Raw genomic sequence first — 144,179 nt, 5'->3', positions numbered from 1 at the left:
CAATATAAACTTTTTTTTGAAGTCTAAGCTACTAGTATTTCGTTAGAGGATTTGCTGCCGAGAAAGATCCTTCCATAGTGAGCGCCACACATCCCACTGATGGTTGTGGATGCCAATGCTTAGATGGAGCAGGGTTGGTGTCGGTAATTTTTACTTGGCACCTCGCACTCTGCATATATCCCGGTTCCATCCGTACATTTGTGCAGTTCCACCAAAATGCAACTGAATAACCCTGTTTTGCACAGATAATGAAAAGGTGTGATTACATTATAGTGGAACTAGTTGATGAAACATACACTAATAAATAGAAGAAAATATTACGATAGTATCATAGTATGCCATGCTGCGAGGGCGAGATGGGCCCTGCGACGCCTCATACTGGAAATCGACCCAAGTCTCCCCGATACACCTTCTGCCAGTGATGAACATCAGTGTATAGTGGTGGTACAAGGAGGGGCCTTGAGACATTCCAATCTCTATTTTTGTGCAGATCAACTAAAATTAAGCACCCCAGTTTGCAAAAACGCTTAAACATTAACAATGGGACTAGTTGGTGAAACATATACTAACAAAGAGAAGCACTTTCTTTATCTACATTGGAAATGAAATGATAGAGAGGACACTCGCTCTAATTTAACTGTATTATTACTTCATTTTATCAGTGGCACTAGGGTCGAGCAGGTGGCAAACGATGTGTACCGTCCGTCGCAAGGATGGAGGCGGGGGGTTCTTAGACTGGGATGCTGAAGCTGGCTCTTTCAGTCCCTATCTTCCCCTCTGATGTTTCTGTGGTAGCATTTGGGTTGTAATCCAAACTTGGTCAAGCTGGTGCTGCGTCGCCCTACCTGCCTAGATTATGTGGCAAACTTGTCTCCTGCTAGTACTGAGTCCATTCTAGTTGTAGTTGCATAACTGCCCGTTTACACTGAGATGTTGTCAAATAATGGTTCTATTTTTTTATGGAGGAAACCCCCACTTTTGATATATAAAAAAATTCAGTGCCACTAGCGGTGCCAAAACATTGCCTCAAATTAATAGTGCCACTAGATTAAGGTGCAAAATAATAACATTACTGCTTTATCATGGTAGTGCCAAAACAGTAGCACAAGAGCAGACACAACATGCAGGATCTTTGGCAAATGGTCAGACCAAAAAGGAACATACCTTGTGATGGGAACCATGTCTGCAGTCGACGTCATCGTAGAAGGGATCACACCAGTCACCAACATGGATGATTCAATTATTGGGACCTTTTGGTGCAGTTCACCTAAAATGAAGCAATGTCCCATGAGCTAGCCGCTTCTTCTTCATTTTTTTAAGAAAAGGGCTCCAGCCCCGGTTCCATTTCCATCAGAAAACGAAACCCACAGAGCTTCTTCTTCATTAGTTGCAATAAAATTGAGCAACATCAAGGTTGGTTGTGAAGCTCCTGGAATGTTCAACTATAATTTGGATATCATTTGTCCAGTTCAACTAAGATCAAGCGTTAAATGTATGTCTCTGTTTGCACAAAAAAGGTGAAAAGGAGGGTGACAAACAAGTGATGAAACATACATCAAATGAAAAGAAGCATGTTCCTGATCTGAATGGCAATCCTACAAGCAGTAGAAATTTCTAAAGCAGCAGCATTGCTAGATATTAGTGTGAGCATTAGGATTAACTATGACAATCGTTAAATACGACATTACTTTAATGGTGCCATTGCTTCATTTTACCAGCAACATTGGTTTACGTGTCCTTACTTTTAGCAGTGCGACTGCTACATTTTACCAGTGGCATTACATAAGAGTGGCTCAGGGCAACAAACATCAGAACATGATATCTGGGTTGGTCCCATTTTTGTTTGGTATAGCCACATTATACTGTGTGAGGCTAGCAAATCTAGTGCTGGACTTACTCTGTTGACCTGTCCCCCAGTCCCCACTTTCTTTCTTTTTTCAACCAATAGATCGGGTTTATATTGAGTTCGTACTGCGTTTCCCTTTATTTCCCTATTAGACCTAGAGACTAGTTGGATAGCTAGTCTCTGCTACTTTTTGCCCCCATTATTTCCTCTTTCGACCAAGTCCTAGATTCAGGTAACAAATCTTCCCCCACCTCCACCCCCACCCCATTTCTTCCTTCTTTGAACCAAGTAGTACTAGATTCGAGTGCATGAACTAGTTTTACCTCTTAACAGTAAAAATTTAGGTGGCTTTCGAACAGCCGATCGATCCTATCTACGAGGGGGCTTGGGAAATAGTAAGAGATACAAATGCAGCGACGTCAGCAGCTCGGGAAGTAGAGCAAGGCCGGTTTCAAAGGAAGTTATACCTGAGGGTCGCTGGGATGTCGCTAGGTGGGCGGCGGGAGGCCGGACCTGCCCACACTACGGCAGCGAGGAAGAAGGGGACGGAGGCCCTCCCTAGCCAGCGGTGCTTGGTAGAGAACGGCAAGGCACGCCGATCGGGACGCGCCGGCAGTGGGTAAGAGCCATCGCCGAGGACGACCGTGTGAACATTGCACCTTCTCACCTTCCCCGGCGGAGAGGATACGACTGGATCTGTGACCAGCGGTGAGCAGAGAGAGAGAGAGTGTGTGGCCACCGCTGTCGTGTTTAGATCTGGAGAGGACGAGACAGTGTGAAGAGAGCAACACTAGCAAGCAAGCGCGGAGGCTCCTGCCTATATAGTGGAGTACTACTAGTTTTCTCTCTTCTATTAACTCACCTGACTTGCGGGGTCGGGGAGTGTGCCTATGGTCGGTTCTCAATTGCGGTCTCACATGTGTGTGCAAACGCAATATGACGCGCGTTCCATTCGGAGAGCGGCGTGCCAGACCGACCGACCGTCTGGGGTGCGACGCGAACGCGACGGACGTGTCGTATACTGTACTCTGTAAATGTGTACCGCCATTTTCTTGAGGCTTTGCTCCATGGCGCAATCCATGGATACAAAATTAGTATACTATACTATTTAAAAGTCAAGGGCGGGGCTTTTCCCGCGTAGTAGGCGGGGCAGTTCCGCCTAGTCGGTCCGACAGAGACGTGCGAAGATGAGGGAGTAGGCTGCTGCAAATGTAGGGCTATGTGATTTGACAGCGAGTTACTGCTGAACAGGTGGGGCCCGGTGATTTGACTTGCCATTATCATTCTAACTGCGGCGCTACGACCAGCGTGAGTCTCCTGAGTCCTGACCACCTCCATACAGATGCCTCTCCCGATGCTCCACCATGTAGAGGCTGGCTATTGCTTGAGAGCCCAGTCCTCCACTTTTTCCTTGCCTCTTTCCCCCACATATGCAAAAATTCCATGTAAAATGGGCTTATAGCCCACTATTGTACTTGATCCTACAGGTGCTAAGCCTGCCACATAGGCATAAAGTCTGATGTGGCAAGTTAATTAAGAAGAGAGATACTAGTTTGGTGACCCCAGGAAGAAACGGTGCTAAGCGCGTGTACCTAGATGAAGCAAACTTAGCAACAAAAAACTAAGCACCTATGCATTGGGGACTTGAGTTGCTAAGCCATTTAATGCCCATAGCACCTCATCTAAGCACCATTTCATTGGAAGAGGTCACTCCTTGGCAAATGCAATAAATACTACGAAGAAAGAGATAGAGAGAAGTAAACAAAAAATACTCTATATAGCCAACCTTATAGCATGATGACTATGTATGACATGCCAACATCAGATAGCCTAACGCACCGTGTTAAATCTCCAAGGGCGCGACCGCGCGAGTGAGGCGACGGTCGTGGTAGGCGCAACCATGATACGGGCTGCTGGCAGCCCTTGGATCTGAGATCGAACGGTCGCATGCTAAGTTGCTAAAAATTTGCAGAATAACCCTCTAGGATAGGATATTCACCCATAGGTCTAGAATCACGTCATGCAACCGTTTGATCTCAGATCCAAGGGCTCTCGGAAGCCCGTATCATGGGAGAATAGAAAGCTTCGTATCACCTGTAATTTTCCCAATGCTTGACATGACATCGAAAGCCATTTAATTGGGCGTCAAGTAGACATGACATCTAATTGGGCCCCCATAGCACTGTGCATGAATCCATTTATCCACCAGGCAAGCCACTACCCTGCCGTTCGCATGCCCCACTCAACATTTTTACAAAAACCGCTGGCAGTTCTCGCTCGTACTCGTCCCCGGACGTCCTTTAACATTACGGCAGTTCGCTCCTAGTCGTCCCGTCCTTTCACATTACGGCAGTTCCACTAATCCTAACCCTCCTCCCAAATCCATGGCGTCCCAAATCTCCATGATCGGTGGTGAGTACAAGGTTAGAATCATCACCGGCGATGAGTTCGACGTCATCTACACCCGTTCTTCTGCAACGGTGAAAGGATGCCTTGATCGCTTCAGACGCATGTTCGAAAACTCAAATGATGAGTGGGTCGCTGGGCTAGATGTTGAGTACACCACAGTCCTGGGAAGCGAGAAGAATCTAAAGGAGGCAGAGAAGAAGAAGCCTGCCGTGATCCAGGTTTGCGTGCATGACTTATGCTTAGTCTACCACATATGACATGCCGACGTTGAGTGCGAGGAATTTAAGAAGTTCCTCACGAGCGGCCTAGTCAAATTCGTTACTGTAGACTTTAGGAACGACAAGGAAATCCTGGGTCGGATAGGCCTCGTTGTAGGCAACCCCATTGACTTCCAGAAGAAATAGCTGGTGCCCTCCCATGATCAGCCTTGAATGCTGACCCTGGCAGGAGCCATGGTTCATCCTTCGTACGGTACACTAAAGAAACCTCCATTCAACTTTCATCATGCATGGGAGTGGAATGTACTAGATATAGACCACATCCACTACGCTGCAATGCATGGGAGTGGAATGTACTAGATATAATTTAGCACCCCATTTAAGCACGTACTAGCTTTTTCAATAGTACTATATGCATAATTTGGCGACGAGCGCTCTCTATATGTACCACATTTTTTCTTTAATTTCATCTTGTTAGTTTTGCTCCATGGCGCAATCCATCGATACTACTGTACAAAAGTATACCTTTTTTAAAAGGCTAGAGGGCGGGGCAGTCTAGCTTGGTCGGTTTGAAGAGAGGCGAGGGCCTTTGTGATTTGACGGCTCATTACCGCTGGAAGGCGGGGCCTTGTGATTTGACTGCTTATATAATTGTGCCGACGACCTGAGGAGGAGCAAAGAACCGTGCGGTATACCCAAGTTTTCCACTGGAGTACGACGGAGGAGCACGAAACACGGCAGACCAGAGCCATATCCTCCACCCTCTACTCTTATTATATATTACTAGCAAGAGGCATTGTTCTATTGGCGATAAAGAATGATCTAATTTGCTAGTCATCTCATTTTTAGCATTGTTCTATTCATGCCTCGCAGAGAAGGTGACACGTGCGGCGAAACACCTGAAGCAAAATAAGAAACACATGAGCAAAAGAAGAAGGAAGATTATCACCCCCAAAAAAGAAGGAAGACGCACACACAAGTCTGGGGCGCTGCTCTCACTACATGAAGGGTTGCTGGCTGCGGAGTCATAACTGCTTCTTCATCGCCTCCACGACCTCCATCTCCTTGCGCGTCTCCTCCGCCATCTTCTTCATTGTGTCCATGACGCGGGATTTCTCGACGCGAGCCTTCATCATCTGTTCCACGGCCGCATTACGTACCTTGACAGCAGCCGGGTGCTTGATGCGGAGCTTCGCCAACTCCTCCTTCTGTTCCATGATGAGGGCCTGCAGCATCTTAATCGAGGAACTACTATTCTCATGCAGCTTCTTCTAGCCGGCATTCTCCTCCTTCAGCAGGTCGAGCTCGTGGCAGAGCTTCGCCTTGTCCTCCTGAAGTTGCATGATTTCGCCGGTCGCCTTCTTCTCCGAGGCAATGCTCTTCTTCAGCAGCATCACCAAGCCAGCGGTCAAATCCCCCTGCTCATTGAGGTCAGTGGGGATGTCGTCGAGGCTCTCCTTCAGCAGCTCCACCAAACCGTGGATGAACTCCTTCTGCTTATTGAGGTGCTTATTGAGCTGATCGGGCATGCCATCGAGGGATAACGACTCCAGCGCCGCCAGGTCGGCATGTTCGCCTCCGCGGCTAGGGCACTCCTGGGAGCCATCGCCTACCCGTGAGAGATCTTTCGAGGTCTCTGCGTGGCGGCGAGCCCTCTCTTTTTTTCCGCAGCCTTGGTTGTCGCTCCCTTATTACGAGTAGTTGGATAGTTCTCGACCTAGAGCTCTGCACACCGGCCATGGCAAGGACGGATGAAGAAGGGGGACTTATGAGGAGGAAGGTAGAGTAATTTTCGGTTAGGTAGTTCTCCTTTTTTACCTAAGTACTATCACTAGTACTAAAACCTGCAAAGTGGGAACACGTTCAGGTTTGGTACGTACAGGTAGGTGTGAGCAGGATTGCACTTAATTGTAGCACTAGTTCTTTGGAATGTGATGGGAACAAGGTAAAGATTAATTGATGGTTTTGGTTTCGAGGCCCGAACCGGCTCCCGATGAGTTTAGTCGAACATAAATTTCAAGTACTCCCGATGAGTTTAGTAGAACATAAATTGTTTAACATAAAAAATATTTCATTAAAAAATAGAATATTTGAAGTTTGTAAAGATATATTTTTCGTAATGTATGCCTCTTATTAAGCTGGTGAAATTAACGACCTAGGTACACGTGCAAGACTTGTAAACTGAGATAGAGGGAGTACTACACTGCTTAAATGCGGTCGCAGAAGTCAGTGATGTAACTAGTCGTACATGTCAGACCAAGCCGATGCGTGTCCCTTTGGTGAGACGCGGGTGCGACCGACCTTCTGTTGGTGCGACCGACCGTAAAGTACTTACGCAATGGATGTCGGATTTCGGGTTCCGGCAAAACCCTTGAGGTTCGAACACTGGGGTGCGCACGAAGATCTCCCCCTACTTAATCACGCCCTCAGCCTCACCGCGATCTCAAGGCCTAGCTCAACGAACCCGCAACACAAGAGACATGAGATTTATACTGGTTCGGGCCACCATTGTGGTGTAATACCCTACTCCAGTGTGGTGTGGTGGATTGCCTCTCGGGCTGATGATGAACAGTACAAGGGAAGAACAGCCTCTTGAGGAGAGGTGTTCTTGTGCTTGGTGGGCTTGTGTGGGTGAGGATGATCTGAATCCCCTTCCTTCCTACTGTGGTGGCTAGCCCTATTTATAGAGGCCCTGGTCCTCTCCCCAAATATTGAGCGGGAAGGGAGCCAACAACAGCCAAATTAGAAGGGAGACAACTAGTACAAGTTATCCTGACTAAAGGTGGTCTTCGCCTGCCAAAGGCTCTGGTGGTGACGCCGTATTGGGCTCCACGGTGACCTCCGTCCTGCCGTCCTGCTAGTCTTGGCCTCGTTGCACCGATACGGAAACCTTTGCCTAATGCCTCGGGACTCCTTGCCTGCGCTTGCCCCTTTAACACCAAAGAGGAAACAAGGACACTACGTGCACTGGCGCCCGCTTGGCTCCAGTCGTCATGGCTTGCGTCACAGGAACCTCGCGAGGTGTCCCTTGCCTTGATCTCTCTGCCCCTCGCGAGCCAGCGTGGTGAGGCCGCTCCCAAGGAGGTCTTGTGTCGTTCGCCTCGCGAGGCATGGCCCCTCGCGAGGGTCTTGAGTGTTTCCTGGTGAAGATGGGCCGTACAGGGCCGCTAGCGGAGCCACGCCATGGGCCACAGGCAGGCAAGTCTGGGGACCCCCGTTCCCAAGACGCCGACAGTAGCCACCGGGCCCAAGGCGCGCTCGGACTTGGCTTCGAGGCGAAGCCAAAGGGCAAGTGCGGAACGCCGCGGGCCCCAATAGCCTGCGGCCTTGGTCGACGCGTGGCGATTGATTGGACGTGGGCGGCCCCGCTTCCCCACGCAGCCTTGATATCCGCCTGGCTAGGTGGCCACGGTGTTCTACACAGTTATTTCCCCTTTGTTGGCAACGCACTCCCCAACTTCTCTGCTTCTTCGAACCTCAGCTTCTTCTTCCAGTCCGACCCGAGCTCAGTCTTCTCCAACGTCATGGCGCCGAACCGAATCGAGAAAGGGAAGAAGCCCCTATCCTCAGCCAGCCCGCCTCCGGCCATCGAACACGTCGTCGGCCGATCGCGGGTGCTCAATCAGGAGGCCATGGACAAGGTCCGCCCTGCGCTTGCTACCAGCTTCAACAAATGGGGAGGGACGGTGGCCTGGCCTGCGTCCCGAGCCACTATCAACAGGACAGCTACTGAGGTCCAGTTCTTCATCGAGGCCCTGTGGGCTGGCCTGGTTCCTCCTTTATCCGCCTTCTTCAACGCAGTGCTTTCCCACTATCAGATCCATATGCTGCACCTTGATCCCCAATCTGTCGCCCTTCTCGCCGTCTTCGCCTTCGTCTGCGAGGCCATGGTGGGCATTGCCCCTTCCGTGGCCCTCCTGCGCCATTTCTTCTCGCTGCATTTGACCGACCCCCGGCAGTGCGCAGGGTGCCTGAGCTTCCAGGCCGTGGCGGCGACTACCGGCTCGGGGGTTGACTTTGATCTCCCGCTGTCTACGAGCGAGTTCCGGATGCGGTGGGTGTATGTTGATGTCGGAGTGCTCAGCCCCATGCTCTCGCCTCCATCGTCACCCGCCGTCCCTAGCTCCGGCTGGGGTCACGAGGAGCTTGTGAGCTCCTGTGTTGCCTTCGCGTGGCTCTGGTTGAGGAGGCTGAAGGACCTTGGTGTGACCGCGCCCAAGGTGATGAAGGAGTTCCTCCGACGCCGCATCACCCCACTCCAGCGCCATTCCCAACCAATGTGGGCCCTGACCGGCGACCAGGATCACATGAGGCTTCAGGAGTCGGGGCTCTCGGCCGAGGCACGAAGAATGGTGCTTGAAGTCTTGGCTGGTGACCCCTCGCCAGGCGATTTGCCGCAGGAGGGTTGCCTCTTATACAGCTGCTCGAACAGGGTGGAGTTCGCTGGGCAGATGCCCCCTTCGATAAATGGGGGCTGCGTCCAGTCGGCCTTGTGGGGCCTCGTGAGAACCCCGTCACCGTGGTTCCTCTCCTTGTCGCCGGCGCCGAACTTGCCCCAAGAGTGGACGCAGGGGGGCAAGTGCCGCTGGAGGTCAGGTGCACGGGTGTCGAGGCGCCGATGCTGCCTGAGGCTCCCGAGGCGCCATCCTCGGGAACCCGTGACCCTTGCCCTGGGGTGGCAGTTGAAGGGGCAACGCAACCCGCTGCTCCTGAGGCTGAAGTTCCTGAGGCCTCCGCGAGCCGTCACGAGGCGGAGCCCGACAGCTCTTCCCAGCTCGGTGCCCCTGAGGCCGTCTCCTTGGGCGCTTCTCCAGTCGCGCCCTGTGCTGGCCGCCACGTCCAGCGCTATGGCAGGTTTCGTGTGGACTTCGAAGCGCTTCGAAAGAGGAAGGGGTCCCCAAGCTGTAGCAGTGGTGCCCTCCGGCCATTGAAACACAGGAAGTACATCGCCATAGATGAGTAAGTACCTTATCTTTGTGATCCCTTGAGTGCCGCTTCCCTTCCTGATGATGGCTTTTCAGGATCCCTTCCACTAAAGTCGTGAAGCCTCTTAGGAAGCAGCCTCCTCCTGCCTCGAGTCTCCCACTGGCCTTGAGCGTCCCGAGCCAGCATGCCGCCCCTGGCGCGAGGTCAGCTGGAGAGACAGACACGCCAGCTTGGCGTCTCAAACCCTCGCTCCTGCCATCTCTTCTTCGTGGCCTCGCCAGAGGTGCGGCGAGCATGCCAAGGGCTCCTCCTCTAGTTGTGGACGATGGCTGGATGGCTTCAGTCTTGGCTTCCTCTTCGAGTAGCAAGCCTCGACTCAATCGGGCTCCCGGTGAAGCCCAGTCGGCGATCGGGGGGGCGCCAGCCCCCAGCCCCCTGCTGAAAGGGGGCGAGCCACTTCAGGTCCTCTCTGCGATCCCCGCCACGGAGGACGGGATCGGTCGCGCGCTTGAGCTTGCGCACCAACGGAGTTTTGTCTGCCACGAGCTTTTTCAGGAGACAATGGGCGCGATGAGCCGGCTCGGCGGAGAACTCGTGGATGTAGATGCGCGCCTCAAGGCCGAGGGTCTTCGGCTGATGGAGGAGTGGCATAAGCTAAAGGTGGCCATCAACCTCGGGCGCCACCAGCACGAGCTTGATAATGCGAAGGCTGAGGTGTCTCTTGCGGCCTTGCGTGAGGCCTGCACTCGGGCCCTAGAAGAGGCCCGGGAAGCTGACCGTCGTCGTGAGGTCGCAGAGAAAAGCGCATGGGAGCTCCAAGCCTGGAGCGCCTCCTTGGAGCAGCAAGTGGAAGCGCGCAAGGCCGCCCTTGCGTCGATGAGGGGGACGCCTGCCGAGGAGGAAGATATCCTGAAGCGCGAGGAAGCGCTGGCGCTGGAAGCCGTGGAGCACAGCCCTGAGCTTGAGAGGCTGGAGACGAGGGAGCGCCAGGTTGCCCAAGCGGAGGATGCCGCTAACGCGCGCGAGGCGAGGATCGAGAAGGAGGTCGACAGGAGGGTGGCCGAGGCGCGCGCGGATCTTGTCGGCAGGTACGACCTGAAGCTGGAGCTTGTGGAAGCCGAAGCCGTGGGCCGGACTACTACCCTCAGGACAGAGTTGGTTGAGGTGGAGCAACGCGAGAAGGCCACCGCGGCTGCCCTGGTCTCGGCGCAGGCTGAGCTGGCCTCCACCCGCGCCGAGCTGCTTTCTCTTCAGCAGCGAGTCACCAACACCGGGTCCTTCGCGCAGCAGAGCAGGGAGGAAGTGCTTCAGCGGCGGATGCTAGAGCGCGTGCACTCCCCTATGCTCCAAGGCCTTAGGAACAGGGCCAACACGGCGCTGGGCAACATCTGCGACGAAAATGCCCCTCATCCCCATGCGAACGATTATGCTAGTCACCTCCGCTTCTTCACTGACGTGGTGACGTGTCTGGAGAACCGATCTGAGAGGGCTCGCCATCTTGTTGAAGAGAGGAGTCGTGGCCTGCTCGGGCGTGCGTTCTCCCGTGTCTTCAGCCACCTCCAGAACACCTACCCCAACTTCGATTTTGACGCCGCCATTGCCCCCATGCCTAAGGTCATCCGGGGCGATCTGGCGCGATAGGTGGAAGACAATGTGGATGCGCTGGTCAGGCCTTCGCTTTTGATGATGACGCGGTGGTGGTTGCGGCGGATGAAGGCGACGTGGTTGACGATGGCGCCGGCGATGGTGATGGTGATGCCAGCGATGGCGACAGCGACGCTAGCGACGCGTCTGAAGACGACCCGGGGGACGCAGTGAGCGACATGTCCGATTGAACCCGTGCTTCCCTGCTCTTTATCCTGCATACAAAAACTCGGGCGCGGCCCTGGAAGTTGTTAGAGCATTTTGGGAGGGGAAGCCCCTCATGTAAACAGATTACTGCCTCTATTCTTTAGGCCAAGCTGGGTATGTGTCTTCATGAGCCCGTGAGCCTTGCCACGAGTTTGCTGCTGTGGTTTACCTTAGACATGATAGGTCCCCAACTGGCTCGTGAGGTTGGGAGTTTCATAGGAGCCTGCCGATCCGTCCGAGAGGGCCTCGCGAGAAGCAAGCGCCGGCGATGGCAGGGCATGTGTGCAGCGCGTGCGCTATACCCAGCCCCCGCTCGCGAGGGGCTCGCGAGGGGGAGGCAGCGGGCGCGAACTGCAAATCAAGGTAAGGACCCAGATTGCAAGAAATTGCACGAACGAGAAAAGGCACCCCCGCGCACACCAATGAAAATTCAACTCCAAACTTAAATCCAAAGCCAGAAGGCAGGGCTACAAAAAAATAGGTTAAAAGCAAATGGCCGTATCCGGCACTACTCTAGTCTTCTTGTCTTCTCACCAGCGCGGAGCTAAGTGCTGCCACTAGGACGTGGGAGGGAGCCCCCGAGGCCCGAGGGCGGCACTCCTGAGACTCCGGGGCGTGTACAGCCACACTCATTATTACGCGAGAGTGTCATGAGCGGAGACCTTCACAGGCGCGAGCCTTACTTCATATCGCCAGACAAGGGCCCCGCCTTGCGCCACCCTCGACCACCATTGGGGGCGTCCGGAAACCAGGACGATGCCAAGGGGCAAAGGGGACGCCAGCGGCGCCCTCGGCGACCACGGGTCCTCTGCCGGGGGAAGGCTCACCATCGCCTCCCCGACAGAGGGCCTACCTCCATGGGGCGCCTTGCTCCGTGCGGCGCGGGGAGGGGCCTTGCTCCCGGCCCCTCCCCTGTAGCCCCCAGTGCGCTCCTCCTGGCGGAAGGGAGGCCGTCGAGCTGGGGCCGCCATCCGCCGCTGTGACCTGATCCTCCTGCGACCCATGGTTAGCGTAAGCTTGCTCCCGAGAGATTAGTGGTACCCTGTAGCTGTTGTCGCCGGCACGGTCGGTGAGGCTCCCGGGAGGCTCCTGGAAGGCCTCAGCTTCTAGCGCTTCCTCCTCCCAGCCTAGCTCGAGGAATGATCCAGGGTCGTCTTCCATCGTGTACTCCTAGCCCACCATGCGTGACACGTAGGCCTCCGAGGCCGTCGCCTCGAGGACCTCGCCGAAGTGCTCCCCGCTCCACGTTGCCCGGCCCAGCGCACCGCCTTGAGGATGGTAGGGCGGCATCCCGCCAGGGCCGTAGGTGGCAACGCTCGTGCCCGCGCCCATCAGAGGTGGCGCGGGTGCGATTGGGTGCCTAGTGCTGCAGGGAGAAGAATGGCGGTGCTCCCGAGGCCGCGGCGTCCAGGAGCTCGGCGACGCGCTCCAGCAACGCATCCCGGCCGCTCTCCATTAACCGGCAACGCAGTAGCTCCCGAGCTACCATGATCGCGGCCCTCAGGTTTGCTTGTTCCCATCAGGTGTGCGGCGCCGTGGCCGCAGCGTGGCTTGAGGCCCTTGCGGCTGCCCATGCTTGGCATGGAGTAAGGGCGGACGGTGTGTGACCGCGCCGCCCGCGCCCCGCAGCGTTTGGCGGTGCACATGCTGGTTGGGGCACAGGGTCGAGGTCTTCTTGGGCAGACGGCGCCGCCTGGGCTGGCCAAGTAGGCCCTCGGGTCGCCTGACATCGTAACCGCGGAGTGTCGGCGGATCAACTGGTGGGAGGAGAGCTCCAGCGCACCCCTACCTGGCGCGCCAAATGTTGGATTTCGGGTTCCGGCAAAACCCTTGAGGTTCGAACACTGGGGTGCGCACGAAGACCTCCCCCTACTTAATCACGCCCTCATCCTCATCACGGTCTCAAGGCCTAGCTCAACGAACCCGCAACACAAAAGACACGAGATTTATACTGGTTCGGGCCACCGTTGTGGTGTAATACCCTACTCCAGTGTGGTGTGGTAGATTGCCTCTCGGGCTGATAATGAATAGTACAAGGGAAGAACAGCCTCCTGAGGAGAGGTGTTCTTGTGCTTGGTGGGCTTGTGTGGGTGAGGATGATCTGAATCCCCTTCCTTCCTACTGTGGTGGCTAGCCCTATTTATAGAGGCCCTGGTCCTCTCCCCAAATATTGAGCGGGAAGGGAGCCAACAACGGCCAAATTCGAAGGAAGACAACTAGTACAAGTTATCCTGACTAAAGGTGGTCTTCGCGTGCCAAAGGCTCTGGTGGTGACGTCGTCTTGGGCTCCACGGTGACCTCCATCCTGCTGTCCTGCTGGTCTTGGTCTCGTTGCACCGATATGGAAACCTTTGCCTGATGCCTCGGGACTCCTCACCTGCGCTTTCCCCTTTAGCACCAAAGAGGAAACGAGGACACTGTACGCGCTGGCGCCCGCCTGGCTCTAGTCGTCATGGCTTGTGTCACAGGAACCTCGCGAGGTGTCACTTGCCTTGATCTCTTCGCCCCTCCCGCGCCAGCCTGGTGCGGCCGCTCCCGAGGAGGTCTTGTGTCGTCCGCCTCGCGAGGCTTGGCCACGCGCGAGGGTCTTGAGTGTTCGCTGCTGAAGATGGGCCTTACAGGGCCGCTCGCGGAGCCACGCCGTGGGCCGTAGGCAGGCAAGTCTGGGGACCCCCATTCCCAGGACGCCGACAATGGAGACTACTGGTTGTGGCTTCGGTTGATTGTCACGACCAAGCATTCAAAAACTAGTGATGAATCAATTACCATCTTTTTGCAAACGACCAAGTATTTTTTACAGGAAAACAATACATATAGATGGAGTGATTGTCAAGGTTGCAAACAGACATAGCCTTGCAAGTTCACTGTAGCAGCAACCGACTAGGTCACTGCATTGCTGGCGTGGAAGGAGGGCAGCTCACCTCGCCTACGATGCATGCCCAGCGGCGCCGCCACAACTGGTCCCGGGATTTGGCTTCTCCTACCGCCCATTTGAACAGTTGCACCGGCTGCTGATGCCATTGCGCAGGCATGCGCGTTCTTTCCTCCGTAGTCGACTCCGTGAATATGATCTCTGCCATTAGCCCTAGCTCAAAATCAATGCGATGCTGCCAGATACTGACATCCCTCAGCATCTCTCCCCTGATATTGAGTTGTGCCTCCGCCTTGTGCTACGCCAGGCGCAGCTCCTTGGAACTTCTCTCCAATCGATGCGACGCTTCCTCGATCCGATTTTCCCTTGATGCCCACCACCTGAAACGCAGCCCTGGCATGTCCTCCGGCGCCACCAGTCTATGATTCTAGAGCAATGGATCCCCTCTAAAACATATGTGGGTTTCGCTCAAAGGCGGCAGTGCTGCGGGCCGCAGCGAGAGGGTACCCCGCGGGATCCTGGGATCTAAGGGATTATCATGGCGGGATCCGGTGGGCGAGGCGGGGAGGCGAGCCTAGGCGCTGGGAGAGCCCTACAAGGCTAAGATAAAGATAGTACTACTCCACTCCGTCCATATTTAAATACAAAGGCCACCAACAGTAGCCCTGGCAAAAATTGATCATGCTGCCTGCGTCCTGGTTTATTGGCCCCCTTTTTTGTGCCACTTTTTATGACATGCATAAATATTATGTTACTTACAAATATGGTCAAAAATTGGCACAAAATACGAAGGAGACCAATGGAAGTACTGGCGCCCCATGATTTAACTACCCGCATGCGCGCAGTGGAGTAGTAATGTCTTTCTTCCGCCCTCACGTCCACTCAATTTACATGTGTTGTATTAATTGACCATCAATGAAATGAAGGACTTTACACGCGTCAAATTATCACATGGGGTGGATCTTCGTACAAAAATGCGTCGCCCCGTGTACCCACATGTGCGTGCGAGGGAATGAGTGCGTGCGTGGCGTGCGTGCACATCTTCGCTTCGTGCATGTACCGCCAGTGTGGCTCAGAGAGGATGAGTACATTCTTCTGGAAGCAGCAGCACGTCACTGTGATCAATCCACACAAGGATGTCGCGACAACACCTCCACATGTGCCACGTAGCTTCATGAACTGTAAGAGAGACACTGTGTAGCGTTCCATTGGAATTCTAATTTACGTGTTTGCACATACTCGAAGTACTAGTAAGGTACACGTGCATTGCACGCATCAGATTTGACAACCAAAATATGAATAAATACCACACTATAACATGTAAGCTCTGAGTCATATATGCCTGATGTAGACCTTCGTTTAATTTTTATAGTTCATCTCATTCCAAATAAATTAGTTTTTATAAAAAAAGATAGGGCCTCTTTGATTCGTAGGATTTCCAAAACGCGGGAATAGGAAAACATGGGATTAGAGTGGAATGTCATCTTGAATCCTACAGGATTGTACGAGTGTTTGATTGTGCATAGAAAAAACGCATGATTCTTTCAAAGTGATTTGATTGGATGGGATGTTTCCTATGGAATCTAGTGCAAATGAATCCTATGGAAAAATCTCTATGGTTTACAAACCTACGAATCAAACAACCAAGATAGGAAAAATTCATAAGGATTAGAATCCTCCAAAATTCCTTTGAGAATCCTTTGAATCAAAGAAGCCCTTAATCTATTTTATGATTCATGGAATTGTGCATTGTAAAGCATAAATTAGAAACAAATAATGGCAATTCAACTAGAAAAAAGTTTGGGCAGTTATGATACGGAAGATTCTAGAACAAAGGAGAAGCACTTGTGTTTTGAGGTTTATGCATTATGCTTAAGTTCAACCATGGAGTATACAAGATTGTACATGTGGCAAAATCCGGTGGGGGCTAGAAGACGGTGCGAGGGGCCAAGTGGAGGGAGACTATGAAGGAGTGCACAAGTGCGAGATCGATATTTGAAGAGAGGGGGCGAGAACGTGCGTTGTTGCGCGCATGGCGGAGCCATGAAAAATAAATGAGCTAGGGGGCCAAGCATTGCTAATCCTTTACGAGGAGGGCCAATTCATCAACTTAAACCATTTTACCAGCAATTGTCTAATGATCACATTCATATTAGCCTCGATATATAGGGATGTTAGGGGGCAGGGCCCTTGCTGCCCCTGTCTTCGCCACTATGCGCGCGTGTGAGAGATGAAGCGGAAGCATGGATGATGAGAGGGGGACGTTGGATATATAATAAATGTGGGTGTGTTAGCTATGTAATCCTATATAGAGAGGTATAGATTGATCGATGTGGACGTGGGAAAGAGGGTGAGACCTCACTAGATATATAGATTGATCAGTTTGTGTGCAAAACTGTGAAAGACCTAGCTATATATACACACACATAGAGGAACATCGATCGTTGTGCATGCAAGAAAGAGATAAAGAATGCCCAATATGATGGGGAGGGGGAGGCGTGTGTGTGTGTGCATGCATGGGAGACCGACTTGAAGAAAAAGATTGCATGTGTGCGATGGATAATGCCAACTGGTACTGTGTGTGCATGCATGCACGAGAGAAAGTTAATGGTACAATTTTAAAGAGAAGATGACTGTGTGGGTGTAAAAAACTAGGTGACATCATAATCAATGTAAAGTAGAATTCAAATATTTGAATAAGAGATCATGATGTTTGAAACCCATGCATGCATGAATATAACTGAGATATGCGTGGTGTGGTTTGGAAACGAGCATGTTGTACTGTATACACATTGAACAAGGTCAGACTGATTTGTATTTGAGATATCGATGGCAGACATCGTTTGGCCACATTGCATCCGTGCATGGACACACTATTCTAATCGGAGATGATGGGGGGCTTTCGCATCACATATCTATATCTATACCCCTATATATATTATATTTTATATTTTTTATATAGTGTGCGGATAACTTTAACTTTGAAAGATGGTCGTTGGATGAGGCCAATCCGATGGTGCAGAGATGGCAAATTTGAGCACAACTGGCCGTTGGATATCATCTAGATTCCACCAGATTTTGCCACATGTACAATCTAGAAGACTCCATGGTTGAACTTAAGCATAATGCACAAACCTCAAAACACAAGCACTTCTTCTTTGTTCTAGAATCTTCCGTATCAGAATTGCCCAAATGTTTTTCTACATGATTTGCCATTATTTGTTTTTACTTTATGCCTTACAACGCACAATTCCATGAATCTTAAAATAGATTAGCTTTCTTATAAAAACTAGATGATTTTGAATGAAATGAACTATAAGAATTAAACGAACATCTACATCATGCATATATGACTCAAAGCTTACATGCTATCATGTGGTATTTATTCATAATTTGGTTGCCAAATCTCATGCGTGCAATGCACGTGTACCTTACTAGTCTAAAATGGTGTTTGTGTGTGTGTTGTGCTTGTTAAACACATTGTACGTAGTATATCATACATGGTTTAGATTCCGAACATCTAGCTAGAGCATACATGTACTATGATTTGAATTCAACATAAAATCTATACATATATTTGAATTTGAGATCGTATGTACATGTAGTTCGTATTTATATAGGAATTTACTTCTCCTATATTCATGTCATGAGTTGTGAAGATAATATTTAGATGGTTGTATAACTAACCCGAGTACAATCCCATTCAAACAGGGAAAATGTACTCAAATTTAGTCCATATGCTAGACAACACACATTCTTTTTTTATTGTTGAGGGAAGTGCAAATTGTTTTGGTACTGTACACGTTATGTTTGTTGTCCTGATTTTTTTGTTGTATTTGAATGCATTTCTAGTAATATAGTAAAACAGGACATAGCTCTCTCTAGTGATGAGGTGCGAATTGTCTTTTTTTGTACACGTTAAGCTTGTTCTCCCGAAAATTTCAAGTCGCGCCTTGTTATGCCGAAATTTCAAGCTAGCGTCTCTGTCTATCGTGCTGCGAAACTCTCGCCTCTTCAACCCGCGCCTTGTTACCCCGAAATATTTAAGATATATTTTGTCTCGTTGTGCTCTGACAACTCCCTCCATCTCAACCCGCGCCTTCCTATTCCAAAATTACAACGCGCGCGAAAACTCCCACCTCCTGTGAAATCCCGACACGCGAAATGCCCGTGATACCCCTGAACCAAAAGAACCGCCTAGCTCAAATTGGTGGGGGTAATTTTGTAACTTACCCCACATTTCGGACAAGCGCGTCCCTAAGCCATGGTTCCCCACTCCCATCCCATCTGCCCACCAATTCGTACACCGAGGCCACGAAAACCCACGAAGCCCCACACCCTCCTCCGTCCGCCACCCAGCCGGAGCCTCTTCCCCGACGATGTCGTCCACAGCAACACCTCGACGTCCCTCATCCACCGTACCGGATGAGAATCCATCGTTGATCTCTTCGTCTCGCCGGTTCAGCCACCCCGTCCTCCACCTCCAAGGAGCTGCCCCGACGTTCCCCTCGTCTTTCGCGCCACCTCCATTCCCACACCACCGTCTTCACCTGCACCACCGGAAGAGCATCATCATCACCGTTTCCTCGGATGAAGCTGAGGCCTAATCGGCGCCACCAAAGAGGTTGTACACTAATCGCCGCATTTTCTTCTTGATTCGATCTCACGGTGCTGCCGGCGCTCGGTCCCGAGCGGACACGGCGCGGCTCCATCCACGGCGGCGTCGCCGGCCACTTCCTCCACGGCGTCACTCCCTCAGCGGCGGCGTCCACATCAGTAGGACTGCTGCTGCTTTAGCTCTCGCTTGCGCTGCTGCTCTGCTCTTGCTCTCGGTCCCCTGCTTGGTCTGCTCTTGCTATTACTCTTGCTCTTGCTCGCGTTGCTGCTCTCGCTCTTGCTCTTGCTTGAGATGCTGCTCCGATTTAGCTACACTTCAGTCGACTGAATCGACTTTCGGGTCAGTCGATTTTCCGGCGGCGGGGGGGGGGGGGGGGGCTCGCCGGAGTTAAGGAAGAACCAGCCGCAACAGGGAGGGGGGCTCGCCCGAGAGGTACCCCAGTATCTATCTTAGGGTTCTGGGTGGGGGCGGTGGTGTGGGGACCGCCGGAGAAAAAGCTAGGCACGGGGGGGGGGGGTAGAGGGATGGTCGGGGCGGCACCGGACCGGCGGTGGGGAGTGGTTTCGGGGCGGGCGGGCCGGCGCACCGCTGGCGGGGGGCGGCGGGGGGCGGCTGTTCGGCCGGTGGTGGCTGGCGGCTCCGGGTAGCCACACCTGATGCTGCTACACCACCAGCTGCCCCGGCTCTCGCACGCGTTGCTGCTGCTGCTACTGCTTTTCTGCTACTAGCTAGTGCATTCAGTTTCAACAGTAAAATTCAGTTTCGACTGTAAAATTCAGTTTCGACAGCAAAATTCAGTTTCGACTGTTAAGTTCAGAGATGAGCGTCTGATGTATTTTACATCTAGCACTTTGTGGTTATGTATTTTACGTCATCTATTGGAGATGCTATTAGAATTCCACTCAGGTTAACGTTGTCTCTCCTGTCCTGCTTCAGCCTCGGCGTCGTACAACTCACCGGAGCTGCTCCAACAACGAAACCCTCCATCACAGCGGAGCAGTACTTTGGGCACCATCTCAAGATGCCTAAGATCTTCTTCCCCTCCTCCGACAGCCAAGTCAGCCGGATCATCCTCACCGACCAACCCAATCACGCTGAGATCGACATGGCTTCACCAAAGAGGATGTACACTTGTTGCATCTCTTTTTTACTCTACATGTTATATATATTGTCCTCTGAGCACCCGCAGTAACGTGAATACGATTAGTTTCTCCTACTATATGATAAGTAGTGAGGTAGCAGGCAACTTAGCTATCCGTGATGAACTCTCTTGAACGCCATCATTATTAATCTCTGTGCATTTGAGCTGTGCATTTATCGATGGGCCTGGGAGTTGAGCTAGTAGGGCAGTGGCCTGGGTCCAAAGTAATAGAAGTAGCACAAAAACATTTTTTGAGTGTAGGCTTTTCCTTGCTCAAGCCTGCCTACTAGAATCGCCAGTGCTTGTAAGGAAAAGTGAAGGAAAAACATAGGAATTGGAAAGTTTCCTATGGTACTACTATTCATGAATTTGTTTCAAAGGAATGGAGCAAAGAAAAACTATAGGATTTGTTCCTTTAGTGTCTCCTTGAAAAAAAAAACCGTAGGAATTTTAATTTCCACTTGTCCTCCTTTTCAAATTCCTATTCATGAAGCACAAGACTAAGAGATAGTAGCATAATAGCATTATAACCGTACATTTTCTTGTGGTTTGACTTAATCTCACCTTGCTTCTTTGCATCCTGTGGTCTTCCAATTCTTGTGAATCAAACACCCAGATTGGCATAAATCCTGTGTTTTTAAATTCTGTGTTTTGCACGTGCATTCCTATCCTATTCCTGTCTATTTCCTATCCCTGGATTGTTAGAATCCTCAAATTCAAACAAGCCCTTACACAATTACTTCTGTTACAGATATGTGTCAAAGAAAACCTTGTGTGGTTTGTCCTGCTCCTGCTGCACTGTGTTCCACCCCAGCTCAGCTGCTCCAACAACGGAAGGGTTCACCACAGCAGGGATCTGCTCTCCAGACTGTCTTTCGCCGCCTCAGATCTTCTTCCCCGCCGCCGGCAGCCACGACAACTGCATTACCATCATCAAGTGAGCAGATGACCTTGAGGACTACACGGGTCCGCAAGAGAGGTCGCACTCTTCCGTGTCTGCTTACGTTATGCATCGCTTAATATGATGACATGCTACTTTATCGTCGTGTTCACCTATTAGACTCCGAGTTAGGTCCAAACTAATGCTGAAACTTGAGTTTTTAAATGGTTGTGGGGTATATATTGGGGCAGCAGTCAATACTATCTGGTTAATCTCGGGTGTCTACTATGAGTTTCATGTTGCGTGCAAACAAACATTAAAGGAGCCATTATCTGTATTTTTTACTAAAGCTATTATCTGCCTGCTATCATTGGTTTTGGGTCTATCCACAGTTTGCTACCATCACTCTGGATTTGTGCATGCACTCCTTACATAATTTCACTATGTTTTATTCCTATGCATGTCAGTTATTTTACACAATGGAACTGAACATGTAGAGCAAAAGAGACGAGCCTTGCGTGGCAATAAAATTTCATGCAGACGTCGCTCCATGGTGGGAGCGAAGGCAACCCCCCTCCACCGATTTCGGATCGTAATCAAGAGGAAGATAACTGTTCTAAGGGGGATTCAGAAGGATAAGACCACTCCTATTTACCCCCTGAGGTCTCCGCTCTAACTTGGCATGCTAATGTTGGTAATATCATGCATATGGTGCCTTGCATTGCTTACTGGATACATCAAATATGTCATCTGCTTAGTTTAGACATGCTTTGTGTCAATGCCATCTGTTTAGTTTCTTTATCGTATATGTGAATCTTGCAATGCCATCTTGTTTAGCCAGGCATCATATATGTGAATTTTGCAATACCACCCTGGTTAGCCCGTCATCTTATATGTGAATTATATCATGCCATCATTTTTTTATTACGTGTTAAATTTGTCGACAATTTTAGTACATTCAATTACTCTTCCTGTGCATCAGCCATTCGGCAAGGTCATGGAAAAAAATCTGAAGTGGAAACAAGGTCTTCAGAGCAGACAATGCTATCTGACAAAGCGCATGTCTTGCTGGTTACGGATAGCTCCTCAGAGGAGGATTCAGAGACAGATGACCAGTCCTATCCCCCCCCCCGAGGTGCATGCTCTAAGTTTGCAGGGTTATGTTGCTCATATCGTGCGTATGGTATCTTGCATTGCTATGTCATTTGCTTAGTTTAGACATGCTTTGTGTGAATGCCACCTCTTTAGTGTCTAATTACCATATATGTGAATTATGCGATGCCATCTTGTTGCAAGACATTATATATGTGAATTATGCAATGCTATCTTGTTGCAAGGCATTATATATGTGAATTATGCAATGCCATGATGTTTAAACAAGCGTCATATATGTGAATTATATCATGACGTCCTTTTTTTGTATTTCTCGTTGCATTTGTCGACAATGTTTGTATATTCAACTACTCTTCCTGTGCATCAGCCATTTGAATTGGTGATGGAGAAATCTGGAGTGAAAACAAGGTCTTCAGAGTAGACAATGCTACCTGTTGAAGCAGATATCTTGCTGGTTACAGATAGCTCTACAGAGGAGGATTCAGAGGCAGATGACCAGTCCTATTATCCCCCTGAGGTGTGTGCTCAAACTTGGCAGGGTTATATTACTCATATCATGCATACGTTGTATTGCAATGCTTAGTTTTTACATCATATGCACAATATTGAATGCCATCTCCTTAGTTCACACATCATATGCGATTGCCCTCTGCTCACCTGCTTAGTATATAAATCATATATTTGAATTATATCATGCCAAGATGTTTACATAGACAACATGTATCTGAATTATGGCATGCCAAACCATTTTCTAAAGACATAATATAGTTATATCATCTCGTCCTGTCTACATAATCATCATATTTTGAATTATGTCATTCTATCCTATTTAGTTAGCCATCATACATTTGAAATTGTGTCATGCTATCCTGTTTAATTAGCCGTCATATATGTGAAATTACGTCCTGCTATTCTGTTTAGTTAGACAACATAAATGTGAATTATTTCATGCCCTATTTTCTTCCCTACTATCCATTGTACATTTCTATCTTACAATGTCTGTACATTCAATTACTTTTCTAGTTTATCAGCCATTTCAATTGGAGGGGGTGATGGCAGTATCTGTGGGAGTAAAAACACGATCTTCAGAAAAGATTGTGCTACCTGTCGATGCAGATAGAACCATGGTTGTACTTGCCCAAGAACCAGCCCCACCACACATAACTCAGACTCACGCAGATTGTACCCCTACCTAGTTGGACAGAGAACCAGCTACACCCCTTCTAACCCCAACCCCAGCAGATAGTAACCCAGTTCCAGTTGACACATCACCGTCTCCACCACAGAGCACCCAAACACGAGCAGTTAGTAAGGCAACTGTAGTGCCCAAAGCACTAGGACCACCACTCCGAACCCCAAGTCAACGCTTAAAGAAGAAGAAGAATTGTTCTCAGGTCAAGTTCCGTAGCTATGGTTCATACTACTGCGCTCTTGCATTACTGTATTTACTCATACCAACTAATTTCAAATTGAAGGATGCAATTGAAACTCCAATGGCGCAACAGGTATTCCCTATATTTGCACTGGTGGCGAACTTTGATGCCCAGTGGATGAAATATGTGTAATAGCCATGATAGCCTAGCGTAAGTTTCTTGCTTATTTATTTCCTTGTTGTCTTGTTTATTTGTTTGCTTGTAGTCAGTACAGCTCTTTTTCGCAGTTTGCTAGTGGCCGCAATAACATATTTTTTAAAACTAGGCCACAATAACCATGGGCTGCCTATTTACTATAGTTACCATGGGCCTCCTAAGGGCCGTAGAAACAATGGGCCTTCCTAGGGCCATGGAAAGAATGGGCCTTCTACGGGCCGTAGCATCAATGGGCCTTCTACGTGTCGTATGATCGATAGGCCAAACATGGGCCAATAACAGACCGCATTATGGGCCGTAAACGGGCTAGATTTGGAATCGTCCATTCATGGGCCGACAATAACATGCCATTGTTAATCTGCTGTATTTGATGACGTTACGAAAATGGCCCAATGGAGTAATGGGCCGCAAACGGGCCGATTGTAACCGCGGGCTGAATTTGGCCCACAGGCAGAAAAGGCCAATGACGGGCCGTAAGTAACCGAATGCTGGAAATGAGCCCAAGAATAAATGGGCCCTGAGAAGGCTGAAAGATAACACGGGTTGGAAACGGCCCAATGGAATAATGTGCCGTTAATGGGTATAAAGGGGTACACTGTTCATTGCGGGCCAGATTCACCACGGGCCGTTAATGGGCCAAGTTACAAATGGTCTCATATGGTCCGAAAGACATCATGGGCCATACATGGGTCGGAAGTTACAACGGGCTGGAATCATATTGGAAGGCCCAGATGAAGCTACTGGGCTTAATTCGGATAGGCCGTAACGGGCCATGAGTTAGCGGGCTGTAAATGGGCTATATATGAACATGTCGTTAACAGGCTTTCCGTGGGCCGACCCGTTACCTTTTGACCAAGTCAAACGGGCCGGCCTTTTCACCGGAATGGGCCTCTGTTGGGCCGTGCCATCTGTCAACGTATCATGGGCGCCTCATGTCCAATGAATGGATGACATCTGTCCCAACGGTGAGCCAACACGTGTTTCCTCCGGCCAATGAGAATTTTACATGTGGAAAATACTCATTGGTCCGGGCTGTTAGCGGGTTATCGGATCCAAAACCGGACCCGATGGCTTAACGGCGTTCCGTTACGGTGGATGCCACGCGTCCGTCACCCTTAACGAAAGCACTACCATGACGCGCGATTTATCGTCATGGAACTGGACACTTCCGTGATGATAATTTTGGTAATGTCATGGAACACTTCTATGACAGCATAGGTATGACTATCTTGATTCTGTCATAAATTTGTCATGGATGTACATGCATGACAGAAAACGTGACCTACTGTGACAAACACGTATCATCACGGAAGGGTATTTTTTTTGTAGTGGTCGGTGCCGATCCTGTGCTACTTCATCATAGGAAAGCACTCGAGGTGAACCATAAATGAGTTCCATGGGGATAACTACTACTACCGCGTAGACTAGGAAGAAGGGAGTTTGCCCTGTAGCCCGATTTGGTGTCGTTCTGAGGGACTAGAGGACTACCAACAACTCATCGATCCATCGCCCGCCGCACTTCTGTAGCGTATCAAATGTTCTTGTCTTGAGTCCTCGCAACACTTTAGCGTTCGCCCTTTCAGCTTGTCCATTGCTTCTGGGATGAGCAGCAGGGGCAAATGAGATCTTGCTTTTGAGGCGCGACTCGTGAACTGGGTGCCGTTGTCGGTGATGATCCAGGCAGGGACCCCGAAGTGGAACACCAATCCTTTCAAGAACTTGATAGCTGACTAAGCAGTCACCTTTCTCACGGTATCTACTTCCGGCCACTTTGTAAACTTTTCGATGGCAATGAACAAGAATTCAAAGCCCCGGGCAGCTCAGGGGAAAGGGCCGAGGATATCGAGCCCCCAGACCGAAAACGGCCATGACAAAGGGATTGTTTGAAGAGCTTGTGCAGGCAGATGGATGTTCTTGGAATGGAACTGGCATGCTTCATACTTGGTGACTAGCTCAACCGCATCTTGGAGGGCTGTGGGCCAATAGAATCCTTGCCGGAATGCTTTCGCAACTAATGCCCTGATCCAATGTGGGAGCCGCACATGCCTTTGTGTATTTTCGCCAGCAGTTCGTTTCCTTCTTCCCGGCAGATGCACTTCAATTTCACACCATTGGGCCTTCTTCTGTACAGAGTGTCATCGACAAACTAATACATACTGGCCCTCCGGGCTACTCTTTCAGCTTCCTCTTGCTCACCAGGAAGTTCTCCGGTTTGGAGGAAATGGACTATGTGCCTTACCCAAGTTGGAGCCAGGGGCTCGGCAACAAGGACTAGCGGCACCTCCTCATCTGCAGGAGCGCGTTCCTCAACAGCGGGAACCAGTGGCCCAGGAGGAGAGTGCAGCCCGGCAATCGATGGGGAGTTTTCCCGGCAGGGTCCCTACCAGGAGCCCCGGGAGGCTCTACCGGGAGAGGCTTACCGGAGTACAACTTCCTCCTCTTCTGGGCCATTGTTGCCGGGGATACGAAGGGCTGAGTAAGATGGAGAACAAAAGTTCCTGGTTCCATAGGAAGTTTTTTCGTAGCACACTTTGACAGATGATCAGCTAGGCTGTTTTCCGCACGGGGTATGTGCTCTGTTTACAATCTGTTAAAGCGCTACTCCAATCTTCTCACTTCTTCAACGTATGCCTCCATCAATGGACTTTGGTAATCCTTGTTGACTTTTCTCACCACGAGTTGTGAATCTCCTCGAATGATCAGCTTCTTGATTCCCAATCCTGTTGCAATTCTGAGCCCGGCAAGGAGCACTTCGTACTCTGACGTATTGTTGGTTGCCTCCTCCCGAGGAAACTGCATCTGGACAACATACTTCAAGTGCACCCCGGTGTGAGCAACGGGAAGCACGCTAGCCCCCGCACCTTGTAGGGAGAATGCACCATTGAAATACATAATCCATTCTTGGGGCGCTTCCTTGCCCGGGGTAACTGTTTCTAGCACTTCTTCATCAGGGGTTGGTGTCCATTCTGCAATAAACTCTGCCAATGCCCTACTTTGAATTGTTGATGTGCTTTCAAATTTTAGGCCAAAGCTAGATAACTCCAAAGCCCACTGCACTATTCTGCCGGTAGCCTCAGGGTTTTGGAGTATCCTTTGCAATGGAAAGCGGGTGATAACCGTGATCTCATGGGCTTGGAAGTAGTGGCGCAGTTTCCTTGAGGCCATGATGAGGCTAAAAATCAACTTTTGCACACCAGAGTACCTCAATCTAGCCCCCTGTAACACGGAACTAACGAAGTACACTGGGCGCCACTTTCTTCCTTGTCGCGTCCTTGGGGTTGCCCCTGCTGCCGTGCTCTTCTTTGTACTGATCCTCATCCAGTCCTGTCGGGCTTTGCTCACTCTCTATTTCCTCTACTTCCCGTTGGGCCGCACTAACCACTTGATTAGTTCCCGCTAAGTACAGCAACAACGGCTCTTGTGGTTTAGGGGCAACCAAAGTGGGCACAGAGGACAAGTAGGCCTCCAAATCTTGTAAAGCCCCGTCTGCTTCTGGGGTACACTTCATGGGCCCTGCTTTCTTCAAAATTTTGAAGAACAACAGGGCCCGCTCAGCAGACTTTGAGATGAATCTGCTAAGAGCGGCAACGCACCATATCAAACGCCTCACATCCTTGATTGTCCTTGGTGCCTGTATCTGCTCGATAGCATTGATCTTGTCGGGGTTGGCTTTGATCCCACGATGGGATACAAAGAACCCATGTAGCTTGCTGGAGGGAACACCAAACACACACTTCTTCGGATTTAGCTTCAAGTTGATCTTGTGCAAATTAGCAAATGTCTCCTCCAAATCCTGGATGAGGATTGATCTGTCCTTGGTCTTGACCACAATATCATCCATATAAGTCTCAATGTTTCTGTGCAGCTGTGGTTCAAAACCAATCTGGACTGCTCTTGCAAAAGTGGACCCGACACTCTTTAACCCGAAAGGCATGCGCACAAACCAGTACATACCACATGGGGTGATGAACGAGGTCTTCTCTTCATCTTACTTGGACATGAAGATCTGATGATACCTAGAGTATGCATCCAGAAAGGAGAGCAAATCATAACCTAAAGTGGAGTCCACAATCTGGTGGATGCGCGACAAGGGAAATGGGTCCTTCGGGCAAGCCTTGTTGAGATCTGTGAAATCTATGCAAAGTCTCCATTTTCCGTTAGCCTTACATACGACCACTGGGTTTGCTAACCACGTCGGATGCAATACTCCTATGACCAGACCAACCGCCTCAAGATTCTTAATCTCTTAGGCAATGAATTGCTGCCTCTCCAAGTCCTGCTTTCGAACCTTTTGCTTGACAGTTTGGGCATGTGGGCAGACAGCAAGGTGGTGCTCGATTACCTCCCTAGGAACACCGGGGATATCAGATTGTTTCCAGGCAAACACATCGATATTCGCCCGCAGGAAGGCAATGAGCGCGCTTTCCTATTTGTCATGGAGGGTGGCACTAACAGTGAAGGTACTATCAATGCCAGCCAGCCCTGCCGGGACCTTCTTCACATGTGGTGCAGCGACCTTGGATCTCTTGCTGTTGGAACTCTCCGGCAAGTCATCAACAGGTGCAGCACACTCCGAAGAGGTGCGCTTCCCGAATTCCTTGCTAGTGTCCCTGATATCCTTCTTCTTTGCTCTATTTTCTTTGGCGGGAACTGCCGCTGCCGTGGCTTCTGCCGCGACTGCATCTCGGTACATCTTATCCACGCAAATGATTGCGTCTTTCTCATCTGACGGAATGGAAATGACTCCTACCGGCCCTGGCATCTTCAAGGTGTTGTAGGCATAGTAGGATGCCGTCATGAATTTTGCCAGGGCTGGGCGTCCAAGGATCCCATTGTACGTCAGGGGGAGGTCGACCACATCAAATACAACCTTCTCAGTCCGATAGTTCAATTCTCCCCCAAATGTCACTGACAACATGATCTTTCCCTTAGGATGACTCCTGCCGGGATTAACTCCTTGAAATGTGCCCGTGACCTTTTGTTCTTCCTCTGCTATCTGAAGCTTGCTGATAACCTTTGGGGAAATCAGATTCAACCCGGCCCCACCGTCAACCAACATCTTTGTGACTTTGAGGTTGCGAATCGTTGGAGGGACCAACAATGGAAAACACCCTACCGCGATGGTGCGGTCAGGATGGTCCTCTTCGTCAAAGATGATGGGCGTGCATCACCATTTGAGCGGCTTCCGATACTCTGTCGCTGGCTCCACGTCATTGACCTCACGCGCCCACCGTTTAAGTTGGCAGCGAGAGGAGTGCAAAGATGCATCCCCGTCAATGCACAGGGCATCAGTGGCTTTCTAGAACTCCTGCTCGCTGGTTTCCTCTTCATCCCCTCCATCACTCTCATCATTGCAAACTTCCTTCTCTCAGCCCTTGGCGGGTTTTCCTTGGTTCCGAAAATCCTTGCTGGGCCGATTTGCTTCACCGCCTCGGCCCTTCCCGCCAGTACCATTCTGACCTTTTTCCTTGTGACGCTTCTCATATTCAGCCCTTTGCCTCCAACGTATCTATATTTTTTGATTGTTCCATGTTGTTATATTATCATTCTTGGATGTTTTATAATAATTTTATATCATTTTTTGGTAGTAACCTATTGACATAGTGCCAAGTGCCAGTTGTTGTTTTTTGCATGTTTTTTACATCACAGGAAATCAATACCAAACGGAGTCCAAACGCAGCAAAACTTTTTGTGGATTTTTTGGGACCAAAAGACATCCAGTGGGCCGGAGAAGCACCTGGGGGTGCTACGAGGGGAGCACAACCCACCAGGGCGCGCCTGGAGGCCCAGGCACGCCCAGGTGGGTTGTGCCCACCTCGGGTGCCCCCTGAACCGCCTCTTTGCTCTATAAATACTTTAATATTCCAGAAACCCTAGGGGAGTCGACGAAAATCAATTCCAGCCGCCACAAGTTCCAGAACCACCAGATCCAATCTAGACACCATCACAGAGGGGTTCATCATGTCTATTGGTGCCTCTCCGATGATGCATGAGTAGTTCTTTTTAGACCTACAGGTCCGTACTTAGTAGCTAGATGGCTTGCTCTCTCTCTTTTGGTTCTCAATACAATGGTCTCTTGCAGATCCATATGATGTAACTCTTTTGTGGTGTGTTTGTTCGGATCCGATGAACTTTGAGTTTATGATCAGATCTATCTTTTTATCCATGAAATTTATTTGCGTCTTCTTTGATCTCATATATGCATGATTGTTTATAGCCTCGTATTTCTTCTCAGATATTTGGGTTTTGTTTGGCCAACTTGATTTATTTATCTTGCAATTGAAGAGGTGCTTTGTGATGGGTTTGATCTTACGGTGCTTGATCCCAGTGACAGAAGGGGAACCGCCAGGGTGCTTGATCTTATTTGGGTTTTAAAGATAAAGGGGTCACCACAGTGGCAAATCAGTCATTATGCACTGATTAGATAGCAAACAGTGCTATCATATCTAACTCTGCAGGCTGACATAGCGCATTAAATGAGCCGCTCAACGTCACATCTCAGCTCGCCCGACAGCCCCGCCGGGCTGTTTTGCCAGCTTCGCGCCTGCTTGTTCGACACGTCGCAGGATGGGTGTCGCTTGGAGGTATTTCCTGTAGGAAGTGGCTGCCATGTGGTGAATAGCAGCCAATTAGTCACTTTGGAGCTTGACACCGCACTGATTGACGACGTGTGTCATGATGAGGTGGTTCGGTGGGGTGGTTCTTCCTTTGCCAGTCCCGGTAGGCCCGTCGGGATGATCCAAAGGCTTGCTTCTGATGGTGACCCCATCCTTGCCAGGCTCGCCTGCCCGGCAAGGGAGGTTTTTCCCTTAGCAGTATCCTGCTCTTCTGGCTAGTCTTGGTCTTCTTGCTTTGCACGTTGGTCCTTTGGAGAACTGATCCCTTGTGTTCCACTCTAACCTTGGTGCTGTAATCTTGTTCTCGTGCCTGTGCACAGTCTGGGCAACGGACCCAGGGTGTGTTGCATCGACAGGTGGGTTTGGAAATATGCAAGTGATATGGTGACACAAAAGATTTGGACCCGTGGTTCCGATAGGTGGTGCCATTGTACATGCACCTTGATGGAAACTTCAATCTCAAGGATAACAGTTGAGGTATTTCAAAGAGGGCTCCACCCACAAAGGGTCCACAAACAAGTAACCTTTCCTATCCCACCATGACTTACGCCAATGAAGGACTAGCCTCACCCGGGGTAGATCTTCATGAAGTAGGTGATGTCTTTGCCCTTAGAAATTTCTTGGATCCTCCACACGACTTAGAGACTCCCAAGCACACCTAGCCAATCTAGGAGGCACCACCCTCCAAAAGGTAATAGGTGGAATTGTTGATGATGAACTCCTCCCTCTTGTGCTTCAAAAGATAATTGATACGTCTCCGTCATATTTACTTTTCCTAACGCTTTTGCTCTAGTTTTGGACTCTAATTTGCACGATTTGAATGAAACTAACCCGGACTAACGATGTTTTCAGCAGAACTATCATGGTGTTTTTTTGTGCAGAAATAAAAGTTCCTAAATTTGGACGATTTTTTTTGGAGAATTATATCAGAATAAATAAATAAATACTGGAAGCAAAAACCACCGGAGGGGGCCCCCTGGCTGACCACAAGACACCAGGGTGCGCCACCCCCTCCAGGCGCGCCCTGGTAGGTTGTGGGGCCCTCGAGGCCCCTCTGACCCTAATTCCAACACTATAAAATCCTATTTTTGGAGAAAAATAGGAGAGGAAGTTTCATCGTGTTTCACGATACGGAGCCGCCGCCACTTCCGATTCTTCATCGAGAGGCTAGATCTGGAACCCGTTCGGGGCTTTGGAGAGGGGAATCTTCGGTCTTCGTCATCACCAACCATCCTTCATCACCGATTCCATGATGCTCCCCACCGGGAGTGACTAATTTCTTCGTAGGCTCACTGGTCGGTGAGGAGTTGGATGAGATTCATCATGTAATCGAGTTAGTTTTGTTAGGGCTTGATCCCTAGTGTCCACTATGTTCTGAGATTGATGTTGCTATGACCTTGCTATGCTTAATATTTGTCACTAGGGCCCGAGTGCCATGATTTCAGATCTGAACCATTTATATTTTCACCACTATATCGATGTTCTAGATCTGATCTTGCAAGTCATATGCACCTATTAAATGTTATGATCCGTAAACCCCAGTGTGAAAGTAATTCGGATACTTTCCGGTGATGACCGTAGTTTGAGGAGTCCATGTATTCACTATGTGTTAATGCTTTGTTCCGGTTCTATATTAAAAGGAGGCCTTAATATCCCTTAGTTTCCTTATGGACCCCACTGCCACAGGAGGGTAGGACAAAAGATGTCATGCAAGTTCTTTTCCATAAGCACGTATGACTATTTACGGAATACATGCCTACATTATATTTATGAACTGGAGCTAGTTCTGTGTCGCCCTAGGTTATTACTATTATATGATGAATATCATCCAACGTATTCACCGATCCAATGCCTACTAGTTTTCCACATATTGTTCTTGCTAAGTTACTATTGCTATTGCTACTGTTACAACTGCTACAACACTGTTATTGCCATTACCGTTACCACTGCTATCAAACTATCATATTACTGTGCTACTGATCACCTTGCTGCAGATATTTAATCTCCAGGTGTGGTTGAATTGACAACTCAACTGGTAATACTTGCAAATATTCTTTGGCTCCCCTTGTGTTGAATCTATAAATTTGGGTTTAATACTCTACCCTCAAAAATTGTTGTGATCCCCTATACTTGTGGGTTATCAATAATCTCCTCAACAATCAAACACTCTCACAAAAATTCTGGCTTTGGGGTAGGAGAGGATTTGGGTGGAAAGTAGTGAGGTGACTAGAAATCAAAGGTTCTGTGGTTGGAGTAGAATCCCTTTGATCTCAACACAAGGATGGGGAGCAGAAAAATGGATAACGGAAGTGTTTTCTTTTCTCTCGTTGCCCTCTGAGAGTTTGCTGGAGTGGGTGGGGTTTATATAGGCAGCACCAAAAATCCAACTGCTACACACCTTTATGCACTATTTGTTGGGACAGGGTGAGACCACTCGTGAGACCGATCAGTACAAAAGGTTTGAACTTTAGGCATTTCGTCAGATCGGGTGAAAACATTCAGTGGCTCCAAGAAGTGACTACCAAAGCACTTCCACACTTCCGTGTCACTGAATGAAAACGATCGGATATTCCGATTGATTTCAGTTGGCATCTGAAGGTTGGCAAGTGGTCCTTAGTGGGATCGAAGGGCCAATTCGATGAGACCGGAAGTATAGGGTTTAGGTAACGAATATGTCATAAATATAACTCGGTGAGACCGGATGAGAATTGTTTGGTGAGTACAAGTTTCACTTAGGGTTTGCAGCATAGTGGAATGTGGGAATTAGTCTGAGGCTTTTGGAGCTTGATCTCTAAGCACTTGAGCAATGAGTCCATCCACTACAAAAAAAAAGACACATCCGTGACATTTTGGGCCGAACGAATTTTTTTCTGTCATGCTTATGACACTTTTATGACGATAATTGTGACAAAACCCGGTATCATCATAGATGTGGTGGGCTCCTTCTTCTATGATAAAAAATCATGACAAAAAATGGGATTTTCATCCTGGGCGGGCCGGAGACGTAGCTTCATGACATTCTTTGGGCCGTCCATGACGGAAAAAACCATGGTAGAAGCAAGGGCGTGGAAAATATCGGGGAGTTCCCGGTTACGGTGGGTGGTCGGGGCCAAGCGATGCACGGAGGTTTGCGCGTTTCTCTCATACACGCACGCGTGTGTGTGCTAGGCGTTGCGCTCTAACTAAACCCGAGCGGGGCGCTGGGATCTAACTGAACCCGAGCGATTGCACTAGCTACGTTACTAAACCCCGATCGATCCCTTGTTGTTAACTGAACCCGAGTGATTCCTTCGCTACTGCTGCTAACTGAAGCCGATCAATGCTGCCTCTTGATGAATAGTGAGCATTGTTGGGGGGGGTTGGATGAACAGTTCCCGGTGGGGGTGGATGAACAGGACCCCATGGTAGTAGAGGCCGTTACCGCTGGATGAACAGGACCCCGATCGATCGAGTCGGTTGGGGTGGATGAACAGGACCCCATGGAAGGTTGGATGAACAGGAGGACCCCGTGGAGGGCTGGTGAACGGTAGCCAGTGGAGGGGTGGTTGAACAGGAGAGGGCTGGTTGAACAGTAGCTGGTGGAGGAGCGGTGGAGGCTGGATGAACGGTGGCTGGTGGAGGCAGGAGGGGAGATGTCGTGGATGAACAGTCGCAGGTGGAGGCTGGAGGAGGTCGACGGTGGATGAAAAGTAGCCCATGGAGGCTGGAGGAGGTCGATGGTGGAGATGAACAGTATCCCGTGGAATCCCGTTTTGTGGTACGCCACACCCCGCCCGATGAACAGGACCCCCATTTCGACTGTAGCTCTCCAACACAAGTCTGTTTCCTCCATTTTGCGGCACGGCACACCCCTCCCGATCAACAGGACCCCGTTTCGACCGTAGGAGGTCCAAGAGAAGTCCGTTTCCTCCATTTTGCGGTACGCCAGACCCCTCCCGATGAACAGGAACCCATTTCGACCGTGGCCGGTCGAACACAAGGTCATTTCCTCCGTTTTGCGGTACGCCAGGCCTCATTTTGATCAGCTGTTCCGTCCAAGCCGGTTGGCTCCCGATGAACACGATGTATTCTGTTGCCCCCCGATGAACACGATGCATTCCGTTGCCTCTCCATGAACACAACGACGACGCAGTTTCTCCGTTCTGACCCAGCCATGTACATGAGCCCTGGCCGTATGTATGCGCGAGTAGGCATTCGAGACCCCGCCCGAATGTATGTACGTGGCCGTATTTACTTTCTTGCACCCTGGCTGTACGTACGTGTACATGCTACGTGCGCGCCTCTACTATGACATGTGCGCACCTCTACTACGACACGTGCCCTTCCGTACGTGGCCATGGTTCATCGCTGCAGCCTGGAGACAGACCGATCGACCAGTATGTACATACACGTTCGTGACCAGAATGACAACGCTACATATGCTTCGACCAGGTGGGTCCCGACTGTCAGGCGCTTCCTTGCGTACGAAGATGTAGCTGGTGGGTCCCAGCAGTCAGGGGGAAACTTTTTGTTTTCATGAAATACGGTGGCCCGTCCGGTGGGTCCCTCCTGTCAGGTGGAGGAATCATTATTTTCCGCGTAATAAGGAGGCATTTCCTTGATGCGGCCGTGGACCCAGCTGTCAGCCTCTCCATGTACAGTACTCTTCCGATGGAAGTCGTTCCTTGACCACGTTGACCACACCGCGCCGAGAGCACCAGGGCGGTGGATGACGGCGAGGCCTAGGAAGGAGACGACGCAGAGCCAGGGAAGACGTGGCAGTGGATGCCCACGCGGAGAGGTGTATGAGGGTTCACTGGTTCGGCTGCCGTGTGAGGCTGCCGTCGCCATAGAATAACAGGAGGTGTGGGTGAGTAGAGGGATGGCCTGTCCAGCGGTGGGAGTAGTAGGGGGCGGTGAGGCCTCCGTGGCATCACAGCCGGCCACGGGAGGCAGGAGTGCGCGGCACGACCGGCGCTGGTTTGGGCGGCTGGAGCAAGAAGACCAGAGGTTGAAGAAGCACTACGGCCGTTGGATGGACATCGTACGGTCACTGGAGCTAGAATCGTTCATATTGACTAAGTTGACAAAGCCCTCCGTCCCCATCAACTTAGTAGGCCCACAAGTCAATCTCCCACTATGGTGGGTCCCAGCTAGCAGGGGATTTTTTTTGTGCGTAATAAGGAGGCACTTCCTTGCGTGCAAAGATATAGCTTGTGGGTCCAACCTGTCAGTGGGGGGAACGTTATTTTCACGAAATACAGAGGCCCTTCCGGTGGATCCCAGCTGTCAGGTGGAGGGATCATTATTTTGCGCGTAATGAGGAGGCATTTCCTTGCGTGCGTTCGTGGACCCAGCTGTCAGCCTCTCCATGCATAGTCTGCTTCTGATGGATGTCATTCGTTGACCACGTTGACTACTCCATGCCGAGCGCATCCAAGGTGGTGGACGACGGCGAGGCCCCGGACAGCAACGAGTCGGAGATGGGAAGATGCGGGAGTGGAGTCACAGACGGAGAGGTGTACGAGGGTTAACTAGTTCTGGTGCGGTGTGGTTCGGCGGTCGGTGGAGAAGAATATGAGGTGTGGAGGGGTGGAGGGATGGCCTGGCCAACGGTGGGGTAGCGCTTCACAGTGAAGCGTGCTAAGCAGAGCTGCTAGCAGCAGGAGGCGGGAGCAGGTGGTCCTGGCGACGCTAGAGGAAGAAGACGAGAGATTGAAGATGGATGCCAGTCGTTGGCTGTAAATCCAATGGCTAACGATGTCAGAATTGCGGTCCATTTTCTAGGCTGGATGAACAAATAATGTAGCATCCATGCGGACCATTTATTTTTTTCCTAAAAAATTACAGGCCATTTGCACTTTATCGAAATACACGATTTTGCTGCGCTGATTCTAATTATAATGTTGGGTTGGGCGCAACAATGTTATCAAAAAATAAACAGGGGCTAAGCATTTTGTTATAAATATACTTAAATAAGAAGTAATTTATTATTACATTGGTCCTTAAATCTTACCAAGCTTTTGTACGCAATCACCAGGATTTTCGTTGCGAAAAAAATCAAGGATTTTATTCTTAAGAAATTATTTTTATAAGTTAATAAGATGCGGGATATTGTTTTCTTACATATGTAAGCATCGGTTAAATATATGATGACAATAACAATAATATATAATAACATATAAAATAATTTAAATATATATAATATAGTTAGAAGGGAAACATAAGTTGGACCAAGCGTTCCTATTCTTATATAGAAAAATAGAACAGACCTCTGCGTTTTCTTCAAAAAAAATCATAAATTGGGCTGCTGATGTTTCAAGAAAAATAAAACCTCGGATGGGAGATCCATAGGCCGGTCGATACATAACGGCCCTCAAGAAAATACAAACCAGCATGTTGTGGGCTGCACATGTTAAAAAAGAAAGCCTAGACGGGGCAGCCCAAAACCCAGCTGATACTTGCTGCCCAGTGATAATAAATGATACCTGCCAGCTTGCCGGCTTCGTTGTCAATTTATCTCCTTTAGTAACTACGTTGAAGCACCTAAAAATATGTAACTATGTTGACAAACCCATGGGCCCCAGCGTTAGTATAGCATTAGGAGGAAGTATTTTTTCAATGAGGCACTTGCTTGCGTACGGCCATAGACCTGGTGGGTCCCGACTATCCGCCTCTCCACGTACAGTCCTCTCCAGATTCCTCTCGTTTGTTCAGCATGTTCGCAATGGCAGACAGTGGCGCCGTGGCGAGCGCACAAAGGTGTAGGAGGAGATCGGACCACCTGAGGCATTGCCTTATTTGTAACGGAACTACTGAACTAGCCTGGTGGCCAAGTGACACTACCCGACAGCTGTTCCGCCCAGGTTCGATTCCACCTGATGCAGGGAAAATATCTCCAAATTTTTTGCTTCTGCCATTATTGACATGTGGGTCCCCATTGTCATCTACGCACACCACGTCCAACACTTGCCAAAACTTCATCCCTCATTTTATCTGTTTTTCGCACACTCGACATTGTGTGGGCATTTTGAAAATAGCATATCTTTTTGACTGTGCATCATATGAAGATGTGCTATGCATGAATGTTGATCAGCATGATGTTAACTGGCTGGTAGTTCCCTTTTCGACCATGAATAAAACTTCCAACATGATGTTATCCTTGTTTGAAAATGCCGTGTTGATATAAATGCTATGCCTCTGAAAGTTGCAGTTTCTTATCTGAAGCTGAACTTGCAGTTTCTTATCTGATACTGAAACTTGCAGTTTCTTCCCTGAGAATCACATTGTCTGCACTTTTATACTCCTATGAAACTACATTTTTTAAGTGCTAAAAATAGATCTCTAGAATTCATAAAATACTTCATATGCTCAATACTGCAAATATGAAATTCAAAAGACATTCATATAAGAAAGTACTCTCAAAATACACAACACAAACACAATTGACAACCTGCAAATACTGACAACCCTAAGCTCCTCCTGACAATTCACAACCTGCCCGACTATTGGGCTAGGGGGAAGTCCCCTCCTATTCCTCGGCGGCAGACAGTCGCCCCGTCAGATGATGTGAACAGCGAGGGAGAGGATGGAGGGGAAGCGTCATCGGGCCAACTGCTTTTCTCCTCTTACAGTTGGGTTCGGTCGACGAAGACTCCACCGGCTCGCTCTGGCACTACACCCTCACAAACGGCACCCTGTAGATGGTCGATCCTTCAATCTCTGGTGGATGCTCCATCTAGGATCGATACTCCCACCATCGATCCCTCACGATCGGATTCGGTGAATCTGTTTGCTCCATGGCCCAGAGGAGCAGCTCTATGTACTCACGCGCGACTCCCTTCGGGAGTATCGACGCCTTTTCGCTCTGTTGCAGATATTTTGCCATGGATGTCGCTGTCGCCGCTAGTTGGTCCTTGTTGTCAAACCAAGACTGTATCTCCAACATCCTAGCTAGCTTCACAGGGTCGCCATCTGCGATCCTCACGTATCGGTTGTACTCCTCCATCGATCTACTTCTCCACGACAGCTTCACTCGCCGATGGTTTTTTAATGGAAGAGGAGAGGAGCAGCGCTGGTTTTGGATTAGAACGGGAAAGGAGCGACGCTAGTTTTGGATTGGAATAGGAGAGGAGGGGCGGTGGTTTTGAAATGGAAGAGGAGAGGAGCGGCGCTGGATTTAGATTGGAACAGGAGAGGAATGGCAGTGGTTTAAGAGGAGAGGAGCGGCGCTGGTCTTGGAAGTGTTTTTTTGTTTTGCGTATTTTGGGTCAAAGTTTGACCACGTACTATATTTGACAGTGGTTTGTGAATGCATGTCACCAAAAATTGTATCGTTTGGTTCGTATCTGAATGTACTTTCAAATTATATTATTTTTGCAACATATAACATATATTTTATTTGTGAAAACCATGGTCAATTATGACCCAGAATAAAAGGGAGACTAGTTAATGTGGGGTCGCTTTCTTAATTGAAGGGTAAATTGATTTCGATTTTGATCCAATCACAGCGCGCTGGCCCTCTCGTCCAATCCTAAATCGCTGCCGCACGGTTCTCTCCCTCTTCTCCATTGCAAAACCACCTCTCCTCTCCATCATCTCCATTCCGAAAACCCAAAACCACCATCTCGCCTCTCCCTCTTCTCCATTACAAAACCACCCCTCTCCTCTCCATCATCTCCATTCCAAAACCACCGTCTCGCCTCTCCCTCTTATCTATTGCAAGACTACCGTCTCTCCTCCTATCTTCCAAAGCTAGCACTGGACCACTCAGAAGGACATCTATGGAGAGAGGATGCCGCAGCGAATCAGGAAGATCGCCAGCGGCGACCAGGCAAAGTTAGCCAGGTTGTAGGAGATCCTTACTTGGTTTGACAATGAGTGGGAGATTTCAAGGACGGCGAGGGCCATGTGGCAATGTATGCGAAAGAGCGAGACGACGGTGATGAGGGCGGCGATGTACTCCTCGGCGGCAGTCACGCCACAGTCCTTCGAGTTCATCGAGTATCTCCTCTGGGCGATGGAGTAGACAGATTCGCCCGAGGCGAAAATCAGGCGGAGGTGGTGGGCGTACAGGTCGAAGGTCGAGCACCCGAAGGATAACGAATTGATCGAGTACGGTGTGCCGTTCATGAGGGTGCAGAGCCAGCCGGAGCCACAGGAGTATTCATTCTCCCACCACAAGAGGAGGCCGGATGGCGCGACGTCTCTTCCCCATCGTTCTCCACGGTTCCCTCGACGCTCGCCTCGTTTCAAAGGCGGCGGTAGGGTTTAAGGTAAGCTTCGCACTAACCTAATCTTCCATCTGCTCATGCTTACAATCAGTGTGACAGCTAATGAAAATCATGCTTACAATCAGTCTCCAAGTACTACACCAATCACCCTAAAATAGCTCTGGACCTTTGGGTCAAAGTTGTGACACTGTGTACTAATACGTCTCCAACGTATCTATAATTTTTGATTGTTCCATGCTATTATATTATCTGTTTTGGATGTTTAGTGGGCTTTATTATACACTTTTATATTATTTTTGGGACTAACCTACTAACCGAAGGCCCAGTGCAAATTGTTGTTTTTTTGCCTATTTTAGTGTTTCGCAGAAAAGGAATATCAAACGGAATCCAAACGGAATGAAACCTTCGGGAGAGTGACTTTTGGAACAAACGCAATCCAAGAGACTTGGAGTGGACGTCAAGAAAGAACCAAGGAGGCCACGAGGCAGGAGGGCGCGCCCTGGGGGATAGGCGTGCCCCCACCCTCGTGGGCCCCTCGTGGCTCCCCTGACCGACTTCTTTCGCCTATATATACTCATATACCCCGAAAACATCCAAGAGCACCACGAAACCCTATTTCCACCGCCGCAACCTTCTGTACCCGTGAGATCCCATCTTGGGGCCTTTTCCGGCGCTCTGCCGGAGAGGGAATCGATCATGGAGGGCTTCTACATCAACACCATAGCCTCTCCGATGATGTGTGAGTAGTTTACCACAAACCTTCGGGTCCATAGTTATTAGCTAGATGGCTTCTTCTCTCTCTCTTTGGATCTCAATACAAAGTTCTCCTCGATCTTCTTGGAGATCTATTCGATGTAATTCTTTTTGCGGTGAGTTTGTCGAGATCCGATGAATTGTGGGTTTATGATCAAGATTATCTATGAACAATATTTGAATCTCCTCTGAATTCTTGTATGTATGAGTTGTTATCTTTGCAAGTCTCTTCGAATTATCAGTTTGGTTTGGCCTACTAGATTGACCTTTCTTGCAATGGGAGAAGTGCTTAGCTTTGGGTTCAATCTTGCAGTGTCCTTTCCCAGTGATAGCAGGGGCAGCAAGGCACGCATTGTATTGTTGCCATCGAGGATAAAAAGATGGGGTTTATATCATATTGCTTGAGTTTATCCCTCTATATCATGTCATCTTGCCTAATACGTTACTCTGTTCTTATGAACTTAATACTCTAGATGCATGCTGGATAGCGGTCGATGTGTGGAGTAATAGTAGTAGGTGCAGAATCGGTTCCGTCTACTTGTCACAGACGTGATGCCTATATACATGATCATGCCTAGATATTCTCCTGCGATCCTGACAAAAGTGGTCTTCGCCTGCGAAAAGCTCTGGTGGTGATGCTGTCTTGGGCCCCACGATGACCTCCGTCTTGCCGTCCTCCTGGTCTTGGTCTCGTTGCACCAATATAGAAACCTTTGCCTGATGCCTCGGTACTCCTCGCCTGCGCTGGCTTCCTTAGCACCAAAGAGGAAACAAGGACGCTGGGCGCGCTGGCGCCCGCCTAGTGTCGACCGTCATGGCTCACGTCACGAGAGCCTCATGAGGTTTGCCCCGCCTTGATATCTCTCCTCCTCGTGAGCCTGCCCGGCTTGGCCGCTCCTGAGGAGGTCTTGCATCATCCGCCTCGCGAGGCTTGGCCCCTCGCCAGGGTCTTGAATGCCTTGTCGATGAAGATGGGCCGTACGGCCTGCTAGCTCAGCCACGCCGTGGGCCGCAGGCAGGCAAGTCTGGGGACCCCCGTTCCCAGAACGTCGACAGTAGCCCCCGGGCCCAAGGTGCGCTCGGGCTTGGCTTCGCGGCGAAGCCAAAGGTCAAGTTCGGAGCACCGCGGGCCTCAAAAGCATGCGGCCTCGGTTGACGCGTGGCGGTTGATTGGACGTGGGCGTCTCCTCTTCCCCACGCTGCCTCGGCAACTGCACGACTTGACAAGTCCCTGCGACATGCAAGGAAAACCATCATTACCTGCGATCGTGGGAGGCGCCGGTTGGCCTTCTCTTGCTATAAATGGGGAGGGGGCGGAGCCCCCGTCGCCCATTTCTTCCTCGCTTGCTTGCTTTTTATTCCTTGCTCCGTTGCTTGCAGTGCCACCAATGGCGCCACGAAAGAAGTTCTCCGCCACCGAGAAAGGAAAGGCTCCTCGCGAGGGGCCCGGCTCCCCAGCGCCCAAGCATGGGCGCGGCCGTCCGCGCAAGCACGCCGCGTCCCCCGCCGTGGCCCACTGTCGAGGCGGCACCGCGGCATGCGAAGGGGGTCGTCCTAGCCATGGCGATCCAGTTGATGAGGGGAGGCGTGCTATGGCAGCGCGGCCTCCCCGTCCACGCTTCCATTCAGCGGAGGTGTCGCCGGAGTTCGTCGTCTGGTCGGAGAAATTGGCCGGCAACTAGCTCCAGCTTCCACGCTTCTTCGTCGATGAACTACCGGCCCCTGGTCCAGGCGGACTCTGGCTGCAAGTGGATGGCTACTGCAGCAAGGCCTCTTGGGTCGCGGTCGAGACTTCCGCTGCGGGCAACATAGCCCTGGCCCGCGGCTGGCAGACGTTCACCCGCGCGCACGGCCTGGGTAGGCGGTGCAACCTCCACTTCAAGTATGATGGTGGATCGACCCTCTACGTGATGGTGTTTGGGGAAGATGGTCACCGCGCCGGGTGCTGCCCCGAGACGAACGACGGTGAGGAGGTGCTCGGCCTTGGTGACGGTTGCGGCGAGGACAAGGGTGAGCCTGCCCTCGGCGGCGACCGTGTCTCCTCCAGCTACGGCGGCTCTTCCTCCGGCGACAGCTCCAGCAGTGGTGGCTACGACCAGCCGCCTCACCCGCTTCGAAGGCGGCAGCGGGTCATCTCTCCGCCGCTCCTCCGTGAAGCGCGAGGAAGGATCTGGCTAGGCTCAGGGCGTTGCTAAGGGCCTGCCTCCGCGGATCGCTGCAACGCCGCTTTGTTTTGCTCTTTTTCCTGCATCAAAAAGTAAAACCAGTATGGGCCCAGAGGGACGTGTATCGAACTGTGGTTCCTTGGTTATTGTACTATCGTGTTATTCCCATGCCGTGGTGTTATTTCGCGCAAAGATAACTTAACCTGGTGCGTTCAGGACGCCCTCTTCCTTATGAAGCGCTTATTTCCTCGTGAACATCTTGCCTTGGTGGCCTGCATTCGCTCAGGAACTGCACAAACTCGTTAGGGAGTGCATTAAAAAGGACTTTCCGTCCACCCTGGCCCTGATCTGGCGCTTTGTATCGCGGTACCCGTGGGGCACGGACTAGGAGAGGTGCGCCAGTTTTTGGGCTCGAACGAGGGTGGCTCGCGAGAAGGCAGAGAGGAGAAAAATGCTCGCAAGGGCACCTGCCCAGCCCCCTCGCGAGGTATGCAAGAGAGAGAACACGAGCAAACCAGAGCCGGAAAATGCAGTAAGAGGCGACATAATCAAATCAGCAGGGAACACTAAAAACAAACTTCGATTAAGAAAAAGCGAGCCAACTACGGAAAGCAAACGAAAAGCCGCGTCCGGCACCTAATCTAGTCTTCAAGTCTTCTCACCAGCGCGGAGCTAAGTGCTGCCACTAGGGGTGGGCGGGAGCCCCAGGGCCTGAGGCCGGCGCTCCTGAGACTCCGGGGCATGTACAGCCCCAACTCATTATTACGTGAGAGTGTTACGGGCGGCGATTCTTCACAGGCACCGGGCCTTCTTCACAGGCTCTGGGCCTCTCTTCACAGGCTCTGGGCCTTGCTTCATGGGTAGAACTTTCGGAGGTGCTGGATGTTCCAGGCGTTTTGGATAGGTACCCCGTCTTGTGTCTCCAGGCGCACGGCGCTAGGCCTGGAGATGTGGACGACCTTGAACGGGCCCTCCCACATTGGTGAAAGCTTATGCAGCCCTTCCCTGGAGAGGACCCGCCTCAGGATGAGGTCGCCTACCTCGAGCGTCCTGGAGCGGATGTTGCGGCAGTGGTATCGCCGCAGCGCTTGTTGGTACCTTGCCGCCCTTAACGCAGCTTCGCGACGGCGTTCCTCCCCCTGCACGCGGTCCATCCCCCGCGTGGCGTCCTACTGCGTTTCGTCAAACGCCAGGACCCGTGCGGAGCGATGCTTGACCTCGTGAGGGAGGACTGCTTCAGCTCCATAGACGAGGAAGAATGGAGTCTCGCCCGTTGGCTTGGTGGCGGTGGTGCGGATGGACCACATCACGGACTGGAGCTCATCGTGCCAGCCCCTGCCACAGGCCTCCAGCTTCTTCTTGAAGGTCCTGGTCTTGAGGCCCCTCAGGACCTCCGCGTTGGCGTGTTCGGCCTGGCCATTGCTCCTGGGGTGCGCTACCGAAGCATAGCAGATCTGCGTTCCAAGGTTAGAACAGTAGGTTTTGAAAAGGTTACTAGTAAACTGCGAGCCGTTATCTATGATGATGCTGTTGGGGACCCCGAAGCGGCTCACAAGGCCCTTGATGAACTTGACAGCAGAGCCGGCTGGGATGGTACGGACGGCTTCCACTTCCGCCCACTTGGTGAACATGTCGATGGTGACGTAGAGATAGCGGTAGCCCCCTGGCGCCCGAGGGAACGGGCCTAGGATGTCCAACCCCCAGACCACGAATGGCCATGTGAGTGGGATGGTTTGGAGGCCCTGAGCAGGCTGATGGATTTGCTTGGCGTGGAATTGGCAAGCTTCACAGGACTTCACCAGCTCGGCTGCGTCGTTGAGTGCTCTAGGCCAGTAGAATCCACTGCGGAACACCTTGCCGACGAGGGTTCGTGACGACGAATGGTGTCCGCAGTCCCCGCCATGTATGTCAGTCAGCAACTCCCTTCCTTGATCGCTGGAGATGCAGCGCAGCGTGACGTCGTTCGGTCGTTTCCTGTATAACTCGCCGTCTTGGATACAATATGGCTTGGCTTGCCGGGCCACGCGCTCCGCGTCCTCTTCCTCTTCCTTCTCCGGCAGCGCCCTGTGCGTCAGGTACTCCTTGAATTCCTTGGTCCAGCATTCCTCCTGGGGCTCGAGCGCCAAGAGCAGCCGAGCTCCTGAAGTCGGGCCACAGGCTGGGGCTCCAGTGGCCGGAGGCTGTGGGAGCTCCTTTCGAGGCTGAGTCATGCTTGAAAGAGGTGGCGTAGCTGATGGCTTGAAGAGCCGCTCTTCAAAGACACCGGGATCCTGCGGCTGCCGCTTGGATGCTCTCCTGGCGATGTCGTCGGCTTCCTTGTTGGTGCCTTGGAGCACGTGCTGCAGCTCCAGGCCCGAGAATTGCTTCTCCATCTTGCGCACCTCCGTGAGGTAGGCCTCCATATGCTCGTCCTTTGGCTCGCACACCTTGTTGGAGAAGTTGACGAGGAGTTGCGAGTCGCCTCTGACGGTAAGGCGCTTCACCCCTAGAGCTGCCGCAGCCTTCAGTCCAGCTATGAGGCCTTCGTATTCTGCGATGTTGTTGGAGACCTTCTCGCCGTGCTGAAAACAGAGCTGCACGGTGTAATAGAGCTTGTCCTGAGTGGGCGAGATGAGCACTGCTCCAACCCCCGCACCCTGGTGTGCGAAGGCGCCATCGAAATACATGACCCAGCCGTCTGGAGCCTCGCTTCCTTGGGAGGTGGACCGGTCTTCTCCTTCCTCAAGTGTCGGGGCATCCGTCCATTCTGCCACAAAGTCGGGGAGTGCAGCCCCCTTGATGACCCTGGTGGTGCTGAACTCCAACAGGAATGCTTGCAACTCGATGTTCCACTCGGCGACCCTTCCGGCTGAGTTAGGGCTCCTGAGCACCCTTTCCAATGGGTAGGCTGACACGACCTTGATGGGGTGGCCCTGGAAGTAGTGTCGCAGCTTGCGTGAGGCCACCAGGAGCGCCAGCAGGAGTTTCTGGGGCATGGGGTAGCGTGCCCTCGCATCCCGCAGTACGGTGCTAACAAAGTACAGCGGGTGCTCGACGAGGGCTGGCACACTGTCGAGGCTCGGGTCCTGCGGAGATCGGGGCATATCCTGAGGTGGAGGGGTTCCTGAGACCTGACTATCCTCCGGAGCTTTTGCGATGTTGCCCTGCTAAGTTTGGTCTTCCCCCGCTGACGCCCTTGCTACGCCTCCCTGACCCTGCGTCACTTCAGCTCCGGCTTGGTGCGGCGCGCCCTTGGCTTGGCGCTCCTCCCGAACCGCCACCAGCACCGCGCTGGCGGAGTACGGGGTGGCGGCAAGGTAGAGTACCAGAGGCTCGAGAGGCCGTGGTGCCACCATCACTTGGGGGACTGGTGAGGTACTTCTTGAGGTCTTGGAAGGCCTGGTCAGCCTCCAGGGTCCACTCGAACGGGCCCTTCTTCTTCATGAGCTTGAAGAAGGGCAAGGCGCGCTCTCCAAGTTTGGAGATGAAATGCCCCAACGCGGTCACCCGCCCCGCTAGCTTCTGCATCTCTTTGAGGGTCTGTGGTGGGCTCATGTCCTCGATGGCCTTGATCTTCTCTGGGTTCGCCTCGATCCCTCTGTGGGATACGAGGAAACCAAGTAGCTTGCCGGAGGGGATGCCGAACATGCACTTCTCCGGGTTAAGCCTCAAGTTCAATTGGCGCAGGCTCTCGAAGGTCTCCTCCAAGTCTTGAATCAATGTCCCCGCCTCGCGAGATTTTACCACTATGTCATCGACGTAGGCCTCTGTGTTTCTCCCGAGCTGCCACCCCAGGGCGATGTGCATCAACCGATGAAAGGTCCCGCCCGCATTGCGCAGCCCGAAGGGCATGCAGGTGTAGAAGTACACCCCACATGGTTTCAGGAAGGCTGTCTTCTCCACATCTTCCACCGCCATGTTGATCTGATGATACCCTGAGAACGCGTCCAGGAACCACAACAGGTCACAGTCGGCGGTGAAGTCGACAATCTGGTCGATGCGCGGGAGTGGGAATGGATCTTGGGGGCAGGCTTTGTTGAGGTTGGTGAAGTTGACGCACATCCGTTCCTTTCCGCCTTTCTTCGGCAGTACGACGGGGTTCGCCAGCCATTCGGAATATCGAACTTCTCGGATGGACCCGCCGCCTCCAGCTTGCGAGTCTCTTGGACGATGAAGGCTTGCTTTTCAGTGGACTGCCATCTTGCTCGCTGCTTCACAGGGCGTATATTGGGGCACACCCTTAGATGATGCTAGATCACCTCCCTCGGGACCCCTACCAGCTGGTTAGGCTCCCACGCGAAGATCTCCTTGTTCGCGCGCAAGAACCTCACCAAGGCTTCTTCTTGTTCCCGGTCGAGGCCGGCTCCTATGGTAAAGGTGGCTCCTGAAGACCCTTCCTCGTTGACCGGCACCTGCTTGGTTTCCGCCTTGTCTTGGGTGAATAGCTGCTTCTTCTTGGTAGGCGCGACCTCCTTGGCCTCGGGGGTACCGGCACCGGCGGGCTGTGCTGCCGCCGCGGTCTTGAAGGCGAGCCTGAGCGCCGTCACGGCCTCCTTAGTGTCCCCCTTGATGGTGAGGACGCCCTTGCTTCCTGGAATCTTCATGCGGTTGTAGGCGGCTGAGTCGCCGCCATGAACTGAGCGAGAGCCGGATACCCGAGGATGGCGTTGTACAGGAGACCGATGCGGGCGATGTCGAAGTCCACCAGCTCGGTGCGGTAGTTGTCGCGTGCGCCGGAGATGATAGGGAGGCAGATCTGCCCCAGAGAGTCAGCGGCTCCACCACCCACTCCCGAGAAGGACTTGCTGAGGCCGAGCCGCTCAGGCGGCACGTGAAGAAGGCTGAAGGCTTCTACGGAGAGCAAGTTAAGGCCAGCGCCGCCGTCGATGAGGGTCTTGGTAATGGCCACGTTGCAGATGGTGGGCATACAGAGCATCGGGAGCATTTCGGAGCCAGCGGTGGAGTCAGGGTGGTCTTCTGACCCGAAGGTGAGGTCGGCCTCTGGCGCGGCCCAACCCGGCGGAGCCCCCGGGCGCCTGGATGTGGCTCCTATCTGACGGAGGAATGGCTTGACGTGGCGGTCTCAAGGTGGTGCTTGAGAGCCACCCAGCAGGGCCGTGACTGCGTGATGTGCCGGCACCGCGTAGCGCGCATTGAAGAGGTCGCGGAGTTCCCCCCAGCAGGCCACTGTGGATCCCGGGAGGTTGAGCAGCCAGGCGCGCGCTCGCCGGCGAGGGCCATGGGGAACCAGTTAGCCATGATCTTGTCATCACCTCCGGCCTCGAGGACAGCCTTCTCGTACGCCAGCAAGAACGGCATCGGGTCTGCCACGTCGTCATAACGCGGCGGCATCTCTGGCTTGAACTTGGTCGGCCACCGCACTCGTCGTAGGACGGGGGCCAGGGCTCGGTACCCAGACGCCCCGCTGTTGGCGTCGGCTGCAGAGGCGGATGGCGGGGCACCTGCCATGGGGGCGAAGTGCGGCGGTGCGAGGCGCAGGTTGGTGGAGAGGAGCTCCGGCGCACCCCTACCTGGCGCGCCAAATGTCGGATGTGGGGTTCCGGCAAAGCCTTAAGGTTCGAACACTGGGGTGCGCGCGAAGTCTTTCCCTCCTACCGATCTACGCCCTAGCTCGCTAAGATCTCGCGGACGAACTCGACGAACTCGCAACATAGAAAGACACGGGGTTTATACTGGTTCGGGCCACCGTTGTGGTGCAATACCCTACTCCAGTGTGGTGGTGGTGGATTGCCTCTTGGGCTGATGATGAACAGTACAAGGGGAAGAATAGCCTCCTGAGGTTGAGGTGTTCTTGTGCTAGTGTTGGCTTTCGATCTGTTCCCGTCCTCTCTACTACTGTGGTGGATAGACCTATTTATAGAGGCCCTGGTCCTCTTCCCAAATAATGAGCGGGAAGGGATCCAACAACGGCGGGCAAGTTTGAAGGGGGATAGCTAGTACAAGCTATCCTGACAAAACTGGTCTTCGCCTGCAAAAAGCTCTGGTGGTGACGCCGTCTTGGGCTCCACAATGACCTCCGTCTTGCCGTCTTCCTGGTCTTGGTCTCGTTGCACCAATATAGCAACCTTTGCCTGATGCCTCGGTACTCCTCGCCCGCGCTGGCTTCCTTAGCACCAAAGAGGAAACAAGGACGCTGCGTGCGCTGGCACCCGCCTGGTGTCGATCGTCATGGCTCACGTCACGAGAGCCTCGTGAGGTTTTCCCCGCCTTGATATCTCCACTCCTCGTGAGCCTGCCCAGCTTGGCCGCTCCTGAGGAGGTCTTGCATCGTCCGCCTCGCGAGGCTTGGCCCCTTGCGAGGGTCTTGAATGCCTTGTCAATGAAGATGGGCAGTACGGCCTGCTAGCTTAGCCACGCCGTGGGCCGCAGGCAGGCAAGTCTGGGGACCCCTGTTCCCAGAACACCGACATAATGGTTCTCTATGGTTGGGTTTCTTTAATGAAATCGGAGGAAACCCCCTCTTTCGATATATAAAAAAATTAGTGGCACTAGCGGTGCCAAAACATTGCCTCAAATCAATAGTGGCACCAGATTAAGGTGCAAAATAATAACATTACTGCCTTATCATGGCAGTGCCAAAACAATAGCAAAAGAGCAGAGTCAAGATGTAGGATCTTTGGCAAACGGTCAGACCAAAAAGGAACATACCTCATGATGGGAACCATATCTGCAGTCAACGCTATCGTAGAAGGGATGACACCAGTCACCAACATAAATGATTCAATTCATGGGACCTTTTGGTGCAGATCACCTAAAATGAAGCAATGTCCCATGAGCTAGCAGCTTCTTCTTCATTTTTTTTAAGAAAAGGGATCCAGCCCCGGTTCCATCTCCATCAGAAAACAAAACCCACAGAGCTTCTTCTTCATTAGTTGCAATAAAATTGAGCAACATCAAGGTTGGTTGTGAAGCTCCTGGAATGTTCAACTATAATTTGGATATCGTTTGTGCAGTTCAACTAAGATCAAGCGTGAAATGTATATCTCTGTTTGCACAAAAAAAAGGTGGAAAGGAGGGTTACTAACAAGTGATGAAACATACATCAAATGAAAAGAAGCATGTTCCTTATCTGAATGGCAATCCTACAAGGACAGAAGCAATTTCTAAAGCAGCAGCATTGCTAGATATTAGTGTGGGCATTAGGATTAATTATGACAACCTTTAAATACGACATTACATTAATGGTGCCAATGCTTCATTTTACCAGCAACATTACATTAACAACTGCTACAGAGTTGGTATTTGGGCACGGGAGAGTAGGCGGACCATGAAAGTTGCATTTCTAACGAAAAGAAGCAACTTATATTAATGGGAAATTTAGCAGGACATGAAAAAAAGTGCCATTGATTCATATTACTGGAGGCATTATATTGAAAACAACATTGGTTTAACGTGTCCTTACTTTTAACAGTGCGACTGCTACATTTTACCAGTGGCATTACATAAGAGTGGCTCGGGGCAACAAACATCAGAACAGGATATCTGGGTTGCTCCCATTTTTGTTCGGTATAGCCACCTTATACTATGTGAGGCTAGCAAATCTAGTGATGGACTTACTCTATTGACTTGTCCCCCAACCCCCACTTTCTTTCCTTTTTCAACCAATAGATCGGGTTTATATTGAGTTTGTACTGTGTTTCCATTTATTTCCCTATTAGACCAAGAGACCAGTTGGATAGTTAGTCTCTGCTACTTTTTGCCCCCATTATTTCCTCTTTCGACCAAGTCCTAGATTCAGGTAACAAATCTTCCCCCACCCCACCCCCTTTCTTCCTTGTTTCAACCAAGTAGTACTAGATTCGAGTGCATGAACTAGTTTTACCTCTTAACAGTAAAAATTTAGGTGACTTTCGAACAGCCGATCGATCCTATATATGAGGGGGCCTGAGAAATAGTAAAAGATACAAATGCAGCGACGTCAGGAGCTCGGGAAGTAGAGCAAGGCCGATATTGAAGGAAGTTATATATGATGGTCGCCGGGATGTCGCTAGGTGGGTGGCGGGAGGCCGGATATGCCCACACTACGGCAGCGAGGAAGAAGGGGTCGGGGGCCCTCCCTAGCCAGCGGTGCTTGGGAGAGAACGGCAAGGCACACTGATCGGGATGCACCGACAGTGGGTAAGAGCCGTCGCCGAGGACAACCGCATGAATGTTGCACCTTCTCACCTTCCCCAGAAGAGAGGATTCGGCTGGATCTGTGACCAGCGGTGAGCAGAGAGAGAGTGTGTGGCCACCGCTGTCGTGTTTAGATCTGGAGAGGACAAGACAGTGTGAAGAGAGCAACACTAGCAAGCAAGCGTGGAGGCTCCTGCCTATATAGTGGAGTACTAGTTTTCTTTTGTCTACCGGAGCCAGCTTGACCTCATCAATGACTGTTGAGAAGTCTTCATGCACGTGCCCCGGAGGCACAATTGTCGTCATTTTGATCTGAAGCACTGAATTATAACATATAACACGAAAAAATGCCACATGACGAGAAACCATAACCTCACTGCCCAAAGGAGACAACATGAATCCCGACGGACAAACTAGACGAGGATCAAAGCTCAAATTAAAGATAAACTCGCAGAAAAGGGGACCATCGATAGATGTCCTAATTAACATAGCCGGCTTGACCTAGATGGCAGCCGAGTAGTCTTCGTGCATGTGCCCCCAATGACCAGTGCCTTGGTGGAACTCAGTTGTCGTTGTTTAACCCTCTTAGTGATCTGAAGCACATGACACCTAATATTGCGAGATGACAAGAAACCTTTTTTTAGATTTCTCATCAGAAATATAGCCCTGTACAACACAGCCTGCACGATATGTAGATGATAGCCAATCCAGGCGTGTCTGCTGGAGTATGGTCACATGCATGGATGAACTGATCTTCCGTGTCATGCAGGGATCGTCCAGGCACCAACGTCTATACAACACTTCTCTAGTACTATCGCTCGTCTCTCTCTTCTATTAACTCGCCCGACTTGCAGGGCCGGGGAGTGTGCCTATGGTCGATCTCAATTGCATTCCCACATGTGTGTGCAAACGCAATATGACGCGCGTTCCATTCGGAGAGCGGCGTGCCAGACCGACCGACCGTCTGGGATGCGACGCGAACGCGACGGGCGTGCTGTATACTCCGTACATGTGTACCGCCATTTTCTTGAGGCTTTGCTCCATGGCGCAATCCATGGATACAAAAATAGTATATTGTACTATTTAAAAGTCGAGGGCGGGGCTTTTCCTGCGTGGTAGGCGGGGCAATTCCGCCTAGTCGGTTCGACAGAGACGCGAGAAGACGAGGGAGTAGGCTGCTACAAACGTAGGGTTGTGTGATTTCACAGCGAGTTACTACTGGACAGGTGGGGCCCCGTGGTTTGACTTGCCATTATCATTTTAACTACGGCGCTACGACCGGCGTGAGTCTCTCGATTCCTGACCACCTCCATGGTATACAGGTGTGTCGCGAGATATCCGCGGCCACCTATGGGACCGGGTGGCCCCTTGCTGGTTCGGCGGGGGGACGTCGCGTTGCACAAAGAGCAGATCAGCGCACAGTACCACGGCAGAGAGCACACAAGCAATTTACCCAGGTTCGGGCCACCGCGAGGCGTAAGACCCTACTCCTGTTTTGGTGGATTGATGATGGAATGAGTGTCGTGATGCGTAGTACACTTGCCCGGCAAGGTTTGCCTCGGGGCCGCAGCAACTACGCGCGTATGGTGGCTTGGGTTTGTCAACTTTCCAACCCTCTAACCCCTCCTATGAGTGCCATGGGCCTCCTTTTATAGATTAAGGGGTCACCAAAATGGCAAAGTGGTCATTATCCACTGATATGATAGCAAACAGTATCATACCTAACTCTGCAGGCTGACAGGGTGCATTAAATGCACCACTTAGTGTCACATCACTGGTTGCCTGGCAAGGCATGTCGGGCTATCTTGCCAGCTCCGTACTTGTTCTCTTGACACGTTGCAGGACGGGTGTCACCTGTAGGTTTCTTCTGTAGGAAATGGCTGCCATGTGGCGAATGGCTGCTACTTAGTCATCTTGCGGCTTGACGCCGCACTGATTGACGACGTGAGTCGTGGTTGAGTGGTTCGTGGGGTGGTTCTGCCCCCGCGAGCCCCGGCAGGCTCTGCCGGGGAGTCTTGGTTGCTTGCTTCTGATGGTGGCCTCGCCCCTTGCCGGGCTCGCCTGCCCGGAAAAGGAGGCCCTTCTCTTGCCGATGCCTTGCTTCTCTGGCTCGGTCTTGGTCTCTCTGAGCTGCATGTTGGTTCTTCAAATCTCTTGGTCTTCTAGCACTTTGGCTCGAGCTGGTCCTTCAATCTTGATCTCGAGTCTGTGCACAGTTGGGCAACAGACCCAGGGTTTCTTGCACCAACAGAAGGCCGCGGGCCTGCCCCGAATGCACTGCTGAGCGTCGTCAGGGTAGGGCCTAATAAGTGCACAGGCGGAATCGCTGAAGGGGTTGGCCCCTTGAGGTTTCCATTGCTGCTTCATCAGTTTTGATTTCGGGGCGGTTTCTGATTTCCCCGCGCGTGGTGTAAAGCCAATAGTGGTGGGGTCGTGGCAGTGATGGCCCGTGAATGACTTTAACGCACGGGGTAGAGACCGCAAAATTATTCTTCCCGCAGTGCGCCCTTATCCTTACCCACATATGCTGCATGCATCGTGCGGGGTAGGTAACGAAGGCGCATGGCACGGGAGAGCAACTTGAGGTGGGTCCGCCCATCTTGAATTGGCGGAGGAAGGCGTTGATCACCCGTTGATGGAGCAGCTGCCCTTCCCCACCCGGCCTATAAAAGGAGGGGCGGAGGAGGGCGAAGTCATTCATCCTTGTATTCTTCCTCCTCTTGTCTGGTTTTCTGCTTCTGCTGGTGATGTTGAAGAGGAGAGCCTGGGGCTCGCCCCCGGGCTCCCGCTTGGGGCAATCGTTGCCCCATGCCGGTGCTGACACTCGGGGAGTGAGCCTGGTCCTTGGCGTGGTGAATCTCTTGGTCTCTTCGAGGCTCGTCCAGGAGGCGGTGCTGGAGATCATTGGTAATCCCAGCATCACCCCTCCTGGAGGCCTTGGAGCCATTGTCAATGAGAAGCACGCCTTCCTACCTGCCAAGGTGGGATGGGGCACGCTTCTAGCCCCCTGGTCGTCTTGGCCGTTCGCCGTCTCCCCGAGGGGAGTGCCGGACTGGGGTCTTTGCCTTCCTCCGGGACGGTGTTGATGAAGACGAAGCCATGGGAGAAGGAGAAGACGGGAGGCATGCCGTCCAGTAGGAGTACGACTGCATCGACGGGTTCGTCTCGTACTGGCGACCTGTTACCCGTCCGCCTGGCTATCCTCCTCTTTCCCCGGCACAGTCATCACTGTTTTCTCGATTGCCGGGGAAAGGCTCGTTCCCCTGGTGCTTCCGCCTCCCCGGAGGGGTCTTCTGGCCGGGTGCCAGCGTCTTCTCTTGCCGGTGCCTGTGCTGGAGCCTCCCTTCCGGTTCTGGAGGTGGTGACCAGGGGGCCGTCGAGGTGCTCCGCGCGTCTTCCTCCTCCGCAGCCTCGCCACTCCCGACCTTGTCAGGCTGGGGTTTCCGGTTCCTGACAAGGATCGGGGTGGCGTTGTGCCGGCGCGACGCCCGTCCCCCTCTCTTCCCACCACAATACCTAGGACAAGAGGGACAGGGAGAGGAGTTTACGGAGCACTTATCTTTTTTCAATCTTAAATCTATAGGCAATCGCCAAATTTTAATTCAAATAATGTAATCTCCCGAGTCCATTTTTGCATTCTGTAATGCTTGTACTTGTATTAGCATATGAATGAAAAAGATGAACCTTGTCGGGAACCCATGCATGTATATGTCCATGCAGAGGTGGAGTGCCTCTTTACTGTAAATAAACGAGTTTCCCCGGCAGGATATCCTGCCGGCACCCTCTTTTGTCTGCCTGAGAGCTCCATCTGCTGGGGAACAGACAGAGGGGCCAGCCCCCCGCCAACTCCTTTTTACCAAAGGCTACTGCGACCATCCTAACTGAAGCAATGTTCAAGTCATGGATGGGAGCACCTAAGTTTCAAAAAGAGAGGTGAGGTTTCCTCATGCAAAGTTATAGCTTTACAGAACACTAATGGACAGGAGGTAAACTTATCTGTTTGGCTCTGCAGGGGATCGCAGTGTCGTGCAATCTTCTCGTCCTTCGTTGAGGTTAAGTTCACAACAGGAACCTGCAACTCCATGTAGATGAGAATGAATGCAGGATGCAATCCTATCTATATGCATATGCGAATCCTATGTCTTGCACGGGGTCATCACCCCGGCTTTGTACAAGGGGTTACATGCAGCTGAGGCAATGCATGTACAAAAGGTGCACTGCCCGGCAGCCTCGTGCCTTACGGGTAGTACTTACGGAGATGCTCAATGTTCCTTGAGTTTTGCAACGGTGTGCCATCTCCGGTCTCCAGACGGACTGCGCCAGGTCTGGTCACTCGTACCACCCGGTAAAGGCCTTCCAACTTCGGTGATAGCTTTTTTGTACCCTTGGCGGACTGAACGCGCCTAAGGACAAGGTCACCTTCCTCAAAACACCGGGCATGAACCCTGCGGCTGTGATAGCAACGCAAGGCTTGCTGGTAGCACGCAGCACGCGTAGCAGCCCAAAGACGGTTTTCCTCAAGTAGCACGGCGTCGTCACACCGGTGCTGATCTTGCTCTACTTCAACGTAGGCAAGCACTCGAGGAGACCCATAAATGAATTCCGTGGGGATAACTGCTTCTTCTCCGTAGACCAGGGAGAAGGGAGTCTGCCTGGTAGCTCGGTTAGGTGTCGTTCTGTGGGACCAGAGAACTATCGGCAGCTCCTCGATCCACCGCCTGCCGTGCTTCTGTAGCGTATCGAAAGTCCTTGTCTTGAGTCCACGAAGCACTTCAGCGTTCACCCTCTCAGCTTGTCTTTGCTCCGGGGGTGTGCCATAGAAGCAAATGAGATCTTGCATCCGAGGGCACGAACATATTGCACGAAGGCGTGGCTCGTGAACTCGGTGGCGTTGTGAGTGATGATCCTTGCCGGAACTCCGAAACTACACACCAATTCTTTCAAGAACTTGATAGCTGACTGAGAAGTCACCTTTCTCACGGCAGTCACTTCCAGCCATTTTGTAAACTTGTCGATGGCAACGAACAAGAATTCAATGCCCCCGATTGCTCGGTGGAAGGGGCCGAGGATGTCGAGCCCCCAGACTGAAAATGGCCATGATAGAAGGATTGTCTAAAGGGCTTGGGTAGGCAGGTGTGTTATCTTGGAATGGAACTGGCAGGCTTCACATGTCGTGATGAGCTCAACTGCATCTTGGAGGGCTGTGGACCAATAGAATCCTTGACGGAAAGCTTTCCAAACTAATGCCCTTGATCCAATGTGTGAGCCGCACATTCCTCTGTGAATCTCAGCCAGCAGTTCCTTTCCATCCTCCCGGCAGACACACTTTAATTTCACACCGTTGGGCCTTCTTCTGTATAGAGTGTCATCGACAAACTGATACATACTGGCTCTCGGGCTACTTTCTCAACTTCATCTTGATCGTCGAGAAGTTCTCCGGTTTGGAAGAAGCGGATGATGTGCCTTTCCCAAGTTGGAGCATGGGGCTCGGCAACGAGGACTAGCGGCACCTCCTCGGCTGCGGGAGCACTAGCCTCGTTCACGGGGTCCATAGGCCCGGCTGGAGGGGGTGGTCCGGCAGGATGTGAGGAGTTGTTTCCGGCAGGGTCTCTGCCGGGAGATGGTGGCTCTGCCGGGAGAGGCTTACCGTAGTCCAACTTTCTCCTTTTCCGGGCCATTGTGGCTGATGATACGGAGGGCACTGAGAGATGGAGAACAAAAGTTCCTGGTTCCATAGGAAGCTTCTGCGCAGCACACTTTGACGGGTGATCAGCTATGCTGTTTTCCGCATGGGGTACGTGCTCTGTTTGCAACCCATCAAAGTGCTCCTCCAATCTTCTCACTTCCTTGATGTATGCTTCTATCAATGGACTTTGATAATCCTTGATGACTTGTCTCACCACAAGCTGTGAATCTCCTGGAATGATCAACTTCTTAATGCCCAATTCTGCTGCAATCCCGAGCCCCGCAAGGAGTCCTTCATACTCAGCTGTATTCTTGGTGGCTTCTTCCCAGGCAAAGTGCATTTGGACGACGTACTTTAAGTGCTCCCTGGAGGGGGCAACAAGAAGCACGCCAGCCCCTGCACCTTGTAGGGAAAAAGCACCATCAAAATACGTGATCCATTCTTGGGGGGATTCCTTGCCGGGGAGAGCTGTTTCAGTCACTTCCTCATCAGGGGTTGGCGTCCATTCTGCAATAAACTCTGCCAGTGCCCTACTCTGAATGGTTGATGTGCTCTCAAACTTCAAACCAAAGCTGGATAACTCCAAAGCCCACTCCACTATTCTGCCAGTAGCCTCAGGGTTTCGGAGTATCCTTTGCAACGGAAAACGAGTGACAACCGTAATCTCACGGGCTTGGAAGTAGTGGCGCAGTTTCCTTGAGGCCACGATGAGGCCAAAGATAAACTTTTGCATGCCAGAATACCTCGATCTAGCCCCTTGCAACAAGGAGCTGACGAAGTATACTGGGGGCTGCACCACTTTCTTCCTTGTCGTGTCCTTGGGGTCGCTCTCGTTGTCGTGCTCACTGCTGTCCGGATCCTTTTCTCACTCTACTGTGACTTGGCCACTTTCTGCCTCATCCACCTCTCGTTGTGCTACCAAGGCCGCACTGACCACTTGGTTGGTTGCCGCCAAGTAAAGCAATAACGGCTCCTGGGGTTTGGGGGTAACCAAGGTAGGCACAGACGATAGGTAAGCCTTCAATTCTTGCAGAGTTGTATCTGCTTCTGGGGTCCACTGAGTAGGCCATGCTTTCTTCAAAATTTTGAAGAACGTCAGGGCACGCTCGACAAACATGGAAATGAATCTGCTTAGCGCAGCAACGCATCCCGTCAAGCGCCTTACATCCTTAACTGTCCTTGGTGCTTGGATCTTCTCAATGGCCTTGATCTTGTCGAGGTTGGATTCAATCCCCCGATGGGACACGAAGAATCCAAGTAGCTTGCCGGAGGGGACACCGAATACACACTTCTCCGGATTGAGCTTCAAGTTGATCTTGCGTAGATTAGCAAATGTCTCTTCCAAATCCTGGATAAGGGTGGCCTTATCCTTGGTTTTGACCACGATATCATCCATATAGGCTTCTATATTTCTATGCAGTTGTGGCTCAAAACCAATCTGGACTGCTCTTGCAAAAGTGGACCCGACACTCTTTAATCCGAAAGGCATGCGGACAAAGCAGTACGTACCACAGGGAGTGATGAATGATGTCTTCTCCTCATCCTCTTTGGACATGAAGATCTGGTAATATCCGGAGTATGCATCCAAAAAGGAGAGCAAATCGCAACTTGAAGTGGAATCCACGATCTGGTCGATGCGCGGCAAGGGGAATGGGTCCTTCGGGCAAGCCTTGTTGAGATCTGTGAAATCAATGCATAGCCTCCATTTCCCATTTGCCTTTCGGACCACCACTGGATTTGCCAACAATGTAGGGTGTAGTACTCCTTTGACCAAACCAGCTGCCTCTAATTTCTTGATCTCTTCGGCAATGAACTGCTGCCGCTCCAAGGCCTGCTTTCGGACTTCCTGTTTGACAAGTCGGGCGTGTGGGCAGACAGCAAGGTGGTACTTGATTACCTCCCTGGGAACACTGGGGATATCAGAAGGTTGCCAGGCAAACACATCGATATTCGCCCGCAGGAAGGCAGCGCACTTTCCTATTTGTCATCAAGGGTGGCGCTGATAGTGAAAGTACCATCAACGCCAGCCAACCCTACCGGGACCCTCTTCACTTGGGGTGCAGCAACCTTGGATTTCTTGTCGTTGGAACACTCCGGCACATCGTCAACGGGTGTCGTGCACTCGGAGGGGGCACATTTCCCGGACTCCTTGCCGGAGGCCCTACAATCCCTCTTCTTTCCTTTGGTTTCCTTGGCGGGAGCCGATCCTGCCGCAGCCTCTGCTGCGACTGCTTCCTGGTACATCTTGTCTACGCAGATAATTGCATCGTTCTCATCTGATGGGATAGTGATGGCTCCCAGTGGCCCAGGTGAGGGAGTCCTGGACTAAGGGGTCCTCGGGCGTCCGTCCTGTCAGACATGGGCCGGACTGATGGGCTGTGAAGATATAAGACCGAAGACTCTCACCTGTGTCCGGATGGGACTCTCCTTGGCGTGGAAGGCAAGCTTGGCGTCCGAATATGAAGATTCCTTTCTCTGTAACCGACTTTGTATAACCCTGGTCCCCTCCGGTGTCTATATAAACCGGAGGGCTTAGTCCGTAGAGGCAAGAATCATAATCATAGTCATACAGGCTAGACTTTTAGGGTTTTAGCCATTAGGATCTCGAGGTAGATCAACTCTTGTAATAGTCATATTCATCAAGATCAATCAAGCAGGAAGTAGGGTATTACCTCCATAGAGAGGGCCCGAACCTGGGTAAACATTGTGTCCCCCGTCTCCTGTTACCATCAACCTTAGACGCACAGTTCTGGACCCCCTACCGGAGATCCGCCGCTTTTGACACCGACATTGGTGCTTTCAATGAGAGTTCCGCTGTGACGTCGAAGACAGGATTGATGGCTCGCCTTGTTATCAAGGACAGTATCACCTCCGGAGGTGCCCTGGCCTCATGCCAAACCCTCCGGCTGAGCGGCTTTACCATGACCGCCCCTACGGCCGTTAAGCCAATGATGACTTCTAGGGTCATCGAAAACCACCTCCGTGTTAGCTCCGAATACTCCAAGCAGATGGATTCGGCTGAGTTGTCATCTTTGAACGAGCTCCTAGATCGCATCGCCTCCTTGGGGGTCGATATAGACTATGATCGGATTGGGCTTAAACCCGACCAGACAGAAATTAAATCTCCACCGATCACCCACCAGATAGCGGTAGTAGAGGAGCAAGACGACAAATCTTCCTCTATATTGAGGACGAACTATGTTCGGATTTCCGAGCTCAAAGAGGCGGATACCTGCCTTCGGAAAGACACAGCCTGCCCTCCGAACCTAGAATCGGACGACGGGCCTGAAAAATCAGTTGATATCCCGGGGCCCGAGCTATTAAGTTCGGAAGTTCTTCAAACTCCGGATCCCAAATTGGGTCGGGATCCAGATTTAAAGCCACCCACCCACCCATATAGACGCGATCTCATGTACATACGGCAGCAGTATCAGGAAACAATCCATCACTTTTGGGCCAGATTCCTCCTTGTCAAAGACAAGATTAAAGATTATAGAATGCATTTACACACTTCCAAGCTATACCGCATTACGGGTACATGCAGCTCAAGATGCTTGGGCCCAACGGTATCATCACTCTTGCCAGTGATCCGGACATAGCACTCTGCGCCGAAAATAAAACCGCAACCCTGGCCCTCGAGGCATTGTCTGAATTCCTCGCGGCCGCAGAGCTAACCACGCTGCGCTCCACTGTGGATAGGGATGATGTAATCTTGGACAAGCGACCCAAATCCAGCTCCTTTAGACCAGCGGATGAAATAGTCAAATTTCAAGTCCACCCGACGGACCCCAAGAACACAGCATCCATCGGGGCACAACTCGACCCAATGGTCGACGCCGCGCTACGAGAGTTCCTGCGTTAGAACTAGGACATATTCGCCTGGCACCCTTCTGATATGCCAGGAAACCCACGTAGGTTGGCCGAACACAGCCCCAATATATTGAAGGGATATAAACCGGTCAAGCAAACACTGCGGCATTTTTCCGAACCCAAACGACAAGCTATGGGAGAGGAGCTAGCCAAGTTACTTGAGGCCGGATTCATCAGAGAAATAAAACACCCGGACTGGCTAGCAAACCTAGTGATGGTACCAAAGAAGGATAAATCCTGGCGCCTATGCGTCGATTTCAAAGACCTCAACAAGGCCTGCCCTAAGGATCCCTTCCCCCTACCTCGCATCGATCAGATTATAGATGCAACTGCAGGACACGACTCACTGTGTTTCCTCGACGCATACTCCGGATACCATTAAATCAAAATGAAGGAGTCTGATCAAGCTGCAACAGCATTCGTTACCCCATATGGGCCTTTCTGCTTCAACACTATGCCTTCCGGGCTCAAAAACGCTGGCGCCACCTACCAACGCATGATTCAAACATGCCTGGAGAAATAGATCAGCAAGACAGTTGAAGCGTATGTGGATGACGTCGTCATCAAAACTAGGCACGTCGAGTCATTGATAAACGATCTACGTCTCACATTCGACAACCTCCGTACAAATGACATCAAGCTCAATCCGGAAAAGTGTGTTTTCGGCGTTCCCGTTGGAAAACTGCTGGGCTTCATCGTCTCCAATAGAGGAATTGAGGCAAATCCAGCCAAAATCCGAGCTTTGTCACAACTGGCTACACCAACAGACCTCAAACAGGTCCAAAAACTAGCAGGATGTGTGGCAGCTTTAAGCCGCTTTCAAATTAGGAGAAAAAGCATTGCCACTTTATCGACTTCTCCGACGCACCGACCACTTTGAGTGGACGGATGCGGCAATGGCCGGACTGGAAGAAATAAAGGCCCTTTTAGCGAGCAACCCAATCCTGGCGCGCCGAACGACGGTGAACCCAAGTTATTATACATATCGGCAACACACCAGGTGGTGACTGCCGTGCTCGTCGTCGAGCGAGAGCAGGACGGACTCAAGTTCCCGCTCCAGAAACCGGTATACTACGTATCCACTGTCCTCACACCATGCAAATCCCGGTACCCTCATTACCAAAAAAATAGCATACGCGGTCTTCATGGCATCCTGGAAGCTACGACACTACTTTCAAGAGTGCTCAATCACGGTGGCCTCCGAAGTACCACTCAATGACATAATAAACAACCGCGATGCCACGGGCCGGATTGCCAAGTGGGCCATTGAGCTCCTTCCATTCGACATAACATACAAACCACGCCGAGCCATTAAATCCCAAGTACTGGCTGACTTCGTCGCCGAATGGACAGAGGCCGAACTCCCTAAAGAGTATGGCACATATTCCAACTGGGTTATGCACTTCGATGGTTCCAAAATGCTGGCGGGATTAGGGGTAGGCGTTGTCTTAACGTCCCCCACTGGAGATGCAGTTCAATACGTACTCCAAATACTATACACAGACTCCAACAATGCAGCCGAATACGAGGCCTTATTGCATGGCCTTCGAATGGATGTCTCCATGGGCATACAACCCCTGGAAGTGCCCGGGGATTCAAACCTCGCAATATCTCAAATAAATGGAGACTTCGATGCGAAAGATCCGAAGATGGCGGCTTATCGTAACGCCGTTCTCAAAATGTCGGCTCGGTTCAAGGGGCTCGGGTTTCATCATGTGGCTCGAGAAAGTAATCAAGCGGCGGATGTCCTTGCTCGCATCCGTGCCAAGCGCGACCCCGTCCCACCTATCATCTTTCTGTAAAGGCTTTTCAAGCCATCCGTGGTGTGTCAAGGGGAGAGCGGCAACACCAGTCCGGATCCTATCATAACCCCAGATTCCGAACACACCGATATCATCGGGGGCTCAGCCACCGAAATAACACCGTCGGCCCATCTTATCATGGCAGTCATTGCCCCATGGACCGAACCCTTCCTGGCCTACCTTAATAGGCGAGAACTCCCTGAGGATCAGAATGAGGCTCGCCGCATTGTCCGACGCTCGAAAGCCTATAAAGTTCACGACGGAGAACTCTACAAGAAAAGCGCTACCGGAGTACTCCAAAGATGTATCTCCGAGGAAGAGGGTGGCAGCTATTGGCTGAAATTCATTCTGGTCTCGGTGGTCACCACGCCGCGGCTTGGGCCCTTGTAAGCAAGGCCTTTCGTACAGGTTTCTATTGGCCGACGGCCTGAGCAGATGCACAGGACCTTGTCCCAGGCTGTGTTGGATGCCAGCTTTTCGCCAACCAAAGCTATATGCCACCTACCGCTCTACAAACAATCCCCATCACTTGGCCTTTCACGGTCTGGGAGCTTGATATGGTCGGACCCCTCAAAGGAGGAACCCATAAGAAAAAATATCTGCTGGTCATGGTGGATAAATTCACTAAGTGGATAGAGGCCAAACCAGTTAAAACGGCCGAAGCTGGACCAGTGATAGACTTCACATCCGGTGTTGTGCACCGTTATGGTGTTCCACACAGCGTCATCACCGATAACGGCTCCAATTTCACAGCCTATGAGGTGAAAACCCAGTGTGCTAATTTGGGTATTAAGCTCGATTATGCCTCTATCTATCACCTACAAACAAACGGTCAAGTCGAACGAGCCAATGGTCTTATTATGAGCGGCATTAAGCCCAGACTAGTGCGGTCTTTGAAAGAATCAGACAAACACTGGGTGGAGGAGCTCGACTCCGTACTCTGGGGGCTGCGGACCACGCCCAATCGCACTACCGGATATACACCTTTCTTCATGGTGTACGGCGCAGAGGCTGTGTTACCCGGCGACATTATTCATGACTCACCTCGAGTGCGCATGTACGAAGAGGGAAAGGCCGAGCTTGATCAGCAGGATAGCTTCGATGCCCTGAGGAGGAGCGCGACATTGCAAAGGCCCGTTCCGCATTTTATCAACAGCAGGCCCGCAGATATCAAAGCAGAGAAGTACAAGCCAAGACTTATAATGTTGGCGAACTGGTTCTATGCCTGCCAGAGAAGAAAAAGGACAAACTCAAGCCCAAGTGGGAGGGTCCCTTCATCATTGACGAAGTTCTCACTGGAGGAGCGTACCGCATGTGTGATGCATCAGACAATCGCCTAGAGCCGAACCCCTGGAACGCGGCTAGACTCCAAAGATTCTATGCCTAGCGCCGAACTCTTTGTTTGTCTCCTTCTCCCTATTGTTTCATTATTTTTCCTCTCTTTTCGCTTTTTCTTTTTTAGCCTTAAAGCTTTCGTGCGGCTAAAACCGTGCACCCATGACGTCCACATCCTCAAATATGTACGTCCATTATAGCTGGGGGCTTCTGGCACAAAAGCTTATTATTGTTATTTTCCGAGCATCAAGCTCATCACATATGCATTTTTTCCTCATATATACCTTTTCTTCGCCATTATATGCATCGAGATGACTTAAGTTTTGGCCAAGCTGGGTTACCTGGCTCCTGTGCTTATCCCCTACGTTCCTGTTAGTTCGGCTAGGGCATAAAGGGAGCACCTCTGCGATTATTACTGCCGGGTCATCCGGATGTGTACCTCAGACTAGGTGAAGCCGAAAGCTAGCATTCTTAAGGGAATATTCGGTCGGCGGACTAAAGGTGTTTTTACATTCATTCCACTATGAACCCCCAAATGTTACGTATACTGCGATTTTTTCAATCACAGTTCGGACATGCACATTAACGCATGTACACCCAGGGAAAGGAACCCTTAACGGAACTATTCTCTTTGGAAGATGTTTCTTACAATCACAATGTAATATAACATAGCTAGCCGGATACAACTTGTCTGTTCAAGCAACTATGACCCCTACGCTTGGTTTCCACGCATACCCCGGTCTATTTTGCAGCTCAGGTATTCGAAAACACTCTGCACCTTTGGGTCCAGAGGTCGAAGCGAAAAGGTCTGCCATGACAATCGTTTTACAATCCGGCTAGGGACAAATATGTCAAGGAAAGTACATAGTCAATTGGACTAAAAAATTTCCTCCTCTACACCGTCTAACAGGCTGTCTAACTTACAATCCTATTGGGAATATTTTGCGGCTACTTCTACTTGGTCATATACCAAAATAACGAGAATTTCTTTCCCACCTGACCCTAGAGGTCCGACCCGGGCCATATGATTTGAATCAAGCTTGGTATACCATGTTTTCACCATGGCCCATGCCTCTCGCGCACCTTCCCGGCAGGCCGATATCTTCCATAACCGGAAACGCCGCCGCGCTCCCTTGAATAGTTGTACAAGCTCCTCCATACTTCCTGGGGGAGGCGGATGACCATAAGGCCTTGGCAACACTTCGCATCGCCTGCCGAGCTCGCTCGTGCATTTGCGACAGCTCTTGTAGCAGATCACTCGAAGATCCGGACATCTCCTCCTCGGGACGGCCAGTCAGCATACCTACAGACATAACTCTATCAGTTCCTTTCCTCGCTGAATTACACGAAGGAAAGTTTGAACACTTACTAAATATGCCACCTCGCAGCCTCTTATTTTCCTTCACGGAGTCAGCCAGCTAGGCCCGCACATCTTTTAGCTCTTTGCCCATATGGGTATTGGTATCCTGGAGTTTGTTTTTCTCCTCCCTGGCCCGTGTCAGTACACGTTCGCCCGCGGCCCGTTGCCTTTTGTCTTCTTGTTCACCCACTTGCACGACTTCCAGTGCCTCCTTCAGTTTATCTGACACTCATGAGATATGAAACAATATTAGCATTACTGGTATAAAATTATATTCTCTCGATGGAGGGGAATATTACCAGGCGATGCCTTCTTGGATTTTTCCAGTTCACCGGCAGCGGCATTTAGCTCGGTCCGACACTTTTCCAGTTCTTGAGACAACAGGTTGTTCCTCTCCGTAAGCACCTAGTTATACAATGATACTTAAATCAGTTGTATCAACTGTTTCAAGTCTCGGGGGCTACTGGTATATAATTATCATATTCGGACAATGTAAACTCACCCGTATATCTTTCAAATACTAGTCTGTGGCTCTGGAAAGCCTGTCTCGAGCAGCCCGAATGTATGCATCAGTCGAGCTGAAGGCATTGAATGCCTCTTTTGTAAAGCCAGTGTTGCGTAGAACGGCGCTCCGGCGCCGATGATTCATGGCGCTCTCCACTTCCGAGTTTGTGACGGATACATCATCCGAGTCCTCTGCTAAAAGACAATCCAGCGTCACTCCCGTATCAGCCCCTATCTTTACGGCAGGGTCTGGACCCTGGCTGTTGGGAGTGTGATCGGCAAGACCCCCGGACATAGTCCGGCGAACGCTTTTCCTGATAACGCACATGCGGATAATGTCATTGTTGGATGTGACTGCCAAAGAGCATATTTTCAAAGCCATACCTGTTTGATGAAGGCTTGGTCGTGTCTTCGTTTGCCTTCCTCTTCGAAAGCTTGCCCGGCGTGGGCGCCGCTCTCTTTGGAGTTGGCTCTGATGTAGCATGGCGTGCCGGACGCCTCCCCTTTGGAGCACGAGACAGTGCGGTGGGTGAGGCAGAATGAGGAAGCTCTTTCGGAGGAGAAGTCTCCTGATTACTTACGTGTGAGGCAGGGAGAAGACCGGGGTAGTCGGCGGTGATAGAAAGTTCCGTGCCGTCATAGCTCGCCTGGTAGAACACCCCATTCTCGAGCTCCACGAATATGTTCGGATCCTCTTCGAATCCGGGGCCAAGGTCCCGATTGTGGTCCTCTGGCTGTGGGGTGGGGCTGTGGAGCCCCTTGGTGATCTTTCGCCATTCCTGTTACAAATGGAGGGGGTATTGTTCATTAAAATTGACTCAGGGAGTAGATTGAGTAGAGTAGTAGGATTAGAACTCACCCAGCTAGGAGGACTGTACATGGAAAATCCATCTCGGCGCTTGATACAGGTGCATTCCTCTTTCTCCCCTTTGAATAGTTCGGCCAATATTTTGGCCAAAGCGGTGGGGGTGTTCGGACCCTTCCCACCGCAGCGGGAGCCGTCATCTTCCCCATTATAGTGCCACATGGGAAGCCCCCTGTATTGGAGGGGCTGAACCCCTCGTACTATGGAAGTCGCCATTACCTCGACTATTGATAATCCGGACTGGGCAAGCACCTTTATCTTGCTCAGCAATTGACGGACTTCCGCGCTGTCTTCCTCCTCGAGGCTTCGAGGGCACCAGCTGTGGCGTTTCTTCAATGGAGCGCTCGAAAATTTGGGCAGACCCATTGGGAATGGGTCAGGAAGGGCGATGTCCTCAATATAGAACCACTCGGAAGGCCACTCTTCAGACGCCTTTTTCGGCGTGCCGGACAAGTATCCGGTCCCGGCGATGCGCCATACCTCTGCTCTGCCCACTTCGAATATTGATCCCTCTTGGTTATGAGGGATGAGGCAAAATAGTTTCCTCCATAATTCAAAATGGGCCTCACAGCCCAGGAATAGCTCACAAAGAGCGACGTAACCCGCGATGTGCAAGATGGAGGCAGGAGTGAAATTGTGAAGTTGGAGGCCATAATACTCCAGAAGTCCTCGGAGAAACGGATGGATTGGAAATCCGACGCCTCTTAGCAGGTAGGGAACGAAGCACACTCGTTCCCCCCTGGATGGATTGGGGAAATTCTCAGCCTGAGCCCCGCCGTTGAAGGAAGTCAATCCTGCTCGAACGGGGACTAGATCCATGGGGGGGGGAATCCCTGTGTTTGCAGCTTCACTAGCTGACCGTCGGACATGGAACATCTCTCCCAATCACCTTTTTCAGGGCCGTGGGGACGGGAGAAAGAATTGGGAGTGCTAGCCATGTTGGAGTGGTCTCTCCTAGCAAGCTCTAAGGATTTTCCACGTGATGTGGAATGGATCTGAGATCCAATCCCTTTAAATAGACGCTTCTCTTACATGGCCGGGGTGTTACCTGCAAAAAATACCCTAACCTCTCGTATTCGCTCGACACATGGAAGCTGAAGCTATGGACGCATAGAAGCCGATGGGAATGACATTAACTGGAAGGCCGAATGCAGCTCTTTGACGTCATCGGAGGAGGAACCCGCCTTGCAATGCCGAAGACAATCTGCGCGCCGGCCGCATCGTCATTGAAAGCCTGGTTCGGGGGCTACTAAGGGAGTCCTGGACTAAGGGGTCCTCGGGCGTCCGGCCTGTTGGACATGGGCCGGACTGATGGGCTGTGAAGATACAAGACCGAAGACTCTCACCTGTGTCCGGATGGGACTCTCCTTAGCGTGGAAGGCAAGCTTGGCCTCCAGATATGAAGATTCCTTTCTCTGTAACCGACTTTGTATAACCCTGGTCCCCTCCGGTGTCTATATAAACCGGAGGGCTTAGTCCGTAGAGGAAAGAATCATAATCATAGTCATACAGGCTAGACTTTTAGGGTTTTAGCCATTACGATCTCGGGGTAGATCAACTCTTGTAATACTCATATTCATCAAGATCAATCAAGCAGGAAGTAGGGTATTACCTCCATAGAGAGGGCCCGAACCTGGGTAAACATTGTGTCCCCCGTCTCCTGTTACCATCAACCTTAGACGCACAATTCGGGACCCCCTACCCGAGATCCGCCGGTTTTGACACCGACAGCAGGCATCTTCAAAGTGTTATAAGCATAGTGAGATGCTGCCATGAACTTAGCCAGGGTCGGGCGTCACAGAATCCCATTGTACGGTAGGGGGAGATCAACCACATCGAACACAATCTTCTCAGTCTGATAGTTCAGTTCTCCCCCAAACGTCATCGGCAACGTAATCTTCCACTTAGGATGGCTCCTGCCGAGATTGACTCCTTGAAACGTGCTGGTAACCTCTAGCTCTTCTTCTCCTATATGAAGCTTATTGATGACGGCCAGGGTGGTCTTCCTCATCAAAGATGATGGGCATGCGGGACCACTTGAGCGGCTTTCGGGCCTCCGACGCTGGTTCCACAGCATTGACTTCTCGTGCCCATCGCTTGATTTGGCGATGAGAGGTGTGCAAAGATGCACCTCCATCAATGCATAGGGCGTCAGTGGCCTTATGAAATTCCTGCACACTGGTTTCCTCTTCATTCCCTCCATCACTCACATCATCACAGATTTCCTTCTTTTGGCCCCTGGCGGGTTTTCCTTGGTTCCGAAAGGGCTTGCCGGGGCGATTTGCTTCACCGCCTCGGCCCTTACCGCCAGCAGCGTTCTGACCTCTCTCCTTATCACGCTTATCATACACTACTCTCTGTTTCTTGACGAGCTGCTCAACCTGATAGCACTCCTGAAGGTCGTGGCCTTTAGTCCAATGGATTTGGCAGTACGGCCCATCACCTTTCCTGACTTTTTCCGCGGCAGTGGCCTCCCGGCAGGCAGCGCACGTGGCAATCTCCTTGCCGGGGGCCTCAGCCTTGGCCTTCTTACCGGTACTAGGTGTGCCCGAACCTTCTACAGTCATCACTGCCTTATCTCTTGGCTTCTTGCTGCACTTCTTGCCCTTTCTATGACTGGTTGATTCATCCTCATCATCTGAATCAACATTGATGCAGTCCTCCTCTCCGGGCAACTTCCTTCCTTCTTCCACCTGGGCACACTTATCCACCAGTGTGTATAGCTCCTTCACAGTCTTGGGCAACAGCACATTCATCTTAGAACGAATGCAACGGTTGTGCACATTGGACTGGAAGGCTGCTATAACGGCTGCTGGATGGATATTTGGAATATTTCTATGAACTTTACTGAATCTTTGTAAATACTTACAGAGGGTTTCTCCTTCCTTCTGCTGGAGAAGCTGCAGGCCGCTGGGCCTGCCGGGTTCTTGATGGTCGCCGGTGAAGGCACCGATGAACTCATGGCACAGATCTGCCCATGACGAAATGGAGTTCTCCGGCAGGTGCATCAGCCAAGACCTCACATTGGACTTGAGGGCCAAAGGGAAGTAGTTGGCGAACACCTTCTCGTCTCTTCCCCGGAAGCCTGAACAATGATGGTGTAGATGCTCAGGAACTCTGCCAGGTTCAGCCTCCCGTCATACTTCTCAGGTATCTCTGGCTTGAACGTGCGAACAGACGGCCAACGGACTTGCCACAACTCTCGTGTAAAGGCAGGGCAGCCGACCTTGAAAGGTAGGCACCCGCCAACACCGAGCGCAGGCTCATCGACGTTGAGGCCGCCGCACCCGTCGGTCTGGCGGAGGTCGTCGTGGTGCCGATCTGAGGTGACGTGCGCGTCTCCCCGCTGAATACCCTCCAGGGCTCGACGTTGGCCTGGACGTGCTCGAGGGTCAGAATGAGGCCATCGAGACGTCGTCGGGGTCTTGATTCTGCTGCACCAGCGTCGGCTGCCGTGGTGGGGACTGCACCATGGGGACAACCCCCTCTGTTCGGCCAGCAGTGCAGACGGTTTTTGTCGCTTGGGGAGGTCGTGGCGGGCCAGCTCGTCGCGAGCCCCCAGCCTCAGCGAAGCCGAGCAGGCTCTAGATGGTGGCACGCCATTCGTCCATCTGCTCGGCCGCCGGTGGAAACCTTAGTAGGAGCTGAGCTCACACCATAGCCTCCGTGGCTGTGCTTGGCATAGCGGTTGATGATGTCGACCGCACCGTCGCCTGGCTCCTAACGGCGCGAGGGGCGGCTTCGGCGGTAGTGTCGTGTCCACGTAGTTGTGGAACGACCACATAGGCTACGGGGTCGCGCGGTGGTGGTACTCGGGGGTTAGTGGCTCCGTCGAGCGCAGCAGTCTGGTCGGCTCGTCCACGAGGAGACACACGGGCCGTGGTGGGGCAGCCGGAAGGCGGTGGTTCACCCCGGACCGAGCGTCGTTGCTGCGGCTGTGCCCGTCAGTGGGAGGAGAGGGTGCAGAAGGAGTGACCCCCTCGCCCGCACCTTGTGGAGCGTGACCACCAGGGCGTTGCTGATGCCTTTCTGTTCTGACATCTCCAGCCCCCGTGTTGGCCGCGGGGGGAGCGATGACGGCGCCACCTGCCCCAATCACGCCCCCAGCAGCGTCCACGTCCTCGCTCTCCTCCGCATCCTTCGAGGCACTTGAGGCCGCGGGCGCCGGAGCCTTCGAGGTGGACGGATGGGCTGAAGGGCCGGACTTCTTCTTCTTAGGCGCCATGGTCGATGGCATCGTCGAAGATGAGGATGGCGATGAAGATGAGGCGCTGCGCACGCTTTCAGGTTCGCGCAAGCGAGCCCCCCTACCTGGCGCACCAAAGATGTGGCGGGATATCCGGGGCCACCTATGGGACCGGGTGGCCCCTTGCTGGTTCGGCGGGGGGACGTCCGTTGCACAAAGAGCAGATCAGCGCACGGTAGCACGGCACAGTGCAAGCAAGCAATTTACCCAGGTTCGGGCCGCCGTGAGGCGTAAGACCCTACTGTCGGCGTTCTGGGAACGGGGGTCCCCAGACTTGCCTGCCTGCGGCCCACAGCGTGGCTAAGCAGTAGGCCGTATGGCCCATCTTCGTCAACAAGACACCCAAGACCCTCGCGAGGGTCCAAGCCTCGCAAGGCGGATGATGCGAGACCTCTGGAGTGGCCTAGCCGAGCAGGCTCACGAGGAGCGGAGATATCAAGGCGAGGCAAACCTCACGAGGCTCTCGTGACGTGAGCCATGACGAACGGTGCCAGGCGGGTGCCTGGCGGGCGCCGGTGCGTGCAGCGTCCTTATTTCCTCTTTGGTGCTAAGGAGGCCCGCGCAGGCGAAGAGTACCGAGGCATCAGGCAAAGGTAGCCATATTGCTGCAACGAGACCAAGACCAGGAGGACGGCAAGGCGGAGGTCATCGTGGAGCCCAAGACGGCGTCACCCCAGAGCTTTTCGCAGGCGAAGACCGCTTTAGTCAGGATAGCTTGTACTAGCTGTCCCCCTTCAAATTTGCCCGTCGTTGTTGGCTCCCTTCCCGCTCGATATTTGGGAAGAGGACCAGGGCCTATATAAGTAGAGCTAGCCACCACAGTAGGGCATCGAATCCTCACGTCACAAGTTCATACGCACAAGCACACCTCAACCTCAGGAGGCTGTTCTACCCTTGTACTGTTCATCATCAGCCCAAGAGGCAATCCACCACCACCACACTGGAGTAGGATATTACACCACAACGGTGGCCTGAACAAGTATAAACCTCATGTCTTGCTATGTCGCGAGTTCGTCGAGTTTGTCCGCGAGATCTTAGTGAGCTAGAGAGTAGATCGGTAGGAGGGAAAGACTTCGCGCGCACCCCAGTGTTTGAACCTTAAGGGTTTGCCGGAACTCCACATCCGACATTTGGCGCGCCAGGTAGGGATGCGCCGTAGTTTCCCCTCCATCAGTTCGTTGCTCCATCGCTCCGTCGTTTCCATGGCGGACGCTCGCCGTGCTCGAGCTGAGCGTCGGGCTGCCCTCTCCACCTGCGTCGCTCAGACGGCTCCCGTAGGCGGGCCACCTCGTCGTTCTCCATCTCCCATCACCAACGCTGCCACTGGCCCGGTGGGGAACGAGCAACAGGCGTCCTCGCTCCATCCTTCGGTGTGGTAGGACGGCCGCACCGCTACTCCATCGCTGACCCCTGCTGGTTCTTTGTCTCACACGCACCGCGCTCCCATGGAGGCACGGGCCGCGCTCATCGCGGCGAACGAGCTCCTGCGTTACCACCCCGTCGACGACCTCTACGAGGAGTGGCTCGACCGCGTCACCGAGCTCGTCCGTGCCGCAGGGGGCTCTCCGGCGCCGTCCCACTCTCTGCCTCCCCCTCAACCAGCCGCGGGCGACGGGGCTCATGGCATGTGTAACGCCCACGATGCGGCTATATCTCCCACGTGTCGAGGCACGACTTAGAGGCATAACCGCATAGTGGTTTTGTCGCAAGAAGGGTCATCTTCACACAATCCCATGTAATGAACAAGAATGGGATAAAGAGTTGGCTTACAATCGCCACTTCACACAATACATAAATATAATTCATACATCATCCAACATACAAACATAGACCGACTACGGTCAAGATCCAGATGAAAATAAGACAACCCCAAATGCTAGATCCCCGATCGTCCCAACTGGGCTCCACTACTGATCATCAGGAAAAGACACATAGTAACGACCACGTTCCTCGTCGAACTCCCACTTGAGATCGACCCCATCATCTGCACTAGCATCGTCGGCACCTGCAACTGTTTTGGTAGAATCTGTGAGTCACGGGGACTCAGCAATCTCACACCCGCGAGATCAAGACTATTTGAGCTTGTAGGAAAGGAAGGTGTAATGAGGTGGAGCTGCAGCGGCAATAAGCATATATGGTGGCTAACAAACGCAAGAGAGAGCGAGAAGAGAAGCAACGGACCGGTCGTCATCTAGCAATGACCAAGAAGTGATCCTGAACTCCTACTTACGTCATACATAACTCAGACCATGTTCACTTCCCGGGCTCCGCCGAGAAGAGACCATCACGGCTACACACGCAGTTGATGTATTTTAATTGGGTCAAGTGACAAGTTCTCTACAACCGGACATTAACAAATTCCCATCTGCCTCATAACCGCGGGCACGGCTTTCGAAAGATAATACCCTGCAGGGGTGTCCCAACTTAGCCCATCATAAGCTCTCACGGTCAACGAAGGATAAACCTTCTCCCGGAAAGACCCGATCAGTCTCGGAATCCCGGTTTACAAGACACACTACTAGAAAAAGGCCTACTAGTGGCGCACCAGTTTTGCCTACTAATGGCGCACTACTGGTGCGCCACTAGCATCACGCCACTAGTAATTTTTACTAATGGCGCACCAGTGGTGCGCCATTACTATCTGACTTAGTAATGGCGCACCACATAGAAGTGCGCCATTAGTAACAATTTTTTTCAAATATTTTTTCAGAAATATTTTTTCAAAAAAAAAGTTTTCCAAATTTTTTTTTTAATTTTTTTTCAAAAAAAATTTCCAATTTTTTCTTAATCTCGGGTCACTATGGCTTAATCTCAGGTCAATATGCTTAATTTCAAGTCAAATTGCACTAAGTGGTCAAACTTCCCGGAAGGTCACCCATCCTCACACTACTCCAGCCCGAGCACGCTTAACTTCGCGATTCTATCCAACCCCAGCACCACCTCACTTAACAGCCACTTGTTCGTATATCTATCATATCAATCCTATTAAACCTTGTTGATGTCTAGGACTTTGTTCATATTCATGAGTATGATGAAATTTTGAAAAATATTTCAAACTTCCCTGTCATATTATGAATCATTTTTTGAAAAAAAAATCCAAAAAAATTTCAAAACCAATATTTTTTTCTGTTACTAGTGGCGCACCTAGCAACCGGTGCGCCACTAGTAAGTTTGAAATTTTTTGAATTTTTTTGCCTCCAGATCTTGAAAGCCCCGTATCTTTTTTTTCTGTTAGGTGTTTGAGGATTTTGAAAATGTTTAACGGGGTTCCATATAAAAAACTTTTCGAGTAACTTTTCGAGTAGATGATTTTTCATATAAAAAACTTTTTCATCCGAGTTCGTATGCAAAAGTTATGCCCATTTTAAGAAATTCCAGAGAGATTTTGCAAATAAAGTCGAAATTCATATTTGTTAATTTTCCCAACAACTAGACCACATATCACATGGGAAACTTATTTTATTTTATTTTTTTGACATTTCCATCATTTTCTTTTTTTTTTGAAAACTGAAAAGGCGGTCCACGGGGGGGGGGGGGTGCATTCGGTGGAATGGGCCAAGTTACTAATGGCGCACCGTGGGGGTGGTGCGCCATTAGTAGTTCAACTAGTAATGGCGCACCACCCCAACCGTGCGCCATTAGTAGTTTTTCAAAAACAAAATTGAAACAAAATTTGTAACAAAATTACTAATGGCGCACCTGTGAGTGGTGCGCCATTAGTAGTTCAACTAGTAATGGCGCACCGTGGGAGTGGTGCGCCATTAGTAGTTGAACTAGTAATGGCGCACCGGCCCACGGTGCGCCATTAGTAGTTTAAAAAATAAAAATAAAAAAAATTTGAATTTTTTTTGAAACATAATTACTAATGGCGCACCGTGGGATGGTGCGCCATTACTAGTTGAACTACTAATGGCGCACCATCCCACGGTGCGCCATTAGTAGTTTTGAAAAAATTAAAAAAAAATTTACTAATGGCGCACCGTGGATGTGGTGCGCCATTAGTATTTTCACACTAATGGCGCACCAACACATGGTGCGCCATTAGTATTTAGTAATGGCGCACCACATGTACAGTGCGCCATTAGTGTCCATATTGGCTATAGCTGTTTTTGTAGTAGTGACATCTCGACAATGGTAAAACAAGACCAGCAAAGGCACTCGAATGTGCCGACAAATCCCGATAGGAGCTGCACATATCTCGTTCTCAGGGCACACCGGATAAGCGAAGCGTACAGGTACCAACATAACCCAAGTTGCCAAGGGACGGTCCCGCACGGTGCTCTAGTTTGGACCAGCACTCGGAGGAACACTGGCCCGGGGGTTAAAATAAGATGACCCTCGGGCTCGCGAAAACCCGGGGGGAAAGGCTTAGGCGGCAAATGGTAAAACCAAAGTTGGGCCTTGCTGGAGGAGTTTTATTCAAGGCGAACTGTCAAGGGGGTCCCATAAATCACCGGACCGTGTAAGGAACGCAAACTCAAGGAACATAATCCCGGTATATCAGTAACTAGGGCGGCAAGAGTGGAACAAAACACCAGGCATAAGGCCGAGCCTTCCACCCTTTACCAAAATATATAGATGCATTAATTAAATAAGAGATATTGTGCTATCCCAACATGTCCATGTTCCGACATGGAACAAACTTCAACTTCACCTGCAACTAGCAACGCTATAAGAAGGGCTGAGCAAAAGCGGTAACTTAGCCAAACAACGGTTTGCTAGGAAAGGATGGTTAGGGGCTGACATGGCAATATGGGAGGCATGATATAGCAAGTGATAGGTAGCGCAGCATGGCAATAGAGCCAACAACTAGCAAAGCAAAGATAGAAGTGATTTCGAGGGGTGGTCATCTTGCCTGCAAGATTCTCAGAGTTGTCGAAAGCTTGATCCTCGTAAGCGTACTCAACAGGTTCCTCGTTCACGAACTCGTCTCCCGGCTCTACCCAAGACAGGAACACAAACAAACAGAACCACAATCAATCACGAGGAATGCACAAGCAACATGATGCAACACATGTATGATATGCAAGATATGGTATGCGATGCATATGCGTGCTCCGGAAGGAAAATGATGAATAAGGCAGTAACTTGGCAACCCAAGCATGCCACTGGAAAGATGAGATGATTTCGGTCGAAACCGATATAAAGATCACCGGAAACGGATGCACGGTTTGCAAATGGCAAGCAAAACAAGAATGACACGAATCTGCGATTAACAGCATGATAGCACTTAAAATGCAGCAAGTAACAATGCTACAGCACTCCAACATAGCAACAAAACACATGGCAGTGATCTAAAGGAGATGCTTGACAAAAGATGAACACTGAGCTACGGCTAGATCATATCAAGCTCAAACAAGCATGGCAAAAGTGCAAAAGATAACAGGATCACAGACTTGGTGAAAAACTGGACATGGCAGATAACAGCATCAGGTAGCAATGTTCAGAGCACGAAATCAACATGCTACAGGAACTTAACATAGCAAAACAAGGCATGGCAGTATTCTACTAAATGCATATGACAAAAGCCCCTTACTGACCATAGGCCAAAAAGGATCAGAAGATATGATGGCAAGCATGTAAACATAGCAAGTTTCGTCATCAGGTTTCAGACTTGGCAGAAAACAGAGCATGGCAGAAACAATAATATGAGGGCATGTTAGTGAGCTTGATGCACTCACTACAGAGCAATGCATGACAAAACAAGCATACCTACAGCAATATGGCATGTTTATGAAGCTAACCATGGCAAGAGAAAGTACATAGCATGTATGGATCAACTACAACAAGCTTGGCAAAATTGCATATCATGTTAAGAATCTGCCAGAAATATTTTATAGCAAAAGTAGAGCAAGATTGAGCCATGCTATGGCACTCCATAATTGCAAACAAGGGTAGAAATTGATCAATTACTACAATAGATACAAAACATCCTTACTGAACATCTCTAAAATATGCATGGATCTCTCTGTAGCATCAAGTTTACATGGCAACAAAATAACAGCAGACAAAGACTTGGAGAAATCACTAAGTCCCTGAAATCAGAAACATTACGGAGCCTACTTTGCATGCTTGTGCTAGTCACCACAGAGATCACAAAAATACATGGCATACACCCTTGGAAAGATGGCATGGCATAAAACAAAATACATGTAGAGCTCATGCCCATAAGATGCACAGATAAAATGATACAAAAATGACAAATCTCCAAGTTCTGATAAGAACCAGCAGATAACAACAACTAGCCCTCTTCCAATAGAGATTTGGGCATCAAGATCACCTCTAATGAACATGGTGCAATTGAACGAAATGAAGAGCATTACGAGACGAACAATTTGACATATTACACGCGCGAATCGGAGCTACATGCAAGAAGTCAACCTAGGGTTTCGGGCGATCCAGATCTGGCGACGGGCTCGAGCGGGGCTTCGGCTCCGGTGGCGCTGTTCGCCGGCGACGGGAGGGACGGAGGAGGCGACGGCGAGGTAGACCGGAGGGAGGAGGACGAGGTGGCGCCGGCGGCGGAGGGGGCCGGAGGAGGCGCGGTGGCGCGGCGGTGTGGCGCCGGCGCCGGCGGCCGTCGGCGGCGCGGCGGTGGGCGCGGGACCGGCCGGCAGGGAGCCGCGGCGAGGAGGAGGAGAACGGCGGCTCGGGGCCCGTGCGGGGGCGCGGCGACGGCGCGGGCCGGGAGGGCCGCGGGCGGGCCGGCGGGCCTCGGGGGCGGCGACGTACGGAGACTTGACACGTGGCGGCGGCGCGGAGGTGGACGCGTCCGGCTCCGCCCGGAGTTGTCCGGCGGCGGAGAGGGACGAGGGTTAGGGTTTGGACTGCGTTCGTATTTCGGGGGAGATGCTCTTTTATAGGTAGAGGGAGCTAGGAGAGTCCAAATGAGGTGCGGTTTTCGCCCACACGATCGTGATCGAACGACCTAGAGCATGGAAGAGAGTTTGGTGGATTTTGGGCTGGTTTTTAGGGGGGTTTTGCTGGACACTCAAATGGACTTTGCGGATGCCCGGTTAACCGTTGGAGTACCAAACGATCTCCAAATGGAACGAAACTTGACCGGTGGTCTCCGGGTGGTATATTAAGGCCACTTGACAAGCCTCGGTCCATTCCGAGAAAGTTTGACACCCGCACACGAAAGAAAACAATAGGGGTGCACCGGAGGAGATAGGAGCGCCGGATTGCAAAACGGACAACGGGGAAAATGCTCGGATGCATGAGACGAACACGTATGCAAATGCAATGCACATGATGACATGATATGAAAATGCATGACATGAACAAAATGAAAAACAAAAGACAAAACCCGACCACGGAGGGAATATCATAGCACATAGCCGAAAATGGCAAGAGTCGGAGTTACAAATATGGCAAGTTACATGCGGGGTGTTACAACACTCCACCACTACGAGAGGATCTCGTCCCGAGATCTAAGACTGAAAGAACTCCAGATATTCAGAACGGAGATGGTCCTCGCGTTCCCAGGTGGCTTCCCGGTCGGAATGGTGCGACCACTTCACTTTCAGGAATTTGATTGACTTGTTGCGAGTCTTGCGCTCAGTTTCTTCAAGAATAGCAACGGGGTGCTCATGATAAGTCAAATCTTCTTGGAGGTCAATCTCTTCGAAGTTGATAGTGCGCTCAGGCGCCTTGAAGCACTTGCGGAGCTGTGACACGTGGAACACATCGTGCACGTTCGCGAAGTTGGAAGGAAGCTCAAGTTGATAGGCGAGGTCGCCTCTTTTGCCAATGATCTTGAAAGGACCCACGTATCTAGGGGCAAGCTTCCCTTTGATACCGAAGCGACGAGTGCCTTTCATTGGAGAGACGCGGAGGTAGACATGGTCTCCGATCTCGAAAGCCAAATCACGATGCTTACTATCATAGTAACTCTTCTGGCGCGATTGCGCGGCTTTGAGATTATCACGGATGACTTTACACATTTCTTCAGCTTCAGTGATTAAGTCATTGCCAAGAAGTTGGCGTTCACCAGTCTCTGACCAATTGAGAGGAGTACGGCACTTTCTGCCATAGAGAATCTCGAATGGGGCCTTGCCCGAACTCGCTTGGAAGCTGTTGTTGTAGGAGAATTCAGCATATGGAAGACAATCTTCCCATTTCATGCCAAAGGAAATGACACAAGCCCTGAGCATATCTTCAAGAATTTGATTGACTCGCTCGACTTGGCCACTAGTTTGAGGATGGAAAGCTGTGCTGAAGCGAATGTTTGTGCCCATGGCCTTCTGGAAGGAGTCCCAGAACTTAGAGGTGAAGATGCTTCCATGATCTGAAGAAATCAATTGTGGAATGCCGTGCAAGGAGACAATTTTGGAGGTGTAAAGCTCTGCCAGCTGAGCTGCTGTGATGGATTCTTTGATTGGAAGGAAATGAGCCACTTTAGAAAGCTTGTCGATGACAACGAAGATAGCATCATTTCCGCGCTTGGACTTTGGAAATCCAGTCACGAAGTCCATTTCGATATGATCAAACTTCCATTCTGGGATAGCAAGAGGTTGGAGGAGACCAGCTGGTCGTTGGTGTTCTGCTTTCACTCTTTGACAGACATCACATTCATTCACGAATTGAACAATTTCTCGCTTCATTCGAGTCCACCAATACGACTGCTTGAGGTCATGATACATCTTCGTACTTCCAGGATGAATGGACAGGAGAGAATTGTGCGCCTCGTTCATAATGACTTTCCTTAGATCACCTTTAGGAACCACAATCCGGTCCTCGAAGAATAAAGTGTCTCTGTCATCAATGCGATAGCACTTGTATTTGGAAAGACCCTTGTCGATACCACGTTTCACCTTCTTCACCATGGCATCAAGGAGTTGTGCCTCACGAATTTGATCTTCCAAAGTAGGAGAGACTATGAGGTTGGCAAGAAAGCCTTGAGGAACAACTTGGAGATTCAGCTTGCGGAAAGCTTCACAAAGATCCGGTTGGAAAGGCTTGAGAATTAAGCTGTTGCAATAAGCCTTCCTGCTTAAAGCATCTGCAATGACATTTGCTTTGCCTGGAGTATATTCAATACTCGGATTGTACTCTTGAATCATTTCGACCCATCGAGTCTGCCTGAGGTTGAGGTTGGGCTGAGTGAAGATATACTTGAGACTCTTGTGATCGGTGAAAATGTCCACTTGTCTTCCCAACAAGAGATGTCTCCACGTTATTAATGCATGGACAACTGCCGCCAACTCAAGATCGTGAGTGGGGTAGTTCTTCTCGTTGGGCTTCAACTGACGAGAGGTATAGGCCACAACTTTCTTCTCTTGCATTAACACAGCACCGAGACCTTGGAGAGAAGCATCACAGAAAACTTCAAACGGCTTGGATTCATCAGGAGGAGTCAAGACAGGAGCTGTGACTAGTTTCTCTTTGAGAGTGTTGAAAGCAACGTCACACTCAGGAGACCAGACATACTTCACATGCTTCTGGAGGAGGTTGGAAAGAGGCTTTGCAATCTTGGAGAAATTCTCAACGAATCTTCGGCAATAGCTTGCAAGACCAAGAAAACTGCGGAGCTGCTTGACATTCTGAGGAGGTTCCCAATTCACAATTGCGGACACCTTCTCGGGATTAACAGCGATGCCCTTGGCAGAGATGATGTGACCAAGGAAAAGAACTTCATCGAGCCAAAACTCACATTTGGAGAACTTCGCATAGAATTGATACTCTCTGAGCTTGTCGAGCACCAATCGCAAATGTTTGGCATGATCCTTCTTATTCTTGGAGAAGACCAAGATATCATCGAGATACACCAGGACGAATTCATTGGTATAGGGGTTGAAGATGAAATTCATCATCCGAGAGAAAACTGGAGGAGCATTGACAAGGCCGAAAGACACGACAGTATATTCATAAGAACCAAAGCTTGTTCTGAATGCTGTCTTGGGAATATCTTCTTCACGAATGCGAATCTGATGATAACCCATACGAAGGTCAAGCTTCGAGAATACTTTAGCACCTTTGAGTTGCTCAAATAGCTCATTGATGTTGGGAAGTGGATACTTGTTCTTGATTGTCTTCTTGTTCAATGGACGGTAGTCGACACAAAGTCGGTCCGTGCCATCCTTCTTCTTGACAAAAAGAACACCACAACCCCATGGAGAAGAACTCGGTCTGATCAAACCCAGACGCTCTTGTTCATCGAGCTGTTTCTTCAATTCCTTCAGCTCGTTGGGTCCAAGCTTGTATGGACGCTTGCAAACGGGTTCAGTGCCAGGCTCTAGTTCGATAACGAACTCAACTGGCCGATGAGGAGGCATACCCGGAAGCTCTTCTGGAAAGACATCTTGATATCACAAACGACTGGAATTTGAGAGATGGCATTCAATTCGCCCTTCTCATTGAGAGAGAAAAACCGAATGGTTTCATCACGAGCGGCATAAATAATCACATCCTCAGAAGAGTGTGTCAATTGAATTTCCCTGGCAGCACAATCAAGTTGAGCTTTGTGCTTAGAAAGCCAGTCCATCCCGAGAATTAGATCAATATCCGAGTCACCAAGAACAACTGGAGAAGACAGAAATTTATAGTCTCCCATCTTGATGGAAACATCCGGAACTATCGAGTTGGCTCTCATTGACTTCCCCAGAGAAATAACACCCAATGGTTTATCCAGATAAGACGAGGAAAACTCATGCTTGGCAAAAACGGTCTTGACATGAAACAAAGCGATGCACCAGTATCAAAAAGAACTTTTGCAGGAATATCGTTAACAGGAAGATTACCCATTATCACATCAGTAGATTCCTCCGCTTGAGCTGCATTCATCATGTTCACCTTTGCAGACTTTGGATTATGCTTGACCACTGCATTGCTGGAAGATCTGACAGGAGGAGGAGGAGGCAGACGCCTTTGGTTGAAGCACTTTGTTAGCATAGTGACCTTTCTGCTGACACTTGTTGCAAGTCACCTCTGAGAGTGGACGGTGATAAGGAGCATTGGACTTTGGAGCTTGATTCTGAGACTTGTTCTGATAGCCAGAGTTGGAAGAGTTGGAAGAACTATGGCCACCTTTGTTCTTCTGCTGGTAAGGCTGACGAAACGGAGGAGGAGGAGGCAACCAGAACTTCTGTTGCTTAGCTGTCACAAGTGAGGAAGAAGAAGACTGAACTGCGTCTCTGACTCTCTTCTTAGAAGCCTCACACTTGAGCTGAGCAGCCTCTTGCTTCAGTGCCATATTATAGAATTGATCAAACTGAGTAGGCTCAACAAGAACGAGAGCTAACTGCAGATCCTCTTTAAGGCCACCTCTGAAGTGATAGATCATGCTCTTTTCATCAGGAACGTCTTGTTTAGCGAAGCGAGCAAGTTTCTGAAACTGGATGTTGTATTGATACACAGACATGTTGCCTTGCTTGAGATTGCGGAACTCCTCACGCTTGCTCTCAACAACACTTTGTGGAATGTGGTGCGCTTTGAAGTCCCGACAGAAGTCAGTCCAAGTGATCACACGACCTCCTCTGGAATCTTTGTATTGCTGAAACCAATCAGCAGCTTGGTCCTTGAGCTGGAAAGAAGCGAACTTGACATAGTCCTCAGGCCTGACATTGCTACATTCAAAATGCTTGTTGATGTCCACGAGCCAATCATCGGCATCCGTGGCCTCGGCACAGTAGCTGAAAGACTTGGGCTGATTTGCGAGAAACTGGTTGAGTGTAGCAAAGTGAAGCTGATTGTTGCCTTGACCTTGATTGCCTTGATTGCCTTGCCCTTGAGTACGTTCTTGCAAGAGTTGCAGAATCATCTGAGCATTGGCGTTGGTGGCTGCCATGATAGCTTGCCATGCCTCCGGAGGTGGAGGTGGTGGCGGAGGGTTCGCTTGACTCCCTTCATTGCGATCCGGATTCTGACGCGTTGGCGGAGCCATCCTGAAGAGGGTGACATCCGTTAGCATCTTGATAGACAAATAGATAAGTAGAATCAACGGATAGAAATTGCAACATATAGTCTTCACAATAAACATTCGAACGAAGATGAACGAATGAATTCCGTAGTAAATCATCACACTTCCATAAGTTGAGAAGCCACTTGAAAAAGATATGGAATCAACATATGACTTCGAAGCAACTCGAATACCACAATACAAAACAAAACAAAGTATTGGCTTGCAGAATAAGCCGGAACAAACATATGATAGAGATTTCGTCCGAAGTTTTCGTGGTGGGGCCCACACGGGCTCAATCGTACAGCACCATCATGTACAAGGCTGTGCACATGACATACGAAGCGTCCCCGAGTCGGCATAGCCATGGACTCTTTAAGACACTACGAGACCACTGTAAAACCAACCGTGTACAGGCGGACCACTAGACGTCGAACCCCAATCTCATATCATGCGTCTGTCGGAAAGATATCCTAAGGCTACTTGAATTCCCACTTATAAACTCCCGAAACTTTCTGGTTATGCAATCTGGTGTTGGGGATACAGGGGACACAAAATATATCACCCAAACTAGCAATCCCTAGATCCAGCTGTATCCATCCGTCAACACATAACCAAGAAACCTTCGGAAATCGTTTACCTCAACCTTCGAAAAACATCCGTTATACAAGTTATGGCAATACTCCCGAACTCCCGCCCCAGTACTGGGTGGCGTCGAGGTGATCTCACCAACAACTGCATAAAAGAGATTTCGATGTCGGCGAAACTCAGGTATTCCAGAACTGCAACGATAAAATTGTGACGACAACACCTCGGAGCTCAACTCCCCGGGACACTGCCACAACCCCTAAATGTCAGGAGGCACCAAGAACAATGTTCTCGTCACAAAACCATCGGAACGATTCCAAGATACCCGCGTGATCCTAAAATTTTTTTAGTGAAATTTGAGGAGAGAATAGTCAAAACTTCTACGTCAGGAGACCTCACCAGAGCGACGAAGGGACTGAGGAGTAAAAAGAATCCTACTCTCCGATATATATAATCCTAAGACTCAAAACATTTTTGTTCTAGACTCAACAACGCCAGCGATTCGATCAAGCAGGGGGCTCCTAAGTCGGGGATGGCTCTGATTACCAACTTGTAACGCCCACGATGCGGCTATATCTCCCACGTGTCGAGGCACGACTTAGAGGCATAACCGCATAGTGGTTTTGTCGCAAGAAGGGTCATCTTCACACAATCCCATGTAATGAACAAGAATGGGATAAAGAGTTGGCTTACAATCGCCACTTCACACAATACATAAATATAATTCATACATCATCCAAAATACAAACATATAGACCGACTACGGTCAAGATCCAGATGAAAATAAGACAACCCCAAATGCTAGATCCCCGATCGTCCCAACTGGGCTCCACTACTGATCATCAGGAAAAGACACATAGTAACGACCACGTTCCTCGTCGAACTCCCACTTGAGATCGACCCCATCATCTGCACTGGCATCGTCGGCACCTGCAACTGTTTTGGTAGAATCTGTGAGTCACGGGACTCAGCAATCTCACACCCGCGAGATCAAGACTATTTAAGCTTATAGGAAAGGATGGTGTAATGAGGTGGAGCTGCAGCGGCAATAAGCATATATGGTGGCTAACATACGCAAGAGAGAGCGAGAAGAGAAGCAACGGAACGGTCGTCATCTAGCAATGACCAAGAAGTGATCCTGAACTCCTACTTACGTCATACATAACTCAGACCGTGTTCACTTCCCGGACTCCGCCGAGAAGAGACCATCACGGCTACACACGCAGTTGATGTATTTTAATTGGGTCAAGTGACAAGTTCTCTACAACCGGACATTAACAAATTCCCATCTGCCTCATAACCGCGGGCACGGCTTTCGAAAGATAATACCCTGCAGGGGTGTCCCAACTTAGCCCATCATAAGCTCTCACGGTCAACGAAGGATAAACCTTCTCCCGGAAAGACCCGATCAGTCTCGGAATCCCGGTTTACAAGACATTTCGACAATGGTAAAACAAGACCAGCAAAGCCACCCGAATGTGCCGACAAATCCCGATAGGAGCTGCACATATCTCGTTCTCAGGGCACACCGGATAAGCAAGCGTACAGGTACAACAGACCCGAGTTGCCCAAGGGCGGCCCGCACGATGCTCTAGTTTGGACCAGCACTCGAGGAACACTGGCCCGGGGGTTAAAATAAGATGACCCTCGGGCTCGCGAAAACCCGGGGGAAAAGGCTTAGGCGGCAAATGGTAAAACCAAAGTTGGGCCTTGCTGGAGGAGTTTTATTCAAGGCGAACTGTCAAGGGGGTCCCATAAATCACCCGACCGCGTAAGGAACGCAAACTCAAGGAACATAATCCCGGTATATCAGTAACTAGGGCGGCAAGAGTGGAACAAAACACCAGGCATAAGGCCGAGCCTTCCACCCTTTACCAAAATATATAGATGCATTAATTAAATAAGAGATATTGTGATATCCCAACATATCCATGTTCCGACATGGAACAAACTTCAACTTCACCTGCAACTAGCAACGCTATAAGAAGGGCTGAGCAAAAGCGGTAACTTAGCCAAACAACGGTTTGCTAGGAAAGGATGGTTAGAGGCTGACATGGCAAAATGGGAGACATGATATAGCAAGTGATAGGTAGCGCAGCATGGCAATAGAGCGAACAACTAGCAAAGCAAAGATAGAAGTGATTTCGAGGGGTGGTCATCTTGCCTGCAAGGTTCTCAGAGTTGTCGAAAGCTTGATCCTCGTAAGCGTACTCAACAGGTTCCTCGTTCACGAACTCGTCTCCCGGCTCTACCCAAGACAAGAACACAAACAAACGGAACCACAATCAACCACGAGAAATGCACAAGCAACATGATGCAAAACATGTATGATATGCAAGATATGATATGCGATGCATATGCGTGCTCCGGAAGGAAAATGATGAACAAGGCAGTAACTTGGCAAACCAAGCATGCCACTGGAAAGATGAGATGATTTCGGTCGAAATCGATATAAAGATCACCGGAAACGGATGCACGGTTTGCAAATGGCAAGCAAAACAAGAATGACACGAATCTGCGATTAACAGCATGATAGCACTTAAAATGCAACAAGTAACAATGCTACAGCACTCCAACATAGCAACAAAGCATATGGCAGTAATCTACAGGAGATGCTTGACAAAAGATGAACACTGAGCTACGGCTAGATCACAACATATCAAGCTCAAACAAGCATGGCAAAAGTGCAAAAGATAACAGGATCACAGACTTGGTGAAAAACTGGACATGGCAGATAACAACATCAGGTAGCAATGTTCAGAGCACGAAATCAACATGCTACAGGAACTTAACATAGCAAAACAAGGCATGGCAGTGTTCTACTAAATGCATATGACAAAAGTCCCTTACTGACCATAAGCCAAAAAGGACAGAAGATATGATGGCAAGCATGTAAACATAGCAAGTTTCGTTATCAGGTTTCAGACTTGCAGAAAACAGAGCATGGCAGAAATAATAATATGAGGCCTCTTTGGTGAGCTTGATGCACTCACTACAGAGCAATGCATGACAAAACAAGCATACCTACAGCAAGATGGCATGTTTATGAAGCTAACCATGGCAAGATCAAGTACATAGCATATATGGATCAACTACAACAAGCTTGGCAAAATTGCATATCATGTTAAGAACCTGCCAGAAATATTTTATAGCAAAAGTAGAGCAAGATTGAGTCATGCTACGGCACTCCATAATTTCAAACAAGGGTAGTAATGGATCAATTACTACAATATATACAAAACATCCTTACTGAACATCTCCAAAATATGCATGGATCTCTCTGTAGCATCAAGTTTACATGGCAACAAAATAACAGCAGACAAAGACTTAGAGAAATACTAAGTCCCTGAAATCAGAAACATTATGGAGCCTACTTTGCATGCTTGTGCTAGTCACCACATAGACCAAAAAAATACATGGCATACACCCTTGGAAAGATGGCATGGCATACAACAAAACACATGTAGAGCTCATGCCCATAAGATGCACAGATAAAATGATACAAAAATGACAAATCTCCAAGTTCTGATAAGAACCAGCAGATAACAGCAACTAGCCCTCTTCCAATAGAGATTTGGGCATCAAGATCACCTCTAATGAACATGGTGCAATTGAACAAAATGAAGAGCATTACGAGACAAACAATCTGACATATTACACGCGTGAATCAGAGCTACATGCAAGAAGTTATGGAGCTGTGAACAGGGGCACATATCGCAAATGAAAAAGACTTGGAGGAATTCGGGAAAACGGGAAAGTCAACCTAGGGTTTCGGGCGATCCAGATCTGGCGACGGGCTCGAGCGGGGCTTCGGCTCCGGTGGCGCTGTTCGCCGGCGACGGGAGGGAAGGAGGAGGCGACGGCGAGGTAGACCGGAGGGAGGAGGACGAGGTGGTGCCGGCGGCGGAGGGGGCCGGAGGAGGCGTGGTGGCGCGGCGGCGTGGCGCCGGCGGCGGCGGCCGCCGGCGGCGCGGCGGTTGGCGCGGGACCGGCTGGCGGGGAGCCGCGGCGAGGAGGAGGAGAACGGCGGCTCGGGGCCCGTGCGGGGGCGCGGCGATGGCGCAGGCCGGGAGGGCCGCGGGCGGGCCGGCGGGCCTCGGCGGCGGCGGCGTACGGAGGCTTGACACGTGGCGGCGGCGCGGAGGTGGACGCGTCCGGCTCCGCCCGGACGTGTCCGGCGGCGGAGAGGGACGAGGGTTAGGGTTTGGACTGCGTTCGTATTTCGGGGGAGATGCTCTTTTATAGGTAGAGGGAGCTAGGAGAGTCCAAATGAGGTGCGGTTTTCGCCCACACGATCGTGATCGAACGACCTAGAGCATGGAAGAGAGTTTGGTGGGTTTTGGGCTGGTTTTTAGGGGGGTTTTGCTGGACACTCAAATGGACTTTGCGGATGCCCGGGTAACCATTGGAGTACCAAAGGACCTCCAAATGGAACGAAACTTGACCGGTGGTCTCCGGGTGGTATATTAAGGCCACTTGACAAGCCTCGGTCCATTCCGAGAAAGTTTGACACCCGCACACGAAAGAAAACAAGAGGGGTGCACCGGAGGAGATAGGAGCGCCGGATTGCAAAACGGACAATGGGGAAAATGCTCGGATGCATGAGACGAACACGTATGCAAATGCAATGCACATGATGACATGATATGAAAATGCATGACATGAACAAAATGCAAAACGAAAGACAAAACCCGACCACGGAGGGAATATCATAGCACATAGCCGAAAATGGCAAGAGTCGGAGTTACGAATATGGCAAGTTACATGCGGGGTGTTACAGCATGCCTCCACCACCTCAACCCCAAGACGGTGCCTTGGCACCAAGCCGCGCGCCTCCGCGGCGTGATCCACCACGCCCGGCGCCCGCACGTGAAGAAAGAAGCTGTCAGGAAATCCCGCGGCCGCGAGAAGCTGCACCGGCGCTCCCCGCGCCACCTCGTCAAGACCGCGCGTCGCCTGTAGTGGCGCAACACGGACCTCGCCAAGACCAAGCTCCACCTCAGAAGCGGGCCCCGACGACCACGGCCGGCTGCCGCGCCTTCACCCCCGAACTGCATAGCGTCTCCTGGCTAGGCGAGTTCAAGCCAGATTTGCCTCCTCGCTATGACGGCACCGCCGACCCCACGGAGTTCCTGCAGCTCTATGAGCTGAGCATCGAAGCGGCCAACGGGAACGAAAAAGTCATGGCGAACTGGTTTCCCATGGCTCTAAAGGATGGGGCCCGCTCCTGGCTCCTGAACCTGCAGCACGGCTCGATCTCCTCCTGGGAGGAGATGCGCGACCGCTTTGTCGCCAACTTCCAGGGCACTCGCGACCGCCCACCGGCCGCGGGTGACCTTCGCCGCATGAAGCAATAACCAGGAGAGACCCTCCAGAAGTACATCCAGCGCTTCAACAACACCCGCCTCAAGATCCCCAAGGTCACGGACGAAGCCATCATCTCCGCGTTCTCAGACGGCGTCCGAGACGTCAAGATGAAGGAAGAGCTTGCTATCCACGAGGAGCTTTGCACATCTCAGGAGTTGTTCAACCTGGCGACGAAGTGCGCAAGAGCTGAGGAGGGGCACCTCTCTCTCCTTGAACTACCAGCTGCAGGAGCGGAGGAGAAGAAGGCCAAGGCCAAGGACGTGAAGCGCAAAGAGGCAGTAGTGCTCGCAGCGGAGCCTGATACCAAGCGAGGCAGAGATCAGCCCGAGTCATCCAAGAACGGCCGACCGTTCTGCGCCTTCCACAACCTGAACACCCACAACACCAGGGACTGCCAAGAGCTCAGAGCCATACGGGAAGGACGCTATGGTCGACGCCCCGAGCGCAACGACCGGGGCTACGACCGCGGAGGAGGACGCGGAGGCGGACGCTGGGACGACCGTGGCCCGCGCCAGGAGTGGCGCGATCGGCCTCGTGAGGACCGCTGGCAGGACGAACCTCGCGAGGGCGCCTGGAGGGACCCGCCTCGTGAGGATCGCCCCCAGGGCAACGCCGGTCTTCCCCCGCTGCCGCCACCAAGAAGGAACGATGACCACCACCAGGACGAGGGGGCTGGGGGCTTCCAGGAGCCACGTGCGATTGCCTGCATCTTGGGTGGTGCCCAGGCCCCAGCCTCTCAGCGCATCTTCAAACAGTTCGCCCGCGAGGTGAACGCGGTGCTCCCCAAGCTCGAGGCCACGCGCCCGCTCAGGTGGTCCCAATGTGCCATCACCTTCTACTCGGCAGATCAGCTCAAATGCACAGCCACCGCTGGCGCCCTCCCTATGTTGTGCTCCCCAGTCATCAGCAATGTGCAAGTCACCAAGACTCTCATCAACGGCGGCGCAGGGCTCAACGTCCTGTCCGTCGACACGTTCGACAACCTCCAAGTGCCATATGAGCAGCTCCAGCCAACCAAGCCTTTCTCAGGAGTGACCGACGGTTCCACCACACCAATAGGGCAGGTCCGCCTACCTGTCACCTTCGGGGAGCGCAAGAACTATCGCACCGAGCTCATCGACTTCGACGTCGCGCACATCCGCCTGCCGTATAATGCCATCCTCGGGTATCCAACCCCGGCCAAGTTCATGGCAGTCACTCATCATGGCTACAACGTTCTCAAGATGGCAGGAAGCGGCGGAATCATCACGGTCCCATGTGAAGAGAGAGATCCGGAGCTCCCTCGAGCGCGCCTTCCAAGCTGCAGCAATCAACGACCCCGACAACAGAAGTGAGGGCCCTCGTCAGGATCAGTGCCCGCTCCAGGGGTGCCTCCCTCCATCGCATAGGAAGGCGCGCCCGGCACCCTCCTCGGGCAGGGCTCGGGGGCTCTCTTCTGGAGGGCCTCAGACCTTGCCATCCTCACGAGGGAGGCGCTTGGGCACCACTTGGAGGCGTGCTTCGCGGCACGTTTCCCTTAGGAGAACACAGGGCAAGGAGTGTCCACCACTCAGGAGTTCATCACCAAGACCACTCAGGAACTGCAAGACGCAAGAGCCATGCGCGGCGACAGCTGCTCACGAGGCGCGGCTCCCCATCCAGGTGAGGATGCTGGGCTGCGTGTCTGCGCCGACGTCCCAGGGCTCAACAGGGCCGCATCTCAGGAGCGCTTCTGGCCATCGCGTGTGGGCCGCTGCGAGGGCCCACCACACAGCTACGTTCGCATGCCCTTCGGCTTGCCGAGCGTGGCGTCGGCCTATCAGCAGAACATGCGGCAAGTCCTGGCGGCTCAGGAGGCCAGGTTCCACGCCGTCCTGGAGGAGATGACGGTCTTCAGGGAACCTCCCGAGCCTCCAGAGCCTCCCGAGGCTCAGGGTCCCAGTTGGTCATGAGGAGCCATTCCTTCAGCGCGCGGCTTCAGTTGCACCAACTCTACTTCTTCTACAGAACCAGGTGACATCTTCCAAGTTCGTTTAAGCTGGGAGCACCCCTCGGGCTGCATTATTCCCAGGCCACATGGGTCCGTCCCTGTGGCATGTATCCCTTTTGCTTAAGTCTTTAGCTTACCTTGCCGGGGGCGCCCCTCGGGCTGCATCATCCCCAAGCCGCTCGGGTCGGACCTAGTGGCATGTATCTTCCTGCATTTATCCAAGTCGATCTGTTCTTCATGCTTAACCTGCCAATGGCTATCGCCTGCTCGATTGCCGCCTGCCGCGGGTCTGTTTATCCCATGCAATCCGCTTGCACGTTAAAAGGGGGGCTCCTGAGCATCGCGACTCAGGAGCTCTTACTGGCTCTCCAGCCCTCACCCCCTGGCCTTGACCACGTCATCGCGACCTGGCATACTAGCGGCGGCTGAGCTCGCTCGAGGGCCGGGACGTGAGGACGTAGAGTGCTTGCATCTAACCGCCTTGCAGGAACATACAGTCACCAAGACTCAACACCAGGCGCAACCCACCTTGAGGTAGGGCCTCGTGAGTCCCGCGCTGGCTCACGAGTGCCCAGATACACCTCGCAGCCCTGCCATGCAAGCCACGTGTCAGGGCGGGGCTGTACACGCCCCGGGGGCTCCTCCTGGAGGGGGGCCCCATCCCACGCCCAAGTGGAAGCACCATGCTCCGCGCTGGCTGACGACACTGCCGAGGAGCGGCTATGCCCGTGCTCAAGCGGAAGCACTATGCTCCACGCTGGTGATAAACAACTGAGGGCGATCCCACGGTCGTGCCAACCTCTGGGAGCCCAGAGCTCAGCGCCCAGCCTTACCGCAACGCCTCCCCTCGGGAAAGCCGCGCATGGGGGCTGGGCACGGGGGCTGCGCTCGGGTCACGCCCAAGCGCACGCCACCCAACCAGGTCCCCCGGAGCTAGGCATCGCGCGCCCCTCCCGAGGCCTCGGCGAGGGCAGGTATGGGATTGTTTGCACGTCAATGGGGACTCCTGAGCATCGCGACTCAAGAGCCTAACTGGTCACGTAGCCCCTCATTCCTTGGTCCGTCCGGGTCTCCGGTCGGCCCAATGGCGGTTGAGGTATGCGCGGGGCCGGGCTCTGCCGACATAGAACATTAATCTATCCCCGCGAACTCTCCCTATATGTTGTTTGCGCGTCAAGGGGGACTCCTGAGCATCGCGACTCAGGAGCCTAACTGGTCACCTAGCCCCTCACTCCTTGGTCCGTCCTGGTCTCCGGTCGGCCCAATGGCGGTTGAGGTATGCGCGGGGCCGGGCTCTGCCGACGCAGAACACAAAGCAAATAGGAAGGAAATCGCGAAATCTCGAAGCAAATATTACAAGCATATTGTCCTCACAATACCAAATAAAAGTCTAAACGCCTCCACGAGGCCTGTTACATGTTGCAGGAATGGAACGGGAAGAATGGCCGCGGGTCACCTCTAGACGTCGCCGTCGCCTGCAGAAGGCGCTCCCTCGTGATCGGTTTTGTCTTCACCACCAGCCGCAAGGTCGACGACGTCGGACAGAGGAGCGGAGACAAAGCCACGGAACCTCCTCAGCAAGGCCCCCCACCTGATCCTGCACGGCCGCGGCAGCCGCCTCGTACTGATCTTCGGCTACAGGCTCCAGCAGCTCGTCAAGGCAAGCGTTGGGGTCGCGAAGGTGTAGGTGGCTAAAGACGCGAGTCAGCGCGGCTGAAGACAGGATGCGAGCTTCTGCGTCCGCCATGGGACCGAGACCATCAACGACCTCCTCAAGCGCCTTCACCACGAGAGGAAGCAGCTGGGCGGGGCTATCCTGGTCGGTGTCCAGAGGCTTCTCCAGGCCGTGCTCGTAGAGCATTTTCAGCACCGTGCGAGACCTCTTCTCGAGATCGGCAAAGGCCACGCAGTCTTCCGCCAGGACTCGCGCCTTGGCGTCAAGATCGGCCTCCCTCGTCCTCATCTTCCGCTCCAACTCTTCCAACCGGTTGCGCTCGGCGGCTTGCTTCTTCCCCAGCTCCACCAACTCTGCATCACGGTTCTTGACGGCTTCCTCCCGGGCCTTCATCTCCTCCTCATTCGCTTGGCGGCAGTGCACCTCTTCGGTGTGCTTGTCGCGCAGGCTCTGCAGCTCGCCCTCCAGCACTTGGCAATGGTCACGGGCGGCCTTGGCGTCCTCTAGCGCCACCTCACGGTCGGCTGAAGCGTTGGCGGCTCCTTGCTTCTCCTTCTCGGAAGCCGCATCAGCCTGACCCAGCGCCGCGCGAACTGCCAGGTCGGAGTGAAGCCAGCCAGAGGCCAGCTCCAGACGCCTGACCACCAGGCGCGGGTCCGCGCTCAGGACATCCGCCTGCAGCTGGGTCATCTCCGCAAGGGCACGCTCCAAGACGGCAGCAGGAGCAGAAGGACCAGGGAGTGGAGATGCAGCAGTGGGAGGAAGCGACATCATCACCAGGGCTTGGGAGATCGCGGATTCCGGAGCAGCTGGGACCTCGTCGGCCGCGCCAAGTACCGGCACCTCCGGAGCCAGCGGGGCCATGGGGGCTGATTCCACGCGGCGGTGCCCCTCTTGGCCTCGCGAGGACGATCAGGCCGGGGAGATGCGGGTGATGTTGCCTCCTTTCTCCGCGGGAGGCACGACCGCTGCGTCTTCTTTCCTCTTCTTCACCGAAGATGTCGGCCTGATCAACCAAGGGCAAGCATCAGGAAGCGGCGTGTACAAGCAAGGACGAAGCGAAGCTTAAGACACTTACCGATCCACTGCGACGTATTCCACTAACCGCTTGAGAGGCTTGAAGCCTGACGGCCTCGGGACCTGAGGGGCATGCGTTCGGACACCGGCGGCGCCGGGCGGAGCGGATGCAGAACCGGATCCAGCCCCAAGAGGTATTGGGGTGGAGGCAGCACCTCGGGCCACCAGCGACGACCTACTCCTCGTCGGGACGGGAGGTTGCTCCCTCTCCCCTTGGTGGGCATCGGCATCGGCATCATTAGGAAGGGTGCGGAGAATCTCGGCCTTGCTTAGAGGGGAAGTCTCCCCCACCTCTTCCAGGGTCTTCTCCGAGTCCTCCTCCTCTTCTCCCTCTCCGCGGGACTCACCAGAAGACACCTCCACCGGGTTCTACACCATAGGAGCTTCCGGAAGCATCGGCGGCACCAGCCCGCGTGCATCAAAAGTCGGCCTGGAGGCGACAAATTCCTCCCGGTCCCTGCGTTTGAAGAGGGGAAGGAAGGCGCTAGGCGGGTACTCCTGGTTGTCCCCGACTATGAGGCGCAGGGCGGCATCCAATTCATCGCCAGGCAGGTCCCTCGGCCTTAGGCGGGTCTTGTTTTCCGCTTCGTCAAGCTCCCAGAGGGGGCACGCGCGCGCCTGGAGTGGCGCAACCCGCAGCGTCAAGAACTCCCTCAGGAGCATCGCCCCCGTTACCTTGGCCGCCCTCGTGTTGCCCGGCCTCAGGTCAGTCATCATCTGCCCCAACACCAGCGATGCCCGCTCGTCGACAAGCTCCGCCTTGGGCCACCCCCATTGGGAGGGGGCGCCGCTGTTGGCAACGCCAGACGCGGGTCGGCGCGCTGAGCATCCATCATGACCCATTTGGACCGGATGTTGTCGGCCCTCTTCCCGGTGCTCGAGATCGAGTTGCCCTTTCCGCACGCAACAAAATTAGCACACCTGGAGGTGTGCTCGCCGCTGACGCGGAGGAAGAAGAAATGGCGAAGGAGCACCACGGACGGCATAACGCCCAGGTACGCCTGACAGTAGTAGGCGAAGATGGATAGGAGGAGGACAGAGTTGGGATGGAGATGCAACGCCTGCAGCCCGTAGTGGTCGAGGACTTCATAAAAGAAATCAGAGAAGGGGGAACCAACCCGACGGCAACGCTGCTCGAGAAGAAGGGGAAGAAGGTGCTCCCCTCAGGCTCCAGCTCGTCGGAGGCGAGCCGAAGCTCCGTCTTCCCCCACTCATTGCCCTCGCCCGCTGTCAGCAGGCGCACGGAGGCGAGGCTCTTCTCCGTGACAGTGGGCGCCTCGAGGGCCGGCTCATACCAAGCCGGTGTTGAGGAGGTCCTGACCTTGCACGGCGCCATGGGCGGCAGATGCAGAGCAAGGCTGGAGCGGATCTGGAGGTAGCGGTGGCGAGGAGCAGGAAAGGGGATCTGGAGCGAGGCAAGGAAGAAGCGATGAAGGCAAGAACTACCCGCGCCAGCCTTTTGTCAGGCCAAGCAGTTGCCGAGGCAGCGTGGGGAAGCGGAGACGCCCACGTCCAATCAACCGCCACGCGTCGACCGAGGCCGCAGGCTTTTGGGGCCCACGGTGCTCCGAACTTGACCCTTGGCTTCGCTGCGAAGCCAAGCCCGAGCGCACCTTGGGCCCGGGGGCTACTGTCGGCGTTCTGGGAACGGGGGTACCCAGACTAGCCTGCTTGCGGCCCACAACGTGGCTAAGCAGCAGGCCGTACGGCCCATCTTCGTCAACAAGACACCCAAGACCCTCGCGAGGGTCCAAGCCTCGCAAGGCGGACGACGCGAGACCTCCTCTGGAGTGGCCTAGCCGAGCAGGCTCACGAGGAGCGGAGATATCAAGGCGAGGCAAACCTCACGAGGCTCTCATGACGTGAGCCACGACGAACGGTGCCAGGCGGGCGCCGGTACGCGCAGCGTCCTTATTTCCTCTTTGGTGCTAAGGAGGCCCACGCAGGCGAAGAGTACTGAGGCATCAGGCAAAGGTTGCCATATTGGTGCAATGAGACCAAGACTAGGAGGACGGCAAGGCGGAGGTCATCGTGGAGCCCAAGACAGCGTCACCCCAGAGCTCTTCGCAGGCGAAGACCGCTTTTGTCAGGATAGCTTGTACAAGTTGTCCCCCTTCAAATTTGACCGCCTTTGTTGGCTCCCTTCCTGCTTGATATTTGGGAAGAGGACCAGGGCCTATATAAGTAGAGCTAGCCACCACAGTAGGGGCATCGAATCCTCACGGCACAAGTTCATACGCACAAGAACACCTCAACCTCAGGAGGCTGTTCTTCCCTTGTACTGTTCATCATCAGCCCAAGAGGCAATCCACCACCACCACACAGGAGTAGGGTATTACACCACAATGGTGGCCCAAACCAGTATAAACCTCATGTCTTTCTGTGTCGCGAGTTCTTCGAGTTCGTCCACGAGATCTTAGCGAGCTAGAGCGTAGATCGGTAGGAGGGCAAGACTTCGCGCGCACCCCAGTTTTCGAACCTTAACGGTTTGCCGGAACCCCACATCCGACACCTACTCCTGCTTTGGTGGATTGATGGTGGAATGAGTGTGGTGATGCGTAGTACACTTGCTAGGCCAGGTTTGCCTCGGGGCCACAGCGACTACGCGCGTATGGTTGCTTGGGTTTGTCAACTTTCCAACCCTCTAACCCCTCCTACGAGTGCCATGGGCCTCCTTTTATAGATTAAGGGGTCACCACAATGGCAAAGTGGTCATTATCCACTGATATGATAGCAAACAGTGCTATCATACCTAACTCTGTGGGCTGACAGGGTGCATTAAATGCACCGCTTAGTGTCACATCACTGGTAGCCCGGAAAGGCCTGCCGGGCTATCTTGCCAGCTTCGCACCTGTTCTCTTGACACGTCGCATGACGGGTGTCACCTGTAGGTTTCTTCTGTAGGAAATGGCTGCCATGTGGCGAATGGCTGCCACTTAGTCATCTTGCGGCTTGACACTGCACTGATTGACGATGTGAGTCGTGGTTGAGTGGTTGGTGGGGTGGTTCTGCCTCCGCGAGCCCTGGCAGAGGCTCTGCCGGGGAGTCTTTGTTGCTTGCTTCTGGTGGTGGCCACGCCCCTTGCCGAGCTCGCCTTCCCGGCAAGGGAGGCCCTTCTCTTGTCGATGCCTTGCTTCTCTGGCTCGTTCTTGGTCTCTCTGAGTTGCATGTTGGTTCTTCAAATCTCTTGGTCTTCTAGCACTCTGGCTCCAGCTGGTGCTTCAATCTTGATATTGAGCCTGTGCACAGTTAGGCAACAGACCTAGGGTTTGTTGCACCGACAAGGTGCCTCTCCCAATGCTCCACCATGTAGAGGCTGGCTCTTGCATGAGAGCCCACACCTCCACTTTTTCCTTGCCTCTTTCCTCCACATATGCAAAAATGCCATGTAAGCGGGCTCATAATCCACTATTATACTTGCTCCTACAGGTGCTAAGCCTGCCACATAGGCATAAAGTCTGATGTGGCAAGTTAATTAAGAAGAGAGAGACTAGTTTGGTGACCCCGGGAAGAAACGGTGCTAAGCGCGTGTACCTAGGTGAAAAGACAATTTTGAGTCTATAGCTAATTAAATGAAGCAAACTTAGCAACAAAAAACTAAGCACCTTTGCATTGGGGACTTGAGTTGCTAAGCCATTTAATGCCCTTAGCACCTAATCTAAGAGCAAGTACAATAAGGTTGTGTAGGCGGGTTGTAAGACATTAAATATTATATTTTTGCTTAATTGGAAGAGAGAGAAGATGAGAGAGAAGAGAAGCGGGCTACTAGTTAACAGCCGGCTACAGCACGTGCTCCTAGGCACTTTGTGAGAGTGGGAGGTGGGCCATGTAACAACAAAGTAGTACATATTAATATCCAGCTATTGTACTTGCCGGCAATAAGCTTGGCTATATGTGACGTGGCAACATCATATAGCCAGCAGCCGGCTACATTATTAACCATGCTCTAAGCACCATTTCATTGGAAGAGGTCACTCCTTGGCAAATGCAATAAATACTACGAAGAAAGAAATAGAGAGAAGTAAACAAAAAATACTCTTATAGCCAACCTTATAGCTAACCTTGTTGTAGTATGAGTGACTAAGTGATGACTATGTATGACATGCCAACATCAGATAGCCTAACGCACCGTGTTAAATCTCCAAGGGCGCGACCGCGCGAGCGAGGTGACGGTCGTGGTAGGCGCGACCATGATACGGGCTGCTGGCGGGCCTTGGATCTGAGATTGAACGGTCTCATGCTAAGTTGCTGAAAATTTGCAGAATAACCCTCCAGGATAGGATATTCACCCATAGGTCTAGAATCATGCCATGCAACCGTTCGATCTCAGATCCAAGGGCTCTCGGAAGCCCGTATCATGGGAGAATAGAAAGCTTCGTATCACCTGTAATTTTCCCGATGCTTGACATGACATTGAAAGCCATTTAATTGGGCGTCAAGTAGACATGACATCTAATTGGGCCCCCATAGTACTGTGCATGAATCCATTTATCCACTAGGCAAGCCACTACCCTGCCGTTCGCACGCCCCACTCAGCATTTTTACAATCGAAAAACCGCTGGCAGTTCGCTCCTACTCGTCCACGGACGTCCTTTAACATTATGGCAGTTCACTCCTAGTCGTCCCGTCCTTTCACATTACAGCAGTTCCACTAATCCTAACCCTCCTCCAAAATCCATGGCATCCCAAATCTCCATGATCAGCGGTGAGTACAAGGTTAGAACCATCACCGGCGATGAGTTCGAGGTCATCTACACCCGTTCTTCCGCGACGGTAAAAGGATGCCTTGCTCGCTTCAGACGCATGTTCGAGAACTCAAATGATGAGTGGATCGCTGGGCTAGATGTTGAGTACACCACAACCCTGGACAAAGAGAAGAATCTAAAGGAGGAAGAGAAGATGAAGCCCGCCGTGATCTAGGTTTGCGTGCATGACTTATGCTTGGTCTACCACATATACCATGCCGACGTTGAGTGCGAGGAATTTAAGAACTTCCTCAAGGGCGACCTAGTCAAATTTGTTACTGTAGACTTTACGAATGACAGAACAGTCCTGGGTAGGATAGGCCTCATTGTAGGCAACCCCTTTGACCTCCAGAAGAATGGGTTGGTGCCCTCCCATGATCAGCCTTCAATGTTGACCCTGGCAGGAGCCATGGTTCATCCTTCGTACGGTAAACTGAAGAAACCTCCGCCCAAGTTTCATCGTGCATGGCAGTGGAATGTACTAGATATAGACCACATCCACTACGTTGCAATGGATGGCTACCTTAGTTTCTATATCTACAAGGGTTGGATGAAGAGCAAGAGCCAAGTGTGCGGTTCAAGCAAAGAAGTATCAGCCAAGAGGAAGAGGGACAACGACGAAGTCGAGCATGTGGACGAGGAGTCCGAGTAAGATGGCAGTGTTGTTGCTCATGGTGGTTCTAGTGCAGTGTCTACCGGATTAGTTTCTTAGTTTAATTTCAGGTCTGCTTAGTTTTATTGAGGGGTGTGTTGTGCTGAGCCTCCAGCAGAACTATGGTATGTTCCTTCTCGTTACTTTAACTCTTCAGTACATGCATGCTAGTATTTCTTACAGTTCATCTTTTGGTTGGTATAGTACTACCACTCGTTTCTTCACATTATATACGTTACAATATATATGGCCAACATCATATAGCCAGCAGTTTAGTTGTCAAAGAATTTCAGTGTGCTTAGATTTATTTGAGGGGTGTGTTTTGTTGGACACCATTATTGTGACTCAAATCTCTTTTGCCATGTTATATTGACATAAATACTGATGGACCAACATGTCAGCTCTCACTCTATCTCACTACAGTAAAATAAAGTGTGGGGCCTACTTGATCCTAACACCGTTCTTATTTTCTTGTAAAATTATTCGCTTGGTTACTCCTGACAAGCGGGGCCACACTTATCATGGTGAGAATCGGCTTATTTTTGTCATATAACATGGTCAACGGGTTTGACGTGAAAATAACAATGTCTAATGGCATTTTTGAGCAAACATCTAACTTAACGATGGCATTTTTGAGATATCTAATTGCATTTTTGAGCAGGCATCTCACGGATCGATGGCATTTTTGAGTAGTTGTAACTTCTAATGGCAAACTGAGTAGTGATACACAACTAGTGGCATAAATAATAAGAACCCAAGAATTAAATAGGTATGCTAATTTCTTAATAGAATTTAGCACCCCATTTAAGCACGTACTAGCTTTTTTAATAGTACTATATGCATAATTTGGCGACGAGCGCTCTCTATATGTACCACCTTTTTTCTTTAATTTCATCTTGTTAGTTTTGCTCCATGGCGCAATCCATCGATACTACTATTGTACAAAAGTATACATTTTTTAAAAGGCTAGAGGGCGGGGCAGTCTAGCTAGGTCGGTTTCAAGAGAGGCGAGGGCCTTTGTGATTTGACGGCTCATTACTGCTGGAAGGCGGGCATTGTGATTTGACTGCTCGTATAAATGTGCCGACGACCTGAGGAGGAGCAAAGAACCTTGCGGTATACCCAAGTTTTCCACTGGAGTACGACGAAGGAGCACGAAACACGGCAGCCTAGTGCCATATCTCTACTCTTATAAAAAACCAAGTTGGTGATGATGGTGTGACTGCCATCTTGTAATATAGACCGTTCGATCTATATCTGACGGATAGAAAGCAAACTATGACAATTTTGCAAAAGATACCCACACCTCTCTCCACATTTACAGATAAGGCCTTGCCTCGTTCATCCTTATCGCCCACAACCTCATTGCTGAGCAATTAAAAAAGGAAGCCTCTGGAACAATCTAGCATGGTGGCCGCTGCCGCCTGTCGGCGCCGTTCATCCCCATGCCTTTTCCCAGTACGACCACCAGTCACCACCACGCTCCACTCCTCCTCACCTTATCTCTCATCTTTCTCGAGATATCATTTTTTCTATGAAATTCTCGAGATACCATTTTTCTGATAAAATTCTCGAGATATCATTAGTTTTTACACATGGGATTACTCCTGCATGGGTCAATCACAACAGGTGTTTTATAAAAAAATGCATCTTGATGTTCCATGCAATGCACGGGCATCTTGCTAGTGGCGATAAAAAATGATCTAATTTGCTAGTCATCTCATTGTTAGCATTGTTCTATTCATGCCTCACAGAGAAAGTGACACTTGCGGCGAAACACCCAAAGCAAAAGCGTAAACACTGGAGCAAAAGAAGGAGGAAGATTATCACCCCCAAAAAAGAAGGAAGACGCACACACAAGTCTGGGGCGATGCTCTCACTACATGAAGGGTTGTTGGCCGCGGAGTCGTAACTGCTTCTTCATCGCCTCCACGACCTCCATCTCCTTGCGCGTCTCCTCCGCCATCTTCTTCATTCTATCCATGACGTGGGATTTCTCAACGTGAGCCTTCATCATCTATTCCTCGGCCGCATTACGTACCTTGACAGCAGCCGGGTGCTCGATGCGGAGCTTCGCCAACTCCTCCTTCTGTTCCATGACGGGGGCCTGCAGCATCTTCATCGAGGAACTACTATTCTCATGCAGCTGCTTCCAGCCGGCGTTCTCCTCCTTCAGCAGGTCGAGCTCGTGGCAGAGCTTCGTCTTGTCCTCCTGAAGTTGCAGGATTTCACCGGTCGCCTTCTTCTCTGAGGCAATGCTCTTCTTCAGCAGCATCACCAAGACGGCGGTCAACTCCCCCTGCTCACTGAGCTCAGCGGGCATGTCGTCTAGGCTCTCCTTCAGCAGCTCCACCAAGCCATGGATGAACTCCTTCTGCTTATTGAGGTGCTTATTGAGCTGATTGGGCATGTCGTCGAGGGATAACGACTCCAGCGCCACCAGCTCGGCATGTTCGCCTCCGCGGCTAGGGCGCTCCTGGGAGTCATCGCCTGCCCGTGAGAGATCTTTCGAGTTCTCGCGTGGCGGCGAGCCCTCTTTTTTCCGCAGCCTTGGTTGCCGCTCCCTTGTTACGAGTAGTTCTCGACCTAGAGCTCTGCACACCGGCCATGGCAAGGACGGACGAGGAAGAAGGACTTATGAGGAGGAAGGTAGAGTAATTTTCGGTTAGGTAGTTCCCCTTTTTATAACCTAAGTACTAGCACTAGTACTAAAACTTGCATAGTGGGAACATGTTCAGGTTTGGTATGTACTACTAGTAGGTGTGAGGAGGCTTGCACTTAATTGTAGCACTAGTACTTTGGAATGTGATGGGAACAAGGTAAAGATTAATTGATGGTTTTGGTTTCGAGGCCCGAAACGGCTCCCGATGAGTTTAGTGGAACATAAATTTCAAGTACTCCCTCCATCTCAGTTTATAAGGCTTGCACGTGTATCTAGGTCATCAATGTAACTTATATAAAATAAATTGTTTAACATAAAAATATATCATTAAAAAATAGAATATTTGAAGTTTGTAATGATATATTTTTCATAATGTATGCCTCTTATTAAGTTGGTCAAATTAACGACCTAGGTACACGTGCAAGACTTGTAAACTGAGATAGAGGGAGTACTACACTGCTCAAATGCGGTCGCACAAGTCAGTGATGTACCTGGTCGTACATGTCAGCCCAAGCCGATGCGTGTCCCTTCGGTGAGACACGGGTCCGACCGACCGTTTGTTGGTGCGACCGACCGTAAAGTATTACGTGATGGAGACTTCTGGTTGTGGCTTCGGTTGATTGTCACGACCAAGCATTCTAAAACTAGTGATAAATCAATTATCATATTTTCCCAAACGACCAAGTATTTTCACAGGGATACAATACATATAGATGGAGTGATTGTCAAGGTTGCAAACCGACATGGCGTTGCAAGTTCACTGCAGCAGCAACCGACTAGGTCACTGCATCGCTGGCGGGGAAGGAGGGCAGCTCATCTCGCCTACGATGCATGCCCAGTGGCGCCGCCTCAACTGGTCCCGGGATTTGGCTTCTCCTACCGCCCATTTGAACAGTTGCACCGGCTGCTCATGCCATTGCGCAGGCATGCACGTTCTTTCCTTCGCAGTCGGCTCCGTGAATATGACCTCTGCCATTAGCCCTAGCTCGAAATCAACGCGACGCTGACAGACGCTGACATCCCTCAGCATCTCTCCCCTGATCGACTTGCGCCTTCGCCTTGTGCTGCGCTGGGCACAGCTCCTTGGAACTTCTCTCCAATTGATGCCACGCTTCCTCGATCCGATTTGCCCTTGCTGCCCACCACCTGAAACGCAGCCCTGGCATGTCCTCCAGCGCCACCGACTTGTGATTCCATAGCAATGGATCCCCACTAAAACACATGTGGGTTTCGCTCAAAGGCGGCAGTGCTGCGGGCCGCAGCGAGAGGGCAGCCCGCGGGATCCTAGGATCTAAGGGATTATCCATGGTGGGACCCGGTGGGCAAGGCGGGGAGGCGAACCTAGGCGCTGGGAGAGCCATACGAGGCTAATATAAAGATAGTACTACTCCACTCCGTCCATATTTAAATACAAAGGCCACCAACAGTAGCCCTTGCAAAAGTTGATCATGTTGCCTGCGTCCTCGTTTATTGGCCCCCTTTTTTCATGCCACTTTTTATGACATGCATAAATATTATGTTACTTAAAAATATGGTCAAAAATTGGCACAAAATACGAAGGAGACCAATGGAAGTAGCAACCCATGATTTAACTACTCGCATGCGCGCAGTGGAGTAGTAATGTCTTTCTTCCTCCCTCACGTCCACTCAATTCTCATGCGTTGTATTAATCAATGAAGTGAAGGACTTTACACGCGTCAAATTATCACATGGGGTGGATGTTCATACAAAAATGCGTCCCCCCGTGTACCCGCATGTGTGTGCGAGGGAATGAGTGCGTGCGTGGCGTGCGTGCATGTCTTCACTTCGTGCATGTACCGCCAGTGTGCCTCAGAGAGGACGAGTACATTCTTCTGGAACCAGCAGCACGTCACTGTGATCAATCCACACAAGGAGGTTGCGACAACGCCTCCACATGTGCCACATGGCTTCGTAAACTGTAAGAGAGACACTGTGTAGCGTGTCATTGGAATTCTAATTTACGTGTTTTGCACATACTCGAACTACTAGTAAGGTACACGTGCATTGCATGCATAAGATTTGGCAACCAATTAGGAATAAATACCACACTATAGCATGTAAGCTTTGAGTCATATATGCCTGATGTAGACCTTCGTTTAATTCTTATAGTTCATCTCATTCAAAATCAATTAATTTTTATAAAAAAAGCTAGGGCCTCTTTGATTCGTAGGATTTCCAAAACGCGGGAATAGGAAAAACATGGGATTACAGTGGAATGTCGTCTTGAATCCTACAGGATTGTACGAGTGTTTGGTTGTGCATAGAAAAAACGCAGGATTCTTTCAAAGAGGTTTGAGTGGATGGGATGTTTCCTATGAAATCTAGTGCAAATGAATCCTATGGAAAAATTCCCATGGTTTACAATCCTACGAATCAAACAACCCAGATAAGAAAAATTCCTAAGGATTAGAATCCTCCAAAATTCCTTTGAGAATCCTTTGAATCAAAGAAGCCCTTAATCTATTTTATGGTTCATGGAATTGTGCGTTGTAAAGCATAAAGTAAAAACAAATAATGGCAATTCAACTAGAAAAAAGTTTGGGCAGTTATGATACGGAAGATTCTAGAACAAAGGAGAAGCACTTGTGTTTTGAGGTTTGTGCATTATGCTTAAGTTCAACCATGGAGTCTGCTAGATTGTACATGTGGAAAAATCCGATGGGGGGCTAGAAGATGGTGCGAGGGGCCAAGTGGAGGGAGACTATGAAGGAGTGCACAAGTGCGAGATCGATATTTAAAGAGAGGGGGCGAGAACGTGCGCTGTTGCGCGCAGTGGCGGAGCCATGAAAAATAAATGAGCTAGGGGGCCAAGCATTGCTAATCCTTTACAAGGAGGGCCAATTCATCAACTTAAACCATTTTACCAGCAATTGTATAATGATCACATTCATATTAGCCTCGATATATTGTTAGGGGGGTAGGGCCCTTGCTGCCCCCTGTCTTTGCCACTGTGCGCGCGTCTGAGAGATGAAGCGGAAGGCATGGATGATGAGAGGGGGACGTTGGATATATAATTAATGTGGGTGTATTAGCTATGTAATCCTATATAGAGGTATACATTGATCGATGTGGATGTGGGAAAGAGGGTGAGACCTCACTAGATATATAGATTGATCGGTTTGTGTGGAAAACTGTGAAAGACCTAGCTATATATACACACACATAGAGGAACATCGATCGTTGCGCATGCACGTGAGAGATAAAGAATGCCCGATATGATGGAGAGGGGGAGGTGTGTGTGTGTGTGCATGCATGGGAGACCGACCTGAAGAAAAAGATTGCATGTGTGCGATGGATAATGCCGAGTGGTAGTGTGTGTGCATGCATGCGCGAGAGAAAGTTAGTGGTACAATTATAAAGAGAAGACGACTGTGTGGGTGTAAAAGACTAGGTGACGTCATAATCAATGTAAAGTTGAATTCAAATATTTGAATAAGAGATCATGATGTTTCAAACCCATGCATGCATGAATATAATTGAGATATGCGCGGTGTGGTCTGGAAACGAGCATGTTGTACTGTATACACATTGAACTAGGTCAGACTGATTTGAATTTGAGATACCGATGGCAGATTTTGTTTGGCCACATTGCATTCGTGCATGGACACACTATTCTAATTGGAGATGATGGGTGGCTTTCGCATCACATATTTATATCTATACCCCTATATATTATATTTTATATTTTTTATATAGTGTGCGGATAACTTTAACTTTGAAAGATGGTCGTTGGATGAAGCCAATCCGATGGTGCAAAGATGGCAAATTTGAGCACTACTAGCCATTGGATATCATCTAGATTCCACCAGATTTTGCCACATGTACAATCTAGACGACTCCATGGTTGAACTTAAGCATAATGCACAAACCTCAAAACACAAGCACTTCTTCTTTGTTCTAGAATCTTCCGTATCAGAATTGTCCAAATGTTTATCTACATGATTTTCCATTATTTGTTTTTACTTTATGCTTTACAACGCACAATTCCATGAATCTTAAAATAGATTAGCTTTCTTATAAAAACTTGATGATTTTGAATGAAATGAACTATAAGAATTAAATGAACATCTACATCATGCATATATGACTCAAAGCTTACATGCTATAATGTGGTATTTATTCATAATTTGGTTGCCAAATCTCATGCGTGCAATGCACGTGTACCTTACTAGTCTAAATGGTGTTTGTGTGTGTGTTGTGCGTGTTAAACACATTGTACGTAGTATATCATACATGGTTTAGATTCCGAACATCTATCCAGAGCATACATGTACTATGATTTGAATTCAACATAAAATGGATACATATATTTGAATTTGAGATCGTATGTACATGTAGTTCGTATTTATATAGGAATTTACTTCTCCTATATTCATGTCATGTGTTGTGAAGATAATATTTAGATGGTTGTACAACTAACCCGAGTACAATCCCATTCAAACAGGGAAGATGTACTCAAATTTAGTCCATATGCTAGACAACACACATTGTTTTTTTATTGTTGAGGGAAGTGCAAATTGTTTTGGTACTGTACACGTTATGTTTGTTGTCCCGATTTTTTTTTTGTATTTGAATGCATTTCTAGTAATATAGTAAAACGGGACATGGCTCTCTCTAGTGACGAGTTGTGAATTGTCTTTTTTTTGGTACACGTTAAGCTTGTTCTCCCAAAATTTCAAGCCGCGCCTTGTTATGCCGAAATTTCAAGCTAGCGTCTTTGTCTATTGGGCTGCGAAACTCCCGCCTCTTCAACCCGCACCTTGTTACCCCGAAATATTTAAGATATATCTTTGTCTCGTTGTGCTCTGAAAACTCCCTCCATCTCAACCCGCGCCTTGCTATCCCAAAATTACAACGCGCGCGAAAACTCCCACCTCCTGCGAAATCCCGACATGTGAAATGCCTGTGATACCCCTGAACCGAAAGAACTGCCTAGCTCAAATCGGTGGGGGTACTTTTGTAACTTACCCCACATTTCAGACAAGTGCGTCCCTAAGCCATGGTTCCCCACTCCCATCCCATCCGCCCACCCATTCGTACACCGAGGCCTCCAAAACCCGCGAAGCCCCACACCCTCCTCCGTCCGCCACCCAGCCGGAGCCTCTTCCCCGACGACGTCGTCCACAGCAACAACTCGACGTCCCTCATCCATCGTACCTGTTGGGGATATTACCACTGGGCGTAAACCGGCCAGGAGAGGCCGGGTTAACCCCATAAGTAGTTCATTCGTATCTGAAGTCCATGAAGACAGACGGTGATGCTTTATGAAGGCCCAGGGCCCAAAGCCGGTTTAAGGCCTGTAGACATAAACCCGCATTGATATGTACACTTGTGTTGTAAGATAGAAGTAGCAGAGACCGAGCCGGACACGATTATGAGCCGGCCGCGGGATTCTGTAAACCGACGGGCGTCAACCCATGTATATAAGGGGACGACCTGGCGGCGGTTCAAGAACAACAGACAACAACTCGAGACTCAGGAAAAGCGTATTTGCTCCCTGGTCATCGAAACCCCAACAATTCCATCACCACTAGACGTAGGCTTTTACCTTCATCGTAAGGAGCCGAACTAGGATAAAACTCTCTTGCGTCCCTTGTCCGCTTTAACCCCTTTAAGTTAACCCGTAGCGATGGCTCCACGACTAAGTCCTTTCTCTAGGACATCTGCCGTGACAAAACCACGACAGTTGGCGCCCACCGTGGGGCTATCGCACGATGGTTTCAAGTTCTTGGAGGGCAACTTCGAAGGACTCAAGGGTTAAGCTGTGGGCCGGAGGACCAAGAGTTGTCGCGGCAAGCTCTACATCGACGATGCAGGCTGGGGCCCCGAGGCCGGCTCAATCGAGTATGGGTACTGGGTCCCCTTTGGTGGCATACACGTTTTCATTGGCAAGATCGGCGAACCGGGCCCTGAGCCGGACATCTGCACCGACCTCGTCGAAACGGCTCAGCGTGCGAGATCTGCCCGGGTCAAGCTGTCATGAAGCGTGCCTTCGTGGGAGTTATCCATTGACGGGAATCTGAGGATAGATCGGAATCTGGTGGTGAGACCGTCGTTTATTCCGGTGACGAGTCATCGACCGGAGAGACTGAGTCGTTATATTAGTTACAAGATGGCCAGATTGGGGGCTGTTCCATGGCGACAGTATTCCGGACCCCTTTGATCTGCAAAACCGGGTTGCGATCTTCATGGCCGGTACGCAACCGGCGCTCCACTCTTCAACCGCAGCGGCGATGATTTCTGGATCGGCAGTGGCAACAGCGGCCGGGGCAGGAGGCCCTGTGTGACCGCCAGCTCGGTTCTATCTGATTTTTTTGACGCGTTGGCAACGCTGATGGCGGAGGTTAACCCGGCGGATCAGGATGCACACAATGCGGAAATCACGAAAGTGAAAGATCAGATCACCCAGGCCAAAGCCGACTTAGCAGTTGAGGATACCAGGATGGCCGCGGAGCGGGCTGCTTTGGATGCACAAGCTTACCGGATTATGCTGGATCAGAGTGCGTCGAACGAAGTCCTGAAGAGGAGGTACCGATCTCGCCTGCCGCCGGTTTATGACGCTAGAAATCTCTTTAACACCCCAGGAGCAGGGACCAGTAATCCGCCGGTGGTAAACCGAGCAGAGGCACCTGGAGCAGGGGCGCCGGTTCAGCCACGTTTGGTGGATCCGCCTCGTCAGAACAACATTGTAACACCGCATGTCCCCACGCCACCGGGTCATTACTCTAACCAGATGGACAACATTGTCACTGCCGCTTCACGGCTGGCGGCCATCCCGATCGAAGGCAATTCTCCGGCGGCGGTCGAGACGCGTCGGGTTAAGGAGCTTCTTCAGACACCCTTGGTTCAACAGGAGGCTTATTCGTATAGTCGCGATCAGATTCATTCCACTCCCCGTCCAAGCCGAAGTTACAGCAGGTGTATGGATGAACCGGCAGTGTCAAGCAGTCCGCGGAACCGTGATCCGCCCCGTGGCAATAACCCGGCGGGTGGTGCTGGTGATGCTCAGGAGGTGGTGGACCGGGCTCGGGCACGCAGAGAGGCCGGGTTAGCGGCGCAGCATGAAGCCCGTCAGCTTACTCCGGTTCGTCCAACCACATCGGTGGAACCAGGAGTTACCTCTAGTTCTTTGGGAGTGTCGTGTCTCGTCCCGGCGTTGCGCAATGTGCGCCAGCCCAAGGATTTCAAGGGCCCGCGCAAGGTGCCGAATTACACCGCCGATTTATCCCCTGAAACATGGGTCGAAAGCTATGAGATGGCCATGGAGATGCTGGATGTGGATGATGCAGCATGTGCGAAATACTTCACCATGATGCTAGAAGGGACGACCCGCACTTGGCTAAAGAGCTTACCGGCTAATTCTATCAAGTCATGGGCCGAGTTGAGAGCCCGGTTTATTCAGAATTTCAAGGATACATGCAAGCAGCCCATGTCAATTGTGGACTTAGCTGCCTGTGTCCAGGAGGAAGGAGAGTCAACAACCCATTGGGTGCGCCGGGTTTCGGAGATTTTGCATTCATCGGACCGCATCAACGCTAACACCACAGTTTTAACATTGGAAGGCAATTGCCGGTTTGAACCCCTGAAGTTGAAGTTGGGACGGCTCAAACGTCATTGTAATGACATGGGAACCCTCATGGCTGCACTGGTGAAGTATGCCGACTCTGATAGTACCAAGGATCCCGATTCTGACGATGATAAGACAGGGAAGGGAAAAAAGAGCGGCAACGCCAAGGGGCAGCACCACAACCCGGCGGGTCATGGAAACGGCACCACGACCCGGTTGTACTTGCCCAAGAACCAGCCCCACCACACATAACCCAGACTCACGCAGATTGTACCCCTACCCAGTTGGACAGAGAACCAGCTACACCCCTTCTAACCCCAACCCCAGCAGATAGTAACCCAATTCCAGTTGACACAGCACCGTCTCCACCAGAGAGCACCCAAACACGAGCAGTTAGTAAGGCAACTGCAGTGCCCAAAGCACGAGGACCACCACTCCAAACCCCAAGTCAATGCTTAAAGCAGAAGAAGAATTGTTCTTAGGTCAGGTTCCGTAGCTATGGTTCATACTACTTTGCTCTTGCATCACTGTATTTACTCATACCAACTAATTTCAAATTTGAAGGATGCAATTGAAACTCCAATGGCACAACAGGTGTGTTTTAAACCTATTTCTTTAACGTGTTTGCTGTTGTAACTTGCTCTATGTTGATTTCAGTTTCAATTGAATAAACAGTTATGTTCTCATGCCATAAACATTACAAGTGTTGTTATTGCTGTGTAGTTTCCCACACTTCTATTCTGTCTATGTTGCTTTGTCTTAAATAGATATGATTCGAACTGTCTCTATCTTGATTTGACAACATAAACTAGAATGATATAGACCATACAGTGACCATACTACATAGGTATATGTTTGTATCATGCTGTTATCCTGTCCACCTTACTACTGAACTGGTTTACCAAAATGAGTTTCATATACAACATGGTAAACCTGTGATGTGTTTGTTTGTTTCTCTTTTAGAACGCGGATAAAATATTGGAGAAGAGTAACCCGTTATGCAATGGTAAAGGAAGTAATGCAGATAAGGTTCAAGATAGTGAGACATCCCTGTTGGTCTCCAAGAAAGCTAATAAAAACTATATTGAAGACACTGAGACAACCCCAAAGTCCTGTCTTGATGTAGTGTTCGAGTTACTGGCTACTACTGCTTGTACCAGCTCTTCAAACTCGCTGCCTGAATCAGTTCTGCTTCTTGAGTCTCAACTTCAAGTTGAAAGACATCGATCAGATGTTATGCGACAGGAAGCCGAAGGACTGAGGAAGTCCCTGCAGAATTCAGATGCATACTTTCTGGTGCAACAGCAAGTGCTGGAGGATTTAAGCGCCAACAAGAGAAAGCTAATAAGCTTGCTAAGCATCTTGCCAGCATTATGGGTACCCAGGATATTGTTTCTTGAGCTCTTCTGAAGTGGTTTCAGTTCTCGACTTGTTTTGTTGCGGCATTTATTTGCACTGGTCGCCAACTTTGACAACCAGTATATATGATATGCTGCTTTGTTCCCTATATTTGCACTGGTGGCGAACTTTGATAACCTGTGGATGAAATATGTGTAAGAGCCATGATAGCCTAGCGTAAGTTGCTTGCTTATTTATTTCCTTGTTGTCTTGTTTATTTGTTTGCTTGTAGTCAGTGAAGTTCTTTTTCCGCAGTTTGCTAGTGGCCGCAATAACCTATTTTTTAAAACTAGGCCACAATAACCATGGGCTACATATTTACTGTAGTTACCATGGGCCTCCTATGGGTCGTAGAAACAATGGGCCTTCTAAGGGCCGTAGAAACAATGGGCCTTCTACAGGTCGTAGCATCAATGGGCCTTCTACGGGCCGTATGATCGATAGGCCAAACATGGGCCAATAACAGACCGCATTATGGGCCGTAAACGGGCTAGAATTGGGATCGTCTGTTCATGGGCCGACAATAACGGGTCGTCGTTAATCGGCCGTATTTGATGAAGCTATGAAAACGTCCCAATGAATTAACGAGCCGATTGTAACCACGAGCTGAATTTGGCCCACAAGCTGAAAAGGCCAGTAACGGGCCGTAATTAACTGAATGCTCGAAATGAGCCCAATGATAAATGGGCCCTGAGAAGGCCGAAAGATAACACGGGTTGGAAACGGCCCAATGGAATAATGGGCCGTTAATGGGTATAAAGCGGTATACAGTTCATTGCGGGCCAGATTCACCACGGGCCATTAATGGGCCAAGAGTTACAAATGGCCTCGTATGGGCCGAAAGACATCATGGGCCATACATGGGCCGGAAGTTACAACAGGCTGGAATCATATTGGACGGCCCAGATGAAGCTACTGGGCTTAATTCCGATAGGCCGTAACAGGTCGTGAGTTAGCGGGTCGTAAATGGGCTATATACGACTAGGCCGTTAACAAGCTTTCCGTGGGCCGGCCCGTTACCTTTTAACCAAGTCAAACGGGCCAGACTTTTCACCGAAATGGGCCTCTGTTGGGCCGTGCCACGTGTCGACGTATCATAGGCGCCTCCTGTCCAATGAATGGATGACATCTGTCCCAACGGTGAGCCAACACGTGTTTCCTCCGGCCAATGAGAATTTTACACGTGGAAAATCCTCATTGGTCCAGGCTGTTAGCAGGTTATCGGATCCAAAACCGGACCCGATAGCTTAACGGCGACCCGTTATGGTGGATGCCACGTGTCGACCACCCTTGACAAAAGCACTTCCATGACGCGGCATTTATCGTCATGGAAGTGGACACTTCCGTGATGATCATTTTGGTAATGTCATGGAACACTTCTACGGCAGCACATGTATGACTATCTTGATTCTATCATAAAATCGCCATGGATGTACATGCATGACAGAAAATGTGACCTACTTTGACAAACACGTATCATCACGGAAGTGTATTTTTTTGTAGTGATCATCACAACTGTTGGTGCCATGATTTGCCTCCTTATGTTTTGAAGATTGATGAAATAAACAGTAGGGGACAAATGTGTTTGCTAGTGCACACAGAGTAACAGGTCCCTGAAGTCATGAGGAGTTTTGTATAAACTCCGAAGGCAATAACCTGCATGGCAGCGAGTATTATCCATGAATATTATGATGTGGAGAGTGACCCCTAAAAATTCCCGACGTAAAGCAACTGGTCGGTGGAATCCAAAGGAATTGACTGCATCCGAAAGAAGTCAAAGACAAAGTGAAGATGTAGCATTTCTTTCGTTCTTCTTCTTTTCTTTCGTTGAATCATTGGACCACCGTACTATTAAGAGGGTATAGTGTTAGAAGCTTTAATTCCCTTATGCTAAAATCACTTGTATGAAAGTTGCAAGAGGAATATCTTTGTGCTTTGAGCAAATACTAGCCACCAAGAGATTGTGATCTTCTTTGCTGTGAGAGATTTCTCTCCAACCAAAGAGTTAGCATTACTTGTTCCTCAGGTAATGTTACTGTTGCTTCCGAATCCGATTGTCGTACACGTATCGGTTGGCCATTGGCCGGATAGCGTATCCAAAATGGTCATTTCCCATGTGGGAAGGTTGCGGCTATAAATAGCCTCCCCGCACCGGCTTTATCCGGTGGCTGCCCCGTTTGATTCCAAGAAGATTGTTGAGCAACCCCCTCTCTAGAGTGATTTGATTTTAAAATCCATCAAGAGAAAAAGTCTACAGCCGAAAAATTAGATAGTGGTTTAGTATCACTCGAATCTAAGTCTAGTACGCTCCGTCTATTACTCTTGAGAGCTACAAACTCTCTAGACGGTTAGCTGTCAATTTCTTTAGGGACCAAGAGTGATTGTGGTTCTCGAAGAATAGTCTGTAAAGGTCTGGAGATCACCTTAAGTATCTACCATGACTAATCGACATTGGTCGACGAACCAATCTTTAGTGCAGGCGACTGCTATACAACGGTTTTTACCCCCTTTCCATGACGGAGTTTTAAGCCGTCACCTTGCGTGTGTGTGCAATGGGGGGTGTCCTTCCCACACGACCCAGAAACCACAGGGGATAGGCCCTCCGGTCACACAAGCGGGGCAACAAGAGCTCATGTGCGATTGGGCGAGTCATCGCAGACAATTATACGACCCAATCGTTTCCGTTTGTATGTACATCCCACACAGTGAATCCAAGACATACATTTCCGTTTGTATGTACATCCCACATAGTGAATCCAAGGAATACATTTCTGTTCATATGTACACCCGACACAGTGAATCCTAGACAAACATTTCCATTTTCACATACATCACACACAATTTTCCCCATCAAATTGTTTGTGATAGTGTTGCCATTGCAGAAGATATTAATAATTTTATCATTTGCGTTATTGAATGCATCAAGAATGGTGCCTAGAAGAAACTACGTGGCATAGGCTGTCCATCACACACACTTTTTATGTGGAAAATGTTTGTGCAAGGTGGCCTGACACAAATAGTTTTCCGGAGGAAGTCGTGTGTGATTGTTCATTGATCCAACACGTTTACTTCCTAGAAACTATGTGGGTTGTCTGAAGTCATCGCCCATGGTGTTGTCTAAATAACTGTTTGCAATAGAAAAACCCAATAAGCAGGCTAATTGGCCTATTATTATTAATCCATTTAGTAATCAAATTGCCATTTCATATTAAGCACATAATATATTTCATTTTCGTATTACGAAACCAGGATTTCATAACTGAAATAAATCAGAGTACAACATCATATAGCTTCGGCAGTCAATTACACCATATAGGCATATAGCTAGCTAGCCCATTACACAACATGATGAGGACATCAATACTACAGTTACACCCACAATCCCTGCAGCTACATATACTGGACCAATTACTAGAGCTCACGCATGGACCACGACGTCAAATTCCTTAGCTACTTTTGGAAGACGCTACGCGCCATGCTCTGAATCAAGCTCCTATTCTCTTTGGCATATCATCCACAAATCGATAGCCAAACGGAGGTCACAAACCGGACGCTATCTACTCTCCTACGTGTGTTAATCAAGAAGAACATCAAGGAGTGGGAGGAGTGCTTACCCATCACCAAGTATGCCTACAACCACTCAAGGCATTCGACTCGGCAAGTCCCCCTTCGAGATCGTCTACGGTTTCAACCTGTTGTCCCCATTGGACATTCTATCACTACCTCTCCAAGAGCGCATCAACATGGACGTTAGTGCACGAGCGAGCTATCTCAAGAAGGTGCATGAAGATACAAGGCACACCATCGAGCGCCAAGTACACCGCCTCGCGATCAAGCTCAACATCAACAAGCAACCCATGCTATTCAACACCTGAGATCTTATGTGGTTACACCTTCACAAGGACCGCTTCCCCAACGAACACAAGTCCAAGCTACTACCTCGAGCCGACGGACCCTTCAAGGTGCTCGCACGTTACAACAACAATGCATACAAGATCAACATACCACACGACAAGTCAAATATGAGCGATATCTTTAACGTCAAGGATCTCTCTCCCTACCATGGTGATGAGGTTTTCGATCCAAGGTCGGATCTTTCCCAAGGGGTGGGAGATGATATGGACCATCCTACGGTCATCCCCATGGACCTACCTACGTTTCCCCAAGTGCCTACCGGACCAATGACAAGAGCACTGATGTCTACTACACAACCTTCTCCTTGTAGCCGTTGTTGGGCCTCCAAGTGCAGAGGTTTGTAGGACAGTAGCAAATTTCCCTCAAGTGGATGACCTAAAGTTTATCAATCCGTGGGAGGTGTAGGATGAACATGGTCTCTCTCAAACAATCCTGCAACCAAATAACAAAGAGTCTCTTGTGTCCCCAACACACCCAATACAATGGTAAATTGTATAGGTGCACTAGTTCGGCGAAGAGATGGTGATACAAGTGCAATATGGATGGTAGATATAGGTTTTTGTAATCTGAAAATATAAAAACAGCAAGGTAACAAGTAATAAAAGTGAGCACAAACGGTATTGCAATGCTAGGAAACAAGGCCTAGGGTTCATACTTTCACTAGTGAAAGTTCTCTCAACAATAATAACATAATTGGATCATATAACTATCCCTCAACATGCAACAAAAAGTCACTCCAAAGTCACTAATAGCGGAGAACAAACGAAGAGATTATGGTAGGGTACGAAACCACCTCAAAGTTATTCTTTCTGCTCGATCTATTCAAGAGTTCGTAGTAAAATAACACGAAGCTATTCTTTCCGTTCAATCTATCATAGAGTTCGTACTAGAATAACACCTTAAGACACAAATCAACCAAAACCCTAATGTCACCTAGATACTCCAATGTCACCTCAAGTATCCACGGGTATGATTATACAATATGCATCACACAATCTTAGATTCATCTATTCAAACCAACACAAAGTACTTCAAAGAGTGCCCCAAAGTTTCTACCGGAGAGTCAAGACGAAAACGTGTGCCAACCCCTATGCATAAGTTCACAAGGTCATTGAACCCGCAAGTTGATCACCAAACATACATCAAGTGAATCACGTGATATCCCATTGTCACCACAGATAAGCACATGCAAGACATACATCAAGTGTTCTCAAATCCTTAAAGACTCAATCCGATAAGATAACTTCAAAGGGAAAACTCAATCCATTACAAGAGAATAGAGGGGGACAAACATCATAAGATCCAACTATAATAGCAAAGCTCGCGATACATCAAGATCGTACCACCTCAAGAACACGAGAGAGAGAGAGAGAGATCAAACACATAGCTACTGGTACATACCCTCAGCCTCGAGGGTGAACTACTCCCTCCTCGTCATGAAGAGCGCCGGGATGATGAAGATGGCCACGGGTGAGGGATCCCCACCTCCAGCAGGGTGCCGGAACAGGGTCCCGATTGGTTTTTGGTGGCTACAGAGGCTTGCGGCGGTGGAACTCCCGATCTAGGTTATTTTCTGGAGGTTTCAGTATTTATAGGATTTTTTGGCATAGGTCTCACGTCAGGGGGGTCTCCGGGTTGTCCACGAGGCAGGAGCCCACGCACAAGGGGGTGGGCACGCCCCCCAGCCTCATGGGTATCCCGGGACTCTCCTGGCCCAACTCTTTTACTCCAGGGACTTCTTTTGGTCCAAAAAAATATCAAAAATTGGCACATCAATTGGACTCCGTTTGGTATTCCTTTTCTATAAAACTCAAAAACAAGGAAAAAACAGAAACTGGCACTGGGCTGTAGGTTAATAGGTTAGTCCCAAAAATCATATAAAATAGCATATAAATGCATATAAAACATCCTAGATGGATAATATAATAGCATGAATACTTCATAAATTATAGATATGTTGGAGACGTATCAGCATCCCCAAGCTTAATTCCTGCTCGTCCTCAAGTAGGTAAATGATAAAAGAAATAATTTATGAAGTGTGAATGCTAGCAGGTGCACAAGTTTGATCAATGATAATTTCAATCACCTTTTATAGCATCATTATATATCATAACAGTAGCTCATCTCATAAAGCTTCTCATGATCAAGTAACAAGCTATTCACATGTTTAAAGTATAGATCATAAACTTTCTTGAAAACTAACAAACCGTGTTATTAGTCATCAAACAATTACAATTCATCTTATTTTCAAGAAGAGTCTATGTCAGAGATTTGATTTAGCAGACTCCACATACTCAACTATCATTTAGTCTTTCACAATTGCTAACACTCACGCGATATTTATGGGTTCAAAGTTTTAATCAGACACAGAGAAACATAGGGGCTTATAGATTTGCCTCCCAACCTTTTACCTCAAGGGTAATGTCAACAATAATAGTTCATGATGCCTTACATCCAATTGGATATATATATCAGAATCTTTCCAACACGAGGTGCTTGCCAAAGGATAAAATTAAAAAAGGAAAGGTGAAGATCACCATGACTCTTGCATAAAAGTAAAAGATAGGCCCTTCGCAGAGGGAAGCAGAGGTTGCCATACGCTTTTATAGTTGGATGCACAAAATCTTAATGCGAGGGAACGTCACTTTATATTGCCACTTGTGATAGGGACCTTTATTATGCAGTCCGTCGCTTTTATTTCTTCCATATCACAAGATCGTATAAAGCTTATTTTCTCCACACTAAAAGATCATACATATTTAGAGAGCAATTTTTATTGCATGCACCGATGACAACTTACTTGAAGGATCTTAGTCAATCCATAGGTAGGTATGGTGGACTCTCATGGCAATACTGGTTTAAGGGATGTTTGGAAGCACAAGTAGTATCTCTACTTGGTGCAAGGAATTTGGCTAGCATGAGGGGGAAAGGCAAGCTCAACGTGTTGGGCGATCCATGACAATATACTTTATTTCGGATATAAGAAAACATAACCCATTACGTTGTCTTCCTTGTCCAACATCAACCTTTTATCATGTCATATTTTAATGAGTGCTCACAATTACAAAAGATGTCCAACATAGTATATTTATATGTGAAATCTCTCTTCCTTCAATATTCTTTCATGAATTGTTCAAGTGACCAATACAATGTTTGCTAACCTTCAATAAATTTACCACCTCTACTTCTTATATGTGAAGTCATTACTCCCAATGGGATAAGCATATGAAACATATATAATTTCAGATTTATGATATTCAATTCATACAACCATTTACTCATAGGATATAAGTGAAGCACATGAGTAACCAACAAACTACTCCGAAAGATATAAGTGAAGATCAATGAGTAGTTTAATAATTATGAAACTATGTGAAGCCTCTCTAACATTTAAGAATTTCAGATCTTGGTAATTTATTCAAACATCAAGCAAATCTAAAGAAAAGAAAATGACGCTCCAAGCAAAACACATATCATGTGGTGAATAAAAATATAGCTCCAAGTAAAGTTACCGATGAACGAAGACGAAAGAGGGGATGCCATCCGGGGCATCCCCAAGTTTAGGCTCTTGGTTGTCCTTGAATATTACCTTGGGCATCCCCAAGCTTAGGCTCTTGCCACTCCTTATTCCATAGTCCATCGAATCTTTACCCAAAACTTGAAAACTTCACAACACAAAACTTAACAGAAGATCTCGTGAGCTCCGTTAGCGAAAGAAAAAAAAACACCACTTCAAGTTACTGTAATGAACTCATTATTTATTTGTATTGGTTTTAAATCTACTGTATTCCAAACTCTCTATGGTTTATAAACTATTTTACTAGCCATAGATTCATCAAAATGAGCAAACAACACACGAAAAACAGAATCTGTCAAAACAGAACAGTCTGTAGTAATCTATAACTAACGCAAACTTCTGGAACTCAAAAAATTCTTCCAAAATAGGACAAGCTAGATAATTTGATTATTGATCTACTGCAATTGGAATCAGTATTTTATCACTTTCTGGTGAATTTTAACAATTGTTTTCGTGCAGAAAGTTTCTGCCTTTTTCAGCAAGATCAAATAATTATCATCCAAGAAGATCCTATAGGTCTTACTTGGCACAAACACTAATTAAAACATAAAACCACATCTAACCAGAGGCTAGATGATTTATTCATTAATAAACAGGAGCAAAAATCAAGGAACAAAAATAAAATTGGGTTGCCTCCCAACAAGCGCTAACGTTTAACGCCCCTAGCTAGGCATGATGATTTGAATGATGCTCACATAAAAGATAAGAATTGAAACATAAAGAGAGCATCATGAAGAATATGACTAGCACATTTAAGTCTAACCCACTTCCTATGCATAGGGATTTTGTGAGCAAACAACTTATGGGAACAATAATCAACTAGCATAGGAAGGCAAAACAAGCATAACTTCAAAACTTTAAGCACATAGAGAGGAAACTTGATATTATTGCAATTCCTACAAGCATACATTCCTCCCTCATAATAATTTTCAGTAGCATCATGAATGAATTCAACAATATAACCATCACATAAAGCATTATTCTCATGATGCACAAGCATAGAATTTTATTACTCTCCACGTAAGCAAATTTCTTCTCATGAATAATAGTGGGAGCAAACTCAACAAAATAATTATCATGTGAGGCATAATCCAATTGAAAACTAAAATCATGATGACAAGTTTCATGGTTATCATTATTATTAATAGCATACAAGTCATCACTATAATCATCATAGATAGCAACTTTGTTCTCATTATCAATTGGAACCTCTTCCGAAATAGTGGATTCATCACTAAATAATGTCATGACCTCTCCAAATCCACTTTCATATTTATCACAATAATATTCAACATCCTCCAAAATTGTGGGATCATTACTTCCTAAAGTTGACACTCTTCCAAACCCACTTTCATCAATATAATCATCATAAATAGGAGGCATGCTTTCATCATAATAAATATTCTCATCAAAACTTGGGGGACTAAACAAATCATCTTCATCAAAGATAGCATCCCCAAGCTTGGGCCTTTTCACATCATAAGCATAATCACTCTCATTGTTAATAGTATTGATAGCACCAATAGTATAGCAATTATCATCATCACAATGAGTAGTAGGAGCAACATCATTTGGGAGGGATACCTTTTTACCTTTGCTTCTCCGTTTTTTCTTTTTCTTCTTCACATCATGTGCGGGTTTATCCCTCTTTTTTGAGCTCCTTATTAATGAGATTGGTTGAATAGAAATCTCCTCCTCGTTACCTGATTCATCATAAGAAATAATAGCAGGATATTGGGAAGTCTCTTCCCTTTCATTAGTGTTCTCTTCATCTTCTATTTGCTTTCTTTTCTTTATGTACTTGGCAATATAAGGATTTTCAATGCAATTCACTACACAATACATATAAATTTCTTCTAGATCAAAATCAAGAAGTTTATCACGGGCAAATACTGGATAGTTAGTTATACGTTTCATTTCTTCATAGACCATAAGCAAACTAAGTTCATTATGATGTGCAAGGTAAATCAAGTCATCACAATTTTTGGAAACGATTAGATCATGAAACAATTTGCATCGGATAGTTAAATGACCACGTTCATTGCAAAGTTCACAAGTACGGCTAAGAAAATTTAAATTTTCAGCACAAACATCTAGCCTTTCTTGCAACCATTTAGTTTCTGAGTACTTATGCCTCTTACAAAATCTATCTTCCCTTTTTGGTATGTATTTGCAAACTCTATGCACTCCACAAAAATCGACATGCTTATAAGAGATATTTTCATCATGACTAGTGCAATCATCATTAGTACCATGGATATTCAAGGATTTCATACTAACAACATTGCAATCATGCTCATCATTCAAAGATTTAGTGCCAAACATTTTAATGCATTCTTCTTCTAACACTTTGGCACAATTTTCCTTTCCATCATACTCACGGAAGATATTAAAAAGATGAAGCGTATGAGACAAACTCAATTCCATTTTTTTGTAATTTTCCTTTATAAACTAAACTAGTGATCAAACAAGAAACTAAAAGATTCGATTGCAAGATCTAAAGATATACCTTCAAGCACTCACCTCCCCGGAAACGGCGCCAGAAAAGAGCTTAGTTGACGGGGTGTGAGTGCCGCTTACCTAGCCTCCCCGGCAACGGCGCGAGAAAAGAGCTTGATGTCTACTACACAACCTTCTCCTTGTAGATGTTATTGGGCCTCCAAGTGCAGAGGTTTGTAGGACAGTAGCAAATTTCCCTCAAGTGGATGACCTAAGGTTTATCAATCCGTGGGAGGTGTAGGATGAAGATGGTCTCTCTCAAACAACCCTGCAACCAAATAACAAAGAGTCTCTTGTGTCCCCAACACACCCAATACAATGGTAAATTGTATTGGTGCACTAGTTCGGCGAAGAGATGGTGATACAAGTACAATATGGATGGTAGATATAGGTTTTTGTAATCTGAAAATATAAAAACAGCGAGGTAACAAGTAATAAAAGTGAGCACAAACGGTATTGCAATGCTAGGAAACAAGGCCTAGGGTTCATACTTTCACTAGTGAAAGTTCTCTCAATAATAATAACATAATTGGATCATATAACTATCCCTCAACATGCAACAAAGAGTCACTCCAAAGTCACTAATAGCGGAGCACAAACGAAGAGATTATGGTAGGGTACGAAACCACCTCAAAGTTATTCTTTCTGCTCGATCTATTCAAGAGTCCGTAGTAAAATAACACAAAGCTATTCTTTCCGTTCAATCTATCATAGAGTTCGTACTAGAATAACACCTTAAGACACAAATCAACCAAAACCCTAATGTCACCTAGATACTCCAATGTCACCTCAAGTATCCACGGGTATGATTATACGATATGCATCACACAATCTCAGATTCATCTATTCAAACCAACACAAAGTACTTCAAAGAGTGCCCCAAAGTTTCTACCGGAGAGTCAAGACGAAAACGTGTGCCCGCAAGTTGATCACCAAAACATACATCAAGTGAATCACGTGATATCCCATTGTCGCCACAGATAAGCACATGCAAGACATACATCAAGTGTTCTCAAATCCTTAAAGACTCAGTCCGATAAGATAACTTCAAAGGGAAAAGTCAATCCATTACAAGAGAATAGAGGGGGAGAAACATCATAAGATCCAACTATAATAGCAAAGCTCGCGATACATAAAGATCATACCACCTCAAGCACACGAGAGAGAGAGAGAGAGAGAGAGAGATCAAACACATAGCTACTGGTACATACCCTCAGCCTCGAGGGTGAACTACTCCCTCCTCGTCATGAAGAGCGCCGGGATGATGAAGATGGCCACCGGTGAGGGATCCCCCCCTCCGGCAGGGTGCCAGAACAGGGTCCCGATTGGTTTTTGGTGGCTACAGAGGCTTGCGGCAGTGGAACTCCCGATCTAGGTTATTTTCTGGAGGTTTCAGTATTTATAGGATTTTTTGGCATAGGTCTCACGTCAGGGGGGTCTCCGGGTTGTCCACGAGGCAGGGGCCCACGCCCAGGGGGGTGGGCGCGCCCCCTCCCTCGTGGGCAGCCCGGGACTCTCCTGGCCCAACTCTTTTACTCCAGGGGCTTCTTTTGGTCTAGAAAAAATCATCAAATATTGGCACGTCAATTGGACTCCGATTGGTATTCCTTTTCTGTAAAACTCAAAAACAAGGAAAAAACAGAAACTGACATTGGGCTCTAGGTTAATAGGTTAGTCCCAAAAATCATATAAAATAGCATATAAATGCATATAAAACATCCTAGATGGATAATATAATAGCATGAATACTTCATAAATTATAGATACGTTGGAGACGTATCAAGCACGTTCAAGAGATCCCAAAACTGAGGTGACATATCTCCTTTGTGATATTCCATATGACCCATACGAGACATGGCTACTACCTAAGTCTGGAATGTTGTGTGTGAACATGCATCAAGAAGACACTCTCGGAGATTCTCGTGAAGACGAATGAGTCACCAAGTGCACGGATGAAGAGGATTAACGGAAGGAACCGGAGAAGTCTTCAGGACCCGGATATCTGGCCCCAAGACCCGGACATCCGATCCCTGGAGAGTGCAGCCAAGTCGCTGGCCAGAAGCCAAGGCTACACGGCCCAGACATCCGACCCGTCCATCGCAGAACACATCCGAGCCAACAGAAGACTGACCCCAGACATCCGGCCCCCCTCGAAGGCCTGGACATCCGGCCCGACGCTGATATGTCTCCAACGTATCTATAATTTTTTATTGTTCCATGCTATTATATTATCTGTTTTGGATGTTTTATATGCATTAATATGCTATTTTATATTATTTTTGGGACTAACCTATTAACCTAGGGCCCAGTGCCACTTCCTGTTTTTCCCTGTTTTAGAGTTTCGCAGAAAAGGAATACCAAATGGAGTCCAAATGGAATGAAACCTTTGCATTGATTTTCTTAGACCAGAAGACAACCAGGAGACTTGGAGATGAAGTTAGAGGAGCCACGAGGCAGCCACAAGGACGGAGGGCACGCCCAGGGGGGTAGGGCCCGCCCCCAGCCTTGTGGGCCCCTCGTGCACCTCCTGACCTAATTCTTTCGCCTATATATTCCCAAATATCCCCAAACCACCATAGGCATCTATGAAAACACTTTTCCACCGCCGCAACCTTTTGTACCCGTGTGATCCCATCTAGGGTCCTTTTCCGGCACCCTGCCGGAGGGGGATTCGATCACGGAGGGCTTCTACATCAACTCTATTGCCCTTCTGATGAAGCGTGAGTAGTTTACCATAGACCTACGGGTCCATAGCTAGTATCTAGATGGTTTCTTCTCTCTCTTTGATTCTCAATACCATGTTCTCCTTGATGTTCTTGGAGATCTATTCGATGTAATACTTCTTTGCGGTGTGTTTACGGAGATCCGATGAATTGTGGATTTATGATCAGCTTATCTATGAATATTATTTGAATCTTCTCTAAATTCTTTTATGCATGATTTGATATCTTTGTAATTCTCTTCGAACTATCGGTTTGGTTTGGCGAACTAGATTGGTTTTTCTTGCAATGGGAGAAGTGCTTAGCTTTGGGTTCAATCTTGTGGTGTCCTTTCCCAGTGATAGTAGGGGCAGCAAGGCACGCATTGTATTGTTGCCATCAAGGATAAAAAGATGGGGTTTTCATCATATTGCTTGAGTTAATTCCTCTACAGCATGTCATCTTACTTAATGCGTTACCCGTTCTTTATGAACTTAATACTCTAGATGCATGCTGGATGGAGGTCGATGTGTGGAGTAATAGTAGTAGATGCAGAATTCTCTCGGTCTACTTGACACGGACGTGATGCCTATATTCATGATCATTGCCTTAGATATCGTCATAACTTTGCGTTTTTCTATCAATTGCTCGGCAGTAATTTGTTCACCCACCGTATTATTTTCTATCTTGAGAGAAGCCTCTAGTGAGACCTATGGCCCCCGGGTCTATTTTCCATCATATAAGTTTCCGATCTACTATTTTGCAATCTTTTACTTTCCGATCTATAAACAAAAAATACCAGAAATATTTACTTTATCATTTATCTATCTCTATCAGATCTCACTTTTGCAAGTAACCGTGAAGGGATTGAGAACCCCTTTATCACGTTGGGTGCAAGTTGTTTGATTGTTTGTGTAGGTATTCGGTGATTTGTGCGTTTTCTCCTACTGGATTGATACATTGGTTCTCAAACTGAGGGAAATACTTATCTCTACTTTGTTGTATCACCCTTTCCTCTTCAAGGGAAAAACTAACGCAACCTCAAGAAGTAGCAGACGCCCGGACATCCGGCCCCCCTATCTGCGCACAGTAATGGGCCGCAACCCATGTATCCCTTTTACCCCTAGACTATATATACTCCTTGTCCACCTACGTTCTAGGGTCAGCATTGTGATAGCTAATTTTGGAGATAGAGCTTTGATCATCCACTTGTACCCCTACTCCATTGGAGGCCAGACCTCCATCTAGGAGAAGATCCCCCAAGTGGATTCAAGACCCCTCTTGAGGGAAGATCCCTAGTGGATTCAAGACCTCAACTCCTTCAAGGATTGGGATGAACTAGCTACCTGATACGTCTCCAACGTATCTATAATTTTGTATTGTTCCATGCTATTATATAATCGATCTAGGACGTTTTATATGCACTATTATGCTATTTTATATCATTTTTTTGTACCAACCAATTAACCTAGTGCCCAGTGCCCGTTGTTGTTTTTTCCTTGTTTTTGTCTTTTACAGAAAATGAATACCAAACGAAGTCCAAACGGAACGAAACTTTTTGACGATTTTTCTTGGACCACAAGACAACCATGAAGCTTCGGCGGGAGGCCAAAAGAACCACGAGAGGGCCACAAGCCCTAAAGGCGCACCCTAGGGGGGTGCCCCCAGGCTTGTGGGCCCCTCGAGACTCCCCTAACCCTAATCTCAGCTCCATAAAGACCCAAATATTCCCCGTATACCAGAGGGCACACCAAAAATACTTTTCCGCTGCCGCAAGCTTCTGTCCTCTTGAGATCCCATCTTGGGGCCTTTTCCGGTACTCTGTCGCAGGGGGATTCGATCACGGAGGGGTTCTACATCAACCTTGCTGCCCTTCCGATGATGTGTGAGTAGTTTACCACAGACCTACGGTTCCATAGCTAGTATCTACATGGCTTCTTCTCTCTCTTTGCCCTTCAATACAATGTTCTCCTCGATGTTCTTGGAGATCTATTCGATGTAATCTTCTTTTGCGGTGTGTTTGTTGAGATTCGATGAAATGTGATTTTATGATCAAATTATCTATGAATATTATTTGAGTCTTCTCTGAACTCTTTTATGCATGATTAAGATAGCTTTGTATTTCTCTCCGATCTATTGATTTGGTTTGGCCAACTAGATTGATTTTTCTTGCAATGGGAGAGGTGTGATACATCTTCGTCGTATCTACTTTTCTAACACTTTTCCTATTGTTTTGGACTCTAATTTGCATGATTTGAATGAAACTAACCCGGACTGACGCTGTTTTCAGCAAAACTACCATGGTGTTGTTTGTTATGCAGAAATAAAAGTTCTCGGATTGGAACGAAACTTTGCGAGGATTTTTTATGTAATAAAAGAAAAATATTGGAGCCAAGAACCACCGGAGGGGGGATCCCTCGGTGAGCACAACCCACCAGGGCCCCCCGGGCATGCCCAGGTGGGGTGTGCCCACCTAATGGCCCCGCAGACCCTGAATCCAACTCCATAAATACCTATTTTTCTAGAAAAAAATGAGGGAGGAATAATTATCTCGTTTCGCGATACGGAGCCGCCTCCGCCTCCTATTGACGGAAGGGGAACCAACACGTATTGCCTTGTTCCCATCGAGGATAACAAGATGGGGTTTTCATCATATTGCTTGAGTTAATTCCTCTACATCATGTCATCTTTCTTAATGCGTTACTCCGTTCTTTATGAACTTAATTCTCTAGATGCATGCTGGATAGCGGTCGATGTGTGGAGTAATAGTAGTAGATGCAAGCAGGAGTCGATCTACTTGACATGGACGTGATGCCTATATTCATGATCATTGCCTTAAATATCATCATAACTTTGCGCTTTTCTATCAATTGCTTGGCAGTAATTTGTTCACCCACCGTAATATTTTCTGTCTTGAGAGAAGCCTCTAGTGAAACCTATGGCCCCCGGGTCTGCTTTCCATCATATGAGTTTCCGATCTACAATTTTGTTTTCCTATTTACTTTCTTTGCAATCTCCTACTTTCCGTTCCATAAACCAAAAATACCAAAAATATTAATTTACCGTTTATCCATCTCTATCAGATCTCACTTTGCAAATAACCGTGAAGGGATTGACAACCCATTTGTCACGTTGGGTGCAAGTTGGTGTTTCTTTGTGCAGGTATTATGTGGCTTCTGCGTTATCTCCTACTGGATTGATACCTTGGTTCTCAAAAGCTGAGGGAAATACTAACTCTACTTTGCTGCATCACCCTTTCCTCTTCAAGGGAAAAACCAACGCAAGCTCAAGAGGTAACAGGAAGAATTTCTGGCGTCGTTGCCTAGGAGATCTACGCCAAGTCAAGACATACCAATTACCCATCATAAATTCTCATCCCTCGCATTACATTATTTTCCATTCGCCTCTCGTTTTCCTCTCCCTCACTTCTAAAATGTTTTTTGAAAAGATTTGCCTTTTCTTCGTCCCTCTTCTCTTCGTCTTCTTCGCTCGCTCATTTGCTTGTTTGCCAGTTGCCACCATGTCTGAAACTAGGGAGGTTATCATTGAAAATCTTGAGGAAAAACCAGAATCTTGTTCTTTGGATCATGTTGAAAATTCACCTAATTACAAAACAAAAATATTTTTTGTGGGGGATGGTAATGTTATCGAGAAGAGTGTTATCCAAGAATTCTTTGATTGTCGGGATCCATGCCTATTAATAAAAGATATATTCTTCTTGAGACAAATTGTTATGCTTGTTGAGAAATTGGAAACAAAATTTGTGCATCTTCATCCTGCCTTGCAAAAAGTGTTTTATGAACTTCCTAATATTAATCATCCAATAGCTAAGTGTTTTATAAAAATCACAGGAGCGTCAAAAAATTCTGAATTTTTTACAGTATATTTATATACAAATGGCTTAGGTCTTCCTAATTTTTTAGGATATTTGGAGTTACAGAAGTATGCGAACTATCTAGATTACTACAGAATGTTCTGTTTTTGACATATTCTATTTTTCGTGTGTTGTTTGCTTATTTTGATGCATCTATGGCTAGTATCGGGGGGTATGAACCATGGAAAAGTTAGAATACAGTAGATATTACACCAATATAAATAAAGAATGAGTTCACAACAGTACCAAAAGTGGTGATTTATTTTCTTATACTAAAGGAGCTAATGAGATTTTCTGTTGAGTTTTGTGTTGTGAAGTTTTCATGTTTTGGGTAAGGATTTGATGGACTATGTAATAAGGAGTGGCAAGATCCTAAGCTTGGGGATGCCCAAGGCACCCCAAGGTAATATTCAAGGATACCAAGAGCCTAAGCTTGGGGATGCCCCGGATGGCATCCCCACTTTCATCTTCGTCTATCGGTAACTTTACTTGAGGCTATATTTTTATTCACCACATGATATGTGTTTTACTTGGAGCGTCTTGCATGATTTGAGTCTTTGCTTTTTAGTCTGCCACAATCATCCTTGCTATACACACCTTTTGAGAGAGACACGCATGAATCATGATTTATTAGAATACTCTATGTGCTTCACTTATATCTTTTGAGCTAGGAAAATTTGCTCTAGTGCTTCACTTATATCTTTTAGAGCACGGCGGTGGTTTTATTTTATAGAAATTGATGAACTCTCGTGCTTCACTTATATTATTTTGAGAGTCTTTAAAACAACATGGTAATTTGCTTTGGTTATAAAATTAGTCCTAGTATGATAGGCATCCAAGAGGGATATAATAAAAACTTTCATATAAAGTGCATTGAATACTATGATAAGTTTGATTCCTTATGATTGTTTCGAGATATGAAGATGGTGATATCAGAGTCATGCTAGTAAGTAGTTGTGAATTTTAGAAATACTTGTGTTAAGGTTTGTGAGTCCCGTAGCATGCACGTATGGTGAACCGTTATGTAACGAAGTTGGAGCATGAGATATTTTTTGATTGTCTTCCTTATGAGTGGCGGTCGAGGACGAGCGATGGTCTTTTCCTACCAATCTATCCCCCTAGGAGCATGCGCGTAGTACTTTGCTTCGATGACTAATAGATTTTTGCAATAAGTATGTGAGTTCTTTATGACTAATGTTGAGTCCATGGATTATACGCACTCTCACCTTTCCATCATTGCTAGCCTCTCTAGTACCCCGCAACTTTCGCCGGTACCATAAACCCACCTTATACCTTCCTCAAAACAGCCACCATACCTACCTATTATGGCATTTCCATAGCCAATCCGAGATATATTGCCATGCAACTTTCCACCATTCCGTTTATTATGACATGCTCCGTAATTGTCATATTGCTTTGCATGATCATGTAGTTGACATCGTATTTGTGGCAAAGCCACCGTTCATCATTTTTGATACATGTCACTCTTGATTCATTGCACATCCCGGTACACCGCCGGAGGCATTCACATAGAGTCATAGTTTGTTCTAGTATCGAGTTGTAATTTTTGAGTTGTAAGTAAATAAAAGTGTGATGATCTTCATTATTAGAGAATTGTCCCATGTGAGGAAATAAAAAAAGATATAAAAGGCCAAATAAAAAAAGGCCCCAAAAATGAGAGAAAATAGAGAAGGGACAATATTACTATCCTTTTACCACACTTGTGCTTCAAAGTAGCACCATGATCTTCATGATAGAGAGTCTCCTATATTGTCATACTAGTGAGAATTTTTCATTATAGAACTTAGCTTGTATATTCCAATGATGGGCTTCCTCAAAACGCCCTAGGTCTTCATGAGCAAGCAAGTTGGATGCACACCCACTTAGTTTTCTTTTTGAGCTTTCATAAACTTATAGCTCTAGTGCATCCGTTGCATGGCAATCCCTACTCACTCACATTGATATCTATTGATGGGCATCTCCATAGCCCGTTGATACGCCTAGTTGATGTGAGACTATCTCCTTCTTTTTGTCTTCTCCACAAGCACCGTCTATACCACCTATAGTGCTATGGCCATGGCTCATGCTCGTGTATTGCGTGAAAGTTGAAAAGGTTTGAGAACATCAAAAGTATGAAAAAATTGCTTGGCTTGTCATCGGGGTTGTGCATGATTTTAATATTTTGTGTGATGAAGATGGAGCATAGCCAGACTATATGATTTGTAGGGATAAGCTTTCTTTGGCCATGTTATTTTGAGAAGACATAATTATCTTGTTAGTATGCTTGAAGTATTGTTGTTTTTATGTCAATATTAAACTTTTGTTTTGAATCATACGGATCTGAACATTCATGCCACAATAAAGGATAAATATGTTAGGTAGCATTCCACATCAAAAATTCTGTTTTTATCATTTACCTACTCGAGGACGAGCAGGAATTAAGCTTGGGGATGCTTGATACGTCTCCAACGTATCTATAATTTTTTATTATCCCATGCTATTATATTATCTATTTTGGATGTTTTATATGCATTAATATGGTATTTTATATGATTTTTGGGACTAACCTATTAACCTAGAGCCCAGTGCCAGTTCCTGTTTTTTCCTTGTTTTAGAGTTTCGCAAAAAAGGAATACCAAACGGAGTCCAAACGGAATGAAAATTTTGGGATGATTTTTCTTGGACCAGAAGACATCCAGAGGGCTTGGAGTGCACGTCAGGAAAGCCACGAGGCTGCCACAAGGTCGGGAGGCGCGCCCAGGGGGTAGGGCGCACCCCCACCCTTGTGGGCCCCTCGTGACTCCACCGACCTATTTCTTCCGCCTATATATTCTCAAATATCCCAAAACCTTCGAGGAGAGCCACGAAACCACTTTTCCACCGCCGCAACCTTCTGTACTCGTGAGATCCCATCTAGGGGCCTTTTCCAGCATCCTGCCGGAGGGGGATTCGATCATGGAGGGCTTCTACATCAACACCATTGCATCTCCGATGAAGCGTGAGTAATTACCACAGACCTACGGGTCCATAGCTAGTAGCTAGATGGCTTCTTCTCTCTCTTTGATTCTCAATACAAAGTTCTCCTCGATGTTCTTGGTGATCTATTCGATGTAATACTTTTTTGCGGTGTGTTTGCCGAGATCTGATGAATTGTGGATTTATGATCAGCTTAACTATGAATATTATTTGAATCTCCTCTGAATTCTTATATGCATGATTTGATATCTTTGCAAGTCTCTTCGAACTATCGATTTGGTTTGGTAACTAGATTGGTTTTTCTTGCAATGGGAGAAGTGCTTAGCTTTGGATTCAATCTTGCGGTGCTCGATCCGAGTGACAGAAGGGGAACCGACACGTATTGTATTGTTGCCATCGAGGATAACAAGATGGGGTTTTCATAATATTGCTTGAGTTAATTCCTCTACATCATGTCAGCTTTCTTAATGCGTTACTCCGTTCTTTGTGAACTTAATACTCTAGATGCATGCTGGATAGCGGTCGATGTGTGGAGTAATAGTAGTAGATGCAGGCAGGAGTCGGTCTACTTGACACGGACGTGATGCCTATATTCATGATCATTGCCTTAGATATCATCATAACTTTGTGCTTTTCTATCAATTGCTCGGCAGTAATTTGTTCACCCACCGTAATATTTTCTGTCTTGAGAGAAACCTCTAGTGAAACCTATGGCCCCTGGGTCTACTTTCCATCATATAAGTTTCCGATCTACAATTTTAGTTTCCTATTTACTTTCTTTGCAATCTTTTACTTTCCGTTCCATAAACCAAAAATACCAAAAATATTACTTTATTGTTTATCCATCTCTATCAGATCTCACTTTGCAAATAACCGTGAAGGGATTGACAACCCCTTTGTCGCGTTGGGTGCAAGTTGGTGTTTGTTTGTGCAGGTATTCGGTGGCTTGTGCGTTGTCTCCTACTGGATTGATACCTTGATTCTTAAATGCTGAGGGAAATACTTACTCTACTTTGCTGCATTACCCTTTCCTCTTCAAGGGAAAAACCAACGCAAGCTCAAGAGGTAGCACCATCTAGCTCTGCACTTGATTCACCTTCTATTTTGAGTAAACTTGCAACACCACCACATGCTATTAATTTTGATATGTCGCAAGTTATTGATGATGCTACTTCTGCTATGGATAATGCTTATGATGATGCTAGTACCTTGCTTGATGATGATGTGCCACTAGGTAAATTTCTTGATGAATAAATTGCTAGAGCTAAAGAGAATGAAATTATTGAAACTGATGAAATACCTGAATCTAAAAACCTTGAGACACCTATTAGACCTTGTCCTCCTAGATATGAATTGCCTAAGATACCGGAAGGTTATGTTATGGATGAGGAGACAACTAGAGATTTTATTGCTTGCAATGATAGGGATGATCTTAAGAAATTATTATGCAAACTGAAAGAAAAATCTTTGAATGCTAGAATGAAATGTGATCCTAAGTTTGCTACTTCACCTATCTTTGTTGATGATAAGGATTATGAATTCTCTGTCGAGCCATAGTTAATTACTTTGGTTGAATCTGATCCTTTCCATGGTTATGAATCTGAAACTGTTGTGGCACATCTTACTAAGCTGAATGACATAGCCACCCTATTTTCTCGTGATGAGAAAATTTGCTACTATTATATTCTCAAATTATTTTTGTTCTCATTAAAGGGTGATGCTAAGACTTGGTATAATACTCTTGCTCCTGGTTGTGTGTGTAGTCCCCATGATATGATTTACTACTTCACTGAAAAATATTTTCCTGCTCATAAGAAACAAGCTGCCTTACAGGAAATATTTAACTTTGTGCAAATTGAAGAAGAGAGTCTCCCACAAGCTTGGGGGAGGCTTCTCCAATCGCTGAATGCTTTGCCTGATCATCCTCTTAAGAAAAATGAAATACTTGATATCTTCTATAATGGACTAACCGATGCTTCTGGGGACTTCCTAGATAGTTGTGCTGGTTGTGTTTTCAGGGAACGAACTGTTGAACAAGCTGAAGAATTATTGAATAACATATTGAAAAATTATGATGATTGGACTCTTCCTGAACCGCCGCCTAAACCTACTCCGAAGAAGAGGGGTATCTTATATCTCAGTCCTGAAGATATGCAAGAGGCAAAGAAATGTATGAAGGAAAAAGGTATTAAAGCTGAGGCTGTCAAAAATTTACCTCCTATTGAAGAAATCCATGAGCTTGATACACCACCACCTAAATTGGTAGAGGTAAAATCTCTAATTAAATTCAATGATAATGACAATCCTTACAATATGCACCCTAGTCAATGCCTTTATGAGTTTGATAACTACATTAGAAAACAAGATCACTTCATTGCAAATGATATGAAACAATTGAAATAAAATTCTGATATGATTGCTCGCTTGAGTGACTTGTTATTTAGAATCTCAAATGATGTTAGATGTGTAGGAAAACATGCTTCTATGGTTCAAACTCAACTAGAACAAGTTGCTAAATCTCAAAGAGAATTTCTTCATGAAATGAACAATAATATAAATGACTTTGCTGTTAGAGTAGCAACTAGAGGAGGTAAAATAACTCAGGAACCACTTTATCCTGGGGGATACCCAAAAAGAATGGAACAAGAATCTCAAATACTTAACACTAATGCACCTAGTCCTTCTAAAAAGAAGAAGAAAAAGGAAAATGATAGGACTCTGCATACCTCTAGTGAACCTGAGATAGAAAAACCTCCTGAAGCTAATAATGATGTTTCTATTTCTGATGCTGAAACTCAATCTGTTAATGAACACTCACCTAGTGATAATGAAAAATCTAATGATGAGGTCCATGGAGAGACTCAAACAAACAATAAAGAACCAGATAATGATGTTGAAATAGAACCAGCTGTTGATCTTGACAACCCACAACCCAAGAATAAAAGATATGATAAAAAAGACTTTGTTGCTCGGAAACATGGAAAGGAAAGAGAACCATGGGTTCAAAAGCCCATGCCCTTTCCACCTAAATGGACTAAGAAGGAAGATGATGAAGAATTTGAACGCTTTGCTGAAATGATTAGGCCAGTCTTTTTGTGTACCCTCTTGACTGATATTTTAAAGATGGCCCCTTATGAAAAATACATGAAAGGCATCATCACCAATAACAGAAAAATACTGGAAGCTGAAATCTCCACCATGATTGCTAATTATTCTTTTATGGATGGAGTACCTAAAAAACTTGGAGATCCGGGAATACCAACTATACCATGCTCCATCAAAAGAAATATGTGAAAACTGCTTTGTGTGATTTAGGAGTTGGTGTTAGTGTTATCCCTTTCTCTTTATACAAAAGAATTGATTTGAATAGACTCACATCTACTGAAATATCTTTGCAAATGGCTAACAAATCAACTGCCATACCTATCGGTATTTGTGAGGATATGCCCGTTGTTGTTGCAAATGTTACTATCTTAACAGACTTTGTTATACCTGAGATGCCCGAGGACAACAACATGTCGATTATCCTTGGTAGACTCTTTTTTGAATACTTTAGGGGCTGTTATTGATTGCAATAAAAGCAAGGTCACTTTTCATATCAACGGTAATGAGCATACGGTGCACTTTCTGAAGAAACAATTCCAAGTGAATGGTATAAATGTTATTGAAAAATCTCCGACACTCGCTATTAGAAGTTTTCAAATACCTCTACCTACTGCCAAAAAGAAATATGATATACTCTTGTTGGGGACATGCATATCCCCGTTGACGTAACTTAGTGTTTTACGAAAGTTCTTCAGTTTCATACTAATCGAAGGTGGTTGTTAATAAGACTTGATCAACCTTATTAATGGATCACTTTTGAGAGGTATGAAGTTGATGAACTTAGTAGACACCACCATCTGTCCTTACCATGTCATTTCTGTTTTTCTTAGTTAAATAAATTAAAATGCCATGTTTATCCTATTTTCTGAAATTTTTGTGCAATAAAAAATGACCCAAAAATAAAAGTTCGCAGAATGTCCTGAAAATTTAATACAATTTTTTCTGAATATTTCTGAATTTTTAGTGCAAATAACATCAGAGGGGGTGCACCAAGTGGGCACAATCCACCTGGGCGCACCAGCACCCCCAGGCGCGCCCTGGTGGGTTGTGGGCCCCACGTGGGCCCCCTCACTTATCTCTTTAGCCCATGCCATCACCTACCTCCATAAAAAATCACCATTGCCCCTCTCTCGTGTTCTTGCTCTCAAACCCAGGATTTCGATCTCTTTGCTCGAAGCTCCGTTTCTGAAACTGTTTTGGGGAATTGTGTCGGCGTTCTGGGAACTGGGGTACCCAGACTTGCCTGTCTGCAGCCCACGGCATGGCTCCGTCGACGGCCTGGTACGGCCCATCTTCAACACCAACAACACAAGACCCTCGCGAGGGGCCAAGCCTCGCGAGGCAGACAACGCCAAGACCTCCAGAAGGAGCGGCCTTCCTAGGTTGGCTCCTAAGGAGCGAAGTATCCTATGCAGGTGCCCACCTCGTGAGGTTGAGGTGACGCAAGCCATGACGACCAAGGCCAGGCGGGCGCCAGCGGGCGCAGTACAACAGGTTTCCTCTTTGGTGCTAAAGAGGCAAGCGCAGACGCGGAGTCCCGAGGAATCAGCCAAAGGTTTCCATTTCCGTGCTACAAGACCAAGACCGCCTGGACACCGGGATGGAGGTCATCGCCGAGCCCACCATGGCGTCACGGCCAGAAGCTTTGCAGGCGAAGACCGCCTTTCGTCAGGATAAGATGTACTAGTTGTCTCCCTTTGAATTTGGTCGTTGTGGGATCCCTTCCCGCCTTCGTTTTGGGCGAAGAGGACCAAGGCCACTATAAATATAGCCTAGCCACCACCATAGAGGAGAAGGATCATTCAGACCACCCGCACCCTCACCAGCTCACACAAACACAAGAACACACCTCCCAAGATTGTTCTCCCTTTGTACCAGTTCATCCTCAACCCATCTCGAGGCTAATCCACCACAAAGCAGGAGTAGGGTATTACACCGCAAGGTGGTCCGAACCTGGGTAAACTGATGTGTCCCTTTTCATTCCAGTTCATCGAGCTAGGTCGTGAGATCGACGAGTTGGTAGACTGGGGGGGTTGAGTTCTTCGCACGCACCCCAGAGTTCGGATCTATCTTGGGTCTACGGAGCCCTGAATCTTGCATTTGGCACGCCAGGTAGGGGTGCGTCGGAGCCTCTCTTTCGCCGGCCGATCCGCCACCGTTTCGTCGCCCTCATGGCCAATGCTCGTCGAGTTCGTGCTGAGCGCCGGGCTGCCCTCGCCGCCCGTGTCGCCTAGACAACGCCTGCAGGCGACGGCGCTCCCCGTCGTTCCCCATCACTTGCGGCCAACGCTGCCACTAGCCCCACGGCCCATGAGCAGCAAGCTTCATCGCAGCAGCCTTCTAGGCGACGTGATGTGGGCACCGCTACTCCGTCGCTGACTTCGGCGGCTGCTTCGTCTTCCCATGCTCGCGAGCTGGCGAATGCGCTGGCTGCGTTGCTCATGGCACGCGAGCTCCTGCGCTATCTCCCGACTGATGACCTCTATGAGGACTGGCAGGACCGCATCGCCGAACTCGTCAGCGCCGCTGGAGAGGCCCCTGCACCGTCCCGCTTGCTGCCTCCCCCGCCGCCTCTTGCGGGCGATGTGGCCCATGGGCCGCCTCCTCCACCTCCCAAGCAAGACGCCGTCCTCGAGCCGAGGCGTGAGGCACCTCGGCGTGACACACCGCGTAGGGCGCCAGCGGGCGACAAAGAAAGCTGCTAGGTGGTGCAGCGGCCCCAAGGAGAGGCGCGCGCGCTCCCAGCGCCGCCACGTCAAGACCGCGTGCCGCCCGAGGCGGTGGTGCGCAAACGCCAAGATCAGGCTCCACCTCCACGGCGGGCTCCGGTGAGTGCGGCAGGCTATCGCACGTTCACCCCGGAGCTGCGCCACGTCGTCTGGCCAGGGAAGTTCAAGCCAAACCTGCCTCCACGCTACAACGCCACCCCCGACCCTGCCGAGTTACTCCAGCTCTACGAGCTGAGTACCGAGGTGGCCAACTGATACGTCTCCAACGTATCTATAATTTTTTATTGCTCCATGCTATTTTATCTTCTGTTTTGGACATTATTGGGCTTTATTATAGACTTTTATATTATTTTTGGACTAACCTATTAACCGGAGGCCTAGCCCAGAATTGCTGTTTTTTGCCTATTTCAGAGTTTCGCAGAAAAATAATATCAAACGGAGTCCAAACGGAATGAAACCTTCGGAAACGTGATTTTCGGAACGAACGTGATCCAGAGGACTCGGACCCTACGTCAAGAAATCTACCAGGAAGCCACGAGGTACGGGGGCGCGCCTACCCCCCCTGAGCGCGCCCTCCACCCTCGTGGGCCCCATGTTGCTCCACCGATGTACTCCTTCCTCCTATATATACCTACGTACCCCGAAACTACCAGATACGTAGCCAAAAACCTAATTCCACCGCCACAACCTTCTGTACCCGTGAGATCCCATCTTGGGGCCTGTTCCGGAGCTCCGCCGGAGGGGGCATCGATCACGGAGGGCTTCTACATCAACACCATAGCCTCTCTGATGAAGTGTGAGTAGTTTACCTCAGACCTTCGGGTCCATAGTTATTAGCTAGATGACTTCCTCTCTCTTTTCGGATCTCAATACAATGTTCTCCCCCTCTCTCGTGAAGATCTATTCGATGTAATCTTCTTTTGCGGTGTGTTTGTTGAGACCGATGAATTGTGGGTTTATGATCAAGTTTATCTATGAACAATATTTGAATCTTCTGAATTCTTTTATGTATGATTGGTTATCTTTGCAAGTCTCTTCGAATTATCAGTTTGGTTTGGCCTACTAGATTGATCTTTCTTGCAATGGGAGAAGTGCTTAGCTTTGGGTTCAATCTTGTGGTGTCCTTTCCCAGTGACAGTAGGGGCAGCAAGGCACGTATTGTATTGTTGCCATCGAGGATAACAAGATGGGGGTTTTATCATATTGCATGAATTTATCCCTCTACATCATGTCATCTTGCTTAAGGCGTTACTCTGTTCTTATGAACTTAATACTCTAGATGCATGCTGGATAGCGGTCGATGTGTGGAGTAATAGTAGTAGATGCAGGCAGGAGTCGGTCTACTTGTCTCGGACGTGATGCCTATATACATGATCATACCTAGATATTCTCATAACTATGCTCCATTCTGTCAATTGCTCAACAGTAATTTGTTCACCCACCATAAATACTTATGCTCTTGAGAGAAGCCACTAGTGAAACCTATGGCCCCCGGGTCTATTTTACATCATATTAATATTCCAACACTTTGCTATTTCCGTTGCCTTTTATTTTACTTTGCATCTTTATCATAAAAATACCAAATATATTATCTTATCATATCTATCAGATCCCACTCTCGTAAGTGACCGTGTAGGGATTGACAACCCCTTATTGCGTTGGTTGCGAGGATTTATTAGTTTGTGTAGGTGCGAGGGACTCGTGCGTGGCCTCCTACTGGATTGATACGTTGGTTCTCAAAAACTGAGGGAAATACTTACGCTACTTTGCTGCATCACCCTTTCCTCTTCAAGGGAAAACCAACGCAGTGCTCAAGAGGTAGCAAGAAGGATTTCTGGCTCCGTTGCCGGGGAGGTCTACGCAAAAGTCAACATACCAAGTACCCATCACAAACCCTTATCTCCCGCATTAGATTATTTGCCATTTGCCTCTCGTTTTCCTCTCCCCCACTTCACCCTTGCCGTTTTATTCGCCCTCTCTTTCTGTTCGTCGCTTTCTTGCTTGCCTTGTCGTCATGGCTAGTCCCTTATCAACTCCGTTGTCCCCTGAGTTTGAAGTCTTTCAATTCAAATAAAGACAAGGAGAAAACTTAAAAGATGCTTGGTTTAGAATAATGGAGTCTTATCGTAATTGTCCCTTTGAAGTGAACCTTAGAATTTTGCTTCGCAATTTTTACGTTGGATTAAATATGTCTCATAGACAACTCTTGGATTGCGTTGCCAAAGGAAATTTTATTGAAATTGATCCCCATATTGCGCATGAAGTTATAGAAGGTATAGTGGGAACACTACCTCAACAAAAGGGGCCTCATCATACCCAGGAAGAAACACAAGTTTTTGAAAAAATTTGCGAAGTATTTAAGATTTTACAGAAGTCTCTTGAACCTCTTAAGAATGTTAGCGAAAATAGTTTATAAACCATAGAGAAGTTGGAATACAGTAGGTTTGACACCAATATCAATAAAGAATGATTTCATTACAGTACCTTGAAGTGGTCTTTTGTTTTCTTTCGCTAACGGAGCTCACGAGATTTTCTGCTGAGTTTTGTGTTGTGAAGTTTTCAAGTTTTGGGTGAAAGATTTGATGGAACAAGGAGTGGCAAGAGCCTAAGCTTGGGGATTCCCATGGCACCCCCAAGATAATCTAAGGACACCTAAAAGCCAAAGCTTGGGGATGCCCCGGAAGGCATCCCCTCTTTCGTCTACTTCCATCGGTAACTTTACTTGGAGCTATATTTTTTTTCACCACATGATATGTGTTTTGCTTGGAGCGTCTTGTATGATTTGAGTCTTTGTTTTTTAGTTTACCACAATCATCTTTGATGTACACACCTTTTGAGAGAGACACACATGATTCGGAAATTATTAGAATACTCTATGTGCTTCACTTATATCTTTTGAGTTATATAGTTTTTGCTCTAGTACTTCACTTATATCTTTTAGAGCACGGTGGTGGATTTGTTTTATAGAAACTATTGATCTCTCATGCTTAACTTAGATTATTTTGAGAGTATTAAATAGCATGGTAATTTGCTTAAATAACCCTAATATGCTAGGTATTCAAGATTAGTAAAAACTTTCTTATGAGTGCGTTGAATACTAAGAGAAGTTTGATGCTTGATGATTGTTTTGAGACATGGAGGTAGTGATATTAAAGTTGTGCTAGTTGAGTAGTTGTGAATTTGAGAAATACTTGTGTTGAAGTTTTCAAGTCCCGTGGCATGCACGTATGGTAAACGTTATGTAACAAATTTGAAACATGAGGTGTTCTTTGATTGTCCTCCTTATGAGTGGCGGTCGGGGACGAGCGATGGTCTTTTCCTACCAATCTATCCCCCTAGGAGCATGCGCGTGGTGCTTGGTTTTTGATGACCTGTAGATTTTTGCAATAAGTATGTGAGTTCTTTATGACTAATGTTGAGTCCATGGATTATACGCACTCTCACCTTTCCATCATTGCTAGCCTCTTCAGTACCGTGCATTGCCCTTTCTCACATTGAGAGTTGGTGCAAACTTCGCCGGTGCATCCAAACCCTGTGATATGATACACTCTTTCACACATAAACCTCCTTATATCTTCCTCAAAACAGCCACCATACCTACCTATTATGGCATTTCCATAGCCATTCCGAGATATATTGCCATGCAACTTTCCACCATTCCGTTTATCATGACACGTTGATCATTGTCATATTGCTTTGCATGATCATGTAGTTGACATAGTATTTGTGGCAAAGCCACCATTCATAATTCTTCCATACATGTCACTCTTGGTTCATTGCATATCCCGGTACACCGCCGGAGGCATTCATATAGAGTCATACTCTGTTGTAGTATCGAGTTGTAAACATTGAGTTGTAAATAAATAGAAGTGTGATGATCATCATTTTTTAGAGCATTGTCCCAAGTGAGGAATAAAAAAAGAGAGAGAGAGAAAGGCAATAAAAAAGAGAAGGCCCAAAAAAATGAGAGAAAAAGAGAGAAGGGACAATGTTACTATCCTTTTACCACACTTGTGCTTCAAAGTAGCACCATGATCTTCATAATAGAGAGTCTCTTGTTTTGTCACTTTCATATACTAGTGGGAATTTTTCATTATAGAACTTGGCTTGTATATTCCAACAATGGGCCTCCTCAAGTGCCCTAGGTCTTCGTGAGCAAGCAAGTTGGATGCACACCCACTTAGTTTCGTTTTGTTGAGCTTTCATACATTTATAGCTCTAGTGCATCCGTTACATGGCAATCCCTACTCCTTGCATTAACATCAATCGATGGGCATCTCCATAGCTCATTGATTAGCCTCGTTGATGTGAGACTTTCTCCCTTTTTGTCTTCTCCACATAACCCCCATCATCATATTCTATTCCACCCATAGTGCTATATCCAAGGCTCACGCTCATGTATTGCGTGAAGGTTGAAAAAGTTTGAGATTACTAAAGTATGAAACAATTGCTTGGCTTGTCATCGGGGTTGTGCATGATGAGAGCATTCTTGTGTGACGAAAATGGAGCATGACTAAACTATATGATTTGTAGGGATCAACTTTCTTTGGCCATGTTATTTTGAGAGGACATAATTGCTTAGTTAGTATGCTTGAAGTATTATTATTTTTATGTCAATATTGAACTTTTATCTTGAATCTTTCGGATCTGAATATTCATACCACAATTAAGAAGAATTACATTGAAATTATGCCAAGTAGCATTCCACATCAAAAATTCTGTTTTTATCATTTACCTACTCGAGGACGAGCAGGAATTAAGCTTGGGGATGCTTGATACGTCTCCAACGTATCTATAATTTTTGTTTGCTCCATGCTATATTATCTTCTGTTTTGGACATTATTGGGCTTCATTATACACTTCTATATTATTTTTGGGACTAACCTATTAACCGGAGGCCCAGCCCAGAATTGCTGTTTTTTGCCTATTTTAGAGTTTCGCAGAAAAAGAATATCAAACGGAGTCCAAACGAAATGAAACCTTCGGGAACGTGATTTTCAGAACGAACGTGATCCAGAGGACTTGGACCCTACGTCAAGAAAGCTACAAGGAAGCCACAAGGTAGGGGGCGCGCCCTCCACCCTCATGGGCCCCACGTTGCTCCACCGACGTACTCCTTCCTCCTATATATACCTACGTACCCGCAAACTACCAGATACGGAGCCAAAAACCTAATTCCACCGCCGCAACCTTCTGTACCGGTGAGATCCCATCTTGGGGCCTGTTCCGGAGCTCCGCCAGAGGGGGCATCGATCACGGAGGGATTCTACATCAACACCATAGCCTCTCCGATGAAGTGTGAGTAGTTTACCTCAGACCTTCGGGTCCATAGTTATTAGCTAGATGGCTTCCTCTCTCTCTTTGGATCTCAATACAATGTTCTCCCCCTCTCTCGCGGAGATCTATTCGATGTAATCTTCTTTTGCGGTGTGTTTGTTGAGACCGATGAATTGTGGGTTTATGATCAAGTTTATCTACGAACAATATTTGAATCTTCTGAATTCTTTTATGTATGATTGGTTATCTTTGCAAGTCTCTTTGAATTATCAGTTTGCACTACTAGGAAAAGGGCTATAGATGGAATGGCCACTAATGGCGCACCAGACACGTGGTGCGCCATTGCTATATAGGAGTGGCGCACCATGTGCTGGTGCGCCATTAGTGTGAAAGACACTAATGGCGCACCAGCCACACGGTGCGCCATTAGTAACAATTTTTTTCCAAACATACTAATGGCGCACCAGGGCACAGTGCGCCATTACTAGTTCTAACTAGTAATGGCGCACCAACTAGATAGTGCGCCACTACTAAATTTTTTTATTTTTTATTCTTTTGCAAAACTACTAATGGCGCACCAGGGAACAGTGCGCCATTACTAGTAATGGCGCACTGTTCCCTGGTGCGCCATTAGTGTTTTTTTTTTGCAAAATTACTAATGGCGCACCACCAGCAGGTGCGCCATTAGTAACCAGGGTTACTAATGGCGCATTAGGTGGTGGTGCGCCATTAGTGACCTGGGACGAGCTAGATATTTTGGACAGCCACACCTACCCACTCACTTTCCCCACTTCATTCTCTCCACCTCCTACTCCAAGCTTGTCTCGGCTGCCTCCTCCTCCTCACCTCATTTGCACCATAAATTCATCCAAATTAAGTGGTTAAATTACCTTTTTTGATAGGTAAGTAAGGGGGAAGCTATCTTTATGTTGTTCTCCCTCTCGAACAACGTGCACATGCACTTTTTATGGCCTAGCTAGATCTATGTATGTTTGTGGTGTTGCATATGTTTGTGGTGTTGCATATATGTTTGTGTTTGCAGGTACCGGTATTTGAAATGCGATAGTTGCCAATATTTTGCCGGAATGTTGATTCATTTCCGATTCGGCGAGAATTTTGGCACTATGCATTCTTTTTGGTCCTATTTTTAGGGAAAGTCATGCCAAATTTTTTCTTGGTTCTAAAATATCGTTTTGCTCTACCCCGCAGGCGACCATGGTCCGCACGATGACTGAAGGCATCGTGAATAGGTTTTTGAGCTCCGCGAAGGCCGAGATGCTTGAAAAGAACGAGACGGAGATAAGATGTCCGTGTCGAAGATGCAACTGAAGAGCCTTATTGAGGACCCGGATTCCGGGCAGGTGCGGGACCACCTGCTCTTGCGTGGTTTCATGGATGGCTATCGGTGGCAAGGTGATGAAGATGACTATGAAGTCGTCCATGGGGGTCGGGCAAGAAATGAGGATGGGCAGCAAGACAACCACCGCGGCTCGGGCGGGCGAGAAGACGAAGAATCTCCAGGACATGATCACGACGGTGATGCTGTACACAGTCATCATGTAGAAGATGCTGAACATGATGATGAGGAAGATGCAGGAGCAGACGAAGGGCATGATCATGAAGATGAAGATGCCAGCGGAGCAGACGACGATGGACCATCGATGGGCTGGGTGCAGGACCCTCATATTCAAGAGCTGCTTCTCAAGCAGACGGATAACGCAAGAGCTGCCGCCCGAGAGAAAGCCAAGCTGGATCAACTAGAGATAGACGCGGTTACTCCATTGTATGAAGGATGCAGGCCCGAGGATACCCACCTGAAAGTAACGCTCATGGCTCTGGAGATGAAGGTAAAACACAAAATGACCGACGCCTGCTTCGACGAGAACATGTCATTCTGGCACGAACGTCTTCCCAAGGGGAACAAGTGCCCGACCAGTTTCGAGGAGGCGAAGAAAATCATGTGTCCTCTGGATTTACCGCACGTGAAATACCATGTGTGCCTGAACAATTGCATCATTTATCGGGACGAGCACGCGGAGTATACCATATGTCCGGTGTGCGGCGTGACTCGATACAAGAAGAGGAAGAAAGCTCCTCGAAAAGTGGTGTGGTACTTTTCGATCACTCCTCGTCTGCAGCAGTATTTCACGGACCCTAAGGTAGCAAAGCTCCTGCGTTGGCACGCGGATAGGGAGGAGAAGAAGCGAGAAGATGACGCAAATGATCCAGAGATAAATAAAAAAGACAAGATGCTGAGTCACCCTAAGGATGGGAGCCAGTGGCAAGAGTTGAACTTCAAACACCCAGAATTTGGGAACGATCCAAGGAACATCATGCTGGGCACGAGCACCGATGGAGTCAATCCGTTTGGCAGCCAGAGAAGCACACGTAGCACCTGGCCTGTGTTTGTGTGGATGTACAACCTTCCCCCCTGGTTGTGCATGAAGAGGAAGTACATTCACATGAGTATGCTAATTGAAGGGCCGAAACAACCAGGGAACGACATCAATCTGTATCTGGGGCTGCTGAAAGAGGAGCTAGACACGCTGTGGAAAATGCCAGCCAATACGTGGGACGCCGCAGAGAAAGAATATTTCCCTATGAGAGCCGCACTGCTCACGACGGTGCACGACTATCTCGGTTACGGATATCTTGCGGGGCAGGTGGTCCACGGATTTTCTGGATGCGTCAGGTGCATGGATGACACAACGTATCGCCAGCTAGATAGAGATCCCGGGTCTTCGAAAACCGTGTTCATGGGACATCGAAGGTGGCTTCGCGACGATGACCCGTGGAGGAAACGCAAGGATCTGTTTGATGGTGAAACCGAACCCCGAAGACGCCCGCGTACGAGGAGCGGCGAGGAGATAGACGAGCTGTTGAAAAATTGGAAAGATTGCCCACTGCCGGGGAAGAAGCAAAAGGTGCCAGAGCCGGGAAAGAAGCGAAAGCTTAAGGCGCCAGAGCCACTGCTGAAGGTATGCAAAACGAGGTCTGTTTTCTGGGACTTGCCGTACTGGAAGATCCACCGTGTGCCTCACAGCCTTGATGTCATGCATATCATGAAGAACGTGTGCGAGAGTCTGCTTGGTACCCTGCTCAACATGCCAGAGAGGAACAAAGATGGGCCGAAAGCAAGGGCAGACTTGAAATCAATGGGCATCAGGGAGGAGCTTCACGCTAATGATGATGATGATGATGATGAGGCGAAGCAGGACACGGAAAGTCGTCGCAAAGGCAAAAAGGCGAAGAAGACCAGAAATGACTTCCCTCCCGCGTGCTTCACTCTAAGTCAGGAGGAGATCGATCAGTTTTTCACCTGCCTCGTAGGAGTAAAACTTCCTTACGGTTACGCGGGGAAGATAAGCAGATACCTAGACTCAGCGAAGCAGAAGTTCAGCGGGATGAAGTCTCACGACTGCCACGTGCTGATGACGCGGATACTTCCAGTTGCAATCCGTGGGATCATGGACGCGCACGTCCGTGAAATGCTATTTGCCCTATGCAACTTTTTCGACATCATCTCTCGGAAGTCGGTTGGCGTGAGGCAACTCAGAAGGCTACAGGAAGAGATCATGGTGATACTATGCGAGCTTGAGATGTACTTCCCGCCCGCATTCTTCGACGTTATGGTGCATCTGCTGGTCCATATCATGGAGGATATCATCCAACTTGGGCCGACGTTCCTGCACAGCATGATGCCGTTCGAAAGGATGAATGGTGTCATCAAAGGATCCGTTCGCAACATGTCACGTCCAGAGGGAAGCATAGCCAGGGGCTTTCTGACCGAAGAGTGCATCTCCTACTGCATGAATTATCTAGGCATCGAGAACCCCGTTGGTCTGCCCGTCAACAGGCACCTCGGCAGGCTCGCTGGATGGGGTCACCGTGAGGGTCGCCGCGAAATGCATGTCG

Source organism: Triticum aestivum, chromosome 6D (assembly GCF_018294505.1).
Source record: "Triticum aestivum cultivar Chinese Spring chromosome 6D, IWGSC CS RefSeq v2.1, whole genome shotgun sequence".
Lineage (NCBI taxonomy): Eukaryota > Viridiplantae > Streptophyta > Magnoliopsida > Poales > Poaceae > Triticum > Triticum aestivum.
This window is presented reverse-complemented; position numbering follows the sequence as displayed.